Source organism: Acanthochromis polyacanthus, chromosome 22 (assembly GCF_021347895.1).
Source record: "Acanthochromis polyacanthus isolate Apoly-LR-REF ecotype Palm Island chromosome 22, KAUST_Apoly_ChrSc, whole genome shotgun sequence".
In the NCBI taxonomy this organism is placed as follows: domain Eukaryota; kingdom Metazoa; phylum Chordata; class Actinopteri; family Pomacentridae; genus Acanthochromis; species Acanthochromis polyacanthus.
The window spans coordinates 17,185,264-17,327,550 of NC_067134.1; the positions used below are offsets into that span (position 1 = coordinate 17,185,264).

Genomic DNA, 142,287 nt, shown 5'->3' on the forward strand with positions numbered 1-142,287 from the left:
GATTTTTTTTCTTTTGTTCAGTCACAGTATCTCGTAAAATGATGCACAGAAAGGTAATAATTCACATGCTGAGTGATAAACAAAGATTTTTTTAATTAATAAATAATAAATTATCATAATTTCACATATATTTGCTGTGAAATGTGTATATTTAGGCTTGAAAAATAGTAATTTTAATGTTATTTTGAAGATTGTTTTGTTCTATTAGAGGTAATATCTAGCAAAATTTAGCAAAAAATAATTATTTCAATGTTAATTGTAAAAGAAAAAAACTCAAAATTAAAATTAGTCGTAAATAATGTCCATTTCAAAAGGTTCTTTTACATTTTTACCATAAAATGAAACGATTTTCACTGTACTTAAGCCCGCAAAAATGGAATTATTTCACAGATATTTGCTGTTAAAGATTAAATAAAATGCTACATTTTTTTTTAAATGGTACTGTCAAGATTGTTTGTTTTTGTAATTAGTTTTTTATATTCTACTTCAAAAATCACACAACTTTTACTGGATATTTAAAAAGGCAAAAAATAATCATTATTCTACAGATATTGGTTGGCATCTGTAAAAAAAAATGCTTATTAAGGACTAAAAGTTTAAATTATATAAATAGATTCACCTATTGATGGCACAAAACAACAAAAAAGGGCAACTCTTAAGATCAAACAGCAATTATTTTATAATGTGTGACTGAAAAATCCATAATTTTGCTGTATTCAGATCAGCTAAAAATCACAGTATCAGTTGTTTGCCATTACCTCTACAGACTTTACATTTTTTATGTTACAGTATTGCTCCATTTATTGCTTTTTCTGGCACCCATTTCTCACCATTTTTAAGAACACATTTTGCAGTGAATCTAAACGGAACATGGCATTAATACACAATTCACTGCTGAAAGAAAAGCAACCGAGTCTGTACACTCACTTTAGAACAACTAACTCCAACTTAAGCATCAATTAAACCAACAATATTAATTTTACATTATTTTATTGGCATGTGTGGGAACCAACACCTGGTCTATGATGGCCTGAAAACCCCAGTGAAGTTCTGTCTCTTCAGCTTTTCCCACATCTAAAAGTGGCAAAAGGTGATACTGAGGTGAAGAAGCCAAGACGGCCTCCGTGTTTCTATCTTTCATCCCAGACGTGTGAAGGCTTTCCCCTCCTACCTCATTTCTGGCTTCAAATCGGCTGCCGGATCACGTTCGGAGAGTCCAGTCAGTTTTAATCACACTCTGCTTGTAGTGCTTCCAGCGACCATCGCTGTAACTGAGGGGAAACCGGGGGAAGGAGGCGGCGAGGAGAATACGAACCAAGATGTGGAGCTCATGGCGAGTGATCCTGGATCGGCTCAGATAAAGTTACTGTAGCAGAGATCAAAGCGAGCCGGTCATAAGCCAGAAAATGAGACTTTCTTAATGAAACTTTTGGAGTCGTGTTCTTATTTCCACCAGCAGGTGGCACCGAGTTGCTCATTTGTGTTTCTCTTCATGTACAGAGTGGACCAGAAGTATTTCTTTCATGTTTTAGATCTAATTTATCCACGCCATAATTCCAAACCAATATTCCATATCTCTTATTCACATTTTGGAAATCTTATTAAGCTATTTCCTCTGATTTTGGCTTCGTTTTTTTGCTCATTTTTTGCAGGGATTGTGAGGAATGGCAAACAAATGAAATCAAGAGCAAAGAAAGTGGATACTAAAGCAGTACTGGAAGCGTGAAAATGCCGAGCAGATGTTCACATCGTGGCCTTTAACACTCCTCCACCTTCACACCAGGCAATTTATAACATTAGAAATAAGTGTGAAAGCACAGGTTTGGTTGTTGAAGTGTCAGCCTACTTTTGACCCACCGTTGTATAAACACAGAGACAACACTGTCATGATATAATAAAATGTAATAGAACAAATTCCCATTAGTAAAACTACAAATTTTTTGATGTGGACATGATTTAGCCCAAATTTCCCTTTTAATTATGCAATTTGTTCTGGCACATGTTCCTGCTCCAAACTGACCTTGTAACCAAAACTGGTGTGAAAATAGGATCGAAAGTGCAAAAACAAAAGGAACACTTTGTGTCTGTCTTTTGTTAAGGGGCTTTTAAAGCTCCAGGAAAGCAGAGTTCAGGTTGTGGCGTCTCCTCCTGTGATAACACAAAGGAGGAGGCGGCTGTAGGCGACGTGCTGCCGGCCTCGGGCTGTTTCACCAACCATCAAACACAGTCGCACCACACAGCTGCTGCTACCACACATGCTGCTGCCGCCCGTGTAGCGACACTGACATCTCTTGGCCTGACGGGAAACTGTAGCAGGTGCGGCGCTTCAATCAAAATGTGATAATGTTGAAGAAATGCAGGTTTTATAAGAAGGTGTCACATCAAACTTCAAATAATCCACATACAGAATACTCAGACATGCAGTTGTTTAAATGTACTTCTAATTCGGAGAAAAGAATGTTTGAACATGTTTTTAAAATTACCAAATAAGTCTGGAGTTCCTCCCAAAATGTGATTTGTCCTCCAACTCTGGAGTGGTTTTACATCTCCTTTACAATAACAGAATCAAACAGCAGGTATTTGCTCTAATGGGAAATTAAAAATTCACTTTAGATTCATTATATTAAAAATACAGAGTCCAAAGCAGTCCACCTTTCATTACTGAGATTAAAATCTTTCATTTTTTAAATACTTTTTGTGTCCAACTTTATCTTTGACAGATTCCATCCTTCTTAGCATGGAAGATGCCAAATTGGAGAGATAATTTGCGTTCTTCGGTGACTGTTTTTCTCAGCTGCTCTTTGCTGGAGGGGTTGTGTTGTTCTATCGTTCTCTTAAAAATACCAAAAATAAAAGCTGTTCAGTTGGATTCAGGTCAGGCAACATATTAGTCCAGGTCATAGTTGTCATTGCTTTTTTTCTTCTGTGGAAAATCTTGTGATTTTTTGCAGTGAATTTTAGATCATTATCATGCTGGTTGCAGACTTGGATGCACTTAATGCCCTTCCACATGCTCCATTAAGTGCAACACAGACTACAACACCCAAGGGACCCCTCTCCTCCTGACTCTCTCAATAAGCTCTAAGTCCACTTTGAGGACCCCAGCGCCTGTCGAGCACCAGATGAAGCACTCCTCAGCGTGACCTCAAAAGAAGTGAGGAGGACCCTACAGAGTATCAAGCCCTGCAAAGCTGTAGACCCTGACAACATCCCAGAGTGGGGGATACTGAGGGATTGTGCTCACCAGCTGACTTAGGTGTTGAAAGACATCTATAACACCTCTGCCTCAAGGCCACTAGTCACCCCCATGCCCGAGAGCTCCACAGTGATATTCCTGAGTGACTATTGGCCGGTAGCCCTCTCCCCGATTATCATGAAGTGCTTTGAGAGGCTGGTCATCTCTTTCTAAAGTCACGGAAGTAAGCGCCGGTGTGGTTCGAATGAGAGAGCACCATTGTTTACAGTCAGCAGCAGCTCTAGTAGCGTCCGCAATTCTAGTTCCTGTCATCTCTTTGACGTCGTCAAGCCAACTCGCTGCAGGTCAACGTCTCTTTCCATCAACCATCCCTTCAGTGATTGTTTTCTCAAGGCAGTGATGTTGGGTAGCATGACCAAAGTAGCTGAGTTTCCTTGCGATGATGTTAGCCTGCAGTGTTTTTTTCCCCAACTCCAAGCTCCTTGAGTACAGATGCATTTGTTCTCTTGTCTGTCCATGGTATCCTCAGGATCCTGTGGTAACACCACATTTCAACACAATCCAATCTCTTCTTATCTGCTGACTTCAGATTCCAGGATTCTGAGTCATTTGATGCCACTGCAAAGGTTATTGATCTCAGTAATCTGACCTTGAGGCCATGAAGGAAGTTTATTTTTCCATAGCTTGGTCATGTTTTGCACTACGTTTCAGGGCATTGCTAGTCTTCTTTTGATCTCTTCGGTGCAGTTCCTTCTTGTGTGGATGACCGAACACAGGAGCACAAAGCTTGCCACCTCTTCGATTTCATCACCGTCGAGAGTAAAGATTCTATCTGGCTGGTCATGGCCTACATAAAAGAATCCATCGACGTCACTTTGGACCCTCACCAGTACAGGAAGAACCACTCCACTGATGATGCCATTTCATTAACAGTTCACACAACCTTCACCCACTCGGAGAGCAAGAACTCACACATACATTTGTTCTTTTCTGACTTCTGCCTTCAATGCGATCATTACACAGACTTTGTTGCAGAAACTATCAGCACTTGGAGTGAGCTCCTTCCTTGGGAGATCACCCATCCAGCTGTAACTGTAGACACTTTCTTAAATGTGCAATACAGGACAACTGGCCAAATGGACAAGACGTTTCTTTGGCTTTACCCGGAACCCAAGAACAAAATTCCATACCGTCTCGTGTAAATATATGTGCTGGTATGACAAATAAAGAACCTCCAATCCTTGGAATATTCAAGTTTCTTCAGACTGGGAGTCATCATGTCAGTCAGTAATTTAGTTTATCAAGAGATATTGTCAACACTCATCATGCAGCCCCATACAATCACAATCTCACCTCTGTGCTTCACTGTCAGGACTATGCATTCACTGTGGTAGTCCTGGTCAGGTTCACACCAAACATGCTGGACATTTGAGCCACATTTATCTTCATCTAACCAAAGAATGGACTACAAGTAATCGTCCGTTCCTTTTTTCATGCTCCTTAGCAAAGTTTAATCTTGCATTTTTTCTTTCTTTCTTTTCCTTTTTTTTTGTTTGTTTTTTACTGAAGAATAGTTAAGAGCATTTTTCTTGGATGCCACCCTGAGAGGGAGGTGGTATAAACTATTCTGACTTGAAGTGATATTCCACATGCATGTATTCACTTCTGTTCTGTACTGTAGCACTGTTCTTGTTTAGAAACATCTTCAGCTCCTCAGATCCTACACCAACAATGTTGGGTTGGAACCAGAATCTGATTAGGAGCCACTGTTATAAGATCAGAAAATCTTCAATAATTGTCTTCAACTCAGCTTGAGAGAAAAAGGCCCCATGTTTGGCAAAATTATGCTGCTGGACAGAATCCACACGCTGATTACGACTGAGAAAGTACATCAAAATGACAGGTACATTTGAGCCAAACTGTTTGTTTTTTTAAAAAAAATTGTGTTCTCCGCATTTGTGCCTGAACCAAATTGGAAACATGTGCCGAGATAATGAAATCACTTTGTTTGTACGGCGCATTTAAATACAATCGAACGTTGGCCAAAGAGCTGTGCAGCGTCACAAAAATAAAACCATTAAAACTAATTGCAAACAAATGAGTCAATTAAAAAATAGAACAGAAAGCAATAAAACCATTGCAAAAAAAGTGGTTCAAATCATTGCATGACAAACTACAAGAAAAGTCATTAGTGCTGCCATCTGCGTTGGGCTTCACTGTGTTTTGACAATATCTGTGACAATTTGTACTTTATTCAGCCATAAAATTCCTTTGAAATCAATCCAGACTGCAGTCTTGTCAGGTAAATGTTGGCTGCAGGTGCTGAAAGCGGACAGCAGGGGCGCTGGTTGTCTGTTTGTGTCTCAGTGCTGCAGCGAAGACAGCAGAGAAGACCGAACCACGTGTAGTGTGCGCATGCGCGTTCCGCATTGTTGCAGGCGTCTCCTGTCTGTCACTTTCGGATCTGGTAAGAAAAAAAAAATCTGTTTTTATGACAGAGTTCAGGCAAATATGTGAGTGAATTTAAGCACTGGAGCAGCTAAAAACAGCAGAAATAAGTAAATGATGGTAAGAGGATTTTAAAAGCAGAATAATTATGATTTATAGTGAATTTTCTGATTGAGCAGTAGGTTTGTTGTGGCTGGGAATGAGTAAAATAAGTGACAAAAGACAGCAAGACTTTGTGTTACGGATAATTATGATGAATTTAACCTATTATTTGGTGTTATTTATGTCTAAAAATCAGTGGCAAAGCCTTTATTTACATCCACAGTAATCAAACTACGCTGGAGAACCTCTATCTCAGCTGTTCTGTTTATCGTGGATTAGTTAGTTTGTAGATCAGTGAATGTTGTGGTAGAAATTACCAGGAATATTTGTTAAAGTAGAGAGGCTGCATTTTCAGTAGTAGTTGAATAGTGTTGGATGTTGATTGTGAATAAAATTGCACACACATACAAAATCTGAAATAGTTCAGGTGTACTGTGTCTGACTGTTTTTGTCAGTTGTTTGTCATTTCTGAGCAGAAGAAACTTATGAGTCAAATAAAAATGAATGATAAATCAACGTTTGATGAGTAACTGTGGGCTTTAAATGTATACTACCGTTCAAAAGTTTAGGGTCACCTGACAAATTCATGTTTTCCATGAAAACTCACACTTTTGTTCATGTGCTAGCATAATTGCACAAAGGTTTCTAATCATCAATGAGCCTTTCAACAACATTAGCTAACACAATGTGACATTAGAACACAGGAGTGATGGTTGCTGGAAATGTTCCTCTGTACCCCTATGGAGATATTGCATTAAAAATCAGCTGTCTCCAACTCAAAAAGTCATTTACTGCATTAACAATGTCTAGACTGGATTATCCAGCAATTTCTAATTAATTTAGTGTTATATTAATTGAAAGTGACTGCTTTTCTTTCAAAAATAAGGACATTTCTAAGTGACCCCAAACTTTTGATTGGTTGTTTAAACAGTACATCGTGGGCAAGAACCGATAATGATCCTTCTTTAGGTTCACCTACAGAAACCTTGTTGAGACTTTTCCTTCTTCTAGGTATTTATCCATTTAGGTCTTGACACACTATATATATTGAAGTTTTAATCTGATCTGTCCTACCAGATGAGGCTCCCACATGGAGGCTGAGTGTGATCAGGTCCAGAGTGGTCATGAGGAGGAACCAGGAGCTGAGGATGAAGCCATGCTGTGGTCCATCCAGGAGGCTCTGGAGAGGCAGACGCTGCAGATCGGAGCGTCCGCCTGCGGGGCCACAGCGGTGGTGGACGTCCTGAAGGCCCTCGGCTTGGACGTTTCCCCGGAGGAGACCGACCGCTGCGTCCAGACTTGCCTGAGGAGGAACGAGTCGCCGCTGCCCGACTACCTGCTGTCCAGGAGCGAAGCCGGTAAATGACCTGAATTCTCAACCAGTGGCTTGTTCATTGTTTATAGTATAAATATAGAGAGAAAATGTGGAGGGAGACATGCTCAAATAAATCGAAATATTGTGGTGAAAAAGTGTTCAGATACATTTTTAGGTGACTGTACAATGAAGCATGGTGGTGGCAGCATCATGATGTGAAGCATGGTGGTGACATCATCCTAATGTTGGGATGTTTCTCAGCAACAGGTTCTGGAAGACTTGTAAAGGACTCAGAAAAGCCTTTAAGACTAATTGAGTTCGCCCACACAAGGAGTTTGACGTGGTGTATGGAGCTGCAGTACTCAGACACAATAACAAACAGTAAAAGAATAAATATACAAATCTAAATCTAAGAAATTCTAAATAAAAATGCTATAAGTGTAAGAAATACCGTGTTAAAATAAATGTAAACAAAGTTCTGTAAAAAAAAAAAGACATGAATTTGCTTAGCCAATAAATGAGAATACAGCTTAAATTACAGTATTCCACATTGTTATTGCACTGTAACGGTGTTGCACAAGGTCAAATATTGTATATTTATCAAGTATTTCAGTGGCATTGAAACAGGAGTCCTTAATGATTTTCTGATTAGATATCCATGAGTTATATGGCCCGGGATGTTGTGGTGCTCAGAGTCCTGAAGCGCTGACCGAAGGGCAGCAGGTGATGACCGAGGTGCAAGGGGTCTGAGAGAATTTTTTCTGCCCTTTTCCTCATCCTGGAGGAGTACAAGTCCTGGAGTACGGGCAGGGAGGCGTCAATGATTCTCTCAGCAGTTATGATTGTCCGTTGCATTCTCCTCTCATCTGATTTGGGGGCAGAACCAAAGCAGACAGTCACAGTAGTTCAAGGCAGAAGGTGACATGAATGTAACCTACATAAACTCAATACTGACCTCACTTTATTGGAATCTGGTTCACTTTGACATGAAAGAGTCTTTTGATCGGGAAAATGTTCTGCTACACAAGCCAGGTTATGCTGACCATGATTTACTGTTGGAAAGCAATTAAAAAAGGAAAACTTGTCTCTTTTATTCTCTGAATATTTTTTTATAGACACTGCATATGTCACCATCTTGACAGCGCATGACTGCTTTGCTCCTAGTTAATTTAAAAATGAGTGAAGAGTAGTGTTAGTGGAGCTGACATGGGCCATGGACTATCCTAACTAAATATAATTTCAATCATTAATAAGATTAAACAGTTGAATTGTATCAAAATTCACCCCCTGGACACCAAAATTGGTTTTGTACCAGGCTGTAAGAATATTTATATCTGCTGCGAAGTTATGCATTCCACTTGTGTCTGTGCAGGCTCCTTAAAAAGCCACTACACTGGCAGATATTCCACTCTAAACAGTTGGCATGAGCTCCAAAGTCCTTCTCCGGCAAACTGTTCGGGGACATTTCAGCTGATGAAATATTAATGCATCAAGCATGGCTTCGTATAGATGCATATCTTCATTTTGCTCCGCAGACGCTAATATTTCAGGTGTCACAGATGCTAGCTGAGGCTTTAACGTCCTCGCTGAATGAAGCTCCGCAGCTTCTTGAACCCATAAGAGCTGTTTTCTGCCAGCGTGACAGCTGGCTGCACCGCCAACCAGGCAAGCTCAAAAGTACCCTCTCGAATTAGACAAAGAGTTTTATGTCTCTCAGTGGAGAGACTGTAATTGACTTTTTCAGCTCTGTTACCCAGTTTTTACACTGACATTTCAGGCATTTAGCCCAAGCTGTCATCGCACACATGAGGTTCGGAGTAGAACAGAAACATGCAGCGATTTAAATGTTGAAAGTCCAATAGAATAAATGTCGGGCTGTGTTTTTCTACACTGGAGGTGCGACTCATGCTCAGCTCATCCAGGGAGCAGAGGAAGCCAGTGAAGGGAAGGTCGTGGGTCGCTTCTTCCACCTTCACCCTCGCCGGCGGGTCCGACTGGTCGCCTGGCTCGCTGGCTGGATCCGAAAAGGCGCCGTCCCCGTGGCGACCATGAACATGCAGCTGGCTGTTCCCGACGGCGAGGAGGTTCCTGACGCCTGGCACCATCAGCTCATATTCGGAGTCGCGCCTAAAGCTGTTTTTATGACCAACCCTTTAGATGTAGGTGAGTAAAAACCAGAAAACAGCTGCTCTTTGTGATGCCAAGAAGAATCAGGTGTGATTTTGTGTTGCAGTAAGCGAGGCGGAGGTGCACCAGCGAGTCTGCAGTGAGTCTGTGTTGCTGATTCGTCGAGAAGACGTGATGCAGCGATTGACACCTGACTGCTGTCTGACCGACCTCTCTAAGAGTCAGTCGGACCCTCGGTGGAAAGCTCTGGATGTTGAAGGTGAAGCAGCTGCTTACAAATCATTCATTTTTATAGCTAAGTTTGGGGTCGCTTAGAACTGTAGAATAGTTTTTTTTTTTTTCAATGAAAGTAACATTAAATAATCAGAAATGCAGTCTAGACATTGTTTATGTGGTAAATGACTATTCTAGCTGGAAATGGATGATTTTTAATGGAATATCTACCTAGTTTTACACCATCACTCCTGTGTTCTGATAGCCTAGCCGCGCTAGACAACCCACGGCAACGAATTTAATTCTCTGCCAGGGTGGGTCGAGTTACCCTCCATAAGGCTCGAGGCTGGATTCTCCTAAAACTGGCCGGACCAATCACCATGAAGTGTAAAGTCAGAAGGCGGGCGTAACGAAGTGACGACAGAGGCGCCACGATTCTGACAGAAACAACCGGCGCACAATAAACAGTTCTCTTTCTACTCGGCTTTGGCCACAGCCCTTAAAGATTTGAAGCTAAAATTCAACTTGAAAGATAAACAAAGGACGGCACTGAAGTGTTTCATTGAGAAGAAAGACGTATTTGGACTTATGCCGACGGGATATGGCAAATCCTTAATATACCAGTTGGCTCCGCTGGTTGGGAAGCTAATGGGACTTAGCCACAATCCGCCGGCGCTCTAGGAACTATGTCAGCCTATTCGTTGCACTGATTGGTTGTATACCTACCCAATTGCTGCAGAGTGATTTGAAAGACAACCTTTTAGCCCGCCTCCCTCCCTGTCGAGCGGCCCTAGACCCTTGTGCCTTCAGAAACATGGGTCTAGCACGGCTAGGCTAGTGTTCTGATGCTACATTGTGTTAGCTAATGGTGTAGAAAGGCTAATGGATGATTAGAAAACCCATGTGCGGTTATGCTAGCACATGAATAAAAGTGAGTTTTCATGGAAAACGTGACATTAACAGTAGTGCGTTTCTGCTCCACCATCTGATTTGTCTGAAATATGGCTATTCATTTACCATTCTGAAACTCTGTCCAGCTATATTTTTGCTTGTTTAGTGCAACTTAACAAACCTACTCAGCCTGAGCTCAGCTGAGCAGACCACCGTCCTCAGGGCCTGTTCATCTTGTTGGGTGCTGCTGAACATCCCAGGTGGTGATACTCCCAGACAAAACACTCTAAACAGTGCAGGTGTAGAAGTTTCTGAGCACCTTGAGAGGAAGCTTCACCCTTTGATGCACAACATGGGTCAAAAGTGAACTGTATTCAATGGAAAATGAGCCATGTTGTGCATCAAAAGGTTAAAGTCCTTTAGGCGTGTGAGGTGGTTGAGCTGCTGTCGAGCTTTCTTCACCAGGGTGTTGATGTGATAGGACCACGTCAGGTGATGTTAACACCCAGGTACTTGAAGCTCTCCACCTCTGTCCCGCTGGTCCTGAGTGGGTGGTCTGCCCTCTGCTGCTTCTAGCCTTTTGTCCATAATCAGCAGCTCTTTGGTCTTGCTGGCATTCAAGAAGATGCTGAGGTGATCTCCATTCCATAGTCCTCCTCATTGTTGTTGATCAGACCCATCAATGCTGTCAAAAGGTGGGTTGATGGGGTATTTTTAAAAGAAATAATCTCCTCAGTTTGTGATAAAGTTTTGAGCAAATCAGAGGTGTTGAACAGAAGACCCTGATGATAAATGGAAATACCAGTTTGTTTCCTTCACAGTTTGTACTTGACCGTAGTTTAAGTTTATATTGTTCTTCTTGTTATCTTCAGGTCAAGTGAGACAGATGACTCTAGAAGGAGAACAGGAATCGGATGGACCTAAGATGACGCACGTTACAATCCCCGCAGCGTACAGTTCAGGCGTCACACTCTTCGCCTTACGACAGTCAGAGTTGGGACAAGAACTCCTCGGTGCTCCCGATCTTCCTTTGTTGTGAAGCACTGCCACACACGGACCTGAGACTTGAAGCTCGAACACTTATTTATTGCGATAGAAGAAATGAAACTTCATTGGAATCCGCAGATATCAATCTAAGCTCAGTGAAGCAGGATGAAAAGGCATCAACCACAACACCGTGGAACAGTACAGACAGTAGCTGCTTAATGATGTGTCACGACTTTGAGAAGCTGTTCGTTTTTATGTACAGCACTGATATAGAATCATATTTTAAGCCATAAATGACTTTGCCAATGACTTTTGTGTTTGTATCTTTGTTTTTTTTCCACCCTCAAGTCAGAAAACTTTTAGAGACACAAAGATAGATTTCAAAAAGAAGTCAGACCTTGTTAATGCTGCAGAAGAACCTTCTTCGAAGTTTTGCGAGGAGTAAAGAAAAGCTGATCTGATGTGTCACTCTTTGGCCACTTTAAACTGTCTTCTAGTGAACTTTAGGAGTATCTCTCAGAGAGTATTGATTTCTATCAAAAGTAATAAATGGCAGAGCTCCAGCTCAGATCAGAGCTGTTATGCAGTGACCTGAACGGGACTGTTTGCAGCTCTAAAATTAGCATATTTTTGATGTTACACATGCAAATAATGAATAAAACTGCAAAAGAAACAATCAGGGAGTTTGAAGCTGTGTAGTTTACTGTATGTCAGCCCCGGTAATGGTTCTGTTTTTCAATGCAAATGAGCTGCTGGTGACAATGGCATGTAATTGTTGACTCGTGTTTTTGTTCTCGTTGATTGGATCCTTGTTAGTGTGGCGCTGCGAGATAATAATAAGACCCCAGGCCTGAGAAAAGGTCAGCGCTTCCTCACAGCACAGTTATAGGTCAGTCCTTGCATGCAGTTAAGCTCCACAGACGATAAAAGGCGAGCTGGCTGCCGTGTGTCGCTGGTTTCAGGTGTCATGGCGGAGCGGGTGCTGGTGGACGGGAACATGCTCCGGCCTGGAAACTGGCTCAGTCACCGCAGGTTCCGGGTAACACAAATATGTAGCTAGGCTCTTTTATTGCTGTTTTATTTGAGAAAAAATGCTCATCTGATCGGTTGGCAGCCCAAATTAATATCTTCAGATATATTTTATGTCTCGCCAGCACTCCAAAGACTTGAGATTTTAGTTTTTTTGTTTTTTTTTACCTTTTGAAACCCAAGGAAACCACAGCTATTCGGTTAAAATGAGAGGGTTTGTTAAACAGATGTGCATTTATAAGGGCACATTTGATGCCAGCAGTGTAGTTTGTTCAGACTTTGTCAATGTTTTTGTATAAAAGTTGAAAAGAGCACCTCAGTTTACTATTTAGCCTGATTTTTTTTTTATTTTCTGTACAATGTGTTTTTCTGTTTTCACCAAGAAAGTAAGTGGACTAACATTGCTTATAGTGGTAATAACGGATTTTTATTTTCATTATTTCTATAACTCTGAGCTCATAATTACTCATTAACATGTAGGGAATTTTTATTTGGCCAGCCGTTTCCTCTGACTGGAAATGAGGTCATTTAGGTCATTTCCAGCCAGAAAAAAAAACAGATGTAACTGTAAGTCAAACTTTTATCGTGGGGATTAGAGCTGAATAGTGCCTCCTCTGGGATTGTGTCCCTGCAGAGGTTTCGGTGAGTAACCACAGCATCCTGGCTCAGTTCTGCAAGGATCACCATGTGGGGTTGGTTGTGGTTGGACTTGAGGTTCCACTGGCAGCAGGTGAGTGTCTCCATCCTTTTCCGGCTTCGTATATCTGATTTTTCGCTCGCGAACATAATTTCTTTCAAGTATTGTGGACGAACTAACAGCTGCTTCAGTTCCGTGTTGTGGTCCAGTCGAAGCTTTTCAAGGCCTTCATGGAGCGTCATGGCATCCCCACGCCTCCTTCAGGCCTGCAGCTTCATCCAGTACAATAGATGAAGGCAAAAGTTGCATCCGAGTCCCACGTAACTCCAACAGACACACTTGAGTCAGAGTTTAACACTGTTGTCCTGCTCACTTTTTGTAGAAAGTTTTGTTTTCAGAGCCATTAAACACACAGAACGGAGATCTTCACCGAAGTGTTGTTTCTCCGATGGTTTCATGAGTTAATGATCTAAGATGTAGTAACTGCCTTTTTCCTGTGAGAGCACCCTCAAACACACAGATCCAACATAAACAGCCAGAACTTGTGCAGAGAAAAAGAGAAAGTTCTTTGTGCTCGCTGAAAGTCATTTTTGGGCAGAACGGCAGCTGCCATATTCTGACAGCCTTCATCCATATGGATCCCAAACCCATTCCCAAACAACAGTGTGCACTGCCAATGTTAAATGGTCCACAAAAGAAACATTTCATGCTCTGTAACGGCATCGCAGCATCTGCTCCAGATGTGTTTGTCTGTGAAAAGATGTTTGCTCTTCCTGCAAATATTTGAGTTTGCTTCTTTATTTTGGGTTCATCAGGGCCGACTTCCCAGCTCTGGTGGTGAAGGCCAGCGGTCTGGCAGCAGGGAAGGGAGTCATAGTGGCCCGAGATCAAGACGAGGCCTGTCGAGCTGTGATGGACATTATGAAGGTACGAGGTTATTAAACGTTTCTCTGGTTAATCATTAATCTTGGGCTGAACATTGACAAGGAGTAGGGAAAAGGTCCATCAGTACGTGGCCAAAACTTTATTGAAAATAGATAAATGACTGGCATCCTTCATGAATATTCAGACACAGCTGCCCACTGAGAGTTCCTGCTAGTACAGTGATGAATGTTGCAGTAAGTGCTGATGTCCCAGTATGTTTCTGGGCTGCTTAGAGCTGCTGTAATCATTATGTTGATATTAAACTCCATCTACAGAGCCAAAAAAGGATGAACTCTCCTCTCACTCTAGTGCCTTTTGACATTGAATCATGGTCAGTTTAGTTGTGCTGTTTGTTGACTGGAATTTACAAAAAAATAAACTTTTATGTCAACGTGAAATCAGATTTCTCCAAAGAGAATTTCATTTCAAAAGTAAAATGTAAAATAAGGGATTGCGTAAGTACTAGCTCCATTTAAAGTGACGCTAATTCAACAGTCGTCAGTTTGTGCTAGAAGCTCCACAGTTAGTTAAATGTAGATCATCTGAGGGCTCCTGTATCGAGAAGGTCCAGTCACTGTGAATCAGTACTCCAGGATAGAACTACATTATGAAGACTAAAGAACTCTCCAAGAAACTCTGAGAGACTGTTCATACAGCTGTCCTCTGTTCTTCACCAGTCACAGCTTTGTGGGAAAAGGAGAAAGACACCATTAAAAAACTGTATTAAAATATTAGATCTGGACTAGAATTCACCAGAAGGCATGTGGGAGGTTCTGAAGTCAACTGGAGGAAGGTTTTTCATAACACTTTTTGGCCATCAGGCTGGATGCCATGTTTGCAGACACCATTATCATAAATGCACCGTCCACACCATGAAGCATGGTGGAGGCAGCATCATGATACGAAGCATGGTGGAGGCAGCATCATGATACAAAGCATGGTGGAGGCAGCATCATGATACAAAGCATGGTGGTGGCAGCATCATGATACAAAGCACGGTGGTGGCAATGCTGTAGTTGTAGCCAAAGGTGCATCAACTAAAAACTGACATAATTTAGACCCTCCAGAAAAACGCGGACAAAAATCCTTGATTATGCGGGCTAAAATCCTTGATTATGCGAATAAATATGCGGGGGTTTTAAGCCATTTTATGCGGGGAAATTGCGGAAAGTTGCAAAGTATGCTAATAGTTGTGAAATATGCAAAAATATGCGCGATTCACCTGCTGTGTGGCCGCGGAGGGATATTTCTTCTAATCAGACACTGGGACTACTGTGGGGTTACTGGACTGACAGCCTGTGCTTTGGGAGAGGGAGAAGCTCACAGCAGCACCTGCTGCTCATTGAAAACAGTAACTGCAGAATGATCCGAGTTTTCCTGTCAGTCTCCAAAATGCCAGAAAAAGTCGCTAGATTTGTGGCGAGTCGCTTTTGACAAAAAAAGTCGCTAGATTTAGCGAGAAAGTCGCTAAATTGGCAACACTGGCGCTGCGCTCCGCATCAGCTCGTGCTTCTAGTGTGTGTGTGTGTGTGTGTGTGTGTGTGTGTGTGAATGCGCGAACTGATGACGTCAGGCCGGGCGTCACATAAAAACTCACTCACAATTCCATTTATATTGGTTATAGTTTTCTCATTTTATGCGGAAATTGTGAAATCAAGCGGTACCCGCATATTTCTTTTTTTTTTTGGTGGAAATGTGAGATTCTTGCGGGAATTATGCGCTGTTTTGCGGGGATTATGCGGCCTTTTGGGAAATAATTGACCCCCGCATAATCAGCGGCAATTTGGTGATTAATGCGGGAATTCATGCGATCGCATAATCGCGTTTATCTGGAGGGTCTAATAATTAGATAATTACTTATCTAACATTTCTTACTTTTTATTATTTAGAGGTTGGGTTGGTAAGTTATCATTTTGACATGTTTTTTTTGTTGTTGTAAATTCTTCTCAAAAAAGCCAAAGCTAAATTGACTGTGACTGAACACTGAAGAACAAAAAAACGAGGAAAAAACTTCCAAGTGTGGGGAAAACTTTTTTCCAGACTCTGTGTAAGTGAAAGGGGTCATAGTGATGAACTCGCAGGGCCTTGTTATCGACTCTGCACTTCCCCTCAGCTTTATGGAGCATTTTAGCACCTTTCACTTCATTGTTGTGCTTTTAGCAGCTGCACTGTTTGGCTGCACTCGCCCCAACACTGGAGATGTTTTCAGAAGCAGTGTTGAGCTGTAAACAACTTTCATGCTTCCCAGAGGTTAAATCCAGGCAGAGGAACTGCAGCTTTGGCTTCAGTTTTCAGTCACAGAGGTTGCCGCTTGTTCACACATTCCATTTTATTCCATAAATGAATCCTGCTGTGAAATCTACTTTCTTGGCAGTGATTAATCTTTCTAAACTTTAGTCTGCCTTGCTCATGTGAACCTCTTTCTCCTCTCTGGATCTTCCCAGAAGAAACAGTTGCTGCAGAGGCATTTAAACGCTGTTCTTCTCTCACTCACACAGTCTGACTTTAAAGCTGCTCTGCTGCCTCGGGCGCTGAGTCACCTGGTTATTCAGCAGAATAATATCTGGTGGAGTCTCAGAAGTTGCTGATATATTCATCTCTTGGAGGAGGAAATTCCATTTTTCAGTGTCACCAGTTTGCGGTGTTTGTGCATTGCAGGACCGAGCGTTTGGATCTGCAGGGGAGGAGGAGGTGTCTGTGAGGGGAACTTTATCACTGAAAGATCATTTTCAAGTATGATTTTTCAGCCAAACTGATCATTTATTCTGGTTTTGTAGTGCCTGTGCTTCAGTGACGGTGGATCACAAGCGGCTCCAGGACGGTGATCAGAGACAAAACACTGGTGGTATGGGAGCCTACTGCCCCACCCCACAGGTACCAGATTCAAGGGGAAAGGTTTTAAGTGCTCAGTGATGAACACAACATGCTTGTGTTGGTCTTTAATGCTGCTCAGGTGAGTGAGGAGCTGCTGCAGCAGATCAGAGAGTCAGAAGACGGTGGACGGGAGAAGGGAGGATGGAATCTGTGATTAAGGTGCTCATTTTCCACATCTTTCTATTCTTGTTGTTCAGGTGTGCTGTACGCTGGGCTGATGCTGACCAAACAGGGACCAAAAGTTCTGGAGTTCAACTGTCGCTTTGGAGATCCTGAACACCATGAGAGGTAAACTGGCCTCGAGCGCCCCCGTGTGGCACCAGGACAGCTCTGCAGTCACCGTCGTGATGGCCGGCTTTGTACCAGAAAGGAGTCCAGATCACAGGTACAGTTATTCTTTTCAAACTGAAATAATCGTCAGATTGTGAACTCATCTGTGATGTGCAGCTGTGTCATGACAAAGAACCAGATCTGAGCTTAAAACCATAATACCGTGCTGAAGTCACTTTATTCTCGAACTCTTCTTTAGAAATTAGACAAAAATCGACCTTTTTCGCTCTTCAAACAAGCTAAAAATTCAGTGTTCTCGAAGATGAGTTTCATTTTCTAACTTAAAGTGTTCTATAATCAAAGTCCATCCTGGTCAGAATCTGCAGATACAGGATTTATAAATTGGTTTTCCTTCTCGCTTTGTGAAACAGAAAACAATGAACCAATGTCTGAACAACACTGAGGAATCTGAGGTAGACTTTGATAAAACGGTCTTTCAACATATTTTCTCCTGGTGATGGATTGTAGCTGCCTTAGCAAAATAAACATCTTTTTCTTTCCTCATCAGTCTCCTCGTCTCTGTGGTAAAAGATGCAACAAATATTTGTCAGCTGTATTTGTAATATTCATATGTTAATTTAGAAGAATACCAACAGATAATAGCACTATTATTGTTGTGTTTGTCATTTCTGAACCCTTTTATTTCAGATTATTGACCACCTAGAACTCTTATCTGCTGGCGATAACTCAGTTTTATGATTAGAACTCTGAACCTTTAGCTGTTTTTTTTTTTTTTTAATTTGTGTCCCATTTTTTATTTTCAAGGAAATAATTCTATTAATTTAGCACCTAAACCCACAAGCGTGGACATGATCAAACCTCTGGCGAAGGCAACATCCCGCCCCGGTAACTTTACTCTCATGTCAAAAACTAAAGCCTGAGCATGAAATCCTGTCTTGTAAACCTAAATCCTGATTAGATGCTTGTGTGTCAGACATAAACAGCACCTGGAGGAAGCTTTAATCCCATTTTCCTGTTTCCAGCAAACTGTTTTGTTGTTCAAGCTGCTGACTGAAAGCTTTTTCTCATTAGGAAACAAATTGCAACGTTTTCTGTAACTGCGGTCGTCAAAGCTGTGATTTTTACGTCTGTTTTGTTTCGATAAATTCAGCAGCAGCAGTGTAAACAGAGTTAAATTAGAAAGAGTAAATGAAGCATAAACTGAAAGCAAGAGTGACGATTTTTTTGCTGGGCTGTTTGACCTGAAGGCTGCAGGGCAGGGCAGGGCCGGCCCTAGGACTTTGGTGGCCCTAAGCAAGATTTTTTTTGTGGCCCCAAAACATGCACAGGGCCAAATCATGTGCACAGCTTTTAATTGTGTTAAAACACACATGCACATGATTAACAGCATTAACAGATTTATGTTTTATTGGAATAAAGACAGGGACAAAATGCAAATCACACACTTATTGTGGTGTGGCCCCCTCTAGTGGATGTGGCTATAAACAACGGCATAGAGTGTTTATGCCAGCGGCCGGCCGTGATCCTGGTGTCTGGGACGGATGGAGTCGGGACCAAGCTGAAGGTGCAGTTTCAGCTCATTTAATGTCAACTTTTAGGAAAATAGAAGAGGATTTCATGTTTGTTGCATTGAGTTTTTACTTTATTTCAAACAAAGTGTTTCTGAACTATTTGCCTCTGATGCTTCATAAAAGGATATTTTCTCCTTGTCAGCTCAGACATGGTGCCGGTATAAAGAGGCGATGTAACTTTGAACTACTTGATCTTTAAATGATGTTGGACAAATGTGTTGTCACTTCTGAAGATGTGAAGTTTGGTAACAAACCATAGACTGTATATAAAGATGGACGTAGCATCTGGCTCCAAAAATGAAGCCCACCCGGAAGTGTCAAAAACTTGCAATATCACGCCGTCCGCTAGGGTTGGCTCCAAAAAGCTTTTGCTCCATCGACCCCAATTCATCACCAGAAAAAATAAAATTTGATAGACTGATTTTCTACAGCTCAGGATTTTTTCCCGTTAGTTTTCATGGTCAAAATGAGAGATCAGGTGGCCGATCTTAAAATAAATCAATACTGAATTTTAAATAAATCGTTAAAGTTGGCGGAGCCAGGGGGCGTGGCTATACTTGATAGACAGTCTTGTCTGGAATAATTGACAGATCCTTTTCCGAAAGCAGCAACAGAAGCCTCTGCGGGAAAATGTGGGCGGGATAAGAGAATCTTCAGCTCTCAGTCCGGCCCGCCCATAGACTGGTCCTGTCCCTAGTTGCACTCCGGTCCAGCCTGTTTGATGACGCTTTTTACGTCACTGGCTCCAAAAAATCCAAAATGGCGACCAGGAAGTAGCAAAATCCGGGCTTCATTTTCTCGGCGTTGAAACCAACAGGTGACGTCACGGTTAGTTTACGCCTGTAACAGACAAAGAATAATCATTGTTTTCTCTTAAATAATGATTTAAGCATAAAATTGTAATACTAAAAAGTCATTACCTTCTTGGAAGAAGTCAACTGGTCAAGTGTTAAAACTACAAAAAGCAAAACATCTTGATTACATGTGCTGAGAGTTTTGTGTCCACCTCGACATCTTTGGCAGCCATACAACAGAAATCCCTTCATGATTATCACGTCTTTATTCGTGTTTGTCAAACCTTGAAACAATGTTCCACTTGTCTGGGACTTCTTGTTACAGACAGTTTTCATCTTTTCTGTGATTAAAGGTCAAATCTAAAAACCAAAAACAGATCTGCATGGTGAAATGGCACAATCGCTACGTCCAAAATGCGAGTCTCCATTCTAAACTGCAGTTTTGTTCATCTACTGGAAAAGTGACAAAGTACAGTACAATATGCTTGACGCTGCTTGATTTATTGTAATGCAGAGGAAGAAATTAGCTGTAGCCTTTAAATTCAACATATTTTTCAAAGGATGTTTTATTGACAGACATATTTTTTTTGCATTCTAACTGCAGAGTAAATCAAATACAACAGAAAAAAAACAGTACAGGAAAGTGTGATTTTTTTTTTTTTTTTTTTTTTTTTTTGTCGTCTGGAATAAGCACCAGTTGAACGGTGAAATCTGAACCTCTCAGATCAGATACAGGTGCACTCTTCAGCTATGATATTGGGCAGGGTCTCGTACTTGAAGGAGTAGCCGCCGTCGGACGTCGTGGTGATCTTTAGGGACCTCATGGTGCCCGGGACCGGAGCGCAGCACTGACTGATCCCCAGCATCGCCGGGGTCCGAGCCTCGGCCGAGCAGTTCCCGTGACAGTAGTAGAAAGTCAGCACCTTGGGGTGGACGATCCAGCTGTCCCATCCCAGCTCCTCGAAGCTGATTTCGATCTGCGCTCGCTGGCAGTCGCTGTGCTCGGGTCTCTCCTGGGAGGGCCGCTGCAGGAGGTAGATGGCGGAAGGAGACCAGGGGATGGTGGCTGCTGCTCGGCGGGGTGAGCGGACCGGACCCCGAGGCCGGATGTGGATGTGGAGGAAGGGCGTCTTGTCCGGTTGGTCGTCTTGGCATTGGCAGGCTGCACAGCGCACCTGCAGCAGGAACGGACCTTCAGCCACCGGGGTCAGCAGGCTGGGATCTAGCTGGTAGGTGAACCATCCGTCAGGGCTGGTGGACGACGGAGCCGCTGCGGCCTGAAGGAGCTGCTGGGAGGAAGTGAGCATGAACAGAGGGGAGGAGGAGGAGTTGGCTGTGGCCGCTTCTCCTGCGTGGAACCAGAGGTGGGCAGATGTGGCCACAGTGGCATGGATGTCGATGGAAGGCTCGAAGTAATACGTGAAGTTTGTGGTTTCTTCTGGAGGGGAGGCAGAAGTGGCACAGCTGGAGTCTGCAAGGACAGAGATCACATCAGAACAACACACTGAGGGATTTCGAGTCACAAAGTCCTCAATGAGGATCGTTTTGAAAGAATAACCCACTGGAACTTTGCTTTTTTCTGACCTCTAGTGGTGTGCTGCACAAGTTTTTCTTTAACCCTCCTGCTGTCTTCACTTATATGGAGCAATAGGAGTGCCAAATCAAAATATAAATAAATAAATAAATGTGGAAATATAAAGAGAAATAAATAATTAAATAAATAAATGTGGAAATATAAAGAGAAATAAATAAATAAATAAATAAATAAATAAAAGGAAAAAACAGAAAAGGTAAAAGCAAAGACAAAATTTTCCTATTTATTTATTTATTTCTCTTTATATTTCCACATTTATTTATTTATTTATTTCTCTTTATATTTCCACATTTATTTATTTATTTATTTCTCTTTATATTTCCACATTTATTTATTTAATTATTTATTTTTCTTTATATTTCCACATTTATTTATTTATTTATTTATTTATATTTTGATTTGGCACTCCTATCGCTCCATACACTTACAGGCAACAAAAAATATTGTTTCCTTGTCTGAAATAAATCAGCAAAAAAATTCCCCAAATCTCTGAAAATTTGCAAAACCTTCAGGAAGAAAATTCCAAAAATTCTTTAAAAGTTTCCCTTAAAAATTTATTTTTTTAAAAAAAAATCCAAATTTGGCAAGAAAATTATTGTAAATATTTTCAAAAAATCTGTAAAAATGTAACAAAAAAAATCCTAAAAATATCTAAAGTGATTACATATGTATCAGTAAAAATATTTTCTTTCAGAACATATGTGAATGTTCTTAAGAAACATTTTCTTTTCCACCAAAAAATGTTCAGAGATTTCCCAAAAATGTTGAAAATATGGACAGCAGACGTTTCACGACGAAAATATATATATTTTTCCACATTTTCAAACTTTAAAACAGGTCAAAAGTTTGGAGTCGCCCAGACAATTTCATGTTTTCCATGAAAAGTGACACTTTTATTCACATGCTAACATCATTGAACAATGATTTTCTAACCATCAATTAGCCTTTCTACACCATTAGCTAACACAATGTAGCATTAGAACACAGGAGCGATGGTTGCTGGAAATGTTCCTCTGTATCTTGATGTAGATATTCCATTAATAATCTGTTGTTTCCAGCTAGAATAGTCATTTACCACATTAACAATGTCTTGACTGTATTTCTGATTCATTTAATGTTAAGTTCACAGAAAAAATGCTTTTCTTTATAATAAAAGGACATATCTAAGTGACCCCAAACTTTTGAACAGTGGTGTAGATGGAAAACAAATCATATTTTCAATGTAAAATTTAATAAATTCATAATTTAGACTCAACAGTGTGCCTTCTTTTTTCTGTCCTGCACCTGCTGAGCAGCTGTTGTCCACTTGAGCACTTTGAGAAATGATTTTCATTTATAATCTACAGAGCTCATACTTCCCCAGGAACACAGCTGATAAAAAAAAAAAAAAATGCACTTGTCTGGAAATTGATTTTTATTTTGCAGAGGTCTAAAAAGTTGCAATTAAATGTATGCTCCAGGAAATGATTTGATTTGCAAGGAATCAAAATAAGGCCTCCTGAAAGCAGTTTAGAGGAGTTGTCTGTAGGGAATAAAAGCGTCTTACCAGATCCGGGGAACAGAATCATTTGGGATGCCTCCTGATCCGGACGGGTTTCATGACTGACCCACGTCGTTCTGCTCATCCTGGGGGCCCTCTGATGGAGCTGCCTCAACCCCGGTGGTGCCACATCAGGACCCAGCAGAGGAGGTTCTTCCAGCCCGAGGACGTCCAGAACTCTTTGTCTGAACCAGGCCAGCACATCCTCCCGGGGCAGCTCCTCTCCCCTGGAGCCTTCAGTCAGAATAAAGATCCAGAAAAGAAAGCCAGCACAGGACACCATGACTGTACCCTACAATAACCACTGCTGGGGCAAAAAAAATCTCTTCCAGAAAGAATGATTTTTAGAGGTTCAAAGAAACGCTGAGTTCCCAGTTAGCTCCGGAAAATGGATTCTGTGCGGCGACTTTCCTTGTTCTCACACATATTTGTTTGGCTCTGCAGCTATCTGCGTCTGAGTGAAGTCTGCAAGAAAAAGCATTCTGTTGTTGGCACTCACATGGAAGATAAGAAAGAACGTCCTTGACGGATGGGATGTTGTATTATCTGTTTCACACAGTGCAAAGGAATGCTTTATTTTCTGCTTTTTTGTCCTGCACCATTGATTTTGCTTGTCTTAGTTAATTTAAAGCTTCAGCCGGAGTCACAAAATCAACTGTATATGTGCGTTATTAATGTAAAGCACAGTCAGGAAATCTGTGAACTTATTCTTGGATTGAATTTCAAGTTATTCCTCAGTCTGCAAATGTAGGTTTCTGACCTGTTTTGCTATGTTTGACAATGTACTCTTTATATTCTCAGCATGCAGAGAATAACTGCTTACAGCAAGCACACAAAAAAATGTTAAAAATAGCTTCTCTTTGTTTGGATCTCTGCAGCTGAAAAGCTTTATGTGCATGCATGCATTTGGATTCTGCATGTTTTATCATACACCTGCTGAAGCACCAAACACAAACCTTTCTTATCTGACCGGCCTTGAATTCTTGATTCCTTCTGAGTGGAGTATTCGCATACTGTTTTGGTACAAGGACGTGTCATCACCAGAAGTTGGCAGGCGTTTTGTTTGAAACTAATTGTTTTAAGCTTTTTAGTCTTTTCCCCCTCATTATTTTGGTTGTCTAGCACTCACATTTATTTGAAAAACACAGTTAGGAAGAAGTTTTAGTGGAAAAGGCACAATTTATTAGCCAGAGCAGTCTCCTTTTAAATGAGATTTACAGTAAAATGACAGAAGGGTTGCTGAACAGCGCCCTCTGTGGGCACCAAGTATAACTACAGCAACACGGTGACATTTTTATATTTTTCTCTGACTGTATTTTATCTTCTAATAGAAAAACACAGGTGTCAATAATAAAATTATTGATATTATTTATATTGGTTTTCCTGAACCTTTTTGAGTTGAGCTGAATTAGTGTTATCAGTAACACCTGTGCAGCTGCTGCAGGCCGGAGCTAAAAGCTAGCTAGGTGCTAGCTCAGAGCTACTGCTGGATGAAAAATAACAGCAGGACACACCAAATGTCTACTAAACAGGTAACTTTGCTTTGTTTACTTCTTGCTTCGTGTTTGGGATACAAAACCACCAATAAAATGATTGATATTATTATTTATATTGGTTTTCCTGAATGTTTGAGTTGAGCTGAATTAGTGTTATCAGTAACACCTGTGCAGCTGCTGCAGGCCGGAGCTAAAAGCTAGCTAGGTGCTAGCTCAGAGCTACTGCTGGGTGAAAAACAACAGCAGGACACACCAAATGTCTCCTAAAGAGGTAACTTTGCTTTGTTTACTTCTTGCTTCGTGTTTGGGATACAAAACCACCAAATGTTTACAAAGTCTGGTTGTTTAAAAAAAAAAAAAAAAAAACTTAAAGAAACTTGTTTTGCAATGAAGCCAGGCCAGGGTCACGGTGGGATTCGAACTCGCGTCGTAGCTGTGTCTGAACAGCAGAGTTACAGTATTCTATAGCTGCGAAACACTGCACCACTGTGGTCCTTCCACAATTCTAACTTTTCTTTGTGCTTTTGACATTGACTTTAGCTGTTGGTCCATAAAATTCACAACCTGTCAAGACTGGTGGTAGGTGGCAACAAAAGGAATAATTTTCCTGTCAATTTCCAGGTTATATCCCCCTTCTCCCAAGAGGGCTCGTCTTGCCTCCACTTTGACCTTTCTTGGAAAGTGTTTGGAATATCCCCGAGGCCTGAGAGCCCTAAAGGAGACAGTTGTTGACTTTTCTATGGATTTTTTTATTCGTCATTTATTTTTGGAGTGAAAGCTAGATTTGTGTATAAGTGCATGTGTGTCTGTGTCCTTCAAAAAAAAAAAAACAACCTCTTATTGCTAGTGTTTTGATTGCTTCATCTTTCGGGATGAAGAAAACTTGTCCATAAATTCCATTTTCTCTGCAAGTTATGCTTTATAGTTATGGCTGAATGGTGTGTGTTTTAACACTGATCCTGCATTCAATAACCGTTCATGTCCATGTCTTTAAAAGGTAATGTTTCATCGCTGCACACTGATGACAACAGCTCCAGTATCTTCTCTCCTCTCTGCAGCTGCACAGAACAGGATTCCAAGAACCCCATTTGTTCAAAATGATTTGACTTCACAGGAACAAATCTGGAGCAATGAGAAGGGTTGACGCTGCAGGTAAATATTATTGACGCTGCAGGTAAATATTATTGACGCTGCAGGTAAATATTATAAATTGATAAAGTACATATACTCCCATGTTCTTTTCTGGGCTTGATCTGTTCAGACAGTGACCTTAATACGGGTTAGCTCAACAGCTTGTCAGGTTTCATATTGCTGTTAAGTTTTCTACAAAAATTACTAAGTTGTTTGACACATGCTGTAAGAAGCTGAAACTGCTGCACTTTCCTTCTCATCTAAAACGGAATAGTTTTAAAGAATCAGTTGAATTATAGCATCAAAAACTCAAAATCGGGTATGAGCATTTTGAAACTAATATAAATAAGTATAAATATGTCCTGCTGGCTATGTTAGTGGGAGGGTGAGTGATGAAAACCAACTATTCAGTACACCACAGATTCTACTTATCGCGGTCTCATAATGATTAAGTTTGTCTGAGATCACCTGAATGTACCTGCAGGATTTATGCCAATAAAACAGTAGTTTGGAGCCAGTCATGGCCAGTATGCAACTTGGATTGTGTGGTTTAGAAATCAGCTTTAATCTGGAAGTACAATATGCTGTATCTACCAGAAGAGGGCGCTAAAATACTACATCATCACACAGCTGCTTTTGTCCAACAAAGAAGCTTTGGTGGAAAAGCAGGTATAAAAGTGTAATTCTTTTTAATTTTATTGATAATGTCTGGACTAACTGCTTAAGAAAACAACTTTAAAATAGTGACAGCTGATTTTCTCACTATGAATGTGTTTAAAACCTACTTTGGCATCCGAAGGTGTAACAAGAAACAGCAGAACAGACTTCAAAACATACGTAAAAGTGATTGTCGTGGTGCAGATGTGATTTTTAAAGACTGTCATCAGTTGCACTCTTTTCTAAACGTATCTAGTGGTGCTGCTGCTGGTGGTATGTTTAAAAAAAAGTCTGATTGTACCACAGAAACCATGTTCCTTTTGGTAATCATTGTGTTTAAAATGTATGCAAACAAAGTGAAAATGTGAAGCCACATTCAGTATTTGCCGTCCTGATACGCTACCAGTAATTTCTATACAGAGGGAACTTACAGCTACTTATGAGAGTTATGGCTGTATTTCGAAAATATGCTCAATAACGACATTTATTTTGCCCTCACTTTTAAACCAGTGCTCACCAGGTTTTGAATGTCTGCAGACATACGTAGCTTTGGTACATCAGGTCATTTCCAAAGAGCCGTCTGTGCTGGTCGTCTCATTAAGACGTCCAGTCATGGCCTTCGTAATCTTAATAAGTCTTCTCTCTGTGACAAAGTGCTGTAGCTTGAGATAACGTTTTTACAGGCACTGCAGCTTGATAAACCCTCTAAAATGTCAGTACAAACCTGACTGGATGTACAGGAAAGTTTGTGTTAGGGCAGTTTTAAACATTTCTCTTTTTTTGACTAAATCTCGTCATCGTAATTGACGTTATTCTGTTCATTATTTATTAACGCTCGTAGACACTTCACTGAAATTACTTGCAGCATAGTGCAATAAAACAAGGTACATTAAGATGTTGACTAAGTTTTTTTCCCATAAAATCTCAAGAGATGAAATGACAGATGTGTTTCTACCACACCTATTATCTGCACTTTGTCCTTCACGTAAAATAGCAGAATGCTGTCAAAACATCCGAAGATAAAGTGAGATTTTGGCTTTCAGTCTCATGCTATCATCTTTATTCTTACCCGCAGAATTATGCTTTCCTCACCAGCACTTTTCTCCCTACAGTAGCACACAAATACCTTCATATGAGACTGTTTCACAGCTTAAAAAATATTAGAAAAGCTCAAACTGTTGCACATTAAGGATTGTCTTATGCACAAGATGTATTCACATGGACAATTTGACAGAGGGAATGACCAGCAGAGAAGGAAGTATTCCAATCTTTAAGTGTCAAGATAACAATTGAAAATACTCTATTGATCTTGAAGTGCCTTCATTCTGCAGGGGAAATGCTCTGTAACTTCTGTATCGTCATGTATAATGATAATAATGTTGCCATTACTTACTGTTAGTGTTGAATAAATGTATGTGCAGTATTAAGTTTCTAATCAAAGTTCAGCTACTTTAATGTACTAGTACTATATTGCTTTATTTTCAGTTTGGGAAGGTCAAAACCTCTCCAAAGCAGCCCAGGAAGGAAGAAAAAACATCTGCAACTCATTTTTTTTTTAACCTTTTTTTATTTGGACTTCACTCAGGTTTTTGTGACATACTGGATAATTTCACCTCCTATAGCCCCATGATTTTATTAAAACCATCCCAGAGTGATCATCAGTCTTTGGTGGAACGTTGACAATGTATGAACAAGTGAGCAGCACAGAATAACAACATTCAGATACTTGCAAACTGGACAATAAGACACTGTGGCTGATTAAATCTCCGTCTTTGCTCTCCAGCAGGAGGAGCTGTAGGTGGTAGAATATGAGAAAACTGCCTGTTAACTCCTGAAACTGTTGCTTTAAATGTCATTTTAAGAAAAGAAAAAGGACAATATGTCAATCCTTTGCGCATTTGCTTACCAGTATTGTTTCTGCATAACATGTACTGGTGATATCCTTAGATTTTAGCCGCTGGAATCTTCCAAAAAATAGCAAAAGCATCTGACACAATTTGGTCCGTCCTAGCAGGGCTTTATGTATGCAGTCCTTGTCTGAGACCTTGGCAGTGCTGACAGCTGAACAACAAAATAACGCTCACGAAAAAATTCACAACAGGACATGTCACATAATGGAGTTGTCCTGCAGCAGTAAGTAAACTACTCAACCAGGAGCAGATCCTAAAACATGTAAAAATCAGGACTGAAGGATTGACACGATTAGAAAGAACCCAAAAGCATGTTGCAGCTCTGTAGAGATCACATTGTCCCCTTAGTGTGGCGTATTTCTTGTAAATGACACAAATATTTATTTTTTTGGGTGCTCCTAAAAGAAGAAATCATAGTCACTGTTGAATTGTAAGCCTTTTTTTTAATGAGAGAGGAGAGAAAAGCAGTTATTATCCCAAAATGAACAGTGTACTGCGTTTGCTAACAGGAATGAATAGTTTCGAGAAATTTTGGACTGTTTTTTTAAGCTAAAAGCTCACTAGACTGTTTTTGTGTAACACAGGGAGATGGAACGGATGAGAGCATTCACAGATCCACCTCAGGCAGTCTGAATCCTTAATTCCAGTCAATACAGTGCAGAAAAAACTCACATCCACGGCTGCTGGGCTCCATAACATGTTCAGGTAAGATTCTATAAATGTGGAATAGGTCAAAATGTGTTTTCGAGTTTTCAGTTCTTCAAAATAGCCACCCTTTGCTTTGATTACTGCTGTGCACACTCTTGGCCTTCTCTCACTTTTGAGAAAATTGAGGTTTGAGCCTGATTTGATCGTTTTTATGTTATTTGTTTGTTGGTTTAGACTTATTCTCAAGATTGTTTTGGACTAGTCCTGCTTATAACTTAACTTGGTTTTATCTTAGTCTGAGGTCTGCACTGCCTATTGAGCTGAACTCTGTAAAACATACTGATTTTACTGAATTTGTTAGATTATCATTAACGTCTAGGCCATGTTCTAGACACATGGTTTAAGCAGATTTCGTTGTTCTTTGTCTCATAAAAACGAGAATTTTCTGTGAAGGATCTCTCAGGTCCTGTCACCACAGCAACGGCTCCTTAAACCTTCCAGAGAGAGAATAAAGTCAGAGTGATGTGAAGCATATCTGGTCCCTTTCAGGCTCAGTCATCCATTAGCTCGGCTCCACATACATTAGACTAGCTCTTCTCCTCAAAGACGTGCCACTGAGTCAACATTTTTGGCTTGACTTGAAAGAAATTTCTGTGAAAGAGTCATCTGTGCTCTAAGTGTACATATATCCTGTTGTCTTTTAGTTATGTTGACATCGATTTAATGAGCAACTCAGTTACTAATGAAGACAATTTTACTGAACCTGTAAAAACAGCATCTACAGTGATAAAGATGGATCGGATTATTATTGACATTTTTTTTTAAGAACACTACAATAAACTGTTAAAACTACTTTAGTTGAATCTGTTTAACATCAGCATGTAGTGATATCGCATTGTTATATCATTGCCCTACAGTTGCACAAATCGCGTCAAGTCCTGTCTGTATTCTTAGACTTTCTTTTTATAGCAACTCCAACTGTCACACACACGCTGTGGCAGCCTCTGTCACACAGACACACACTTTTTGGTTGATAATATTATCTAAAAGGCCTGGAGTGTGTGTGTGTGTGTGTGTGTGTGTGTGTGTGCGTCGTAGAATAGGTCATACATAGCAGCCCAAGAAATGTGACCTATCAGTGGCAGTGCAGCTGTCGAGGTTCAGACTGAGGAGATGGGGGGTGAAGCAGAGAAGGAGACAGAGAACATGAGCTGATTTAAGTACTTGGAGGCCTAAAAAGGTCAAAAGTGTAATTTTTAAGAAGCACTCAGGGGTTGTTAGTGAAAACACACTAGTCCAGAAGGCCTGAGTGGTTTGACATTTAGGAGAAAGGATCTGTGCGTGCGCCTCGCCAGTCTTCAGCGGGGGTTGGAGCTGTTGAAAGGGACCATGGCGGTGGCTGCTAATGCTACATGATCTCAGCTGGACTTACACCTACAGCCGAGCTCGCTAAAGGACACGCACAGACACTGGCTTTAGCAAATGATTTGAGATGAAATATTTTGCTCCATGGATCTTGTTACCTTAACTTGGACTTTGCGGGGATGTCCAAAGGGATTCCTTTCGGCTTTAGTGGCAAAAGTGAGGTAAGTTGCGTTTCTTTCTATTATCAGGTAAGGTTCATTTAAGGCAACTCCTTGGATCGGCATTTTAGTAGAAAATCATGAATTAGCACATGAAACAAATGCATGCATTATTTGATGAGTAGTTAGGGCATTTTCATAATTTGGAATAATTATTACATTCAGGAAGTTGCTGTTCTAACAAACAAAATGGGTCACTTCTTAGTGCATTCCTGACTCGGTTTGTCTATCTTCAAGACAAAGACACACCAGTTGTACTTTTTTTTTTTTTTTTTTTGCTCTAAGGATGTACTTTCAATTAAAGAAAGGCTTTCAAAAGTAAATGTGTGTCAAAGAAGGAAGAGAAATCATGACCTTTAGAGTCCATTTTATGAATCTTTTAGTTTTATAACTTCTAACATCACATCCTGAGCTTTTGTTTCCAATGTAAGACAACACCCCAGTAGTGTCTAGAACGGGTTGAGGCACCAGGACACATTATCTTTCTGCCGATCATACCTCGACTTTCTTCTCTCTGTATGATTCATCACTTTTGAACCAAAACTGGCAGGATGTATCCAATGTGTGTTGCCCTAAAGGGTCGTTTCCCTACCGACATGTACCTACAATAAGTCTACGGTATAACACAGGTCACCTCTTGCTTTGTCAAAGAGTACTGCAGCTATTGGAAAACTACATAAATACATTTAGGAGAGACAGACAAGTTTAGATTTTTGATTTTTGTTGAGTAATATTGATTTTAGCACCCTAGAACTGCATAATTCAGTATATTAGTGTGTTAAGTTTGACTGCTTAGCCTTTAAAAATATGTAATCTCTAGTTTCTCGGCAATATAGCAAGGTGATTACAGCAAAAGATTTACTGAAGCTGAACCTAGCTGGTTCATAAGATTTCTGTTATATAAACTGTTATTAATGGGTTCTTTTGCCATCGTTCTGATTGATGTCCTCTGGTCATTTTAGTCCCCGGTGCAACAGCCCGGGTCCAACATCCTCTGTAGTCCCTGTGAGCCTCAAGATCTCTGAACCAATGGAGTCTTTCAGAAGAGGCATCCGGTAAATGCAGCACACCTTAATACCCCAGTCAGTTACCAGATAAAAAGTGCAGTTTAAGAAGTTTAGAAGAAATCAAGATGGCAGAAGGCTCCAGGTCGACTCCCCGTCTCAACATCCCACTCAAGAGGGCCAAAATCCCCAGTGACCAGAGTGTTTCAGACAACGTGGATAAAACGCAAGAACCCACAGCGCCAGTTTTCATCCGCAAACTCCGGAAAGCAGCTGTAGGAACAGGATGTGATATCCGACTGAGGGTATCGGTGTCCGGATGTCCAAAACCTTCCCTGACCTGGTACCACAACGACGAGCTCCTTCCTCCATCACAGGCCCAGGACTCAGGGGGGCTGTGGATACGGGACTGTCGAACCAGCGATGCTGGCTTGTATACCTGTGTGGCGACCAATGAGCTGGGAGAGGCAGACTGCAGCGCTGTCCTGGCAGTTATGGACCTTGGTGAAGGTAATCACAAGCAACTCATACTTAGATTCAACAAATTTGAAGGGATAACACTGGATTGTAAAGGTTCAGGTGTATTTTCTTCTCAGCTCTAAATGGTCTTCAAAAGGAGTTGCCACTTTGATATTTTTATTACTCCATTCATTGACAACAGCGTATTTCTACATGGAATCCTTAAATCTGTTCAAATATTGACATTCATGCTCGATGTTTTGTCTTTTTAAATTAATATTTGTTCTCATAAGATATAATCTTAGTCTCTGGAACCCCATTTAAACCGAACAACTGTTGATCGAATATTGGATTTTGAACATGAGTTGCTGCCCCCGTCTTTTATATCTGCAGAGCAGCAGTGGGAAAGGCTTAAAATTAGCTTGTGGTTGTAAATAGACTCCTCTGAGCTGCACAGCTGAACCTTTGGCTGTTTGTTGTGTTTACTGTACTGTGTAAGTTAGAATTTGGCGATGACAGTCTTGTTGCTTATAACTTACGGAAAATTGGGAAACTGTAAAGATTTAAACTGTCTACAACTACACATGGTTTAATAACATTGCCAGTCAGTCAGTTGTATCATCAATCTGAAAGCTTGCTGTTTGTGTATTGTGCAAATGACACACTAATATAATAATGTCATGAACAGCATGAAATGACTGCACAAGATATCGGCTGTAAGGTTTGAGCCTCTCCTGCTAGCCCAAGCTCTTGCTGTGATACTGATTTTATTGCTATTGTTGAAAAAAAAAAACAAGGCAAATATTATACCTAACTTGTCTATTATTGTTTGAGATAACGTTGTCTTGGAGAATCATCTCTGTTGAGTGTGGAACATGGTTTCCATTCTGGAGGAATGGAAAAAGTTAATCGAGCTCATGCTGAAAGTGGACATTTTAAGATAGAAGTCCTTTGTTTAAACTGATTGAAAATGAGGAGGTCAGGGCAAGCTGTTTCATGAATATTTCGATTTGAATCAAATGAATCCTTCACTGACTGATTGAACGGGAGAGTGAGACCATGATTAGGCTGTAAAATTAAATTAGGCTGTAAAGATATTGCTGCTGTTGCAGCTCTCTAACATTTCCAAAATTAGAACGCTTTGGTGAGACAGTTTCACTCAGGAAGGCTGGTCTGTCAGCATAAATTCACACAGCAAAGCTGGCAAGACATAAATTATGTTTTCAAAAAAGTTATGAGTGGAATCCTGCCTGACACCGAATTACTTTAATGTCATGAAGTAAACTCACCAGTTGGTTTGGAAAAGTGACGTGAAAGTGGATCTGTGACATTTCTTGCTCAAGGACAGTTCAAGTGTGACGGCTTTGAATGGATTGTCTATAACTTCCCAGTTTGTCTTGTCACCTCTGCCTATAAGGACAGCATTTGCCAGTGAAGCTTTAGTGGCTTTTTTAGCACAGCTGCCTTCTATGCCCCAGTAACTAAGTCGAGGATCAGCATATACCTCAACCCTGCTTTGATCAAATACAGATCTATTTTTCCTGCCATTGTATGCTGAGGAGGAATACTAAAAACAAATGTCAACTTTAACAAGTTAAAACATCAAGTCATCTGTGCATAACCGCAGCTGTTATCAGTGAAGTGGCGATTTTCTGTTTAAGGGCCCAATAAGGAGAAATGGTTTGAAAGCAGGCCTTCCATTGGGGTAAAACCACAGCAGTAACTTGTATTATCCAAGGACATCACCATCACACTTGGTAGTATAAATACTCACCACCAGTTTGCATCATCCATTGGAGTCCTTGTGTAAAATAACAGGCTGCGACTGGTGGTGAGATCATTGTATTGCTGGTACATTTGATCATAGCAATGTCGGCTCGTGGAGAAAGTTGACAGTTGCTCACATGTCATCAGCTCTCACACCATGAGCTGCACATGGTCCAGCTGCCATTTCACTCAGCACCTCCATGTCGCCGTCCTGCTTTTAATCTCAGTAAATATGTCTGCTTTTCTGCTATCTCTCTCTCTTCGTTTCCGTCTGCTAATTTCAGCCTGATTGAAGTGAGGATTTAGATTTATCTAACAACGCTGCAAGGTACATACTTGCCGCTATTTTAATTAAAGCCATTTTTATCCCTCTTTGGTCTATCGCTTTGTTGTTTTCATTTTCTCTATAACTGGAGCTACAAACTTGACGTTTGTCCAGATTTAAATGAAGAGCTGCTATTTGACTTGTGCTTGAGACCCTCTAAAGACTTGGCCTAAAAGCAAAAAGACAAACTTTGACAATGAAATATGGACATGACAGCGACAGGCAAGTCACACTGGGTAGATATTTAATCCTGAGGCCTATGCATTGAAAAATCCCACACTCGCATAAATAAAGACACCATTAACACAGCTTTGAATGGAAAATAGCCCAATATTATTTTAATTGTCAGCATTTTGATTTTGGAGACTTCTTGCTGAAATATTCAGTGTGTTACCATTTGCATGAATAGCAAACAGGTTAACAATAGCGAAACAATGTTTTTTGTGGTTTTTTTTACTACTGTTTGTTAATTTGTATCTATTTTCTGGCTCTTCTGACCTCTGCCTCCCTCCTCCATCTCCCTCCTCTCTCTCCTGGTGGTTATTTATGGCTCGGTATGTGCCGTGCCGGCCTCAGGGCTCGTGCTCGAGTGATGTGTGGATGCCGCCGGCCCCCTTCTCCGATTGCACCACCAGACATCACAGATAATTATAGCATCGCCACGGTCAAGACGCGGCGCTGTCACACTCAATCACGGTCAGCGTGGTGAAAAAGATCCAGGCAGTGGTGTGTGGGACAGTGTGTCTGTGTGTTGCGTGTATCTGCCCATGTGTGTGCACTCAGTTTTAATGGCTGCTTTTTAGCGTTGCTCGGTGAGTCAGACAGTCAAGGCTGCCACTTTAAGGTATCAGACCAACCAGAAACCACAGCAGTGCTGTGTCACAAGTCTGGAGCACTTTACTGACGTCATAGCTTCTGATTAACACACTGTCAAACTTCTGAAGGCCAGATAGGCTGTTTGAAGGAAGCTCAAAGGGAATAAGACATTGGTCACCTGTGGTATTTTAAGCCGTTTTTACAGTAGATCAGTGCCATATTGTGACAAACCCGTCCAGCATGACTTGCAGTTAATCATAAGCTAACATTTGGAAATGTCTTTGTTGTACCTTTAAAGCAGCGGTTGACGAGTTAGGGTCACGATCCTTGGCTGCTCGTAACACGGTTAACGGGAAAGGAAACACCACCAACATTATGCTACCAGATATAGACTTTCATAAATTACATTTAGGACTAAATACAACCAGTTGACAAGGAGTTGTAACCAAAAGGGGTTTTGCTTACAGTGTGTCGCATCTAAAAATTATGGAAAACACAGCAGAGCAATCATAAGTTCAGAGCTTAAGGTAGGGCTGGGCAATCAATCGAATTAATGCGATTAATTCGCCTTTTTAAAACCTGATGATTTGAAAATTTGCCAAATCGTAAAATCGAAGCGAGCTTAAATATTTAACAATACAGATTCTTCTTCTGCCTTTCACGACTTGTGCACTGGCGTTTGCCTCTCATGACTTTCCGCCAGAAACACTCACACCCCCGTCATGGCGGACGCAACAGCAGACGAAGAGTCCATCGCGAGAAAAGGGCCTCATGTTACATCGATTATATGGAAGTGGTTCGGCTTTGACAAGACTGACACAAAGCAAACTTCAGTCATGTGTAAGATTTGCAAAAGTACTGTGAAAACGAAGCGTAGCAGCACAACTAACCTCTTTCAGCACCTCTGGCAGAGGCACCCAACAGAATGGGAAGAGTGCTCGCAGCTACAAGAGTGCAGCATGGCTAGCACTAGCCATAGCAAACAGACCGCAAAGAAACAAGAAAAATCGATGAAAATCGTGATCGTCCAAGATGACTTAAAAAATCGAGATTTTATTTTTTGGCCATATCGCCCAGCCCAAGCTTAAGGCCAGCAGGGTCATATTGGCTTTGTTTTTTCTAAAGCTTAGTGTAGCTGTAGATGGTTGGGCCCAGCCAAAATTCAAACACGTCTCTGCCTTTGCTCTTTTGCATGAGTTCTTATTTGAACCTGACATCTCAATATATCTTCATGCGATTTTTAAAAAGATGAGTGCATTCTGGAGTGTGTATGTTCCCTTCTTGGCTCTCATCGAGTACTCAGACTTCCTCCCACAGTCCAAAGACATGCTGATGTTGATTAGTGATTATAAATGGTCCAGAGGTGTGAATGTGAGTGCGCTTGGTTGTCTGTCTCTCTGTGGACCAGTGATTGTCTGGTTACCTGTCCAAGTGCCTTCGGCCTTAGTCAGCTGGGATAGACTCCAGCCCCTTGTGACCCTAATGAGGATTTAACGGTGTGTAGAGAATGGATGGATGGATGGATTGATTCTTGTCCCATTGCTGAGAGAGACTGTTGTGGTTTAAACATGGATCCATTCTTTAACGGGAACAGTCTGATCAGGTAGATGTAGGTTTCTGGGTCACAGCCAACTGTCTCTAGTCAACGAATTTAAAGTTGCAGCTGCACAGTCAATTTGTATTGTTCTTCCACAGAAATCTAATCTCTTGGTCCTTGTGCCATTTCCGACCTTCCCTAAAAATTACCTCCAAATCCATTTTTTGTAATGTTGCTAACACACAGACAGACGGACAATCAGACAGACAAATGTACGCCGATTGTCATGTAACTTCACTTTAACGATTGTTTTCAATGTCTGCTTTCAGTCACAAAGTTGAGTCTGAACATCATTTCTACCACATACAAGGCCGCAGAGTTACATTCACCTCCAGCTTCAAGGTCTGTGAGCAGATAGCTGTCTGAAATAGATCCTCCTCACTTCCACTGTTATCACTGTAGCTGTCTTACTGTTCAATAAGTGAAGTTGTAGATATCTGAAAAGATGTATTCGAACATATTTGCTGTGTATTAGAGTTAGAAAGCTCTCTGTAGTCCAGGCAGAGTGGCCCACAGAGGACAGCAAAGGTCGTTCGGTTTCTCTGCAGCAGTGAGTTTAATCTCCTGCTATAACTGGGAGGGGAGGCAGCTCTCTGAAAGGGGGTGCAGAGGGAACGTATAGTACAACTAGAGGGGTTGTACTCTGCACCACTTGAAATAGCCCACTGAAGTTGGCAGTCAAAGTTTGGGCTTTGGGGGAGCAGGGAGAGGGCAAGAAAGACAGACATGGGCTGAAGATGGTGGAGCTGAGGGCAGCACATGCTTGTTTCACGCAGCAGAAGAGGCCATTTTGAAGACAACATAATAAGAAAAGGTGAAACTGGGAGATGTCGGGCCGTTGGGTCCAGCCTGAGGAAGTTCCCTTGTTTCTAGTGGTCTTCGATGGAAAACATTCGCACTAAGAGGAGAAGTTGTTTTTGGCAGCAGTAGCCATCTAGTTGGTTTATAAAGGATCCAGCAAAGAAAAACAAGAGCTATGTTGCGGAAGGAGCTACTGGATGCACGGAAAGCTTTGAGGAATGTTAGAGAAGGAGTGAGTGGGCCGACAAGTAAGAAACAGAGAGGTGAGTGGGAGCTGCTGTCAATACAAAATGTGTAGTATGACAGCATAAAATGGTTTGTTTAGGACCCTTTAACAGGCTGAAGTAAGAAAAGATTCACATTGTCACAGGATAGCATAATATGCAGACTCAACTAAGTGGAACAGCTGTAATGGAAATGAAAACAAGGTAATGCACTGGAGGCCGCTATTGTTACTGCCTAAATGGATTGAGTTTGTCTCTGTTGTATGCTCTTGGATAACACTTTTTATGGCAGGCTCAACTTTAAGGTACAGCAGCCCCCTTCTGAATTGTGAAAATATGAATATAGTTGCTTATTAGCATTGTTTTTCTCTGGATTTCAAAAGGGTCACATTTTAAACAGCTGAAAGAAAATGGTGATGGTTTTTACCCCACAAAAAAATACAAATCTTCTCTTGTTAAAGGCGCAATTGATCATCCAAATGTAAACAAGTTCAGAAAGCATTAGAGTGTGATAGGGTTGCCACAGTCCTGAGAAGATGTTTTGTTACTTCGCCAAGGAACAGTGGAGTTATGTGACGATCAGCATACATTTGTCTGTCTGTTAGCAGCATTACTCAAAAATGGACTAACGGATTTGGATGAAATTTTCAGGGAAGGTCAGAAAGGACCAAGTGATTAGATTTTTTTTTCAGTGGATTTTTTAAGGATTTCTGTATCATTGCGAGATAGAGGACGACAAGTTAACACTACATCAGCTGCCTGCTGATGATCACGTCTGCGGTCTGACTACAAATCCACCACTATGGACTTGTCAGGACTTATCCGTCGGACATGATAAAGGAACAGCTGATTAAATTGTGGGGGTGTTTCCGAGCCCCATCAATTCCTGCTACATATTCAAGTCACGCGATTCGGTGTCCATACATAAGCATGACACGCGCCTGTGCTCACTCCAAGGTCATTTTGTTTGTGGGTACATCTGTAATAAATGGCCACATTCTTTAGTGCCATGATTTCTGCCACAAATTTTTTCAAGATTTCAGCCGTTGGAAATGATATGACTGAGCAGCCTCGGCAGAGTACTGCACTGTCTGAGTGCTTTTCTTGTTGAGTGAGGCCCTGCAATTATTGATGCAAATTGCCTTACATTTGTCACAAGAGCTTGAATTACTGAAGTTGGTTGTATTTAATCTTATGTTTGTGGAAAGTTGTTCTGCAGAACTTTAAGCCCATCTCTGCAGAGATGATGCCACTTCCATTTTTCCTCTTGTATGGATGGCTTGCATTGTCATACCAGAGCAGAAATATTCTATAGCTGCTTGATGATGTCACATTCTCCAGACATTATGTTCAAGTGGATTAAGGATGAAGTACGAGTAATTAGGTTCTCTATTCTCTTGAGGCAGCTGAGGCAATATGCGAGGCTAAAGCCATCGCTGTTTCCCTCGTGTTTGGTCTGGCAAATGGTGTGTTTGTGTTCCGTCCTGCTGGTACACAGTCGCTCACAGGAACCCTCAGGGATCTGATCAGGATTAGGTGGTAGCATCGGGTTGCAGTGTGACTATCATCATGGGCCACTGTCATCTGGGATTTCCAAACTTCCTCACAATATGACCTTAATACCACTTTTGTTTTTAAGGGTTTTTTGGAGTCTAATGGCATCTAATGCAATTTTTCTCCCTGGAGCTGCTGCCAAATGGGGTATAAGGTGTCTGTTTGGTCTGCGCTTTTGTCTAAGACTACAACACTTGATATCTTGAATATATTCACAGAACATCTTAGGTTTTCTTCACTTTTCATACAAGAGTATAGGATTGAACACAACTGCTGGAACTTAGTGCTCTTAACTTCCAAGGATAGTACCGCTGATGTAAGCATATGGAGAGAAAATATGACTCATGCCCTTTTTTTTTTTTTTTGCCATATACATTTTTATTGAAGATTTTTTTTTAGTTATACAGCTTCAATACAAGAAATTATTGACTTTACTCTTCAGTATTATAGTTTTTGTGGGTTTTTTTTTTGAACAACAAGGAAAAGAATGTAAAAAATGAATAAATAAAATAAAATGTGAAAGAAGAAAAAAAAAATTACAATTCAATAGAACAGGGCCTTCCAAGAACAGTGCTTCACTTATAGAATTTAGAAGTATCATATTTTGGTAGTCAGTTAAATGGTAGTGCAAGGGACTCAAAAGTTAGTCAAGCCATCTGACAAGTCCAAGTCCTTAACAAATTCAATAAAGGGTCCCCATATTCTTTCAAACACATATTGCTTCGATTTACGGATATACGTTATTCTTTCTAGAGGTAGGCTGGACAACATCTGCTTTAGCCACTGAGAGGCTCTAGGTCCGTTAATATTTTTCCAATTCAAGGCTATACATCTTTTTGCTATTAATGAGCTAAAGTCTATAAAACTAGATTCTGTTTAAGTAAATTTATGTTTTTCTGGATATCGAGCCATTATGAATAATCTGAAGTCTAAAGTCAACTGTTTTGATAATATCTTTTCTATATATTTTTTTATTTCTAACCAAAAAGTTTTTATTTGGCTACATTCCCACACACAATGTATCAACGTACCTTTTAAGCCACATTTTATACATATATCTGGAATATTCCTGTTATACTTGTTTAGTTTCACAGGTGTTGTATATGTACGCATGAGCCATTTAAATTGCAATATCCTAAGACGACTATTAATTGACATTGTATGGACTTTACTACATGCCTTTTTCCAATCCTGTTCGCTAATAGATACTGATAGATCTTCATTCCAGGAAATTATTTTCTTACTGGAGTTTTCAGATGTACTGTTCATTAGTAAATTGTAAAAGTCTGAAATAATACCCTTTCTCAAATCATTCTTTATTAACAGTTTTTCTAACTGTGTATGGGGAATTTTGCTAAGACACCCTTGCTTGGCATTAACAAAACTTCTTAACTGTAAATACTTGAAGTAGTATTTTTTGTCCAAATTAAACCTAAACTTTAGCTCCTCAAAAGACATAAAATCATTTGACTGTGTTGAATAAAGGTCATTAATTGTTTCAAGTCCCCTTGATGCCCATTTTTTGAACATAACATCTGCCCTTCCAGGTGTGAAGAGTTGATTTCCCCAAATCGGACTGAACAGTGATATGGGGTTTGACTCCTTCAGATATTTTTTAACATTAATCCAGATTCTCACCATGTATTTCAAAATTGGATTTTTTATCTGTTTTAGCACATTTTTAGCTTTGTCAGAATATAGAAACATTGGTAGAGGCAATTTTAAATTATGTCCCTCCATTTCAACCCAATGAGTACTCTCTTTTTTTGAGAAATAAAATGTCATTGAGCGCAATTGAGCAGCCCAGTGGTACCAAATAAAATTGGGGCATTTTAATCCCCCTCCATCAAATGGTAAATAAAGGAGGGAAAGGCGAAGTTTTGGTTTACTATTATTCCAAATAAAATTGGTTATACTTTTTTTTAACCATGTGAATAAATCCAGAGGAGGTGGTAGAGGAATATTTTGGAACAAATACAACAGCTTTGGTAGTACCATCATTTTTAGAACATTTACTCTTCCCATCAGTGAAATTGGCAGCTTCATCCACCGGTCTATTGAGGTGTTAATTTCATCTTTTATTTTTCATAATTAATTTTAACAATTTGCTCTATATTTGGCACTATTTCTATCCCTAAATACTGAAACTGATTCACGACTTTAAAATTAAAGTGCATTATTTGTGAAGTAGGGTTAGCTCGATCTACTGAGTTTAGCAATAAGATAGATGACTTAGTATGATTCACTTTATAACCGGAAATATTTCCAAATAACCGAATTACTTCCAACACTGCCGGAATTGATAAGCTGATCTTTGATAAAAACAAGATTACGTCATCAGCAAACAAAGAGATCCTATGTTCTGTTGGGCCAATAGTAATTCCGCTAATCTGAGAATTTGTTCTTATAGCTAATGCGAATGGCTCGATAGCTAACGTAAAAAGCAGGGGGGAAAGGGGGCAACCCTGTCGACACCCTCTCTTTATTTCTATAGGCTTGGAAAAAACACTGTTTGTTAAAATTTCTGCTGTGGGGTTTTTGTACAGTATCTTGACCCACTTAATAAAGTTGTTACCCATGCCGAATCTTTCAAGTACATTAAAAAGATAGGGCCATTCTACCCTATCGAAGGCCTTTTCAGCATCCAGTGATAGAAGTGCCATATCTTTTTCTTCTTTTTTATAGTAAAGAATATTTAAAACCCGTCTTACATTATGGAAACCCTGCCTCCCACTTACAAAACCATTCTGATCTTTATTTATTAAATCTGGGAGAGTTTTTTGAATTCGTCTTGCTAATAATTTGCAAATTATCTTTAGGTCAGAGTTGAGAAGACTAATAGGTCTCATATTTTCACACCTGTTGGGGGTTTGCCCGGTTTTGGAAGAAGAATAATTAATGCTTGATTTAATGTGTTAGGAAGAGCTTCCTCTTCAAAAGTTTCTTTTAGCATATCTAAAAGTGGTATTAACAGCTTATTTTTAAATTTTTTATAAATGTCAATTGGAATGCCATCGGGCCCTGCTCGTTTACCTGAATTGAGTCCATCAATGGCAAGTGCAATTTCTTCCTTACTCACTGCTAAATCTAAATCTGCTTTAACATTATTTGGTATAGTTGGAATATTTAGCATGTTTAAAATATCATTAATATCCTGTTCGGTACCTTTTTTTCTGCTTCATACAAATTTTGGTAATATTCCCGAAAGGCATTATTGATATCTTTTGGATTCACAATGGTTTGGCCTTTGTCAATAATAGAGGTTATCGTACCTTTGCTTCCAGCTGTTTAATTTGCCAAGCCAGTAATTTTCCTGTTCGATCACCTTGCTCATAAAATGCTTGATTCAGTCTTAAAAGACTGGCAGCTGCTTTATAGCTTGATTGTTTTTCATATTCAGCCCTTAAAAGAATTAGTTCCTTTTCAGCTTCAGGATCCCTTTTTTCATAGACTTTCTTTTGAACGTTATTTATTTTATTTTCCAAGAGCAATTTGTCCTTTCTTGCTTTCTTTGTTTTAAAACCAATATAGCCAATAATGTGCCCTCTTAGATATGCTTTAAAGGCATCCCATTTTGTTCGAGCCGATGTTTGATTAGTATTTATCTCAAAGAATTCATCTATTTGCTTACCTATATAATTGACAAATTCCTCATCTTGTAACCATTTGTGTTGGAATCGCCATCTAGGGGGATCTGTTGTCATATTTTCATCACTATACACTAAACTACATGGCGCATGATCTGAAATTCCTATATTATCATATGAGCAATTTTTTATTTTGAATGACAATTCAGAAGAGATTAAAAAATAATCAATTCGTGAATATGTCTGAAATGTTGCAGAATAACAGGAGTAAGCTATAGTTTGCTGATGAAGTTCTCTCCAAATATCTAATAATTTTAAATCATTCATAAATCTTTTGATAGTTAACCTGGTGATGTGATGTGATTGGTCAATACCTGTAGATCTATCCATATTCGGAATAAGAGTACAGTTAAAGTCGCCAGCAATTATATATTTGCCCGGCAGTGTTGTAAGCAATAGAAATAGATCTTCGTAGAACCCTGAGTCATCCGAATTAGGACCATAGACATTTACCAAATTCAAGTTTTCTAATAGCAAAGACCCTTGTATTATTAAGTATCTGCCCCGTTTATCTTTAATGACATTATTTACACAAAATGGAACTGATTCATGAATTAAAGTCATAACTCCTCTTGCCCTGGTAGAAAATGCCGCTGTAAATACGTTTCCCTGCCACCTTCTTCTTACTCTTTTTTCATCCTCCTCCATTAAATGCGTTTCTTGCAGAAATATGATTTTAGAGTCCATATCTTTTAGTTTAGTCATAACTTGTTTTACCTTTTTAAATCGTTGAATTCCCCTGCAATTCCAAATAACTAATTTAATATCTTTTCCACATACCATTTTAGCTATTAATTTTAATCACTGATGAATACTACTATACTCAACAAATTTAGAGTCATATTTTTGTAATAGTATAAAAGTACACAGTTTTTCTGAGAAGCTTAACATGGCCCAACAATACACAAACCACACAAACACAATAAATTGAACAAACACCTCTCCCAATTTCCCACCTCTGCAAGTTACCCACCCTCCTTTTTGAGTCTCTCGTTACTGCGTATGCCTGATCCACTCAATGTGGAGCAGTCTAACCACGCTCTTAACCAAAATAAACCAAACAAAACCGCTGCCGTTCGTGCTTTTTAGCAGTGTTTTTGTTAACCTTTACCGCTCGTAGACATTAGGTTACACATAAGGAAACAACCGTAAAACTCTGAAACATCTTATACCTTTTGGATTACCTCACATATTGTGGAAAGATTTGAAATAATAACTAGAACCTAGTGCTTTGTGCAAACTAAAGAAAGTGATGTTACTATAGAATCGTATTACTCACTACCGGAGAGAAGTCATTTTAGTCCAACGTTTAGTTATCTTCTCCTTTGTTCTGAATCTTCTTTATCCGTACTTGTGCCTCCGCTGGGGACGTAAAAGCAAAAGTCTTTTCTTTGTAAGTCACCAGCAGCTTTCCTTGATGTGTTACGCCATTCCTCAGACCAAGTTGACGCAGCTCTTCTCGTACCGTAGCATACCGTTTTCGTAGCTGTTGCACACTTGCTGCAAGATCTGCGTAGAACCGGATCCATTGTCCATTGTAGCGAATGTCCCCTTTTGCCTTCGCTGCCACCAAGACAGCCTCCTTGTCCCGGTAGTTGAGAAATTTCAAGATCAGTGTACGTGGGGAAGCGTTGTCCTCTCTCCTTGGGCCAATTCGATGCGCTCTTTCAATTAGCATCGGGCTCTGGGGGGTGATGTTCAGGATTTCTGGTAACCACTTTTCCAGAAACACACACGGGTCTCTTCCTTCAGTCCCCTCAGCCAAGTTAATGATCCTGACGTTGTTTCGTCTTGAACGTGTCTCTAAATCCAGTACTTGGTTCTCCAAGCTTTTCTGTTTTGTTTCCAGTGAGCTAACTTTAGCACGCAAAGTTACCACTTCGTCCTCGTTGTTAGAAATGCGTGCCTCTGCTTGGGACACTCGTTCAGAGCAATCCTTGATATCTTGACGTATGTTATCCAGATCACATTTAATGGCCGTCACTATGGTTAATATTTCGTCCACTTTGCTGCTCTGGGATCGCTCTTCTCCTCCCGTTTCCCCCGTCGCCATTACAAATATGTTGCTATCGCTAGCTTTAGCATTCTGCGTATCATTTCGAAGTCCGTATTCCGTTAACTTTGGTTGTTTAGTCTTTTCTGCGGTTTCCTGAGTATTTTTAGAACCCTTAGGAGGCATAGTTCCGTTGTGTCAAAAATAAGATCACTAATCTGCGGCAAAGGATAAATAATTGTGAAAAAAGCAGCGCGAACAGCGGAGCGGTGAAAAACACGTCCTCTCACATGGCAGCCATAACTGGACTCTCACTCATGCCCTTTTTTGTACTGTCATAGAATAGTGTATACTTATAATCTCAAGGACTGTGTTCAAAAAGAATGTTCTTTTTGCTTTGCTGTCTTTCTGGAGGTTTTCTTTCTAGATTCCACCTTGACTGAGGAAAACTTAAGAACTCTGCAGCGTTTTGAACATACATTTGCCCAGCTTTTATGCTGCCTCAATCTGTTTGTGTTCAATATAGATACACTGACAAAATCCATATCATTAGATGAATACCGGGTAGGAATAGCTCCAAGAAGTTATGACATTTCAGGAACAGCAGTGACCTAAATATGTTCCTTATTACAGTGAGCAATAAAGAGGTTTTTCTTGAAGATATACATGTTGTTAAATGCCAGGTTGGGTATGATCAGACTCGATGTGCGCTGACAAACAGAAACGGTGTGATCACACTGTGATGTAACAGCAGCAGAATCTGTTTTCCATTGCAGAGAGACTCTGCCAGACGTGCTGCTGATAAAGCTGTATCACTGGAAGACATCCATCAAGGCTGCTCCACACAAAGCAGCCTCTGTCACAAAATCAATGGGTTTCCGTGAAGTCTGCTTGCTCTCTCGTTGTTTTAAGCTAATTAAACTACAGCGCGCTCCAAATTGCACCTGTCCAAAGTCTTTCTAATGCTCTTTCAGTGTTTATGATTTCTCCATGCGCTTTGACATTGCAGAAGACAAATTTTGCATCAGGCGGATTGAATAGAAACATTCAAATTTGACTCCAATCTTGTTCGCATAGAAATGTCCGAGGTCACTAATTATGATCTGTGCAGTGGACATACAGGCATCAAATTAACCAGATTTGTAATAGATAAATTACACAAATAAGATCTAATTATCTGACATTCTGATATTCCAACCAGAGGTTCGGTTGAGGCTGACTGGCTTTTAGTGAGCATAAAAAGACGACCTCATGAGAGATGCTTCCAAGCAGCATGAAATGGACGCTTCACCACCGTATCTGGCTCCTCATTGGATGACGGCCGCGGAAGCTTGTGTTATGATGGGCTTATTGATCCGGGGGCATCTGAACTGTTACTTGGGGGTGTATCCCATATCACGCATAAAGCATTGTATTGATTGCTTCACTTTCTGCTGGAGCGAATGCCTCTCACTGCTGATGGATGGAGGAGGAGTGCGAGGCGGCTGAGGGTGAACAGAGGGAGGCTTGTTAAAATAACAGTCCGCTGCATCTGTGAGCAGAATAAATTCAAATCTAGTCAGTGATGTTTTGAGGATTAAAAAAACAGATCTCTTGTAGCAAGCTGATAATCCCCGGATGAAGAAGCCCACATTCACTGAGCAGGTCCTGATTCACAGCAGGAGTAAATCTCCCATATTGATTCTGTGTTTACAAAGCCATAAACAGTAACATGCCTCACTTAACAACGCTTAAAAGCTTGTCGTTCAAGTCGAGGATAGAGGAGCTGTCCTGATATGTGGACGAAGGACTCCGGGCGCTTAGATCTGGATCTGCCTGTAATTATTTTTAGATTGGTGTGATGGGGAGGTGTTGGGGAGCACAGAAACGTCTGAAAGAAGAATTAATGTGTGTCAAAGTGTGTATTGGAGACCGAAATAGAGGCTGGAAGGAGAAGCCAGTTAGACGGTGGGAAGCAGTTACATATTCTGATCACGTTTCTCTACAAATCAGAAGTCCTGGAGGAGAGAATTTCATAATATTCTCTTTGATATATGCAGGCCGTTATGCAGAAATAGACCTCAGTATTATGTCAATATTGGCTGAGTGAGATGAAAATAAGACAATAGTGGAGGAAGGCGCAAACTTCTCACCTCGAGTTAGCTGAAATATGCCAGATTGTTGGTGATATAATTATTAATAAATGTAATACTGCTCTCATCAATGTTCTTATATTAACACCGGATTAAATATTTACTCTGCAAAAGACTGCTCAGTCGCTGTATGATTTCCAATGGATGAAATGCTTTAAATATTCGTGCAGTAGGATTGTAATCATACGATCATCAGTAGGCAGCTGAAGTAGTGTTCACTTGTTGTCATAGTTACAGTGACCCCATGTCACTACCTCACAATGATACAGAAATGTTAAACAAATCTGTGGATCCAGACTATTAGCCACATCTTTGCCAAAATACAATCACTTGGTCCTTGTGTCATTTGTGACCTTCCCTGAAAATTTCATCCATATCTGTTGGTTTGTTTTTGAGTAACGTTGCTAACAGACAGACAGACAGACAGACCGACCAACACCGATCGTCATGAAACGTTCCTTGGCGAAGTAAAAATACCCACAATCCCTTTATACTGAGAAGTACATAAAAAGCATTTTTGCACCAAACTTTCTAAAAAATCATAGGTTAGCTACAATGAACCTAAGTTTTATCTCCCTCTCTTTGACCCTTACCCTGACCAGGTGAGGCAGATGGCTGCCCTCCCTGAACCTAGTTGATTAAGTTTGTGTATTAGACGATACTGGAGGGTCCTAACCTTAATATTCAACCCCCCATTGTTATTTTTACTCTGCGGAGTTATATGACCGTCAACGTCTGTCTGTCTGTTCGCAACATTACTCAAAAATGGACTAACGGATTTGGATGAAATTTTCAGTGAGGGTCAGAAATGATAAAGAACCATTGATTAGATTTTGGCAGTGATGCGGCTTTACCGATTTGTCAAAGATTTCCGTTTCATTGGGACGGCATCACGGTAACTGACACACTTGAATGCTACATCAGCTGCCTGCTGACGATTACATGATCGCGATCCTACAAATCAACCGCTGCGGACTTATCTGGACATTAGCATCGGATATCATCCAACGACTGAGCAGCCTTGGTGGAGTACTGCACACTTGAAGTGTTTTTCTTGTTTGTAGTTGTGTTGTTGGATGGTGTGTAATGACAGAGAGACGGAGTTGGTGACCAGCTGTTGTGGGGCATTTAGCAGTGAAGGAGACAGATGTTTCCCTCAGGAGCTGTTAGAAGCCAAATAAAGCTAAAAGGGAAGTGAATATTTGAGCTTATGGTACATTTGTTGGGTGACAGAAACACTGCTGGAATGTTTAGTAACTGTCAAATGTTTAAATTAGTGACTTTTACAGGGAGACAGTGTCACAGTTGCATTTCCGAGTTCAGCTCCTCCCATCCATCCATCCATCCATCCATCCATCCATCCATCATCTATACCGCTTAATCCTCCTTTGGGTCATGGGAGAGCCGGAGTCTTTCCCAGCTGATTTAGGGTGAAGGCAGGGGACATCCTGGACAGGTCACCAGTCTATCACAGGGCTGCATATAGAGACAATCAATCACACTCATAGTCACAGCTACAGCCAATTTAGAGCTACCAGTTAACCTGAACATGTTTTTGGACTGTGGGAGGAAGCCAGAGAACACCCAAGCATGCATGGGGAGAACATGCAAACTTAATGCAGAAAGATCACAGGAAAGCGGGGATGCGAACCAGGGATCTCCTCGCTGCAAGGCGACACTGCTAACCACCAAGTCACTATGCAGTCCTCCCAATCAGGCGAAAAACCAAATCAATTAATGCAATTTGAAGTGATGTCGATAACAATTTTACGAGCTGCTGTTGTTTGCTGGAAATAATTAGTCACTTGCTTCAATTATACAAACCTAATTGACAACAAGTAGTCATTTAATCAATGAAAACATTTACCAACAGAAATGTCAAATATTTGCTCATTCAGCTTCACAAATAGGAGGATTTTCTGTTTTCCTTCAAGTCATTGTTTGCACTGTTTCTCTGGATTTTTACTGGGGATTTGCAATTAGCTGTGTTTTTTTTCGTTATCATTTAATAGACTTAATGATTAATGGAAACCATGATTAGTTTGCTCTGAAATAATCCAGCAGGGCTAATGTGGTGCTACCGGAGGCCTTGACCCCATCACTAGCTAAAGCTGACAGACATGGAATATAGATAAATATTTAATGCGCTCTGGGTTCTGCTGAGAGCTGCTACCTCCCGACAAAGAAAAGAGGACAATAGACTGAAAGATAGAGGTTTGAGGATGTTTATTCACAGTCCTATTTATGAGAAAGCGGATATATTTCACTCACCCTCGCCTTTTCTTCCATCCCATTATCTCGGGCTCACTCTCCCTCCTGAATCTTCTCCCCCACCATCCTGGTCTGTGTTTCCTCCCACTCTGCTGCTCTCCATCTCTTTGTCTCTTCCCCTCTTTGACTTCTTCTTTTGCTCAATCTTGCTCTTTTTTTACTGTCCTCTTTCTCTGCTCAGAGATTTCTTTTTTTTTTAAAAAAAGCAGAAGTCAGCATGCTCTGCTGAAGCTGGTTGTTGTCATTTTTTCCCCTCCTCCTCTTGTTCTCCATTCTCATCACTGCAATCAGCCCTTCTGCTCTGGCTTCCCACCCCCACCTCCCCTTGTTTCTGAGTGGCTTTCGACTGAGAGAGACGAGGGGGGAGTTGGACAAACCAGCTGAGAATTGCCCCTCTGAAGGCAGCGTCTACGTCAGAGAGGAACGCTTCACATCAGCGGATGCACTCTCAGACACAAAGACACCTGGTTCTGGCTTATTTGCATCCTGAATCTCTCCTCCTCGCTCGCTTTCTGCCCGTCTTGCCGCTAGACCGGAGAGTAAACACACCCACGCAGGGAGGAAAAAAAAAAAAGAAAGGCAGCAGAATCTCGTTTTGAAGCTTGATTTTCCTTCTCTTGTTGTTGTTTTTGACGCCACACCCTGGGCTTTTTCGGCTTGTAGGGATGTTTTTGTGAGCTCGTGCCACAGGTAATCTTGTACGCTCGACAGGAAGCACTACTTGAAGATGAAGAAAATTTGGTCCAAGAAGAGATTTCAGGTGAGTTTGCCCCTGTATGGGGGAGAAATCTGTCCAGTGCTGGTGTTTTCAAGCCTTGTCTGTGTTGTTCTTCCTGGAGATTTGTAGGTTTTTACATATTCAGATGGTATGCCACACCCTTTACCTGATAACGATGTAAATATCAGCCTGAAGAATTCCGATCTAGACTTTTATTTTAGGGGATATATTATAGTAACTGAGTGTTGAATTGCGTTGGGAATGTGCTGAAGGAGCAAAGTTGTGGATTAATGTGATTCTCACAGTCGGACAAATCAGGACAACCTAACAAAGACAAAGTCAGCCAAGGAAAACTCTGGTTGCCAGGCAGAAAAATGTATTTTCGTGTACTGTAAGCAACAGAAACAATAAGACCCCCATTCTGAAGCTTGTTTTAGGGTTTCTTCACATCCTATACTCCTGTAGCTGTCCAGACTCCCTCTACTCCCTCTGTAACTCTCTGCTCAATCTATGTCCTGAAATATGGATTCTGCTTTGTGACAGGTTTGTTAAAAAATCACACACACACAATTCAGGTTTCAGAAATTGGGGGCAGATGAAAAGTGTGTCAGTAGGCTACACTCCATGGAGACATGAGAATCAGGGCAGCCACTCAGGAGGGCTACGAAGTGAGCGAAAGACGAGACAAAGCTGCTTTCTGATGCTTCCTCTTCTCAATTCTGCATCAGTATCAAACCCTCGAGATGTATTATTGTGCTTCCAGCTACAGATTTGTCAGAATAATACTGGTTGGATTTTGATTAAACGCGGAATTTTTTCTTCTTCTTGAAGTATTGGCCAAATCCAAAATTTCAAAGGGATCCATTTGTGGCTGGGTTCTGCTGATATGAGTGCCTTGAGGGCATAACAATGGAGATCACGACAACAGTTGAGGCTTCTGGGGGTGGGGGGATCTGTCAACCAGCAGCTACCACCAGGCAACAGTTAATCAAACTGCCTGACACAAAAGCATTAACCAATAGGGAGTGTGCGGCAAACGTGGGGGGGGATGAGTGCGAAATGAGTCATTTGCACTTTTGCTACTTTTGCTTTCCATTCGCCGCAAAGCCGTGAGTCATTCCGAGGAGCTCTCCTTGTGCTGATTGACAGACTGTCCAGGAAGCACTTTCACCAACTGCTTCATCAGCACAGACCCTGACTCAAAGATAGCCTCCGAGTTTGTCAGATATTCTTCAATTTAGAAATCCATCTCGACTGTAGATAGGATTGGACATCTAACAGTCGTATAAAAGTCTGTTGAGCTGATGAATGTTTCCGAACAAGCTGATTCAACCAGCAGACTAAATGATGATGGAAATAGAGAATCAGGCTGGTTTTAAAAGACTTGAAAAAAGCAGTTTGTAACCAATATTCTAGCCATCATTAGGAACTTTACTTCCCAAGATGCTAGTAAAAGCTCCAAAATCAGCAGTAAGACCTGTTCCGCTGGTGAAGAACGAGCTTTCGAGCAAGAATTGTGGCTCATCTAGACTTTCTTGCTATACTCTTGTCCTAATATATCTTTAGGATGACATTTCTTGATTTACTAAATGATGTCACGACCAAGGCAGTAAAACGAGTTTAGGAGGTGGCAGCAGCGGTACTTTCGGGGTAAACAGGACTCTAATGTTTTGTGTAAACCAGAAATGTTGGCTGCGTTGGCTGCTGAATAATGCATTATACTCTTGTATCTTGTTTCAGAGAACTGGGCATTCCACGCGGACATTTGGCAGATTTACCCATGGTGTGTTGTCAGTATGAGCTCTATTCTGTTGTTGTGGTCTGTTGTGTTTTCCTTTTTTTTCCCAGTTAAAAACCTAAACTACTGTAAGCTTCTGTTTTCCTCTGTTGTGTCGTATTTTAGCCTTCGACAGCATGTGCTTCACTTTGATTTATTCTACTAATAACTCTGTTGTACATGAAACTTGTAAAACATCTATATTGCTTTCGCGTATTTCTGTGTTTTTACTGCTTACAACCAGAGTGGGTTTTGTTATTGTACATCCACCCCCACAAAAAAAAGCAATAATTCTGTAATCAAGCTGCTGCCTTTCTGCATAAAATCCTTGAGCGAATAATGTCTGGCCTCGATCATTTCTGCTATAATATTTGGCAATATTTGTGCAATCTGCAACCGAAGCCAAACCAGAGGCTCCAAATCCTGTTTGCACTGCGATGTAAGTTGTACGCTGTGAAAGATATTCCCTCGTAATTACATCACCGAGTTGATTTCCTTCGCCTGGTGTGCGAGCTATTTGGCTTCATTCGCTCCAGATGGGTGGATCTACATGCCCGTGAAAACATGCTGCTGGCGACGTGCACGGTTAATGGTGACTGCTCACTGGCTTTCTTATCATTAGGCCGACTGTCTGGAATTATCTGACTTGATGTGAGGCGCGATGAGGTGCAACCTGTTTTGTGGTTGTCGTCCTCCTCCTTCACAGGCACCCTAACCAGTAACCGTATCTGTCAGCCACCCAGCAGTTTGGCTGGCGATTTTAGACTCTAATGGGTACGAAGAGGATTGGTCGTGTGGGTGAGAGAGATGCTGGTTTCCATAGTAACGGTGCTCTCCCGTCTGCCCTCTCTTGCTGCCACTATGGAAGCGAAGTTTTCCGCTCCTGCCGAAAGCAAAGCTATGGTAAACCTGCCTGTTTGATTTGACCTTATTTTACCTCCATCCTCCGTTCACCCTGCTGATGATCTCTGCTTCATTTTCATCCAGTCTGTGGCCTTTTCCTTTTCTTGTGTCGTGTTGTTTTTAACATTTAAGTTGAGCTCCCTCCACAAATCAAGCCTGCACTACCGTCACACCCTGATATTTTTCTTTTCTTTTTCCTTTTGAATGAGTCAAATCAGTGTTGGCCTGTTTGTTTTGTGCCATTTTTATCAGTGCTATTCAAAGAAATCATCCTTTAAGAATCATCTCATCAACCCAACTGTTATTTGATTATACCTGGTATTCTGGTAGCATCTATAAATTGCATATACAAGCATTATTAGTTTCATACTCTTCCTCCAGGAGACATCTTTTCTAGATTTTTCTCTGATCTTGGTACATTCTCAGTCAGACTGATCCAGAGCTGAGAGAAGAGCATCCCTGCATCCCTCCATGTTTCAGTCATGTATTTTTATAAGCCACAGCTGGCCTCATGTCACGCTCGACTTTCAGCCCATTTTTTCCACTCTGGGGGCTCTGCAGCTCTTTTCAAGGACCCATCTAACTGCTCAGCAAATGTGAAATGTGTTTGTTTTTTTGTTTTTTTTACCGTTTTGGCTTCCTCTTTTTGTTTTCCCCTCATCCTCTACTTCAGTTCCAGCCATCTTTGTCCACTTTTAATCGAGGTGTTTGTCTTTTTCTTCATTTCAGACTCTGAGACCACAGAGGATGAGACCACAGAACCTCAGATGGAAACCAAAGAGGGGCCCGGGAGGCACCAAGACAAGGCTGGTCGGAGAGGACCTTCAGGTACTTCATCTGACACGACTTTATGTCCAGTTTCAGCACTTCTCATATTAGACAGCTGATACTTCAGCTCTTTTTTTGTCTTTTATTTCATCTGTTTTTACTGCACTACTCCTGAAAGGCGCTCCAGAGTGCAGCATATTCAGCCTTTTTTATGATAGTCAGTTTGATTTACTGTACCGCTAATGCTGCTGCCAGAAACACACTTCTGCACAATTATGATTCAATGCAGATTGATAGATTTAATGGATGTTGTTATCAGCTTGGCCCAAGACGTGCATTGGATGAAATCCGATATGGCAGAATGCATTAATCCCTCCTGGTGTGATGTAACGCTGTGACACACTGGCCTAGTTTCAGCAAGAACCTGTCTCAGGTCTAGATCTCACTGAAAAACTGCTTCTGCTCCATACATGGAACTAATGGCATCAGTTATTTCCTTATACTATGTACATGAATTAGGATATGAATGTAGCACACTGAGTTTGAAAATGAGTTACTGTGTGAGGATTTCAGCTTGTTTTTAATATTTATTTCTTGCACTTTTTACATTACAGTTTATGAAAGTTAGTTTGTTGATGGGCAGATAAATAGGCAACTATTTGGTGTATTTTTTTTTTAAGGAAAAATGTCCAAAATGATATTCTTCCTGCATCTCCAGAGGGAAGATTTGCTTTTATGTCTTTGTAAATTGTACACTACTGTTTAAAAGTTTGGGGTCAGCCAGACCGTTTCATGTTTTCCATGAAAACTCACACTTTTATTCATGTGCTAGCATAACTGCACAAGGGTTTTCTCATCAATTAACCTTTCAGCACCATTAGCTAGCACAATGTAGCATTAGAACACAGGAATGATGGTTGCTGGAAATGTTCCTCTGTACCTCTATGTAGATACTCCATTAAAAATCATCCGTTTCCAGCTTGAATTGTCGTCTACCACAGCGGTCTTCAACCTTTTTTGAGAATGACTATCTCTTAATGCAAGTGTCTCAAATGTAAAGCAAAGTGCTTTTCCTTTGGTGGCAAGGATTAAGTCGTGATGAGCTTTTTCCTGTCAGAGTTGCACAGATGAAGAGAATTCCTGCAAGAGTCTTTACTAATTTGCTGCATCGGAGTCACTCAAGCAGCTCCCAGCATCCATTCCTAACCAGGCAACAGGATGTCTGAATATAGATCACAAGTATTGACACCCTTCTCCTGAACCACAAAGACATTTTATATTCTTCCCTCGCTCGTACAGCGCGTTTGCACTCTCTAAGCTTTCGTGTTGGTGGGCTGACTACGCCCTCGTCACGTCCCTCCAGAGACGAGCAACAAAAAAACAGAAAATATCAAATGAGGGAGGAATGAGGTGGTACATCATTTGTTTTCTTCATGGAGCAGACTGGTTTCCTCCGCTGCATATAAACTAAAGCTTTGTAAAACACGAACAAGATGCATTTTAATCCCAGATGATGCAGGATTCAGTGTCATGTGGCTACAGCTGGACCTTAGATCCAGTGGACAAGGTGGCACAGAGCTGCCTGGTCAAATAGAAATAAAGCAAAGGGAAACTGAATCCAGAAGCTCAATATGTCACGGCCCTGAAATGTGTAATATTTTCTGAAAAGATTCCTCATTTCATTGTTTTTGTGGTTTTATGAGAAGCTGATGTAGTTTCTGTTGCTGACGCTGAGTCAGTATCGTTTCATTCAGTCAGTCAAGCAGTGACGTTTTATATCCTCGACTTGGTCGCCGTTTCAAGGTTTCCTTCGTTAACTCAAGATGCTGACTGCTCTTCCTTTTTGCTGCCAAAGCATTCCTGTCTCCGTTGCTCATCACTAAAATGTCAATCATGACCTGATTTGCGATGGAGGCTCTCTTTAAGAAGCCCTTACACTTTCTGCTTCATTTCCTGCTTTCAATCAATACACGATTTATCCGTCGTATGCTTTTCATTCTTAGTGATGTTCCTGCTCTCCTTTTATGTCAGTATCATTTCCTAATAACTCAGGATGCTTGCTCCTTTCAATGCCACAGCGTTCAGTTCATTCATGTATGAATCAGATCAATTTCATTCTGAATACATATATATTTGAAAAGAAGAGCACTCTAAAAGAAGTGGTGCCACTAAAACAGACTAAAGGTTTAATATACACTACTGTCCTTACTTTTGAGAGAAAATCTTTTTTTTCGATGAAGTTAACATTAAATGAATCAGAAATCCAGTGTAGACATGCTTAATGTGGTAAACGACTATTCTAGCTGGAAATCTTTAATGGAATATCTCCATAGGGGTACAGAGGAGCATTTCCAGCAACCATCACTCCTGTGTTCTAATGCTACTTTGTGTTAGCTAATTGATGATTAGAAAAGCCTTGTCCAATTATGTCAGCGCGTGAAAGTGCGAGTTTTCATGGAAAACATGAAATTGTCTGGGTGACCCAAATTTTTGAACGGTAGTGTACGTTATCCATTTTTCCATGATAGAGATGATTAGTTCATCTTTCTTTTTCCGTCTGTCGTGAGATTCTATGAAGGCAAAATGAGTTTATCCTCCTAACAAGTATTCCCTGACTATCTAAAACCCCAGATTAGTCGGAATCCATGACTGAAGTAGTCCCTAAGAGAGAGACAAAATGCTCTTTTGTTTTTTTTTCACATTTGGTAATGTGTAGCTCATTGCTGTTTTTAAAATTACTGTCTGTCTGTCCACAGGTGAGGGAGGCAGGATGATGGATTATAACCCGGATGCTTCGGATCGCAGGGCCACTCTGCCTGGTTCCTATGACCCTGTTGTGGAGCGGGAGCTCCGTGCTTTGGGCTCTCGCCCGCCAGGGTCCCATCTGGACCCCTCAAACCCAGCCAGGCAAGCCCTCGGCGGGGTTCCTCCCGAGGGGGCCCCTCCAGTCCGTCACCTGGGTGTGGAGCCGCTGATCCGGGCATCTCACGCTAACCTGGCCCGGCCTGTTCAGGGCTCAGAGGAAAGTGTTTCTGTAGGCAGCGACTACTATGGGAGCATGTTCAGCCTCTACAGAGGGAGAACATTTTCTATGCCCTTATAGCACATGGCTTCCTTTTCCCAGGATTCCACAAAAACACAGACTGGCCACAAACCCAAAATTACAAAGAAAAGTGACACATATGGCAAAAGACATTCAATCCCTCATAGACCCACTCGCAAAAATTGTATTCCATTTGTTACAAAGCTCTTCATTTTTTACTCCTCTTTCATATATTCAAGGTGTTACTTCCTCTTGGTATTATTTTGATGGCACACTTTCCTTTGACTCTGTCTTCTTGCTGTGAGTGTGGTTTGTTTTCAATCTAACAATGATTGCAAGTCAACAAAATATCATTAATATTGTTAATATTTCTTATAGCCATTAGAGAGGATTCAGTGGTACAATCTGCTAATATATATTATTCAGCACTTCTGAAAACTGTGATTACTCTTTTTACCCACTGCATGTTTTCTACAACAACCCCTGACTTTTGGATTAACACCGTATCTTTATAGGTTTGCAGTGGCATGCATGGGTTGCTTTGATCCGAGCTGATATTAGCATGAATGTTCTCACAAGTTAATGATCATGTTATTCACAGGTTCTTTTTAGGCATGAAGTTTTTGTATTTGAAGTCAAAGCGGAGGAACTTTTTCTGGTATTTTGTAACCGTTCAGTGCAATTTTGTTGCTGCGACATACTTTTCAATTATCACTGTCGTACACTTTCTTTTACTTTTCCACAGTTAGATTAAATTCTTAAGAAATGCTACATGCAGGCAGTTATTAATTTCTGTCATTTTATTTTACTGACGTGTTGCTCATGAGGTGAGACACAAAGAGCACAGAGAAAACACAATGAACTCACAAGACAAAATGACACAAACTGACATTCAACTACATCTTTGTTACTCTTCCAAAGCCTTCTTCAGCTTCTCCAGAGCTCTAACTTCACACCTCCATTTCCCCTCAACCCTCACCTCTCTAGGACTCAAACTACTGATGAATCACAGCGGTTCTCCTCCCTGTCTTCCCCCCAACCACCTCTCAGCACACACAGAAACCGCATCAGCACCCAGACACAAGAACCGGATAAAACCAAACCTTCGGACCCCAAAACGTCGAAAACAGACCAAACATCTAACAGTGTTGTCATGACGCCCAAACTGGCTCGAGCAGGACCCAAGATCTTCGACAAAGTCCGGGCTTTTGAGGAGCGGAGGTCCAACGTGGATCTGCCAGGAAGGGCAGCTTCCTTTGACTCGGACGACAGTGGAAAGAAGACCGGAGGCCCCAGCAAAGAGGAAATCCTGCAGGGGGCAGCGCAGAAGAGAGCAGGATTCAAGCAACGGGCCTCGTCGTTGGAGGACAAGACGAGCTACTCGCAGAGGGTCCAGAGCTACCAGAGCAAGTTTGCAGAAGAGTTGCAGAGGATCAAGAAGCTTGTGGGCAAACCAAGCTTGAAGAAGTCGTATTCCACTGAGCAGCTGTCGCAGAAAGACCGGCTTAACACCGGGAAGCTGGAGCCCATTCCTCCCCAAGTGGTCAAAAAGCTGGAGGCCAGAGAGCGAGGCCTGGAGGAGAGAAGAGACGTGGACAGAACTCTGCAGACTCATCCTCAGGCCCAAAGCAAAGATCTGCAGAATCAGAGCAGCAACCCGGAAAAGGACAAGATGACACGTCCAGATCCACAGGGGAAAGCAGCAGATAGTTCATCACAAGGAAGCGCTGGGAGAATCTCTGTTACCAGGGAAACGGCACCAGTTCACCAGTTACCAGGGCAACCGTTGCCAACAGCCACAAGGACAAACTCGATCAGGTTTGAAGATTATCTGTACTGATGGATTTGAGTGTTTTCACATTTTTTTTACCCATATTTATTCCACATGCGACCGTTTTCTTGTCTTTGCAAACAGGGAAACCTTACAAAGCTCTCAGGAGGCTTACAAAGACACACTTGATGCCACATCCCATGACTCTTCATCCTCCTCCAGAGACACCAAGATGGGTAACAGAGCAGAGGGCAGATCTCCCAGCCCATCAGGGAAGAGAGCCTCCCCAGTACCTGTGAGGGAAACAGGGTCCCAGTATCCACCCAAACCGCCCCGGCTCACCCCGTCACCCACTCCCTCCATCAGCCCTCTCCAGAAGAGGAGGAAGGCGGAGGCTGGGAGGACATCTCCGGCCTTTAAGGTGAACATCCCCACTATCCTGGTGGAGGATGAGCCCATGGAGACAGAAAGTGTTGCAGAGAAGAGCAAGAGCAGGAGGAGGGAGGGTCGAGTTCACAAGAGCAAGAAAGGTCATTCTGCTGAACCCAAGTCCCCAGAGGAAGGTAGGAGATATTTTATCATCAGTGCTGATAAATGCATGTGTAAAAATCCTCATGCAACTCAAAAAGTGATTTTGATGGCACCAAAGTCAGTGAGAAAGTGTCAGAATATTGCGTCGCTAGCTTGCTTAACAGGTTTATTTGGCAGGGTTGGGGTTTGCTAATCCTAGCTAACACAATGGTGGCTTTTGCTTGCAGGAGTCTATTCCTTTTTTTTGTTCTGCACCAGCATCTAATAAGAGCGCTCACCTTTAAAATGTCCTTTTAAGAATCTTAGATGCTATAGAAGTGGTTTTCTTAACACCATACACCAACCTTAAAGCAGTGTTTCGCTGTCCTCTGTTGATGACAGCTTCACCACAGTGTCGCTGCTGGTGGTTGGAGGTGGTCTGTAATGTGCCCTGTTGCACATGTCATCAGTTCCAGCAGTGATGCAATGGGAGCACAGCAGCAAATCCCTGCTGAAATGTGGGAAAACAAACCACAGGAGGTCAGGAAAATTGGATTTTTAACGGGCATGACTTTGCTCCTCATGAGTTCAATTTAATTCAGTTGATCATCAATTAGCGTTTCAACACGATTAGCTAACACAATGTGGCGTTAGAACACAGGAATGATGATTGCTGGAAATGGGCCTCTGTACGTACCCCATGTAGATATTCCAATATGTACTATTTCTAAACATTTTGTATATTTTTTTTTGTTGCAAAATACTGAATGGTTTTACCTCTTTAGGTCAATTAGGGTCAGTAATTAAAACAATCTGTGACAGTAGCATTCCGTTTATTAAAGTACCTCGAGATCACAGAAAACCAAAGTTGCTAAAGAGAACAGGTGTAAAAGAACTAGAACAAATGCACAGAATAGCCTTAAAAATAACAACTACAGAGGGTTGTCCACTATGGAAAATTAATCAAACCCTCGACCAGATTTATCGATTCACTCGGGGACCCAAAAATGGAAACTAGCCCATCGGCTTATTCTAGGGTCTGACCCATTTCGCTAAACCAGGTAACAGAGAACAGGCAGTTCCACATAAACACTCCTCTCGCTTCCAGGGGCTTCGTCTGATGACTCCTTCCTGTCTGCTGGTGAGGAGTCACCCGAGGGTCCGAGTTTTGAGAAGCCTCTCCAGGACACCACGGCTCCCAGCGCCTCGGAGGTCACGCTGAAATGTATCGTCGCTGGCAGCCCGTCGCCCACAGGTACAACTCAGAACATCAAGTGAACTCAATATTAGGGGCGTACTCTGTTTTCTTTTTGAGGTATTATTTATTAATAGTTCAATAAAAAGAACCTATGATATCAGTCAGTTCATCAACACAAGAACAAACACACGAAGACTGACCAGTTAAAAAGATCCAATAGGGAGAAAAAGAAAAAAGAGTTTAAAACAAGAAGAGCACTCCACCAAGGCTGCTTCGTTGTTGTATCATTTAGCCACCACATGGCTGCTACTACTGTTGTTGCTGCTGTTCCGTGTCCAGCTGCCCGACCTGTTTTTGAAGTGAATTGAATTAGAATCAGCTTCCATATTTGCCATAGGTTGTAGATTTTTGTGACTTTTCTATTTAATTTTTTAGATATTAGTAAAAGCCAAAGAAGGGTTTACAAAAACATCCACATGACAACAACTTATTAGCAACTCGTAGAATACAGTAGTTAACGGATTCTATTCTTTTTTTTGTTGTTGTTGCAGCTTGTTTGTTGCATTCCCTTCCCTTTGTGTTGAGGAACTGAAGTAAAATCTGTGTTTTTAACAGAAGGCCTCTTCATTCCAGATCTTGATTAAAGTTGTTCTTCTACATCAGTTTTTCTCTGAGTGTTTGAGTGTATTTCTCTGTGTCCTCAGTGACATGGAGGAAGAATAACGTGGAGATACGCAGCGATGCCTTCCATGTCGTTAAAGCTGAGGGGGAGCAGCACAGTCTGCTAATCAAGGAGATGAGGCCGAGCAACGCCGGGTCGTACTGCGTCACAGCTGCCAACGCGGCGGGCCGAGCGTCCTGCAGCGCCATGCTCTACATCCAGTCAGGTGAGGCTGGAGATACGAGGCGAGCCCGGAGCACAAGCGGTGTTACAGTGACACATTTACAAGCACGCAACACAAATTTAAATGAAGACGGAGACGCCGAGGCACATGAAAACGATGCTCTCCTTGAAATACACGAACATGTTGACTCACTCGCTTTAATCCGCTGCCAGCCCTCCTCCGCCTGACATTCTGTCTTAATGACTACAAAGGCCTGCTGGAGCTCAGCATCCCAACCGGGGCTCCTCGCAGCGATAGTTGCCATGACAACCCATTAATTCTTGAAGGCGCCGAGCTGCTCGCGGTGTGAATTCAAAACGCAGTCCTGCCCCGTCACACAAAGGTCTCCTGAGTCTTAAAGGCAGCCGTGACATTCAGGATCAGAAGGAAATGCTGAAAACATTCCTTCTGGAGGAGGTTTCTGTTGGAACTATGGCTGCACTGGATGTTTCTGTAACGCTCAGCTCATGTAGATGCAGCTTGCTCTTCCCCAGTTTTATCAACAGATGTGACCGTCCGCTGTGGTTCTGTCTCAGCAGCAGCAGCACCAGGCCTCTGTTGCCATATTAGGCCAGCGGAGTCTAACTTGCAGAAGTATTTTTAGCCGCCCTCTTGTTCTCCCGGGTAATTGCTGTCTGCTTTATGTTCCCGTGTGCTGCTGCAATCGTGGACTTTTTCATCACCCTAGATTTCACGCTACAGGGCCTGGAGATGGAGTTGTCAGAATGTGGTGGGAGATTATGTGAGTCATTTGAGCTGGAGATTTTTTTTGGCAGATTCAAGCCAAAACAGTGGGAGAGATTGATTTCTGGGCTTCAAAGAATATCAAACCACAATATGGTGGAGGAGCTTGACACTGCATTGTTGTGATTTTTGCATAAAATGTCCCAGCTATTTATCGATTTCATAGTACGATCATCCTCCGTGGAATCTGTTTGGTATCAAATCACCTAAACTCGAATAAATCATCCGTCAAATCTTGTGCGAAGTTCAGGAATGCGAGAGAATATCGACGTGCCAGCGATGGGAAGCAGAGGACACAATAGAGAATGAAGCTGAAGAGGAAGGTTAGCTGGCTCAGACTGTTGAGCAGTTGTGTAAGAGTTGGCAGGTTTACATATAAATACTCCCGAGAGTTATCCCCTGGTGCACAGACGCTGCTCAGAGATGTGACTCTAGGTAGGTTATTTTGTTATTTTTCCATTTTAATGCCAGCAGTTCGACAGAATATCCACCTACGTTACTTAATAATTTAGCATGAATGATGTTTCTCTGAAATCTGGAGAGTTAATGTTTCATTGCTGTTAGTCAGTTGTTCCATGTACAGGTTGAGATGTGGTCGTTTCCATCTATTATATGACCCAGTTTCCTTTCTTTCCAATCCATTTCCGAAAAAATCCTCTGCTGCTGTTTGTCTTCTTGTCTTACCTCTGTTCCACTCGTGGATTTTTATTCATTTTCAGTCAGTTGTCGCAATGTTAGCTGCACATTCCAGATGAGAGTTTTAGGTTTTAGGGAGACATAAAGAGGCAGAGGCAGGGTGGCTTTCTGTTCGTCCATCCAGCGATGAATTAATTCTGACTTCAGTAGAAGCTGCCAGGAGTCCAGACACACTGTCTGCTCTGGAACTCCTGGGAATAAGTGAATGATTGGGTCAGGGATTAAGGGATTAATTCATTATCGGTTCAGTTACGGTCACTTCAGAGAGGTCCCTGCGCTCTGTGTGTGTGCGTGCATGTGTGTGGGTGTGCACGTGGCCCACTTATCTCGAACTCGGCGCTCCTTGTTGCCAACAGCTCGTCTTGGCAACGACAGTCATCTGCAGAAAAGCAAGCAAAGACTGTAAACATCGGAGCTCTGACAGATTGTTCTCGTCCAAAGGTTTAACGAGCCTCCCCGCTGCCGAGTTAACATATTTCAGAAAGATTTGCGCTTAATTACTTAAATTAAAAAGTGTGCAAATCAGAGTTGACTTTTTCATGAACCCAAATAAAAGTGAATTAGGTACAGCGGTAGTTAGGCTTATTATTCTATTGTACTTTCCTGTTGGTCACAGAGCCAAGCCGAAGTGGGAAAGCAGCTGCTTCCCTGGATGCCAGCAGTCCGATCCAGTCCGATGAGGAGTATCTGAGCCCTCAGGAGGAGGCCATGGAGGTCTCACCTGCTCCTGGCAAAAGGGTCCATTTCAAAGAGCCTCCCTCATTTCAGGTAAGACTGGTGCAGAAACCAAAGATGCATTAATTTGCCCAGTAACAAACAGCAAACTGCAGTAGAGCAGAATGGAGCTAGCGTGCAAACTACAACAGAAAACATAAATTGTTGAATTTTGGCGGGATTTGTAAAGCAGCAGTCTCCAAACTTTTTTACACCACAGATCGAATTCAAGCAAGACAGTTTTCTTCGGACCGGTCATCGCACACAGATCAAACAAGAAGAGCACTCAGGGAGCGCAGCACTCTGCTCAGTTGTTGTATCATTTCCTACAGATGAAATCTTGAATCAAAAATGACCTTGCACAGAGCACAGGCGTGTGTTTTACATATATACGTTATATACAGATCCAGAATCGCGTGACCTTAGTATGTAGCTGGTGGTGGGAATCGATGGGACTCAGAAACACCCCCACAATTGAATCATTTCATTCATGGATCCAGACTATAAGCCGTATCACTGATAAAATCTCGTAAAGATATAGCCGGTACGATGTCATAACTTTTAATCACTTAAATCAAAACAAACCCTCTGTGGTGCAGAAGACTGGCAGCTACTTTTCCTCTGTTCTCTTGTTATTTGTGATCTTACTAATAGGAAGAATGATAAATAAAAGCTCAGTCGAGTGCTTTATACGTGTCATTTCTGACCAAAGAAAAGTGAAAAAAATTGGAAGGATCTTACTACTTCTCCTCACGCTGTTCTGAAAAGGAGGAGGAGGTTGATAACTGCAGCCATTCTGGGTTCTGTCGTGATGTTGTTTTATTTGAAGACTTCAAGTTTGTAATCCAGTTTGACTTTGCAGACAGAAACAAACTTTAGAGCATCTACAGATGACTTTGTTGTGTTTTAAAGGTGGCACCGTGTGACCAGGCAGTTTCTGAGGGTCAAGATGTTGTTCTGACGGCCAGAATCAGAGGGCAGCCCAAACCCATGGTTTACTGGTAAGAATCCTTTGCTCAGAGCTTTGCTGCAGACTCACACATCACACTTGCAGCTTTTATCTCCACCAAGGTCGCTGGCTGTGTTCCTGTCACACTATTAAACACCTGAGTATAAATGAGTGTGACAGCCACTTTCCACTGGCCCAGGTTGAAGGACAAAGTCGCCGTGAAGACAGCAGGGCGCTTCGCTGTGCGAGACATAGAAGATGACACCAGTGAAATGAGAATCAGCTCAGCTCAGAGGTCAGATTCGGGCCTTTACGTCTGCAAGATCGTCAGCGAGTACGGAGCCCAGCAGGCCGATTGCCGAGTGGAGGTCAGAGGTGAGTAATGAACATCTGAGCCCGTCACCTTTAATCATGCGGGGGTAAATAGCCTGTAATACAAAGGTGGCAAACATGCGGCCCTCGGGACAACTTTGTAAAGAAGAAAAATTATAGAGAAGACATTAACTGCAAACTGTAAATTTGTAAAGCCAGAAATTTTAAATCATTTCTCGACCATGACAAGTTGTTTTGATCATAATGTAAAATTGTGGATTGCTTATTGTTCTTTAGTTGTTTTGTTTCATTTTGTGAGATTTTGTCTTGTTTTGTCCTTTTTGTCTTTCTTTTGTTCCTTGTTTTGCTTCTAGTTTTTGTCTCACTTATGTTGTTTGTCTATTTTTTATTGTTTTGCTTCTCGCTTTTCTTTTTTGTCTTGTTTTTGTTGCTCTGCCTTTCTGTTTGTCTCACTTGTGTCATTTGTCGATTTTCTTGCTCAATTTGTTTCTCACGTTTGTCGATTTATGTCTTGTTTTTGTTGTTTTGTGTCATTTTTGTAGTATTTGTTTTGTTTTTGTTTTGGACTTTGGTCATTTTGATCACAAAAGAAAATGCTAGTATTTTGCTGCACTAAATGTTTTGTGCATTTGTAGATCCACTGTGATCTGTAAATTGTAATATGTAAATGATAAACTGAGGCAGAAAATTGTTGAAATGAAACTTCTACCGTTTTCTACAGAAATTTCCGGTTGTTCATAATGTTTTGTAAAAAAAAAAGTATTCCTGAAATGTGAATATTTTCAGAATACACTTCTTTACACTAAAACAAAGGGATTTTTTTTTTTAGTTGTGGTTATTTATCGGTTATTATGCTCTGATTTTACTGGTCCGGCCCACTTGAGATCAAATTGGGCTGAATGTGGCCCCTGAACTAAAATGAATTTAACACCCCTGCTGTAATATTTCTTCATTGCTGTTGTTTTATCAACAGCTGGAGGACAAACAACGCTGAGAATCACCAGGGAGTTGAAAGACGTGGCGGTGAGGGCTGGAGAGTCGGCCATGTTTGAGTGTTATGCTACAGGACCTGCAGACGTGGATGTGGACTGGTTGTCCAACGGGAAGCTGATCCAGCCGGCGCTGCTCAACTGCAAGATGCACTTTGACGGGAAGAGGTGGGCTTTCTTTGTGTGGTCGGAAAGATTGATATTTAGCTAGTTTTGCATATTTAGATTGCCTTCCTACTTCTGCTGCCCCCTTTCTACCCAGGTGTTTCTGAGTTCCATCAATTCCCGCCATCCGCTACAAATTTAGGTCACGCGATTCGGTATCCGTATATAATGTTCACATGCATAACACATGTCTGTGCTCAGTGCAACATCATTTTGTTTGTGGGTACATCTATATTAAATTGCTACATTCTAACAATAACTTACAAACAAAAGCTGCATTTCTAAAAATATTTGCGGGAATGAGCAGCCTTGGCGGAGTACTGTGCTCTCTGAATGCTTTTGCAGTTTTTAAATGGTTCAGTTTTTCTAAAGAGTGCTTTGTTTCATTGTCTAGGTGTCGTCTCATGCTGAATTCAGTACATGAGGATGACAGTGGGACGTACACCTGCAAGCTGAGCACTGTTAAAGGTGAAAGACTTTTATCTTGGTTCTTCATGGAAAATGCATGTTCATATACTTTGGTTGTTTTCCTGCTTTATGAGATGTTTTTTAAATTATGTTTTCTTTAAAAAAAAAAACCTGTCTGATGTGTTATTTCCAGAGGAACTGACCTCAAGTGCAAACCTGAGAGTCGCTCCGTCCAAGGAGCCTCTGTTCACCCGTAAGCTGGACATCCTGGAGGTCATCGAAGGCCGCACTGCACGCTTTGACTGCAAGGTGAGCGGATCACCTGCTCCTCGAGTCACATGGATGCATTTTGGTAAGAAATCTCCAGGATGTGTGTGAACCTTCAAGAGAAATCACACCTCCGTATGTTTTGACTTTTCTTTCTTTTCCCGTTAATGTTCTTTCAGAGACGCAAGTGGAGGAGAGCGATAATGTTCGCATCCTTCAGGAGGGGGGTCGTCACTCACTTGTCATCACCCACGTTAGCAGCGACACTGAAGGCTTTTACACAGCGGTAGCTCAAAACATTCATGGAAAGTCTGAATGCACTGCTGAGCTCTACATGCAGGAACCCAGAGCTGCCATCGCCTCGCACATGTAAGAAAAGTCATTTGTATTAAAAAAAAAATCTCTAATTACCATTGTATTGTTTTAATGACTTTGAACGTAGGAAGATAAATCCAAGATAAGAATCAAAGATACCATTTTGTTTTGGGTTTTTTTTCAAGGATTTTGTCTTTGACTTCTGTGAATTCGTCAATATCTTGATATTTCTTCCAAGGGCCAAGTTGGAGAAGATGCCATCCATCCCCGAAGAGCCTGAAGTGCTGGAGAATGAGGTGGAGAAGAGGACCATGCCGGACTTTGTCAAACCTCTGGCTGACGTAGAAGTGATTGAAGGGAAGGAGGCGGTGCTGAAGTGCAAGGTGGCGGGTCTGCCTTACCCAACCATCGCCTGGTACCACAACGGCAAACGCATCGAGAGCAGCGAAGAGCGCAAAATGACTCAGTGTAAGCAGAGAGCCCGGTAGCCAAACAAAACTAAGCTCTTCAGGGAGAAGACATTGGATAAGAAACTTGTGTATCTGTTCTCCAGACAGGGATGTCCACAATCTGGTCATCCGGAGCTCTTGTCATGCTCACGGCGGCGTCTACAAGGCTGTCATCTCCAACAAAGTGGGCAAAGCAGCCTGCTACGCTCATCTATACGTTACAGGTAGGGACGGAAACTTACTGTTTGATGCTTTAGTTGGCAGAATGCGAGATTTTCCTGATGTTATGAGTATGTATTTATTTATGTGAAAACAGATATTGTTCCGGACCCTCCCGATGGTCCTCCATTGATCGAGGCCATTACAGGAAAAACTATAACCCTGAGCTGGAAGAGACCAAAGAGGATCGACCCTTCATTTGGTAGGTAGATTCCACTTTCCTTCTGTGTGGTAAAACACTTTCTGGAATGTTGAGTTGAAATTTAATTTGCAGAAAACACTATTTATAGCATGTCTTGGATGCTAAAATGTTTTTATGCCACTTTGGATTTCAAATCTCACTGGTACGGGTTTGAAAACAAGACCGAGATTTTTCCTCACTGCAGGGACGTGTCTTTGATTGTCATCCAGGAGAAGTATGTTTATGTTTGCAGATAGCGGCTCTTTGCTGTATGTGGTCCAGCAGCAGCCTCTGGGCTCTATCCAGTGGTCCGTTGTGGCGTCCAGCCTGAGGGAGACAAACTACACCGTCCCTTCGCTGTCTAAGGGAGTCCGCTATGCTTTCAGAGTCCTCACATCCACCGGAAAGACTCTGAGTAAACCCTCACCCTCCACTGACCTGGTCCAGCTGCTGGACAGAGGTACTTCAGAAAGCTTAATGTTGCCACTAGTCCAGAGCTTCCCTTTGAAGAGAAAAAGTACATAAACTTTATTCTTTGTAGGACCGTATTTGAGGAAAGCGCCTGTCATTTTGGAGAAACCAGACATTGTGTATGTGGTTGAGAACCAACCTGCAAGCATCACCATCACACTGAACCATGTCCACGCAGTCGTCACCTGGAAAAGGTTTGTTTTTCTGGCTTTTCTGACAAATGAAAAAGGATATTGATTTTTTTGTGAGTTTGTGCACAAACCAGCGGTTGAAGTGATGAGCGTCAGATCTTTAACTACTGAGACAGTGTGTGGTATCTTAGGACATGCAGGAAGTTCAGTTCAAACACACAAACCAACCCTCAGGAAGACGTCTGTCAATAGCCGCCTGCTGCTTTTCATCCCACTTCTGTTGTCATCAGGGACTCTTCTATAAATTGGGATGGAATGTGTAAACCTCCTTATTGTAACCGCTGCAGATAATGAGTCCAGGTTCAGAGCACCAGGATGGAGAAGCAGCACTGTGCAGTGGTTTACACTGCTTTGATTGAATTTAACTTTGGAGATTCAAGCACATGTTCTCTGTGGAGATCTGCAGTTTCTTGGAGGGAAGTTATGTTTTCTATCTGCAGGGTGATTGTATCTGGTACATAGCTGGCACTTCTGCATGCTAAAGTTTTAACCTAGTGAACCCTGTGGAAGAAATTTCACTCTTAGTCCTTCAAAGTTTGCTGTAGTGGAGTTTTTATTGGTATTCCGGAGTACAAATTTACACACGTGGACAAAATTGTTGGTACCCCTCAGTTAAAGAAGGAAAAACCCACAATTCTCACTGAAATCACTTGAAACTCACAAAAGTAACAAATAAAAATGTATTGAAAATTAAATAATCAAAATCAGCCATCACTTTTGAATTGTTGATTAACATAATTATTTAAAAAAACAAACTAATGAAATAGGGCTGGACAAAAATGATGGTACCCATAACTTAATATTTTGCTGCACAACCTTTTGAGGCAATCACTGCAATTAAACGATTTCTGTATTTGTCAATGAGCGTTCTGCAGCTGTCAACAGGTATTTTGGCCCACTCCTCATGAGCAAACAGCTCCAGTTGTCTCAGGTTTGATGGGTGTCTTCTCCAAATGGCATGTTTCAGCTCCTTCCACATATGTTCAATGGGATTCAGATCTGGGCTCATAGAAGGCCACTTTAGAATAGTCCAACGCTTTTCTCTCAGCCATTCTTGGCTGTTTTTGGTTGTGTGTTTTGGATCGTTGTCCTGTTGGAAGACCCATGACCTGCGACTGAGACCAAGCTTTCTGACACGAGGCAGCACATTTCTCTCCAGAATGCCTTGATAGTCTTCAGATTTCATCGTACCTTGCACACTTTCAAGACACCCTGTGCCAGATGCAGCAAAGCAGCCCCAAAACATTACTGAGCCTCCTCCATGTTTCACCGTAGGGACAGTGTTCTTTTCTTCGTATGCTTGGTTTTTGAGTCTATGAACATAGAGTTGATGTGCCTTACCAAAAAGCTCCAGTTTGGTCTCATCTGTCCAAAGGACATTCTCCCAGAAGCTTTGTGGCTTGTCAACATGCATTTTTGCAAATTCCAGTCTGGCTTTTTTATGAGTTTTTTTCAGCAGTGGTGTCCTCCTTGGTCGTCTCCCATGAAGTCCACTTTGGCTCAAACAACGACGAATGGTGCGATCTGACACTGATGTACCTTGGCCTTGGAGTTCACCTTTAATTTCTTTGGAGGTTGCTCTGGGCTCTTTGGATACAATTCGTCTCTTCAATTTCTCATCAATTTTCCTCTTGCGGCCACGTCCAGGGAGGTTGGCTACTGTCCCGTGGGTCTTGAACTTCTGAATAATATGAGCCACTGTTGTCACAGGAACTTCAAGCTGTTTAGAGATGGTCTTATAGCCTTTACCTTTAAGATGTTTGTCTATAATTTTTTTTCGGATGTCCTGGGACAATTCTCTCCTTCGCTTTCTGTTGTCCATGTTCAGTGTGGTACACACCTTTTCACCAAACAGCAGGGTGACTACTTGTCTCCCTTTAAATAGGCAGACTGACTGATTATGAGTTTGGAAACACCTGTGATGTCAATTAAATGACACACCTGAGTTAATCATGTCACTCTGGTCAAATAGTTTTCAATCTTTTATAGAGGTACCATCATTTTTGTCCAGCCCTATTTCATTAGTTTGTTTTTTTAAATAATTATGTTAATCAACAATTCAAAAGTAATGGCTGTTTTTGATTATTTAATTTTCAATAAATTTTTATTTATTGTTACTTTTGTGAGTTTCAAGTGATTTCAGTGAGAATTGTGGGTTTTTCCTTCTTTAACTGAAGGGGTACCAACAATTTTGTCCACGTGTGTATTGGTATTCCAGCGTACGGTGGGCAGAGAGGAGACAAGGATGGATACAAATTCCAATTTAAGATGTAAAAATGTCTATAGTGCTGCACAGTAGCTTTGTGGTTAGCACCTTCTCCTTCCAGCTAGAAGATCCCTGGTTCACATCCTGGCCTTTCCCCAGAACTTTCTGCATAGTTTCTCCCTGTGCATACACAGGTTTTCTCTGGGTACTCCAGCTTCTTCCCACAGTCCAAAAACATGCTGAGGTTGATTGGTCATTCTGAATTGTCTGAGTGTGATTGTTTGTCTTTATGTGTAGTTCTGTGATATACTTGTGACCCGTGCCATCACCCTAAGTCAGCTGGGATCAAGTCCAGTCCCTCTTGTGACCCTAATGAGGATTAAACGGTGTACAGAAAATGGATGAATGTAAAATCACAATTTCTTTCAGTTTTGGTAACAGCCCTAGACACTTTTTTATCTCAATTAAAATGTGACCAGTGCAAAAAATGCACAGAAACTTCATGAAATTGGTAGGATTAACATGTACTTAACAGGGAAAAAATGCATGTCTCTATTTACAAGTGTGCATTGTTTACTGAAGACGTAAAGAATCGCAAAATAATTCCAGTGAAAAATCTAAATGTTAATTTTTAATTTGATTGCTGGTCTCTAGCTGTAATTATCATACATTGCGTGGTTGTTCTGTAGGAGGGGCGTGGCGCTGGTCAACAGACCGGGGATGTTTGAGATGAGCATGCCAGACGATGACCAACACACCCTGAAACTGCAGCGAGTCAAGAGCACCGACATCGGTCAGCTGGTGGTGACGGCCAGCAACCAGTTTGGCAGCGACCTCTGCACGCTTCAGCTGGCCATGGCAGGTCAGTCCAGGCAGCACCACAGGATAAATTTAGCCTTTTAGTGAGAATCCAAAGAACTTACTACTGGCAGCAGTTTGTGCCAGCAAAGATAGCTTACCCTATTTTTAAAGGTTTTTGAATTTTAAAATAACTTGAAATGACACAGTTCCCTTCCTCTGCTGTTATTTTCACTTCATGGACTTCAGAACATAAAAATGTCAGCTTTTATATCCATATAGTTTCTAAAAGAAGACAAACTTGAGAATGTATTCATGATCTGTTGCAGATATTTGTTATAATCTAGTACCATGAACTTCACCACTTATCTTATCGACAAACTGCATAAAATGAGCGAGTAACTTTTTTTGAGTCAATAATGTTTCCTGTATTCGTACACTACCCAAACCATTTCATGTTTTCCAATGAAAAGTCACTTTTATTCATGTGCTAATATAATTTCACAAGGGTTTCTTTCGACACAATTAGCTAACGCAATGTAGCATTAGAACACAGGAGTGATGGTTGCTGGAAATGTTCCTCTGTATGTCGATATTCCATTAAAAATCATCCGTTTACAGCTAGAATAGTCATTTACCACATTAACAATGTCGAGACTGTATTTCTGATTTATTTCATGCCATTTTCATTGAAAAAAATCTGCTTTTCGTTCAAAAATAAGAATATTTCTAAGTGACCCCAAACTTTTGGAATGGTAGTGTATATTTTTGACAGCCTCCAATGTTGAAGATCTTCGAGGTATTTTATTTCTTTTCTTTTCTTTTTCCTGCAGTGGCTCCTAAATTTGAAAGCATCATGGAGGATGTGGATGTGCATGTTGGGGAGATGTCCCGTCTGGCTGTTGTTGTTGAAGGAAAACCGGATCCAGATATTCTGTGGTATAAGGTACGACACCCAGAGCACACCAATTATGACCTAAATGTAAGCAGCAGCTACTTAAACTTTACTTTTCAGATCCAATGCCTATGTAGCTAATTGTCATACTCGATCGGTCTGTTGCAGGATCACGAGCTTCTTTCCGAGAGCAGCCACTTCACGTTTGTGTACGACGACCCAGAATATTCCCTCGTTGTCCTCAACGCTCAGCCCGATCACTCTGGTGTTTACACCTGCACTGCAAAGAACCTGGCCGGCTCCAACTCCTGCAAGGCTGAGCTCACAGTTCACACAGGTCTGACAAAACATCAACACCACCACAAACATACGCTGGAATACACAGTAAAACTCAGTGTGTGATAAGAATTTAAAAGAACGAACAGATGTTTTTTTTTTTTTTCCATTTACTGGTGCAGTTCACCATCTAGTTAAGATTATATCCATTTGCTGTTGCAGAGCACACCAGTATAAGCTAGTTGTTGTTTAAAATTGCGCCTCTAAATCTGCACCATATGGGCGGGACCACAAGGTGTTTTGAAACTACAATATGAAACCATCTGTCGCTATCTGGCACGCACTTCCAGCCAAACATGCACTATGTTGATGCTCCCTGCAGAGCGAAAGGAGGCAGCGGAGCCAATGGAGGACGAGGGGACCATTCTGAGGAAGATGAGGCGTTTGACGGATTACTATGATATCCACAAAGAGATAGGGAGGTGAGTGTGTCACTGCATCCCTTCAGACAGCGGGGACGCTAATGGCTGTTTGAGCGTCAGGGTCGGCGGTGGAGGGAGGTGGAGCAGCTGCACCTGCTTAACAACTCAGACAGAAGCGACAGATGAGTCACCGGGCCTGAGTGGAGTGAATGCACGAGCCGACAGATAATTTGTTTTGGTCTGTCTTGGCGGAGACGTGCATTTACTGAGAACCGAAGAGCCGCTGGAATGGCAGGAGAGGCAGATAAGGAAATCTGTTTTGCGGAACAACAAACTGAGAAATGAAATTCCGAATCTGATTTGTTCCATCAAACATCATAGAAAGACGCCAAGGAGACTGAAAGTTAATTATGTAATGGCAGCGTCTCTCTAATATCCTTGCGAAAATGAAGGCATTAATAAGTTCAAAGGAAAGGGCACAGCGAACCGTAATCATTTAGTTTGATCTACTGTTCTCTGCCTCTATTCTTGAATCTATACTAAATGCATATATTTTACTTATTTTGCCGTCTGTGTATGTCCACATCAATTTTATCTTTAATATAAACTGTGATTTGTAGCAGAATACACATTTCTCAACATCCTGTGTTGCCCCTTTCCATTTACTTTTCATCCATCAAAGGCCTGCTTTCTTTGAACAGAACCATCCAGCAGCCTCAGACGTTCTCTAAAATGATGTATGTATTCATTTCAGCTGTGCAATGTCGTGTAAACAACATTCATACAAACTTTCCTGTCCATTCTGATCCTCAATCCTCTGTGCAGTGATGTCACATACATCATGGAGAGCTCACAGCTCATTTCACACTGCAGATGGCGACCCAATGTATGAGGAAGTAGTCCCAGTTGTGTGCATACTGCATGAAACATTTTGTAGTATGTACCTAAAGTCAAAAGAAAAAATGTGATTTTGGAACACAGCCAAAGTAACCTATGTTGAGTTTCATGTGGCTCTCTGTACGTTTACTCCTAAAATGCTCAAACTGGCATCAATGCATTATTACATTTGGGTCAATGAAAGCAGCAAAAATGTCAACTATGTTACAAAAAGTCCCACAATTATATATTGACCCATTAGAATTATGCCGTATTATTGCAGGGACGGTTGTAATCAGCTTACCACAGTTAAAGGTGACCACAGAATCTTGGGAGCAAGTTTCATTTATCCCCAATAGTCTAGTCGTGAATCTTGCTGCTGTATTTATGGCCTCCACCTCATTGAATGCTGCTACATTCAGCTGTGAGTGTCTTTACAAACAGGTTCACTGGGTTATCTCTAATCGATGTGAATGCGGCTGGAAAAAAAAGATCCTGAAACAATAGCTGTATGTCGATTTCTGCCATGAAGCGTTATCCACCAAACTTCCATGATAACCGCATCAACAAAAAAGGCACTCTGAGAGCACAGCACTTCGCCAAGGCTGCTCAGTCATTGGTTGATTTCTGACGGATGAAACCTTAAAAAAATTGTGGTACAAAGTGGTGAATTTGTTGTAGGATCACAATCATGTGATGCCATGCCGCTATGTTGCAATGCTACAGAAATCTTTAGCAAATCTTTGGATCCAGACTATAAGCCGCATCACTGTCAAAGTCTAATCACTTGGTCCTTACATCATTTCTGAGCTTCCCTGAAGATTTCATCCAAATCAGTGAATCCATTTTTGAGTGATGTTGCGAACAAACAGACAGACACACAAACCAACGCTAATTGTCACATAACTGTGCCACGTTCCTTGGTTGAGTAATAATGAAACTCCTCTTGAGTATTCTTGATTGTTGTTTTGATGTCTTATCTTGTCAATAACAACCAGCAACAGTATGCTTGTATCTAACCAGTGCTGTTCTGTGTGTGCAGAGGGGCCTACTCTTATGTGAAAAGAGTGACGCACAAGAAGGGGAAGGCCGAGTTTGCTGCCAAATTCATTTCTGCTCGACGAAAAAGGAAGGCTTTGGCCCTCAGAGAGATGGATCTGCTGTCTGAGCTGGACAACGAGAGGATTGTCTATTTTCACGATGCTTTTGAGAAGAAGAACATGGTGGTGCTCATCACTGAGCTGTATCCTTCCATTTCACTTTCAGTGATGGGGGAAAAAGTTTCATATCTTCATCTGTAATGTACTTTACACAGAATTTCAATGAGGGAACAAATGTTCACATTTTGGAGTGTACTTTTCCTGCAGTAATCTTTCAAATTTTATCTGCTTCATTGTCAGGCAGAAGTGCACTTAGATGCATCTCAAGGACAAGATCCAAAGCATTAATCCTAATGTCTTCTTCAGTCCCCTGGAGGCATGAATGAAGCAGCCCAGCTTTCTCTCTGACTCATCACTGCTGAGTGGAATTAGCAAGAGATAGGATGTGTGGGAGTTTTGCTCATTTATAATTCATTTCTCATGCACCTACCATTTGGACGCTGCAGTCGAGTCGCAGCTCCGTTCTTTTTCCTCAACTGTGGCGTGAAGATGTCACGAGGAGCTGCTGGAGAGAATGGCCAGGAAAACCGCAGTCATGGAACTGGAGGTTTGTGTCTCCCGCTGGCTGCAGTGCGTTCTCATTATGCAACATGACTTTATAGCTCGTTCCCTGATGTCTCATGTACAGATCCGCAGCAGTGTTCAGCAGGTTCTGGAGGGTCTTCGTTATCTGCACCAAAAAAGCATCGCCCACCTCGATATAAAGGTACCTGTCCATCCCAAACGCACCCCCTGTATGTAAACAACCCTGTGCAAAAGATGTTCTTCCATAAGTAGCTCACTTTGTGTTTTTGTTCACCTCCTGCAGCCAGAAAACATTTTAATGTCCAGCCCGGGGAGCGACCACATCCGAATTTGTGACTTTGGAAACGCCATAAAACTGGAGGCTTCAGAGGAGCACTACAGCAAGTACGGCACGCCGGAATATGTTGCACCAGAGATTGTTAACCAAACTCCTGTTACCACGGCAACAGACATATGGTGAGCCACCTGTTCTCCTGCAAGGAGAAGTGATTACGCACTGCAGGCTCTGCTATCTGCAACTAAATCAAATCTCTGTCTTTTGTGTGCCTTCATGATGTTCCTCAAACTCACTCGGCCGTCTCACTCCGCCACAGGCCTGTCGGTGTCATCACTTATCTCTGGTACGCTTCGAGCTTTGTTGAATACATATATTGAAACAAAACAAGAACAAAACCTTATCTGCTTTGCTTGTAATGATTTTCCTTCTTATGTAGCCTGACTGGTGTGTCTCCTTTTGCTGGTGAGAACGACCGAGCCACCGCTTTAAACATCCGGAACTACAACGTGGCGTTTGAGGAGAGCATGTTTTCTGACCTCTGCAAAGAAGCAAAGGGATTCGTCATCAAGCTTCTGGTGGTGGACAGACTGTAAGCACCTTATTCACCACAAACATACTGTATGGAAACACATTTAGTGTGATAAGCCAAAGTTCCAGTCATAGTTTAACCCTCTGAAGCCAAGATTGTTTCTGTTTATGGGCTCCTGACACTTTTTTCCTCACTGTGGCCTCATTTTTCACTGTACTTTAAAATCTTGCACCTCTATGGAAACAGAGCAACCATGACTAGAAGCAGAAAGAATTCAGACTTGTCTTTTCTGCAGTATGACACAGATAAATGCCATAAAAGATAAAAAAGAAAACAAAAGTTGAATTTGTTTGATTTTTTTACTTTATGAAACTCAATATTTCAGTGATCATGTACAATGTTTACTGGTATAAACTCCTGTATTACACTTGTTGGTAACTCTCCTGGGTAGCTATGTGTACCCAAGAGTGTTACCAACACTGTGACTTTACACACAACTGATGCTTTACTCATTGCATTTTTAATTTCCTCCTCTCCTCCCCTGAGTTTTTGTCATGTGACTGTCGGTTGCAGCTGTCAATGCACTGAGGAGTTCAGGATTTTATTTAATTTTTTTACAGAATCTGATTAGTGTTTTAATTAAGACATAAAAGATGTTGTGATTTTGGTGAAATACTTTCATTTTAAGCTTGGATTTTGATCATTAAGCAGAAACCTAATGTGATTGATAAGTAGTTACAGTTTTTCATTCAGATAAGTGGTGTCATTTTTTTTTTCAAAAACAATGTGCCTTTCAAACCCGCCGACAGGTTTTGTGGTTCAATGGATTGAATGTGTCTGAACGGTAATATGTTCCTTCATTTCTTCCCCCCTTTAGGAGGCCCAGTGCTGTTGAATGTCTTCGGCATCCTTGGTTCAAGGTGAGCTACCATTTAGAAAATCGACCATCCTGATGCAGACTTTGATTGTGTTGTAGGATTTATTTATATCTCAACTAAGGTTAATGGTGACTCCTCTCTCTTTGTCTTGCAGTCACCAACAAATAAAAACATCAGCACGGCTATGCTGAAGCAGGTTTTGTCTAGACGACGATGGCAGGTAAGGCATTGGGATGATGAACTGGCTGACACATATTTAATATATGGAAATCAAAGACTCAGACACATAAAGACACCAAAAGTGATTGATGAAGCCGAGACCTGAGCTTTTATATACCAGAATAACTCTAACATGACGCAGAATAGTCCCACATTCTTAAAAAGATTTCTGAAAGGAAAAATAGACGCAGTCTGCTTTTACATTACGACCTAAACCACAGTCTGTCTGATAAAAAGATCCCACTAAATTTGATTAAATCAGTTCCTGCAGCCAATTTAATTTGTCCAAGGAAATTATTTTACTGCAATAGGACATTATAATCTAATAAAACCTCTCTCTCTCTGCAGTCATATTGAGGTTTTTTGCAGCTGAGAGAAGGTTTAGGCTCAGACGACTGAAGTCTGTCAGTAATGTGAAATAGAAGGTAAAACCATAGTCAATGTTGCCCTCTGTGTTTACACTCTCACACCAAAGTTGATTTGTCTTCTCATAAGATTCCAACTGTTTTCAGTATGGAAGTGTTTTTTGACTTTGACTGAATACCTTAATTAAAAAACAAAAGTAGGAAAATTAAATAAACTGACATTGTCCTGTATTTATTTTATTCAGCGTTCCCTTATCAACTACAAATCGAAGATGGTGATGCGATCCATCCCAGAGCTCCTGAATGATTCATGCAGCCACGTCTCCATCGCCGTGGCCCGGCATTTAAAAGAAGGCTCGCCTCCAGCCTCCTCCTCCTCTGATTCAGATGCAGATGTGGATGAGCTTCCCTTCATTCCTATGCCGCTGTCCATGGTCTTCTCAGGGTCCAGGGTCTCCCTTAACGAGATCCCAGGGGATGAGGATGTCAGTGGATGGCCCGGTGTGTGCGCTGATCGGACGAGGAAGCTGAACAACGTGGATGTAGTAGGTACTAGAGGAGGGGCTGGAAAAAGGCTTACGGATGAAGAAAAATCCCCAGATGAGGAGAAAATGGAGAAAACAAAACGAGCACCGCTTAAAAAAGGCTCAAGTGTGGAGCTGGATGAATCGCAGACCAAATCCAGGCGGGCGACCATGAGGAGAGGCAGCTCTGCTGACTCAGCACTGCTTCTGCACATTGACCCAGAAGAGGGAAATGCAGATGAGGATTCGGAAGCAAGTAACAAGAGCCTGAAAAAGGCTGTTTCCATGGAACTACCCAATCGCAGCCCGAGCCCCGGGGCTACAAAGTTAAGCCAGGAGGATTATGCCCTAAAACTGGAACTGATGAGACAGCGGCTGCTCAGGGGAGGAAATGTGGATAAAAAGATGAGTGGCTTGCGAGGACCGCTGTTTGAAACTCTTGGCATGGAAGATGAGAGGCAGACGGGGTCTCTGGATCGGAATCTAAGGAGATCCAGAGCAGGACCTTCAACACTCACCAGAGCGGCATCTTCTGACAATACTGTAGACGACACTCCCAAGACCAAAGTTTTCTGTAAAAGCGCCTCCTTCACTCAGGGCGATTCAGAGCCCATGCCCCTACACCGCCGGTTTGGAGCCCCCTTAGAGATCCCCTCTATGGGCAATGGTAGCATAGAAGGTAAGAAGCTCCAAGAGGCAACGTCAATGTCTGCGCTAACAGAACAAACAACACTGGAGTCTTCAGAGAGGACCTCCTTTGTTCTTCCAGCGTCAGGAAGACCAGAGCAGCAGCAAAAGCAGAACAATGTGAAAGTACATGAGGACGTAACAGAGAAAAGGACCAACCCCCAACTTGAAAAGGCAGATAAAATAGAATCTGAGTCTCAGTCCCCTTCAGTTATTACTCCTATAATTGTAATAGAGGAGGAAGATGACGAAGAAGAGAGAATCGACGATCAGGTGTTGCATGTTAATGAAAAAGAAACTAAAGGCAATGAGAAAACGCCACAGAATAGGAAACCATCCCCCGACAAGGCCCAATCCAAAGATCCTACAGTGAGGACAACAACAGATGCATCTACGTTACCTGAACATGCAGCAGTGTTTGCCAAAGTAGCACCTGCTGATCGATCTCCTGCCTCTGTTTCCTCCACATCCAACCCTGATCTTGCCATCCCTCGCCAGCCGCTGCTCAGAACAGACATCAAAGACATCGACTCAGAGGAGGTGTTTGAAGCCAGGTTTAAGAAACGGGAGTCCTCGTTGACCCGCGGCCTCCGGAAACTTACCCGAAACAAATCAGAGGAGAAATCCCCGGTATTGAGCCGAAAAGCGGCCGAGGGGAGCGAAGAGGTTTATCGACCTGGGCCGAGAGGGGCCCCTCTGGAAATGGTATCCAAAGGACTTCAGGAGAAATCCAAGTCCGTTCAAGATCTAAGAAGTGAAGATCAGGAACCAGGCCTTGGTCTGATTGGTAGGTGGTCGCTGAGGGCAAAGAGGTCAACATCCACTGAGAAGAAAGGTGAGAAGCCCAAAGAGGAAAAGCAACAGAATGCGCAGGAAAGTGCAGCCAGCAAGAGGGTTTCCTGGGCCATCGGTCGCAGTAAGTCTCTGGATACGAAGGAGCTGAACAGTGCCCAGAGGCAGCTGGAAGAGAGGGAGCATAGAAAGGCTGATGAGTCATCGGTTTCTGCTATGAGACGCAAGTTTGAGTCCAAAGTGGCAGGAATCTCTGCGAGAATAAGGACTCAGTCAGAGGAGAGGAAGGATAAAGACTCTGTGGGGAGTCAGAAAGATTTAAATAAGGTCATGGACTCTCCCGTCGTGGCAATACGAAATAAGTTTGAGAACAAAGTGGCAGGAATCTCTACGAAACTCCGCAGTCAGTCTGAAGAGAGATTAGGAGATGGAGAGGGAAAGACCACGCCACTGTTTACCCGCCACCGTCATTCCCAGTCTGAGGGCCGTGGACTCAAAGGAATGGGAATCCCTGAGAACCAGCTGGCAAAACAGACCTGCGGCGCTACATCCAAGGAATCCGTCGAATCCACATCAAGCATCCAGTCCGAGAAGGCCTCAGAAAGTGACAGGAGGTCACGATGGGACAGGTGGGGTCTGACAAGAAGCAAGAAAGACAAAACTCCTTCCCAGTCTGATCTGCCCTCAGCCGTCCCCAAAGAGGAAGGTCTGACTAAAAGCCAAAAATTCATCCGCTCAGCTTCAGACTTTGCTCCGGTGTTCCACATCAAACTGAAGGACCACGTCTTACTAGAGGGCGAACCGGTCACTCTGAGCTGCCTTCCAGCTGGAAGTCCACATCCAGAGATCACATGGATGAAAGGTAACTTCCGTTCTAGCAGCGTTAGACTTGTTGAACGCACAGCTGTCCAACACTGCAGCTCATTTCCTGACATCTTTGTGTTCCAGATCGTAAACCGTTGGAGGTGGACGACAGAATGAGCCTGGTCTCCCACCCAGACGGCAGGCAGCTCCTTATGATCATGAAGTCCAGCCACAGGGATGCTGGAGTTTATGAATGTGTGGCCACCAACCCCATCGCTACCATCACCACCTCCTGCACACTCTCCATAGCCTGTAAGCAGCTTGTTTGTAGTGAATCTGCAGAATGGAGACGATGCAATAGGGATGGGAACTCATTAATGTTGGCACGACAAATTACAACATAAAGTAACAGAAGAGCTACTGTTCACGCCTTTCACAGACATTCATAATGTGATTTATTTTACATTATTGAGTTTTAATTGCAGTGAGAATGGGTTGAATATTAACACAACTCATGAATATTAATGTCAACTTTTACAGTCGATTGACTTAATGGATTTTGGGCTTTTCTCGCGTTCGTCATCTAATCAGAACAAATGATGTTTCCTGCAGTTGTGTCGAGAATGTTTGAAATCAGCTGTATCGAGAGCATCCAGTCAGGCCTTTGCACACTGAGGGTACAATGTATTTAAATTCCTCTGCTCACAAACACACCGATAATAATGAGACCTCTGTGGAAAATATATTTCTCAGATGTCAGCTGCAGTCGATTTGTTATAGCTCTGGACGTGTAGTATTACTTAATCTCAGCACTAATGCCGGCTATCAGCAGATAATCTATTAGCAGTGTGGAAAATATTTCAGACAGCTTATCTCTCCTGAAGCGTTTTCTCCAGTGTGAGCTTTATGGGTAATGCGCTGTGAAATTGGGAGCAACACTATTTGTGTCACATTTGGTTTAACGGCAAAACTCAGGCCAGATTTCAGAAAATGAAGAGCCTGTTTTATTTAAATATATGGTGTGTCACCTGTTGCAACAGCAGAATTGTAATGAGTCGACATAATGACATTCTAAACACACAGTGAAGGTGAAATGTGCAGTCTGTGAGCAAAAGAAGAGCAAATGCTGAGCAAGAAAAGCATTCAGAGAGCACTCGACCAAGACTGCCCAGTTGTTGTATCATTCCCGATGACTGAAATCATCATAGAATGTGGCCTTTTAATATATGTATAATAATGTGTAATATTATACCCACAAACAAAATGACCTTGAACTGAGCAAAGGCGTGTGTTATACATGTGTTTGTTATGTATTGATACCAAATCACATGACCTAAGTATGCAGTGGGCAGTCGGAATTTATGGGGCTCGTGAACACCCCCACAATTTATTCAGTTGTTTTATGTATCATTTACATGGGATGAGTCCCGAGAAGTCTGTAGTGGTTGATTTATAGTAGGATCGCAGTCAAGTGATCATCATCAGGCAGCTCACTTAGTGCTCACATGTTGCCATAGTTACAGTAACGCTGTGTCGCTGTCTCGCAATGATACAGAAATCTTGAACAAATCCGTGGATCCGGTCTATAAGCTTGTGTCACAAACCCACGCTGTCTGTCACATAATTCTGCCAAGACTCCGCCTCCTTGGCAGAGAAAAAGAAAATAATTGCAGTTAAACAGAGAAACATCCCATGAATGGCCTCTCAGTCACAACGAGGTGGACAGAACTAGTGTTTTTTACCGAATGTGGTTAGTGGAGACATTTTATTTTTGGTAATTTCTACATGAGACATGTAGAATAGTGATTGTGATGAAATGTCATAGTTTTAAGCTTCCATTTGGATATTTTTGCCCTGAATTCTACAACCCATAACTCTTTCTTTTTGGTTATACATTTTCTACTCAAATATTATGACATTCAAGCTCTCAAATCTAATTTTGATACAGAATTCAGTTTTAAGGAGTTTTATCAATAACCAGAGAGGGACCTTTAATCCAAGCCACTGTATGTACTGTTCACTCACACAGAGAAGTATAGTTTGCTGCACATGCTAGTAAAACCATAACTGCACAACCTCTTGTAGTCAAACTTGTAAAATCACCTGTAGAACCATATACACAACACAGTTAAAACCCTCAATTCACTTACTGAAATCTTCATTTTAGAGTTTTTACAGCTTGCAGTTTGTCCACAGTCCTCTACTGGCCGCCAGAAGAAGCTGCTGTGGTTTCCTCCAGCCCTTGTTTTACCGTCCATGCCCATCTGATTAATTATTTTCCCTCGTCTTCCTCCAGGTATCCCGAAGCGACCAGGAACCCCTGAAGTTCCTCAAACGTACAACAACACAGCTCTGGTGCTGTGGAAGCCTGCAGACACGAAATCCCCCTGCAAGTACACTCTGGAAAGAAAAACAGAAGGTGAGCGAGAGCTGATATTATCTTTTCATCATTATCTGCTTTTAAACTAGATTCCCAGTGCGTACTATTGTAACCATGATGTCCCACATGAGGGAAAAGTGAAACTGAGGTCTCAGTCTCTGAGGAGGTAACGCTGTTTGAAGAACTCAGGCCGAGTGTGGCTTTGTGGCGCCCGTAGAGAAAACTCCGGGGAAATAAGCCTCCCAATCCACAGACACCACTTAGACAGAATGAGTCAGTCGACGAGGGAGAAGCGGCTGCACCAGGCTGCATGAATCATCTGTATCTCATAATGTGCTGTGAGAAAATGAAGTCGCACAAATTTGGAATAGCAGAATTTGTGAGTGATTATTGAACTTTTTAGCGTGATAGGTTAAATTCTGGCCTTGTCGCATCATTCTCAATTTAATCTTTAATGTAGGTGCTCACAAAATACTGTGACTGATTTACATTTTAATTGGGGTCGGATTATTTTCCAGCAGGCCAACAGAATGCTGATTTTTCAGTTTGTGAGCCTACCAATGCTGCTACCTGGTGGTCAGCAGCTGAATTGCAACCAGGTGTTTGTCATTGCTATGCTGCACCTGGATGACAAAAAAGGTTTGTGATTTTGACTGCCAACTGCTTTTACTGTCTGTGTTGGTTTTGGGGCAGTATTGGTGCTAAAATGTGTGAAAACGGTTCCCGTAATCACTTCATACAACTCAAAATGTGTCACTTGTTTGTTCCAGTTTGGACTGTTTAATGCTGAAAGTGATAGTGTGGGTCTGACCTGGTTAGGTTGGTGTTCTTATTCCTTCAGACATGAATCTAACACACTCAGATGATGGTTTAACGAAGACAAATCCGTGTCTAAAATAGGATAAAGAGGACAAAAGAGACAACAGAAATCTGTTTTATTTACTCATTTCTCCTAGCCTAGCCATGCTACACCCATGTTTCTGATGGCACAAGGGTCTAGGGCCGCTCGACAGGGAGGGAGGCGGGCTAAAAGGTTGTCTATCAAATCCCTCTGCAGCAATTGGGTAGGTATACAACCAATCAACGCAACGAATAGGCTGACGTAGTTCCGAGAGCACCGGCGGATTGTGGCTAAGTCCCATTAGCTTCCCAACCAGCGGAGCCAACTGGTATATTAAGGATTTGCCATATCCCGTCGGCATAAGTCCAAATACGTCTTTCTTCTCAATGAAACACTTCAGTGCCGTCCTTTGTTTATCTTTCAAGTTGAATTTTAGCTTCAAATCTTTAAGGGCTGTGGCCAAAGCCGAGTCGAAAGATAACTGTTTATTGTGCGCCGGTTGTTTCTGTCAGAATCGTCGCGCCTCTGTCGTCACTTCGTTACGCCCGCCTTCTGACTCTACACTTCATGGTGATTGGTCCGGCCAGTTTTAGGAGAATCCAGCCTCGTGCCTTATGGAGGGTAACTCGACCCACCCTGGCAGAGAATTAAATTCGTTGCCGTGGGTTGTCTAGCACGGCTAGGCTAGATTTCTCCCACAAGGATCATCAATTTTCAATTTTGGTGTAAAATATGTCCAAATACACTACTGTTCAAAGGTTTGGGGTCACCCAGGCTATTTCATGTTTTCCTTGAAAACTCACACTTTTATTCATGTGCTGACATAAATGTACAAGGGTTTTCTAATCATCAATTAGCCTTTCAACACCATTAGCTAACACAATGTAGCATTAGAACACAGGAGTGATGGCTGCTGGAAATGTTCCTCTGTACTCCTATGTAGATATTACATTAAAAATCAGCCGTTTCCAGCTAGAATAGTAATTTACCACATTGACAATGTCTAGACTGTATTTCTGATTTATTAAATGTTAACTACATTGAAAAAAAATGCTTTTCTTTCAAAAAATAAGGACGTTTCTAAGGCCCTCAGCTCTTCACTGAACACCTTTGCACTTGACAGACTGCAAAAAATAAAAAAAATCCTATTATGTCTGCACTGCCTGTAGACACCACAGTCCAATTATCACACTTGAACTTGTTTTATGGCTCTTATCCAGGTTTTTTTTCTCCTGACTAGATCGTTGCTCGTGTTGTATCTACTCTCAGATGGACGTTGTTTTGGGAAAAAAAAACGTCTGCTAAATTAAATTGCAGAATTGTGGACCCCAAACTTTTGAACAGTAGTGTACGTTTGGTTTGTTGTTCTGTGCATAAAGTTAGCTGCGCCATCAAATAAAGCTCACTCTGCTTCCTGTCTGTCCTGCAGGTGATTCCAGCTGGTTAACTGTGGCCACCGGAGTGGCCGACTGCTACTACAATGTCACCGACCTGCCAGCAGGGGGCGCCTTCCGGTTCAGAGTCTGTTGTGTGAACAAGGCTGGCCAGGGACCCTACAGCAACACGTCTGCTACAGTCAGCCTGGACTCTACAGGTGAGTCAGCGTTACAGGAAGTCATCACATCGATGGAAAGCAATGTATACTGAAGCATAACGAAGACTTATCATGAACAGTGTGGCACAAAGTCTATTAACAATGTAAACGAACAGAAAAGGAAAGCTATATTTGTAGCAATAATGATTTAAAAGCAGCTCTTTTAATTAACATACTGAGTGAGTCCTGGATTTATTTCGTCTATTCTCAGATGTTGGACCTTTGCCTGCCGTCGCCGTCGTAAAGACGGTCCCACCTGTACCAGGAGTGACCTCCTCGGTGACCGTCTCTCCACTCAAACCCGTCCAGAACAACACTCTCAAGACCACCGTCTCCATGATCACCTCCACGTCCTCTCCCCCAAAAGATGCTGCAGTCTCTCCATCCTCTCCAGCTGAAAGCCCAACAAAAACCGAGGATGCTCCGAAAATCAGCTCCACTCTTCCTTCTTCGCCCACAGTCAAAGCCCCTCCACCCTTTGTCCTCCCCAAACCCCAGAGTCCGGTGAACGTGGTGACCCCAATGACCCAGACCCCACCCGTTTCACCTCCGCCTCTTCTTGTAACTCCACCTTTAACTCCCACCAAGCCGGTTGTGGTGTCGGTGCCCTCGTACGTCCCCACGTCCACCGCCACAGCTCGGGTAGCCCCCTCTCCAGTGTCCTGCTCCCCCCGGTCCTGCAGACCTCCAGCCTCAGCCCCATCGGTGAAGGAGCCTCTACACCCAGCAGAGGGACCCCGTCAGGACGAGCGACACCCTCCACTGCTCTGCGACAAGGAGTTCCTCAGAAACCGTACACGTTCCTGGATGAGAAGGGCAGGTGAGACACATATGACCGGTCTGTTTATGAAACATGTAGAACCCACCGTTACAATGACTTGTAGTAATAGCTTTTATGTCATATTTTCAGGGGGCGGTTTGGAGTCGTCCGGGAATGCCGAGAAAACGCGACGGGTAAAATCTACATGGCGAAGATCATCCCCTACAGCCAGGAGAACAAGCAGGAGATCCTGAAGGAGTACGAAATCCTTAAGTCCCTTCACAACGAGAGAGTCATGGCTCTGCACGAAGCCTACGTCACGCCGAGATACCTGGTGCTGGTGGCCGAATACTGCACCGGCAAAGAGCTGCTGTACAGCCTCATAGACAGGTAGGACGCCGGGAACATACCCAAGACTGACATACCGGCTTAGATAATGAAGTATTTCTGATTCTAAAAGAACATGTCCTCATTACACACTGAGAAAAACTCATTTTGAAGTCATTTTGCACTGAAAAATGAACCACAGTGAGGAAAAACCCCAGAAACTGTTTCACTGTGTTCACGTAGCATTTATTTGAACATTTGAAAACCTTCTTTTTCACCCACTAAAGGTTCCGTTACTCCGAGGACGACGTGGCCGGCTACCTGGTCCAGATTCTGCAGGGAGTCGAGTACCTCCACAGCCGCCGTGTCCTCCACCTGGACCTCAAGCCCGACAACATCTTGGTGACGAACCTCAACGCCGTCAAGATCGTGGACTTTGGCAGCGCTCAGACCTTCAACCCCCTCAACCTGAAACAGCAGGAGTCAGGAGCAGGAACGCTGGAGTACATGGGTGAGCAGAAGGACCACAAATCATGACGGCTAACGTGGGTTCATGGAAGTGATGTCAAGTCAACACAGATCCACTGTCACAGCAGCAATCTTTCATTTCTCAACATTTTCCGTCTCTTGATCAATGCGTTGCAGCTCCTGAGATGGTGAAAGGTGAAGTGGTCGGTCCTCCTGCAGATATCTGGACTGTCGGAGTTGTCGCCTACATCATGTAAGTTTCTTAAAATCCTCTTCATCAGAGAAACTGTAAATTCTGAAAAATCAAACGTTACCCTTTACGCTAACATTTTAGACATTAAAATTTTAGTTCTCCATTTTGCCCTCTACCCTTTAGATGCTTAATGTGTATATTGCAAAATAAAATGAATTCTGGAATTAACCTCTCTGAATGTTTCTGTCTGTGTCTTCATCCAGGCTCAGCGGCCGGCTGCCCTTCGAAGATAAAGACTCCCAACTTGTAGAATCGAAAATCCTGATGGCCAAGTTTGAACCAACAAAACTGTACTCAAATGTGTCCCAAAGTGCCTCCGCCTTTCTCAAGAAGATGCTGAGCAGTTACCCATGGTGACTGTTGGCAAAAGTTGAACATAAAACCACAGTCGGAGAGAAAATAAGGTGAAATGCTGAACCCTGTATTTGTGCGTTTGCTTTCAGGGCCCGTCCGACCACACGGGACTGCTTCACCCAGGCCTGGCTGCAGGACTCCTACCTGATGAAGCTCCGGAGACAGACGCTGACCTTCACCTCCGGCCGGCTCAAGGAGTTCCTGGTGGAGCAGCAATGCCGTCGCACAGACAGCGCCACCAAGCACAAGGTGCTGCTGAGAACCTACCAGAGCTCCCCTCAGTCCCCGGCGTCCGGGCCGGCACCGCACGTTCCCAGCACCAAGTGAGGCGGCGGGGATAAATGCAGCACCAGACGTGAGCTTGAGGAGTCGGATCTGGCCAGAAGAAAGCGAAACGACGACTGTTTGCGTCTCCTGTGTGACCCGCTGCTGCATGACCAATGTCGGCCTGCCCAGAGAGGCTAAACGCACCGGGGGGGACAGGAGACAGCTGGATAGAGCAGAAACACACAGGAGGCCATGCTCTTCTGGGATAATTCAAGATTCAAACGCGCTGGGATTCTGAGAAGAAACAAAACTCCACATCCCAGAAAGCGAGGAGAAGCGATGTGTAAAAACTGTTCATCCAATGGAAGGACACGGGATGTTCTTTGTTTTCCTTTGATTGCACAATTTCTCAGTCGCATTGTGAATTCTGAAATTGCACATTCATGTTTGGTTTAGGTAAACATCCACTCTGCACGATCAGCCTGGAACATGCGTGTCGTTAGCTCTCGTTCATGTCACTGAACTTAGTAGTAAACAACTCATGTGAATGTACCATGATTTAAGCTGCTAACTTGTTTTTTGGTTTTTTTTTGCATTTAGGCACATTTTAAAACTCAAAACCAAAAATATCTTCTTTCTTTCTTTGGAAATTGTTTACTTTTTTCATGTTAATTTATTTGCATGTGTGTGTGGGTGCGTGTGGGTGTGTGTGTGCACGAGCATTTTGGATTCACTCTTCAAATTTGCATCAAAGCAAAAAAAAAAAAAAAAAAAGAAATCAATATAAGGAGTGTCTTTGTGATCGGTGTTAAGAGTCGCACAGTGAAAATGAACTATTTTAGGGTGAGCTAGGACTTTGTAGTACAACTTCTTGTTCCGTGGTCAACTCTTAACTGTAATACAACTATGGCAAGCAGTTTGTAATGTAGATAACGTCTCACTCAGTATTAGCCAGTCTAACGGCTGGTCAGGAGGCTCCAGATCAGCCTGTCAGTGCCTGAATCGGATTCTTATCCAAAATGTTGATCCTGTAAATGTGTCTCCACGACGGATGAATTATCTGGATAAAGCAAACATTTGATGACAACACGTGGACTTTTGCAGCAGACACACGCACACAGGCTGTTCCATGCATATGTTTATACATACAGAACATGCAGTCCTTGTAATAATAGAACGTCTTGTGTATTGCTCTATCACGGTGTTCCTTTTGTATGAATTTGGACGGTTGCAGATTTGTAAATGTACCAATTTGCCGTGTTTATATGTGGAAAAATGTTTTTATGAGATAGTATGAAATAAACTGTTGATACAATTGGGAACTTGTTCTTCATTTCTTTAAGCCAGATGCTGTTTCAGGATTTGCACCTTCAAAATGTCGACTAAATCCTGCAGTATTTAGATGTTTTACAGATAAAATGCATTTACACTCCAGTAAAACGGTGCAGAATCTGCTGATGAGAGCTTTAACTCAACCTACACGGCTGAAGCATTCAGTGTTTACTTCCTCACCTTGTTTGTCTACTATTGGCCAAACAATGTCACTGAAACACGTGTGCCAACAAACACCAGCCTGAAAAAGGAGTCTCGGCCTGTTTTAAAAAAACACAACTGTGAGCACTTTTAAACACAAGCACACAGTCATACAAATACAGTATTTATCTTATTAGATTATTATAACGGACGCATTTAGCTGTAAGTGGCATTTTACTAAGTGACATCTTATTTATTGAACACATTAAGTAAAACTTTCATAAAAAAGTAGAGATTTTGTTTGGAAATGTAATGAAGCAGTAGTCAGCTGTAATTGATTTTAAGGCCTGATGGGAATATTTCTATGGTTTAATCAAAGCCTAGAGAGGGATTTTAATGTAGTAAGGTGTTAGTAATTAAGGCTGGGGTGTAAAAGTAGGAGCATAAATCTGAGGAGTCTTCAAATTAAGCTCATATTCAGTACTTGAGTAAGGTTAGATAAAACTAGAACAGCACAGAGGCTGCTCAGTCGTATCATTTCCGCCAGCTGAAATCTTTAACAAATCTGTGGATTCAGACTATAAGCTGCATCACTGTCAAAGTCTTATCCATTGTTCCTTGTCTCATTTCTGACCTTCCCTGAAAATTTCATCCAAATCTGGTGGTGTGTTTTTGAGTAATGTTGCGAACAGACAGACAGACCAACACAGATCGCCACTTAGCTCCATTGTGTTCCTTGGCGGAGTTAAAATACCTACAGTACGTTTCTCCTGAGAAGTAAATAAACATTTTTTGCACTAAATATTATAAAAAATCATAGGTTACCTACAATCAAAGCAAGTTTTACAGCTGCAGCATCTGGTTCTCATTATTTTCTTGTATGTATCCTTTATATCACTCTTGTTGAGTGTCTTTTTTATGTTTCTGACAGTTGTGTTGGTTGTGTTTTAACTCCACATTCAAGAAACCCCCACACAAGAATTCTCATGGCTGTTTATGTGTACAAATGGCAAATAACAATCTTGAATCAGGAATCTTGAATCTCTCCTTGACCCTCATTGTGATCAGGTGAGGCAGATGGTTGCCCTCCCTGAACCTGGTTGGGTAAATTTGTATATTAAATAATACTGGAGGATCTTAACCTGAATATTTAGCACTATTGATATTTTTTATTCTAAAACAATCGGGTGTGTTGGTTTAAATGTGCCATGTAAATAACAGTGACAGGCTCCAGTAGCCTGTTATTGTGGACGTCACTTGTGCGACGCTCCCTGACTCACGGCAGTTTCAAGGAGCCCGAACTGGGCGTTTCTTCGCTGCTACTTCTCAAAAAAAAAAAAAAAAAAAAGTTTTGCTGTTGAGCAAGTTTTCACCAACAGCGGTCATCACACGACGGAGACAGTAGAAACCTTCAGCACCGTGTAGCTGCCGGTAACAGCGGAGAAGCGTCATGCTAAAGTGGAGCTAGCTCAAGTTAGTGAGTCTGCGCCGCCATCTGCGGTCCGTAAATATGCAACTTGTCGCTTATTTTCATCTTGTAAAGTTACAGCTGGCTGGTTATCACATCTCGAGTGGCATACTATGAATCGTTAGCAGTGTAAATGGTGTATTCTGTGTGTTTAAACGATGTTTGAGATAGTTTATGTGGTTAAAACTGGTTGGTGTAGCTAGCATGGTAGCTTAGCTAACTTCTGAGTAACTTTGGGCAACTTTAAGGGACCGTCGTCAAACGTTCAGGCGGCCGCAGAGGGAGCGTCGTCCACGGCCGGCTCCCTTCCTGCGCCGCTTTAAGCGGAATGGGAAGCCTTGAAACCTCCGTGTTTGTATCTTGAAATTGCGAGCGGAGTCGAGCTCCATATTGAATCAAAGTTGGCAACTCCTTGACTAATACTTTGTGACTTTCAGGCTGGATTGCTGCGGGGGATCCGGAGTGTGATGGACGGTTTGTTTCCTCCATGTTCAGTCGTTTAATGCAGCAGCCAGCCCAGCAGTCTCCAAGTTTAAAGGACCAGACCTGGATGTGATGGACAATCCGTCCTCAGTGATCACACAAGTCAGCCGGGATGAGGAGGGCAGTAAGGCAGAGAGGGGTAAGTTCTCAGGTCTGTTTGCCCCGGTGGTAGAAGTCGCTCTAATCTGCTCAAACATGTTGCACAGAAACAAGCTGTCACTGGCAGTCGCTCTGCAGAGGTTCAAGCCGCGGCCTTCTATTAAAGTGACAATAACTCATTAGAATCTCACAATAAAAGACTTAAAATCCCCTCAGAGGCATTTTAAGATCGACACTGAGCAACACATCTGCACCATAATTACATCAAACACCCTCCAGAGCGTTTCTCATGTTGGTGATATTATTCATTATGCTGCAGCTGTTTTTAACTAAACTGAAGGAATGTGAAAGTCCAGTTTCTGCCTTCTCAGCTCTCCAATCACTAGTATGGATTTCTGCAGCTGGGCACAACCAATGAGAGGCCAGAATAAATGCAGGTTGGTGAATAATCAGCTGATCTGTCAGGAGGCGAAGGTTTTATTCTGCGCTGCAGGTTTTTGCATTAAGATTAAAAGAGTAAATCTACAGCAGCCTGATATATTTCATAACTATGAACATGTTTGCCAACATGGATTCACAGCTGCTGTTTGCTCTGTTCGCCAACACGACGCAAAGTTATGGAGTCAAAACAAACCTTTTCGTTTCTGTTTCTCTGCAGGATCAAGTTGCATTTGTTTCGATTCTCCCACATTTTCTGACCTGTTTACGCACAAAGAATTTCAGCCATGACTGAACATAATTACAGACATTTTTTGGTGACCAAAACTTTGTTTATATCCCTGTTTTAAAGATAAGATTTCTAGCATCACAGCTGTAACTGCAGATGTCATGTCTGCATTTCCCAACTTCAGGTCAAAAGGTCTGTGTTGTTTTTTCCGGCCAGTATGGATTATTAGTGATCAAGAGAGCACAATAACTGATATTTGGATCAATCGAGGAGTGCTGTGGCTGCTTCAGAGTCGAGGGAAAGCATTTTTACGTGACTTATTTTAACCGAAGTCCGTTACAAAAGACACGACTGTACAGAAAAACGCTGAATATCGCATTAAATATGAGTAGAAACAATTGGAATTTCTATGTAATGCCCTTACAACACCAAATAGTGAACAGTTAACGGAAATATAATCCAAATTGTGCGCTATCTACATCACAGGAGCTGCTATTTTTGTATTTTTGTGAAGGAATCTGCTTGTTACGTGAAAATCCCATCACCTTTTTTTCAGGGGAGTAAAAACTAGTGAAATAAAAAAAACTCAAATCAGGACTGCGCTTATAGCAAGTGAATTAATTTGACTAAAATCTGTACCTTGCTGCTGTTTCAGATCACTGGACAAACTGAATTGTTTGTTAAGCCTGAGTAAATGAAACCCCCACTCAGAAAACAGCCTAAAAATGTAACTTTTTACTTTTAATTCTCTCATTGTTTTACCTTTGGCACTGATGCTTGTCCTATTGTAGAGGCTAAAAATTCTTCAAAATTCTTGAATTCATGAAACTATTCGTTCATTGTTTACTTGTAATTATGACAACTATTGTCAAACTTTCACACTTTAAATGACATAAAAGTGAGCAAATGTCAGGTGTCGAAGGTTCCTCCTTGATCTAAAACTGTAAATCTGCGCCGAAAAACTGCGTCTCTTTGTTCATTTTATTAATTTGCGTGTTTCTTTTAACTTGAGAGCTTCAGTGTGCCTTATAAACCCGCTGAAATGTTTAATTTGTCTGTTTTTATTGGAGAGTTTTACAGCCACATGAAAGTCAAACGGCTGCTTCGGAGGGTTTTCCCTTTTTCTTTTCGCAAAGAGTCGAATCCTTGTAAAATCACGAATCTTTATGAGCGATCGAGGCGTGTTTAAATACATTGTCAGCATGCGAGGGAAGACCGAAAGAAGACCAAACTGTACAGGCGTTTGGGAATGGGTTGAAAAGGCCTTCTGTTGGAGGTTTTGGTTGTTTGAAATCGAAGCAGGCGCAGAATCTAAATGTGCCGTCGTCGTCTGACTGAAGCTCAGCTGATAAATGACGAAAAATGGGAGTGGAAGTGTTGATTACGGGAAATTATTGAGCGCGCAAGGCTTTTAAATGCATCCTGGTGAAAGAGTCTGATCGGACGAAGCATCTGATCCTGAAATAACTTCACGCTGAGGTCACGCAGCGATGCAGCTGCTTGTGAATTATTCATTTTTGTTAAGTCATGGAGCAGGACATGTCATGTTGAGATAAGAATTTCTGCTAAAATAAAAACAAGTTTAGCTCCATCTCATTTACTCCAGCTCGTTAGTTGGTAACCTTCAGCAGACTATCTGATTGATGATTACCTAAGATTTGTACTGCTTGTCTGGAAACGCACTAATTACACAGCCATTGTGCTGATAGCGTTTCTCACACCTGCTTTTTAGCGTGTTTGTTCTCCGGCCAGACTTCTTCCTGCGTTATTCAACTGTTAATATTGGTCAAGTTAAAAAAAAAAAAAAAAGAATGGCGGCTCTTAATATATTTTTGCCCAAAGGTAATTGAGTAAAACACATCAAACGGTTGTTTCATGTGTGTTTAAAGCCAGATGTGTAAGAACCTAGGCCTGGCCCAAATAGTGGTTTCTGGCCTCCGAATATTCAGGCTCTAGTAAAGACGAATATCCGAATAGTCTCGGGTCCAAATTTTGCCTTCGTTTTGTCTTCAGGCGAATATCCGGATAACGCCGTAGCTAACGAATATTTGGATGTTCGATATATTCGGGTCCAGCCCTATATGAACCGCAGCTTAAAATACAGAAACATTACTGCTGCTCGTTAATTAGCACCTACGACTGTTTTATTGCTTCAGCTGGAACAATACAGTTGAATGTGCTTCACCGTGTTGTAGTATTAAATGCAGCAATGTCCATTATTACACTTCAAAATAAGAGAAACTTTAGATGATATGTACAGTTTACCTCCTTAACAATTCTGTCGAGGGAAGTAATTACAATTTCAGCCTCAAAAAATCAGCGCGCGAGAAGGATGTTGCGTTGTTTTTCTTTCGGAGGCGTCGCATTGTTTTCGAAGCCTATTTTTAGAGAAATGACACAATAATCTGAGCTTTGCCTTGGCTGCAAAGGAGTGAAATATTTGCAAGGTGACCGTTCAACAACAACAGAGTCTAAACTTAGGAAGGTAATCATACAATGCTTTACTACAGTGACGTTACGGCTCTGTTTAAAGGGCAACACACCCCAAGCAAAGTAGTTTGAATGACAAGTTTACCGAGCAGATCTGTTGGAAAGGCCTCAGGTGGTTTCAAATCACCGCATAAATTAAACGTAGTAATGAAAAAGCATCATCACTGCACTGTCCTCTCAGTGCCTTCTCATGACTCAGTTTAATAATATAGCCTGCAGTATTAGTTTCTTCCTTGTCATTTTCATAAAGCCTCTTTTTATGAATTAACTCATGCTGTGTGTTGTGCAGTCAGCCTCCGGTTAGTCAGGTTGTCTGCTGAAAAGCGTGTGATTTTAAGAACAAAAATGAAGATGCGTAGTGAGTGGAGACTCTTGGGAGCAAATAAGGAAACAAAGCAGCGACAGTTGGTGGGTTTTTATAAAATTAGGCTGCATTCTGTGTAACCAATTGGGATTAGTTTTGCTTATTAGAGATAAGAGTTTGTGGAAAACCGCAAGAATTACAGAAAAGCAGAGACACGTGAATGAATTGTACGCAAACATATCAGTCAGAAACGGAGGAATTGAGCTGAGTAAGAAGAAGAAACGACACGATAATAGCATCCCGGGCTACAACACAACGGCTTCCTCCACTGATACCCGTCTGTTTCCTCTTCCTGTTTTGGCCCGAGCAAGGCCAGCAGAGGGTCAGACGGGGTTTGAATCCACAAATGGAGCAGGAGGGAATGAAAGGCGCGAGAGACGGACAACAGAGGTTTGTGTTGGTAACGCAGTCACGTCCAGAGAGCAGAATAAAGGCCCAGAAACTCGGTCTAATGGGAGCAGCGCCGTTCACGCACATTTACAGGACGCTCAGTGGACGTTAGTGGAGTTCTGCTCCGACAAACATCCCTGAGGAAAGAAAAGGAGAGAAGCTTCTGCTGAAATTCAACTGGAACAAAAATTTCTAGATTTTGACCTAAAAGCTCTCAAACTTTTTTCCTCACAAAGCCAATCGTGTGAACATGATGACATGAAGTGATGAATAAATGACAAAAAAAAAGAGTCGAGTTTAGGAGAGAACTGTTTGAATTTGCTCATTGCAAAACCTGATCATTTTAATAAGCTCAAGGCCTGTTTTATTTTTTGTTTGTTTGCGACCAACAGTCCAAAACACAAAGAGATTCAGTTTACAGTTGTAAAAGATTGAGGACACCAGGAAATATTCACATTTGAAAAGACAAATTTAAAGAGTTTGGAGTTCTTATTGATTAATTAATCATGGCAGGTAGATTACGATGTGCTCTACTAGTGTTCGATTGATATCTAGAGAACAGGGTGGCTGGTTGCATGCACACGCTGAACAAAAATATACACGCAACACTTTTGTTTTTGGTGAACTGAACTCAAAGATCTGACACTTTTTCTCTGTCCACAAAAAGTCTATTTCTCTCAAATATGTCTAAATCTGTGTTAGTGAGCACTTCTTCTTTCCACCTCACAGGTGTGCCATATCAAGATGCTGATTAGACAGCATGATTAGTGCACAGGTGTGCCTTAGACTGCCCACAATAAAAGGCCACTCTAAGAATGTGCAGGTTTATCACAGCGCGATGCCACAGATGTCACATGTTTTGATGGAACGTGCAGTTGGCATGTCGACTGCAGGAATGTCTAACCGGAGCTGTTGCCTGTGAAGTTGATGCTCATTTCTCTACCATAAGCTGTCCCCAAAAGTGTTTCAGAGAATTAGCAGTACATCCAGCCAGCCTCACAACCGCAGACCACGTGGAACCACACCAGGCCGGGACCTCCACATCCAGCATCTTCACCTCCATGATCACTGAGACCGGCCACCCAGACAGCTACTGCAACAATTGGTTTGCACGACCAACAAAACCACCAAGCCAAGCATGGAAAATGTCTGCAACTAGAAAAGCACGGAGAGAGCGTAGTACTCCACCAAGGCTGCTCAGTCGGTGTATGATTTCCGATGGATGAAATTCTTAAACAATTTGTGGCCCGCAACCGTCGATTTGTAGCAGGATCGCAATCATGTGATCAGCAGGCAGCTGTTGTAGAGTTCACTTGTTGACGCCGTGCTGGTGTCTTGCAACGATACGAAAAACTTCAACAAATCTGTGGATCCAGGCTAGAATCACTCGGTCCTTGTGTCATTTCTGACCTTCCCTGAAAATTTCGCCCGAATCCAGTCGTCTGTTTTTGAGTAATGTTGCGAACAGACAGACAGATAAACCAATGCCAATCGCCACATAACTAGTAATTATTATTCATGAATTTGTATGTCCAATAAAATGTAGAAAGGATGTTTTTGTGTGGGGAAAAATGCATTTTTTTCTGTCAAACTCTGTTTTCAGCTGTTTTCTGTTTTACCATCATTTCTTAATTTGTGTCCAGTGCTGCATTCGTGGTTGTTGTTTCAAGCAGCTTTAAACGTAGATTTCATTTTCAAAAGCAAATGGAAGATACTGACGTAACAGAACCGACATTAACCGAGCTGAAAACGGATTCCTTTTAGAAGTTTGCTCTTCATTGGAAGGCAATGCGTGCTTTTGACCAGTCATGTGCCTGCCTTGTTGTGATTGGGTCACTACATCCCATAACACCACATGATGAGTGTAAAAATGCCTTTACAGTGTTTGCCTGCCACCGTGAGTGAAGCGTTAAAGTACTGAGTGTCCATTGGTGGCTTTCTGCTGACATCAGAGGTTCAGTTACGCAAGAGCTACTGGCAGACACGTGTCGGGGTTTGTGCACATGATAAAAGTATGAGGAACGACGCTGGATGTCCTTTTTGTGCAATCAGTAACAAGACGGAGGCATCAGTTAATGAGTTATTTCAACCTGACACAGGAAGTGTGTTGCATTTTTTAAAAAAGCATATTAACCTTCTGAACTCTGTCCTGCACTGCTGCGGAAACAGACCAGCTAGTTAGAAGTAGAGAGATGAAACAGGATAATTTATTATGATGCTCTTTAAAATAATTCCATAAAAATACATCTGTAATCAACATTTTTCTCCATGTGCTGCCATGATTGGAAAATCACTGACTCCACATACTACAGATGTTTTACTGCTTCACTTTTTTAGTTCTTTCCACACTTGTGGTCTGTGCAAACACTGCTTGCAGTTCACTCAAGCGAGCGTTGCATTTTTATCATGTGACTTTTGGTTGCAGACGAGTCAGTCGCGGTCACAGTTGCGCCACTTAGCGCAGAGTTTTTTTGGGTTTTACGCAATCTGATCTGTGCAAATGGTTTATTTTGGGCACATGTTAAAATGTAGGTTAAAGTTTTTGGTCAGATTCACAGATGAGTTGAAAATTTTCCGAAGAACTGATCAATATCGTGATGCACATAACGGCTTTGTTTACATTTTCGCCGGAGTTTGACTTAAAGTGAAAATTGATTTAAGTCGATCTGTAGGAACGGAACTCTGATGTAAGTTGAGGACCCCCTGTACATGAATTGTTTGGTGCAGAAAACAAGAGCCCAAAGATATGCAGCATCCAACTTGAGCAAAATGCCATATACACTAATCCTATTGCGTCTGCCCTGCCTGTTGATGCCACAGTCCTATTATCACACTTGAACTTGCTTTATGGCTCTTATCCAGGTTGTTTTCTCCTGACTACATCTTTGCTTGTGTTGTATCGACTCGCAAATGTACTTTGTTTCAATAAAAGCGTCTGCTAAATGAAACTTTTGAACGGAAATGCAAATAAAGTGCTTCTAAAAACGGTTGCTTGATGATCTCTTTCTTCTGCAGGCTCGTCTCCCGCTCTGTCCTCCAAGAAGCCCCGGAGTGGAGGCCTCTTCTCCAGCCTCTTCTGCTGCCTCTGTCGGGACCAATCGGAGCCTCCGCCGGTCAACAACAACGCTCCCCTCCTGGTGGAGGAGAATGGAACCATCTCCAAGGTGCGTTCGCCTGGTCGGTCGGGGCGGATTCCACTTGCATTTTTGTTGTGTTGTGACAGCAGTGGAAAGATTAAATCTGTCCTAGAGAGAGAAAGGTCAGGAAGAAGGCATTTCTAGACTGAAGAGTTGTTTCTCGCACCTGCCACGCTTGCCATTGTCATCTTTGTGTTGATATATTATTGCATGCAGCTCAAAGGATTTCGAACGTGTGTGTTAAAGCTCAGGGGAAACGGTGTTCTGTGTGGTTTTTTTAGATCCAGGTGAAGCAGTCGAAGCCGCTGCTGCCTCCAGTGAAGTCAAAAGACTCTGGGAAGATCTGCGTGGTGATAGATCTGGATGAGACGTTAGTTCACAGCTCTTTCAAGGTCAGAAGAAATCCGTGTTGTTGCACAAATTGCAAGCAGCTAGCTGAACATTTCCAGAGCGTTCTTACGTTTCTTGGATGACGCAGGAACTCAGAGATACGAGCTGAACGTAGTCGTCCCCTGTGGTTGCATTACCTCATTAGATAGTTATGCTGAAGAGTAAGAAACACTCTCACGTCGACATTTTCCTCCATCTGGTTGTTGTTGGCTCCAACGGTGACATTTCTGTCGCCGCTGGTGAATGCCAAACCCAAACTAGCTGCTTCTTAAACCCAAATAAACACAGCGGCTCCTGCATGTGCACACATTCTGTCGGTACCTGCAGCAACACTGCAGCCAGAGAATAAAGTCGTATTCATTCTCCAGTCTTGGTGGTTAAACTGAGCTTTTTTCCCCCTTTTTATAGCCTGTGAACAATGCGGATTTCATCATTCCTGTGGAAATAGACGGAACAGTACACCAGGTAACGCTCGCATCACGCCGCTGCGCTAAAATGTCCGTGTTGTGTCTCACCGTCGTCCGATTTGTATGACGGCTCTTCTCCCAGTGTAAATTACTGAGTGCAGCCACTGCTGTCAGCGTTTAGGGGATTTGAGGACGGCTGCTGCAGATTGATGACATACCATGGGTCTGGGCCTGATTCAAGTAATCCAGGATAGGTTTGTTCAGACAAGCACAGCCTATTCCGGATGACTTGGTTCAGGAACGCTGCCCTCAGACGCCGACACAGCAGGAAGAAGACAAAACGGAGCTTCAACCAGCCAAATGCTCGTCTGTGTCGTATATATTTAGCTTCCTCTGCTGGTCTTGAATGTTATTGAATGCAAACTGTGACTTTGGTCTGTTGGAATTAAAAGTATTCATTTGCATTTGAAACACTTACAGAAAACATGGCACTTCCTCGGGCATTTGTGATTTGCAGAAACACGTTGTATTTAGAAATGCTTTAAAGATCCCTGCATTCCAGGTGTATGTCCTGAAGCGGCCTCATGTCGACGAGTTCCTGAAGAGGATGGGAGAACTGTTCGAGTGCGTCCTGTTCACCGCCAGCTTAGCCAAGGTGACGATCAGGAGGAAGAACTGCGCTTGGACGTGTCTGTTCTCTTGGTGGCGTTTTTATGTCCGTAGAAGAAGTATTAATAAAGGGAGGCTGGGTGACTATAAAAGGAAAACATCAAGTTTGGGGTCACGTAGAAATGTCCTTATTTTTGGTAGAAAAGCAGTGGTTTTTCTAGCATACCAAGAGAAGCTGCTGACGCTTTGATTTAATTGCAGGTTTTTAGAGCAGAATTGGTTTGACACGTCACCAAAACATTAATCTGAACGTCATCCTGGAACCCCTTCTCTAATATATCAGTTATATTTTGCATCATCTTCAGTATGCAGATCCAGTCTCCGATCTGCTGGATAAGTGGGGAGCTTTTCGCTGCCGCCTTTTCCGAGAGTCCTGCGTCTTCCACCGAGGGAACTACGTCAAGGATCTGAGCCGCCTGGGTCGGGACCTGAACAAGGTGATCATCGTGGACAACTCTCCTGCCTCCTACATCTTCCACCCCGACAACGCGGTGAGTATCCTGACGATGGCTTCGGTAGAACTGCAGTTTGAGGAATTATGTGTTTATCTGATAGGAACAGTGCACATTAATGAAGGTCTATTTAGACAGCAGTAGATGTAAAGATGCCAGATTATAGCAACAATGCTAAGTTACACCCGCGATTTAAAGACAGGACGAGATTATTTTAATGGAATAACACAAGAAATTTGGATACACAGAGATGAGTTTGTAGAAATTTAAACTCAATCAGCCACAGTGCAGTCCTGTTAGCCTAAAAAATTTATAAATCAACTTTAGAAGCGAGCGTTTGCAGCGTATTAAATTATTTTAATGTCATTGTTTTAATGATTGCAACAAACTCATACTGATGGGATTTAATCAACCAGAGCTCCATCATGTGCTGATCCCAGCACACTGAGGAGTATGTTCAGTCCAGTTCATCTGCTAATAGATGATCTGCCATGGTGGTTGTGGAAGTTTAAACAAAATTCACTCAAACCAACAACTTCTCTGACATGGCATCACTTAGTTTGGAGGTAAAAATTCCGGTAACATGAACATTAAATCGGTTCATTTGGGAAACGCAGTGAAGCTGAAGATGGTCTGTTCCTCCCATCACCAGAATTAATGGTTTAATCCTGAAAATCTGCTGCTGCAGTTCTTTTTCTTGTTTTTTTTTACCAGACGAGCACATCAGCTCAGCAGTTGATCAGAAGACTGCAGCTCTACAGAAATATTTCGCGAAAAACAAGCTAGAAGTAACTAACAGTGCCAGGATCAGTGTGCCGGTGTGGTTGCTGACAGTCTGGCTTTTCGTCCAGGTGCCGGTGGCCACGTGGTTCGACGACATGTCCGACACCGAGCTGCTGGACCTGATCCCGTTCTTCGAGAGGCTGAGCAAAGTGGACAACGTCTACACGGTCCTGAAGCAGCAGGCGACGGCGAGCTAACGCCGCTCCGCTTTTCGTCTGAGCTCCGAACAAAAACGCCGAACAGAACCAGAAATGCACACAAAGCAGTGAGGCACCAGCGATCACTGCCGACCAGAACTCTAGACTGCTTCACCGCTGAGCCTTCACCTCCCCGTCACGTCTGTCTGTTTGGAGGCCGCAACGCTGCCACCTCCTGGTCAAACAGAACACTGGCCTCCTTGTCCTACCATGACCCATGAAAGGATGAATGTTTAATGACACCTCTGCTTTGTTGGGCAGAGTTGTGTAGCCGGGAATCCTCTGGACGGGTACTGGACTTCTCATGGATTCAGGAATCTTTGGAAATGAACTTGATGAGTCGTCGAAAGAGCTGATGGTGAACACGTACTGTAGGTGTGTTTTAAACATCGTGGAGCAGCAGCATCATCTTCTATTCACACTATCTGTCAGCGGCGTGTGTCCTGTTAGAGGCTTTAGAGCAGGGATGTGATCAGGTGTTTCTGACTAATCATCACAGTGTTACACATGAATCGGATAAAAAAATAAGTCTCTAGTTCCAGCTGGGGTCGTATTGTTAAGTGAAATTAGGATTTGCTGAAAACTGATTGGACTGCACTTTACAAGGACTTTCTGTATTCTTAATTCACTGCAGCGTATAAACTGATTTTAGCACAATTTATGAACAAACCCCAGCCTAAAAAAATGAGCATTTGGTTGTAAATTGGTCTTTTATTTTGAAATTTTGGGTAATTTTTAGTATCAAATCAAACAGGTGGAAAATCGGTTGCAAAAATCAGTGAAAGTGGGCGTGTACCACAAACAATGACCCATATTAAAGCAGCCTACTTCCACATTTATTGTTTGGACCAGTTGCCGGCAGCAACCAGAGGACCAGGATCGACTACTAAAACCACCTGGATGTCAGTAGTCATGAACAATGCATCAAAACTGCCTTTATCCGTGTCTCATCTGTTTAAGAGCGTCGTTTGATGCAAAAAAAAAAAATCATATTTAGGCTCGTCGGTTTGGTTCTAATAAGCTTCGATGTATTTTTCTGTTTTTTTTCTGAAGCGGTACACATCGGCAGGAAACGGTTTCAGGACTTTGAAAGCAAAACGTGACTCATCTAGTCCAGATTTAAAGGAGGAATCCACCCTGAAACACTTCAACACTATACATAAGCAGATGTCGGATTTATCTTCGACCTCTGGGTCCTTTTTTTCTCGTTCTCTCTTCAATGACAGTAGTTATTAATTCCAGTGCAGCTTCGGTAGAGTTTGATTGAGCTAAACAAAATCGATAAATGTCAAGTTCTTGGTGCGTTTTCAAATATGAAATATTGTGATGAATTCCTTCCTTCAGGTAAAACCCAGCAGTTTGATGACTGTCCAGTCAAATGCATTCTGGGAGATGTAGGAAACACCTGCAGCAGTGTGAGATGATTTAAGGGTGGACTTTTCCTTTTGCAATCTCGCTGACATTTTCTCTCCTGCTTGTTCTTACTTCTGTAACGTTTGTTGGTTCAGTCAGGTTTCAGGAGCAACATTTGCGTCGACAATACCAAGCGTTGACACCGATGAATGAAAACCGTTTGACGAAGAGCCTCAGTAGCGGCTCGTGATGCGACTTGACCTTAGATGGGGCATTTAACAAATCCATGTCAATCAAATTAGCCTGTTTCTATTTGAAATAATTACTTTTTTTTATTTCTTATTTTGTCCAGGAGTGGTAATCTTCTGTAATATTCACAGAATGTTTTCCAAGGTGAAAACGTTGTGAGGTTTTTTTTTTGTTTTTTTTTGCTGTTTTGGTGTGGTTGGTTACCTCATATGTTCGTAGGTAGAATACGGATCACAAACACCAGCAAATGACTAAACAGATAATGTCTTACTGTTGTAGGCACATAACAGGGTAATTTAATGGAAGCCATGATCACGTGTTTTCAATTAGATTTGATGCTGTTGGTGTTTGGAATTGGTCGGCCAACAACATTCAGTCATTCATTTAAACCGAGTATTGTGTCACTGTGGGGCCCATTCGCTGATACTGTACTTCTTACACATTCAGTAGATATGTATATGTTGTTTTGCACAGTAATAAAGCAAACAAATTTCATTAATATATGAAATATTCATGTTACTGTACTCATGATTCAATAGATGTAACCTAATTTTTGACCTTTGTCGTTTTATCATACCAAATTATGTATGGACTGTATGTAATAATGCCATTTTTTTTCCATAAATGCTAAATTGAAAGATGGTCCAACTGCTGTTTTGTTGAGTTTGTTTGTTATAACCCTAATCTCCAACCTAGAATCAAAGTAGCAGGCGTGCAAATGTATTCAGAACTGATTTGTCATCAAGGAAAATGTATTTTCAGTTAATAGGAAGATAATCAAGTGTGATAAATGGCATATTAGATGTTAAAACAACAACACTGCTGTACTTAATCCTGTTCATTTAATACCTATCTTATAATTATTATATTTTTTTTGTTGCCACAAAAGTCAAAATTAGTGGCATTGCTTAATTTTGGCCACTTGAGGGCACCATAACTCTGTAAATACATCGTGAACAGTTGAGATGCCATCTTTGTTTTGAGCTGGTAGGAGTTGTGAATGGTGTTAAAATGTTCTTGTTGTTTTTTTTAAATCATTCATTGGACATGTATTTTAGTACAGGAGGTTGAAAGAGTTTTGACATTTCTGGAAATACTTTTTCAAACATTAACCTTAAAAAAGTTTAATGTCCTACATTTTTATTGGAAACCAGTATTTACAGGGGAAATGTAACCAGCAGAAATCGCCATTAAAGCTCCATAGTGCGGTTTATTGGGCAGAATAATGTAGTTTTAATGATTGTATCCCAATATTACTTAATAGTGTGAAAAATGATTTTAAAATGTGATTTCCTTCCAAGACAGAGAAAAGCAGCATCTTCTAACTCTGGAGTTTGTCTTTCTTTCACATTTTTGTTGCAGATTCACTTTACCTCAAGGTTAAACAAGATCCCGCCATAGTGTCATTATAATTATTATTATTTAGCATATCGATTTTCGAAAATATTAACACCTTGTTCATAGTTTGTTGAGTTTAATGATTACTTCCTTAATCAGAGAACTTTTTTTTTAAAAGACTTCGTTTTATTTTGGGAGTTTTTCACCAAAATCAAGAAGGAAGTCAACTAGAAATCAAATAGATACAATCTACGCTGTAAAAAATGTATTATATCTGACTGACGGCACCTGTTCGGTCTGTCTAAGCTTGTTGAAACCTTTCATTGAAATCACCACAGAAGAAGAAGGTGCAGTTTTCGGGTTAATCAGTGATTCCCATCCTCACAATCGGTCTTTTCACTTTCTTCTCACCCTCCAGAGTCACTTTCTTTCCTCAGCCTTCTCTTTAGTTTACCACCACGCTGAGCATTGCGCTGCTCTTCGCCTTCCCCAGAGTAAAGTTCACCGTCCCGCTCATGTCCACGCTGGTGTTCTTCAGGGTCAGTTTATGCAGCGTCCCGTGGTTCTCCAGACGGACTGAAGGACCCGGCTGAAGGGTTTCTCCATTCAGAGTCCAAACAGGAGGCTTGTTAATGGCGACCGACACCTCACACTGGAAAGACGTCGGTTCTGGTTCCGTCACCTCAATGTCCTCGAGATCTTGGACCATGACCAGGGCCTGAGCTGCAGCAGCACAAAACATCAACACGGTGCTAAGAAGGAGAACTTTATTTCACCCATAATGGATCCAGTTCTTTTACTTACCTTCCACCAGGAGCTTGGCCTTGGACGTGTGCTCGCCCACCTCGACGCTGTAGGTGCCCTCGTCCTCCACGGCCACCTGCTGGATCACCAGTTTGTGGCAGCAGCCGTCAGTCAGGATCTCCAGCCGATCTGTGGGAACCAGCTCCTCTCGGCCTTTGTACCACGTGGCACTGCAGCGAGGCGACGAAACGGTGCATTCGAGGATCACGCGGTGCTTCTCCAGTGCTGTTCGGTCTCTCAGGGGTTTTACTATGGACACCGGAAGCTCTGGAACACAAGGACAATTCTAAAGACATAGTATGGGACATTTCAAATTGCTAAAGTGAGAATGAAAGTGAAAGTAAAACTGGACACACCTTCCACCTCCAGGTACGCTGTGGATTCAACATCTCTGGCTGCAAAGCGGATTTCTCCAGCATCTTCAGCTGTGACGTTACACATCAACAGGAAGTGTTTGGTCCCTGGAAAAGCAGTTTGATTGTGACTGAAGAGAACAAAACTAATTTAGCTCCTTTACCTAAGACCCTGCCAGTCCCTCTGTGTCCACCAGAGGGCCTCCTACACACTAGAGCCACGAGTTCAGCATCTAAATTGTTTTTACAATTCTCCTAATTTGATCTCCACTTGGTCCACAGTCTTCTTTACATGTTAATCTACACAGGCAGACGTTGTTCCCTGGTTTGCTCTGTGTGCCCCTTAATCAGTCTTCTGCATTCTTTACACCTGATTCCACTTGTCTATTTAAAGAAGGTCGGCAGCACTGAGGAGAGGATTTACTGAAATGTTTGTCCACCAAACTGCTGCCTTAGAGAGGGGTGACGACACACTAGAGTAAGTATGATTTGTCCTTTTCTGACCTTATTTGACAGAAATCTGTGCATTTTCCTGTTATTTCTGGAAAGTGAGACACAAAAATGTCTGCTGTGTTTCAGTAAATGTAACCCCAGTTAAGAAAAAGTCTTCTTCTCTGACTCACTCAAATACTATTTGTGATTTAATTATGAGTTTCTTTCCGATTCTTATCTACTATTCAGCTCCTCAACTCCTTTCTCCTCTGACCTTCAGTGCGGGTCTTGATGGTGCTGGTGGGTCGGATCTTGTGTCCGTCCTTGAACCACTCCCCGGTCACGTCCTCCAGAGAAACCTCACACATGAAGACGGCGTTCTGGTCCTCCTGGATGTACAGATCCTCCAGGTCCTGCACTATCTGCAACTCGTGCTCTGTGAGGTTTAGTGCAGAGATCAAGGAATTAGGCGCCATAATCAGAACTACGGTTAGCATCTCTTTTGATGATTTGTCAAATTAAAACCACTTGATGAAGGTAGACTTTAGGCTTTTAAGTATTGGAAGGGTCTTCCTGTTGGATCAGACATTTACCATAAACCTCCAATGTACATGAAGTGTTGATTTCTCCTGTATCGCAGGTGTAGGAGCCAGAATCAGCACAGCAACACTGCATGATCTGACAGAAACGCTTCCGACCCATGGAGTAGATCCGACAGTTCTTTCCCGACTTCAGCTCCATCCCATTCTAATCCAGAGTACAGGCAATCAAGGTTTTTCTTTATTGTTTATACAGCCGTTTAAACTGTAGCCAACTTTATTTTTCTTTACCTTGAGCCATCTGACTTCAACATTTTGTCTGGATAATTCACACTCCAGAGTGGCAGGAAATTCCTCCTCCACACGCACATCAGCCAGCGGTTTCAAGATGGACACTGGTGTCTCTGTCAGTTAATACAATCAACCAAACCATTAAAAACCTTAAAGAGTCAAGGTTTACATCCTGTGATGGTACATTAAACCACAACACATTTATAATATCCTAGAAAGTCTTTAAGAGGGCTTTAAACCTAAATTTCGGCTGTCTTCGAGTGTCTTTGGACATCTCCATCCTCTTTTTGGAGAGCCGATGGTTTTACAATCTGCAGCTACAATCACTTCCTGCGAGGATTTAAAGTCTTTCAGATTTGAGCTCCTTTACCTTTCACGGTGAGCCTGGCTGAAGTGCGCACGCCTTCAGCTGAGAACACGATGGTGCCTGTGTCCTCTAGGGTGAGGCCGGACAGGGTGAGGCCGTGGACCCGGCCGTTGGTGCTGACCCGCCACTGGCTGTTTGGCTTCACCCGGATGCCGTCCTTCTGCCAGACGCCCTCCACGTCGGTGTGGGACAGCTCCACCTCAAAGGAGGCCGTCTCTCGTTCCAGGGTTTCTTGGTCAGTCAGGCCTTTGCGGATGGAGATTTTACGGGCTGGATTATATTGGAGAGGGAGAGCAGAGTAGTGAGAGGATAGTGTGAAAAAAATTTTAAATTAAGTTCATGCCTGACCATTGAATATTTGTCAGATTTTTGGTAAATATTAATTGGGTTGAGCATGTGTGAAATCTGGGCTCATACCTAACATTAGTTTTTGTTTAAAATTCTTAAAGAAGGTGGATCATGTTGGTTTTTGAATTATTTCCTTCCACTAATCTTTGTATCAATGTTTGAAGCCATAACTGAATAAATACCGTAGCTGGAGTCCTGAAAACTTAAAGGCTCCTTGGTCTGTACATCTGATCTGATAGAATAATACAAACCAATTATATTATTGTGCAAATTTGGTCAAAAATGTCCATATTTTTTTCTATTCCGATATTCCACCATACAAAAGTTATAGCTATGGGCCCAGAATGACCCATTTGCATCTCAAGAGCAGTTCTAATGCTTGATGAAGGCACAGCTGAGGCGTCTACGCTACCTTCAAACAACAATGTGTTTCAAGGACAACAAAAGGTGGTTCAAATATAGACACAGCCCAGTTTATCGCATTGCAAAAACAACACCTACTGCAGTGGTTCATTATCACAGCGTCACTCAGTGCAGTATTGTATAAGAGCATGGCTGTGTTTCAAAAACCTTTTCACACTTCCAGGTCTGGCCCAGCTATTCTTAGAGCCTTTTTACACTGACATACTGTGAAACACACATTCACTATGTCCTGTTCTTCCCTCGGCCAGACCCCATCTGTCAGATCAGATGCCAGACACAAATCAATGCCATACACTGGCAACTGAATAACTCCTGCTTGTTATAATTGTCTTGTTTGGAAAGTGCGGGAAAATAGTGTTGGCTTGTAGTGTTGGTTTCAGAGCTGCTTTTATCCCTTCTGTATCGTTGTTAATTGCATGCTCTTTTGTTTTTTATAATGGAGCAAAATGGGCAACAAGAAATCCTTGACATTTTGTACATTAAATAATGAATCAATTCATAGGAATCATTACTTGCAACTAGGGATGACCAACATATTTAGCTTCTGCTCATTTTTAGTTCCAATCAGGAAGCATTTTCCTAGATAATAGTCACTTCAAGTATATTGAAGTTATTAAAATCAATCCAGTGTACATGCTTTACAACAGAATAGCTTCACAATGCTTTCAGAAAAATACTGCATTTCTGCATCTGCTCCACAAACCTTTAAAGATGTCAAAATCTTGTATTCACTACAGAACATATTGTAGATCAAATGCAGTACCTGTTAGCTCCACCAGGTGGAGCCACTTACTGTAGAACACTGTAGTTGGTCTCTCAGACTGCTAGCAGTTCATGGTGACAAGCAAAGAGCATTGTGTGAGTTTAGCTAGCAATGGGCACCACGACAAAGACTTCAGTGATGCTTAATGCCGTTCAACCAGAACCGTTTTTCTTAATGCATTCTGGTGCAACTGACACAAGGAAAGAGCCAATGATTGGTCCTGATCATGGCTCAGCACATTCCTAGTTCCAACCCTGGAATCTGTGTGGATTGAGGTTTGGCTCTAGAATATTTCTGGAAATATATCAACCCATAGTTGACCACTTACGTTCTACGTTGAGTTTGACCTGCGTCCGGTCGTGAAGAGTCTCGCAGCGGTAGGTTCCCCGGTCGGACATGGTCAGGTTGTGAATGGTGAGACTGCGTTTACAGCCATTCTGAGCCACAGTGTGTCGGGGTCCAGACTGGATGACCACCCCCTGCCTCATCCACTGGACCTCTCCTGTCTCCAGGCTGATCTCTGTCTCCATGGTGGCATCACCAAACTCCTCCACCATAACAGCCTCCATTCTCCTGGTGAACATCACCTGAGCCTCTGAACATAATGAGAAGAGTCAGATATAAAGGTAACCATGGACTGATAGTCATTTTGGTCTCTGTTGCTTGGATAAATGATCTTACCCTGAACTTTGAGACTTGCTTTGCTTATTTTCCCTTCTGCCTCTGCAGTAATCTTTGAAGAGTCCAACATCTGGCACTTTTTAATCAGCAAGGTGTGACACAGGCCATTCTGGGTTGCCTGGAAACGATCTCCCATTGTGATAGGCTCATTGTCCATGAGCCAGACCAGCTGGACGTCATCAGGAGAAACGACACATTTGAAGGTGGCGTCTTCACCTTCTAGCACTGTTGTGTTGTGGAGCTCGGTGAGGAACTCCACCACTCTGGGCACTGAGGAGACAGAAGGGAGCTCGTGAAGCTGCTACCTCATATAAGAAAAGACAGAAACTTTGACTCCAACTCTACTTACACTCTACTTTCAGTTTGGCAACGGTCCGGTCATCTCTGGACTCACAGGCGTACTCTCCTGCATCCTCTCCGGTTAAACGGTGGATGGTCAAGCTTCGCTCGACTCCATCTGCCCGAATAGTGAACCTCCTGCTCGGAACCATTTCCATGCCGTTCTTCAGCCACTGGACGTCTGCTTTTGGTTTGCACACCTCACAGCGAAGGGTCACCATACCGTCAGCATGGGCCACGGTATCCTGAAGGGGCCTCGTGAACTTAATTCGCATTTCTACAATATAGAACATTAAGGATTATATGACATATTTCCCAAACAGTTTTCTCCAATGTTGTTGCATATAGAAGATGAAATTTGAACCTTTCACCAGCAGGCTGAAGTGGATCTGATCTGTGTTGACGTCGCAGGTGTACTCGCCGGCATCGGACCGCCTCAGAGGCTCGATCATCAGAGTGCGTTTATGACCCTCCATGAGAGATTTAAAGCGTTCGCCTTCAACGGGCGTCCAGTCTTTCATCCAGCGCACCAGAGCACTGTCCTTGGACACATAGCTAGTCAACTCCACGCTCTCTGCTTCGTAACCCGTCACCACAATGTCATCCTCCTTGTTTACAAATGTAACTGGAGGTTCTTTAAGAAAAGCAATAACCAATTATTAGACACCTTTAAGGTCAGACTCTTTCTCTTTCCTACACTCTGTGTTTGTACCTTGAATCCGGACGATGCTGATCATCTTGTCATCCACAGCGTCACAAACGTATTTTCCAGAGTCTGAAGACGTGACGCATGAGATGATGATTTTCCTTAGAGTCCCGTAGCTCTCGATGTAGGTTCTAGAGTCATCAGTGAGCAGCTTATCATTACAGAACCACTGAACTGGAGCATTGGGACGGGACACCTCGCAGGCCAGGATCAGGTCATCACCGGCCACCATCTCCTGGTAGTCGGGGTCACTAGAGTTTCCTACAATAGCCACTGGAGGCTCTAAGAAGGAGGAAACGGTGATTAATTCAAGTTTTGTTTCACTTTTAAAGAGTAAAATCAGCTAGCTGAGCTTTACCTTCTACTGTAACCTGGAAGCTGATACTGTCGTCGCCAACATCCATGAAATACTCTCCTGAGTCTTTGAGTTCAGCATTGAGGATAACCAGTGAGCGGAAAGATCCTTCCTCCTCTTCGCAGAACCTTTCATCACCCTCAACACGGCAGCCATCTTTGTACCATTTGGTAGCAGCATTAGCTCTGGAGAGCTCGCACTCCAGTACAATGTCGTCAGAAATCAGGAACTTTAGGTTTGTTTTGACCTCGGACTTTCTTAGGATCTTCACTGGTGGCTCTGAGGAGACAGAATTAGATCTTAAAAATAATTTTATGGGCCAGAAAATGCCCCCAAAGTCAACCTTTGCCTCCTACCTGAAACTTTGACCTGGAAATCAATTGTATCATCAACAGCATCGCAGGTGTACTTCCCGGAGTACTCTGGAGTGGGAGCGTGGATGGTTAGACGGCGGGTGAGTCCATCCTCTGTGATGGTGACATTACTGCTTTGCTCTATTTCTCTACCATTTAGCCACCAAGTGACTTCTGCGGTAGGTCGAGAGACTTCGATCTCAAGAACGATTGGTTTCCCGGCAAAACTCTCGAGTTTGTCAGGTGTGTTTTTAGGACGAGTAAGCGTCACTGGTTGCTCTAAGTGGAAAAAGAGGAGGAATATAGCAATTAAAAAGGATAAATTCATGAAGTTTCCATTCATCCAGAGAGTAATATTGCTTACCTGTAACTGTCACCAGGAAGGCCACAGAGTCATCCTCAGTGTCACATACATACTCGCCTGCATCATCTACAGTAGTTAAGGGTATGACCAGCCGGCGGTGGGCTCCATCCACCTCCAGGATCAGGTTCTGACCCTCCTCCACCTCCACGCTGTCTCTGTACCACCGCACTGGAGCGTCCACCTGGGAAATCTCACAGCTGAGCTCCAGCCTCTCTGAAGCCAAACAGGTCACTTCCAGCTCTGATTCACTGGGAGACAGGATTCTTACTGGTGGCTCTGAAGCGGAAAGAGGATGTTTAAATTCAGCATTTATATTACTTGTATTAGATGTATATTGTAATCAAAAGTGAGCTCTCACCTGTAACAGTAAGCTGGAAAAAGACGGAGTCTCCATCCGTTTCACAGACGTACTCTCCACCATCCTCCACTGAGCCGCAGACGATGGTCAACCTCCTGTAAGGACCTTCTGATAGCAGCTGGATGTTGTCACTTTCCTCCAGCTGCTGGCCATCCTTGAACCAGCGAACCTTCCCGCTGGAACGAGACAACTCACACTGCAGCTGGATCTCCTCTGAGATGTAGCTCTCCATCACGACATCATCCTTGGGCTCCACAATCATCGCTGGAGGTTCTGTATTTACAGGTTAGTGGGAGAGTGAGGTCATGTGATGTTTGTAGAAATATCACATTTAGGTTTTAGAAGTTAAAAAAGATGTTTTGCACTTGATTCCTCTGCAAATCTGCGCATTTTTAACTTATTATTGGAACAACATGAGTCAGAAAGCTCAGTGACCTCTGACATTAACGGTGAACTCCATGCTGTTGTTTCCTGCTTGGCAAGTGTAGGTTCCAGCATCTGAGGTCTCTGCTGAGCGGATGATCAACCTTCTCATGGTTCCCTCAGCCTGCAGGGTGATGTTGTCGCCAGGCTGGATCTCACAGCCGTCCTTGAACCTGAAAACACAAAAAACTATAAAAGACAAAGTCTCAAGTAGCATACTAAATGTAAAAGTATATAAAAGTAAATGTTTAAGTAGAACAACCCAGTAATGAGGCTTCACACATTATAAACGCGCAGATATAAAGAATAAATGAGATGTCTTTACTTTGATTTTTACTAAAATATAAAATTTGGTTCAGTGGTTAATATTCCAATAAAGAGATAATCACTTTGGAGTAATTTTCGTTTTCAACCCTCTAAATGAGTGATGTAATGTATGCCTACTGCTTGTAAAAACAAAAAAGGGTCATAATAAAGGCACCAACTGAATCTTTTTCATATTTCCAAACGGGGTTCTCTCCTCATTGTCTTACCAAACAACTTCAGCATCGTCTCTGGAGACGTGGCATAGCAGCACCACCGGGTCCAGCTCCATGCTGGACTTATGGAGCTCATCCTCTGGGACTGGACTGAACTCTACTGGAGGACCTGAATCAAACAGAAGGAGGGAGGGATGAACTCCAACTACTGGAACACAAGGTACAGTCTGAAGTTCCGTCCAACCAGCTATGGATTCATTATTTGCTGTAGTTAAACAGTGTGAGCATTAATTGAGTTCTTAAGTATGTCCAGGAAGCTAAAATTTACCTGCAACATCCACATTGAATTTGATGACGTCCCCTGAAGTTTCACATGTGTAAACTCCAGAGTGAGATGCATCAGCAGGCTGGATTACAATCCTCCTCATATTCCCATCTGACTGGATGTTCAGTCCTTTGCTCACCTGGAGCTCCTTCCCATCTTTGCACCAGGACACTTTAGCAAAAGGGTGGGACACCTCACAGTAGAGGACAATGGCTTCACCTGCCTCCACCTTCTTGTTGCTGTCGAACTCCGACTGAGGCTGGAATTTGACCACAGCATCTGCAAAATACAAATGCATACAACAAGTGAAGTCCGAAGAAAAGCATCCACTACCTGCTAAATGGAACAACAATAGCAGATCTTTACGTTTAACTCTGAGCACAGCTGAATCTCGGACTCCATTGGCGATGAACGTGATCTCTGCTGTGTCCTCTGCTGTTTGAGCCTCATGGATCACCAGCGAGTGTTGCGTTTGGGTCTGTCGGACTGAATATCGTCCACTGTGCTGCAGCTGGGCACTATTCAAAAACCAGGTTCCAACCATTGTGGCAGACAGTTCGATGGAGAAGCGAGCGTCTTCTCCTTCCTCAACCTCGCAGCTTTGGAGGCGACTGCGTATCTTTGGTCCAGGGACTTGGGAAAATCGAAAAAGTAGAAATATGAGGGAGTATAAGTTGTTTATATATATGAATGCTGTAGATTTCCAAAGCAGTTTTGGTTTCAAATACACTCCAAACTTCCATCTGAGATTTTAGTCCGCTACTGAACATTCACATCTAAATCCTGGCTTTACATTATACATTTCACTTCATCCTCCCTTGACTTAGACAGTATGATTGTAGACAGTCGTTTTTTACAGCAAATGTTTACACATTCTTCTACTACACAGTGTTCCTCACCCAGATGGACCGCTTTGGGGAACTCTACGTGGCCACTTCGTCCATACTTGTTGACGCAGCAGACTCGGAAGCGGTAGTCGCCTTCACACGGCACGCTGTCGCCGATGACCTCCGCTGACGTGGACGTCTCTGAGGTGAAACACTTCTGCCACTCCTGGGAACCCACCTCTTTCATCTCCAGCACAAAGATGGAGCGAGTGGAGGTCTGGCTGTTTGGGGCGGGAACCCAGGTGAGCAGAGCACTGTTGGGCCGATCCACGTCCATTTTGACTCCCACCGGACAGATAGGAGGACAGTGTCTGGTGGCTAAAAGACGGAAGTGATGCTTGATAATTGGTTGGTTCTTGGTTTCTGTGAATCTGTCACAAATGTTGCTGTGGATAGCACGACTGTAAATCAACTCAGCAGAAACTTTTAGGAAAATAAAGTAGTCTGAAATATACCTTTGACTTTTAGGCGTGATGAAGTCTTGGATCTTCCCGCAACAAATGTCACAACGCCAGAGTCCTGATAGGCCACATTGACGAAGACGAGGATGTGAGTCTTGCCAAAAGACTTGAGAATCGTTTGGTGTGTCTCATGTAGCTTCAAACCGTCTTTGAACCAGTGGACCTCCATGTCGTCGCTCTCCACCTCCACACAGAATGCTGCGTTCTCACCCTCCAGGACCTCCAGCTTCCGAGGAAGTTTACGAACTATAGTTCCTGTAAGTATAATGTGTCAGCCAATGTAGAACCTCTCTGTAGAGTCTTCCTTTATCTTCCTACACATGACAAAATATTATGTTACACCCTTGACTGACCTTTAACCGACAGTTCAGCGATGCTTTTTGCTCCATCAGGCATCTCACAGAGGTAGACTCCATCATCGTCCGTCCCGACATCGTGGATGGTGAGTCTTCGTTTGGTTCCTTTCTGCTCCATCCCATATTTGCTGCTGGGCATCAGCCTCTGGTCCTCCAGGTACCAGGCAGCCGGCAGCGACTCATCGGGAACCTCACACTCCAACACGGCGACATCCCTCTCCTTCACCTCCACGTCCTTCAGTGGACGCCTGAACCGCACAGCTGGACCTGAAGCACCAGTTTGTAAGTTACGGAACATGTTTTAGATCTCAATCATAGCTTAGACTGATAAAAACATATACATACAGCACAAAGATTCACGGGGATTGTTGAAACCCAAAGAGAAGCTCTTTTGCAGTGTTACAGTAGATGTAGGTGTGTGGTTTGTTGGGCGAAACTAAAACTATTAGAAAACTGAAAAAAAGGACAATAATGAATGTGCAGAGTGTGTCATTTTTGTGTTTTATTTGTTGTAAGTAATATTTTACTTAAAACTAGTTCCAAATTGTTGCCGATTTTGTGTGTTTTCCTCGTTTGCTTGGTTCTCTCGTCCCTCTGCTTTGTACATCAGTGCTCAGCAGCTGTCGTCCTACAGCATATTATCTGTAAATGAAGGTCCAGCATGTCAACCCATAGATAAACAGACTCTTATGATGGAGACAGCTGGCATAATATAGAATTGTGTATATGAGGAGCTCTTTGAACCGGAGGGTTATCCGACCATTGTGAAGGGATTAGGACAAAATAATTAACCACTTCTAAAGATGATGTCATGTATTTCAACGATGCACACTCAGCAATTAGCTGTAGCTTATGACCTCATATTTTATAGATGTGGTTGGAGATCAGTGACACAGTGACTCTTGTACTCAGCCAGTAGCTGTTTAAAATGTTCATTTGCAAGGATTTTTGCGAATTTACAGCTTTCTGCCTCTTTCATTTTCTTTATTTGTGAATATTAAAGATGTTGTGTTTTGTTTTAATCTTGGAGCTGCAAACTTTAAGTTACCTAAATCCTAAATTTAGGTTTTATCAACTTAAAGTGATGATGATGGGCAGTTGTAAATATTTCTGGACAGATTTTGATGTTCTTTAGATCATTATGTTCATCAGTTCCATAATAATTGTGTTATTTATTATTGTAGATGGGACTACAACAATTCATTCTTTACTATATTACTGTGTTTAAGTTTGCAGGAGATCATGTGCACTCTTGACCTTGTGTCTATCTGCTTTTACAAGTGACTTTATGACGAGTAATGAATTAGTTTCCCTTGTTTCTGTAAGAATTTTGTGTAGAAGCATTTTTTAAAATTGAAATCAGGAGGCCTTTCCTACCTTTGACAGTAAGGTGAACGGCACTCAGAGTGTTTCCCAGAGTGTTGGATGCAGCGCACACATACAGTCCGGTATCCTGAACTTTGCAGTACAGAACCTTCAGTGTGTAGTAGCCCTCTCTGTCCTCAAATATCAGGTGACGTCTGTCGGGCTCCAGGGGAACCCCGTCTTTCTTCCAGATGATCTCGGGTTTCGGCTTCCCTGTCACGAAGCAGCGAAACTTTGCGTGCTTCCCCTCGGCTACTGCGAACTTCTTGACTTTAGACGCGTTGACAGGAGGTTCCTCGGTGACCCTGGACAAACCGAGCCGCCCGGCCCGGTACTTCGGTGACCACTGGCTGTTGGTGTGACCGTTGGAGGACATCTTATTGTCCTCTCGCTCTGGTACTGGCTCGACCAGAAGGACGGCACCGGCCAAGGCCTCGCCGTGGCAGTTGATGGCCTTGCAGGTGTAGACGCCTTTATCCGGCATGCGTGTTGAGTAGATCTTCAGCTGGAACCAGCCGCCATCTTGGTTGCTCACACTGAAGTGCGAACTCTCGAAGATGTCATTGAGCTTCTTCCCGTCCTTCTCCCAGGTCACCTCAGGTAAAGGTGTGCCCCATATTTTACAGGAGAAGGCAGCGTCTTCTCCCCGATCCACCCGCAGAGACAAAGGTTTGATGAGGAACCTCGGTTTGTCATCAGGCATTAAATCAACCTCTTCTTTCTTTTCACTTAACCTTCCATTCCGCTTGTGTTCTCCGTTCATTTCCTGCCCATTTTCTTTCCTGTTTTCACCATTTTGCACATTGCAGAAGCCATTTAGCTGTCCGGCACATTCTCCATTTTCTTTCATGGGTTGCTTCACACCATTGACCCTTGATTGGCTCAGATCTCCATCCTGTTCCTGGTTCTCTCCTTCCACTTTGAGCGAAGCTGCTGCGTAGGTTTCACCGATGCTATTTCTGGCCTTGCAGATGTACTGGCCGGCATCCTGCTGGGTCACTCCAGTAATGGTCAACATGTAAACTTTCCCCTCCTCGGAGAGTTTGTAGCGTCCTTCAGACAAGATCTGGACATTTTTACGCTCCCAGATCACATCTGGACGAGGGTCTCCACCGATCTGGCACTTCAGCGTTGCATCTGTTCCACATTGTGCCAGTACGGGCCGAGGGTAGCCCAGAACACGAGGAGCACCACCGAAGATGTCCATGACTACGTCGCCTTTTGTCTAGTTTAATTGAAGAAGTGTCTTTTCTTTGGGAATTCTCCAAATACGCCTCTTGTCTTTGGTGAAGCTGGAAGATACAAGTATAGTTTAGTCTGCAATCACAGAAAATCTGTTGTTCAGTTTCTTTGACACAAATCACAATCTAAACGATAAAAACTTTTCTACTTGTATGAACTGACTGAATCCAGATAGTTACATTAATATTATTATCAGGAATCTGGCTGAAGTCATTCCAAGCATTCCAAATGTAGTTTCCAAAGCTTGAACTTGTTTGTCTCCCATGTTTGGTGGTTTACTAAAGTGGATTTGAGCAAACACTCTGCTTGTCTCAGCTGGTGCTGTAGCTCATTTAAGAGTGTATTTATAAAGTAGTCTGTCCAAAAAAAGACTCTGGAGACTATCTGTCACACAGCACATAACCCTGCTGGAGTCACTAACTGGGACAAAACTGACCCATAAATACATGTGTGATGGTGCATCCACTGGATCCGGATTTCTGTCGGGTTTTTTGTCCCTGAATTGTTGCATAGTTGGCAGGTTGCCGTCAACTTTGTGGTCTTGCACCGACTCAACTAAAGGAAACATTGTTCTTGTAGCAGACACTGGAAAACTTTTAGTCTTCTGACAATTGTTTTCTTCATGTCGTCACCAGCTTTGCTTTGGCCTTAAGAATTGCAACCATGTCTGCTGTGTGACGCACCGCCATAGTGAACATCCTCTAGCAGCGTGGATCTATACTCATGTGCTGAGCTACTCACTGAGCATGCTGCTGGCACCTAATCCATTCAGTCACAGAATAAACTTACCTCTCTCTTGAGGAGTTGCTCTCTTTAAAGCATTCTGTCGCTGTTGTACGAACTTCAAAATCATAACATCCAAGCTGGCATCAGATGGTTCTGCTTTAAGTGTTGGCTGATATTTGGTCTCCTGAAGCTCTGAGGCTCTTCAGCTTCTTCCTGGTTTGTCGTTTCTGGAGTCTGGTCCACGTCTGACACGACTTCTGATCACTGAGTGTGAAGCAGGCGAGGAACAATCAGGTCTTCCATATTCCCAGGAGATATTTGTACCGTGTTCCTTTTAGTTTGGTGTCCAGTTGCAGGTGGCAGGAGGAAAATGACCACGTTGGTCCACTCATCAGCTCTGATAGTGTCCCAGAGCTAAAGACCGAGGGGGGCTGGAATGGAGGGCGGGGGGCATGAAATGCTTTCGCAGCTGCTGCCGACCCCTAAAAATACCAGCAGCTTGGATGACGGATGTTCAGATAAAGTCTCCATTCACTAAAGATAGCGGGGAGGCCGAGCTCTGCCGTGGATCACTCAGCTCAACACAGATCCTGAGTAAAACCTCAGAAGAGAAAGGACACCCCAGCTGCTCTGGAGTCACGCTGACCCACAAATAGGCAATTATTGTCTGCTCAGTACTGAGAAATGATTTATATTCAGCCGTGACTGAAACAATGAAGGTGAACAAACAGGAAGAAACTAAATGCTGTTGAAGGAAACCTAAATTTGTCTTTATTAGCTTTCAATTAAGAGTGTTACATTCAAATGCACTAAGTAAAGAGGAGTTAATATATTTAATTTCACAAGAGATGCATTTTGGTATTTTTTTCGATCTCAAAGCAATTTAATATCTGGAATTATAGCAATACGTTTTTATTAAAAATCAAGAACTGTTAGGGAATTTTGGGGATTTAGGATTATATCAATGTTTTAGTTTGAAAGATTCAGAAATAATGCTGATCTTTTTTTTGTTCTTGAGAAATTCGGAACTGCTTGACATGCAGATGAAGACTTATTTCGTCTCATTTGCTTCCAAAAAAAGCCAAGTTAGAAGCCGGGAAATTCCACATGGAAGATTTGGTAAAAATCTAAATGTAAACCGGGCTTCAGGATGCTTAAATCTGCCACAAAGTTAAACTGTCTTTGCAGAACATCGGTTTTCAAACAGAGAAAATCCAGCAGATGATAGAAGAGGATCCATTCATATTCCTCATTTGCATCCAACTGTTATTCCGTCAGGACTTTTCCCACATTAGTAGTAAAATGAGTCTGTATTCATGCTGGTTTGTGCTTTTGGAGACAAGCAGAGGTTACTGATAAGGAAAAGACTGTCAAAGTGTTGGGGGCATTTCAGGTCATTATTATCTTCTCAGTCAGATCTTCACTCTCAGGGTGTCTAGAGACCATTTTAATGTCGCATCAACATCTTAGAAGAGGAAAACCTGATTACCTTTTGATTCAGCTACTTTGATTGTGTGTCTAAGCAGGCTCCTTTGAGTCAGAAACATGGATGATCTGTGGTAGTTTTGGACTTTTTCAGTTTGTATTTTACATTTTTCCTCAATATTTTTTGCCTGATTATTCCAGTTTGTATATAAGTATGGTGTTTTAACATCAAAACTGGATGAATTCTATTTCAATTGTGTGTACAAAAACTTCAATGAGACCTCCTCAGTTTTGTCCAATCCCTGTATGAACTTGATGGACACTAAGCTGTAGTATTTGTATTTCTTCCTGCAGCACCAGTACTGGTGCAGTTCAACTGCTCCACCACCTCCACAGAGCTGAATCCGGTGTTGACGCTTATTTCCTGCATTCTCAGACAGCAGCTCTCAGTTATCTCCTCCAGTGAAGTGTTTCAGACGGCCGAAGCCGATGATGCACTCTGAAAGCTGTCGCAGGTATTCGACCTTCAGGGCAGCTTTAACCTTTTGTGACGGACACAAATCTACACCCAAACCTTTCTAGCAGACGAGAAATGGGCGTTTCTTGAGTAATTTCGGTCTTAAAAGAATTAAAACTGATGGATGCTAACAAGCACACGTCAGTAAACGGTGTGACGAACGAGCCTTGGAGTCATTTGGAGGCTCCATTTAAGGCTGCCGGTGCCTGACATTCTGCTCGGTGCAGTCATCCTGCAGCTGTTGGTGAGATGAGCATCAGGAGTCAAACAGCACTGTGCTGCTCTTTGTCCTCAGATTGGGTTTCGGTCTGGGAGCTGCAGAGGATTGTCAGAGACCACAGGGCTGGTAATGGGACGTCAATCAGGCCAAACTTGGAATCCAAATCTGACTCAAATCTTCACAGCAGTGCAGCTCTGAAAACCCCTAAAATCGATCGATCTCTGAGGAAAACCTGGCATTACTCCACCAAGGAACATGGTGGAGTTATGTGATGACTGGCATACGTATATCCATCTGTTTGTCTCTCTGTTTCCAACATTACTCAAAAGCAGACCAATGAATAGGGATGAAACTTTCAGGGAAGGTCAGAAATGACACAAGGACCAACTGATTAGATTTTGGCAGTGATGTGAGTTATAGTCTGGATCCACAGACTTGTTAAAGATTTCTGTATCATTGCAAGATAGCAGCACAGAGTCACTGTAACTACAAGTGAACACTACATCAGCTGCCTGCTGATGATCACATGATTACAATCCCACTACAAATCGACCGCTGTGGACTTATCAGGACTTATCCGTCAGAACTGATACGACTAAGGAGCCTTGGCGGAGTATTGCGCTCTCTGAGTGCTTTTGTTGTTTTTAAAATGGAACAGTTCATTAATTAACATTTACACGCAAATATGAAAGATTGTAGACTTACGTACAGCTAATTTCCATCTTGAATCTTATTTGCAGATTTTTTTTTTATTTTAATTGAAAATAAAATAATACCATAACTGAACAAAGACATACAAACAAGCAACACACAGTGCACACAAACGGATAAAAGCTGGGGGACCGAGGCAACCATGACGTAAATGACTATTCTAGCTGGAAACGGCTGATTTTTATGGAATATCTCCATAGGGGTACAGAGGAACATTTCCAGCAACCCTCACTCCTGTGTTCTAATGCTACATTGTGTTAGCTTAAAGGCTAATTGATGATTAGAAAACCCTTGCGCAGTTATGCTAGCACATATCTTCATTGCACATAATTACACTATACATGTCCCTTCAACACTATCGCACATGGTTGTAATGGTACGCAGTTGTACACAATTTCCGACCCTCTGAGTGGTTTCTGTGTCAGCAGCTTGTCGACTGTAGCTGTGCTGTTTAAACAGAGCCACTTTTTATAAACTCCTCCGTTCCACCTTCCTGCTGTTTACTTCAGCTGTTGGAAAGAGGAGACAGAACCTCCACTGCTGCTGCTTCAGATCACATGTTCAGAGAGTTGCTAAGCTGAGAGTGTTGTTGACGTGGTGCGATCGATGGGAGACAGTTTGTTTAACCTTTGTGCAGTCAGAACCCGAACGCCGCTTCAGGGTTACGTCACACTCACAAGCGGTATGAACCCACGTTTATTTTAAAAATCCATCTGTGTGAATATGATCAATTTTGGTGCTCAGAGAACGAGAGGCTAAAGCCATCCACACATGTAATTCTCAGTACTGGCCATTAGATGGAGCTAAAGGTTTATTTTAAAGGGGCAAATCACTGGACACAAGAACAAACATTTAAAGCAGATTGATTGGTTTAATCTTTAAGCCACAGGACTGACTTTTGATCTCCTTGAAGAGGAAGAGGGCAGAAATGTTTGCATTACCTCTAAATAATGCATCCTATTCATGTGCTTTTATTCTGAAAACATTTGTAAGAGACTGACAGTCTTTCATTCAAAGTATAATGTAAGAAACTAGACACTTTGGTGGCCTAGTTAGTCACTGGTCATTAGTCATTGCTTTTAAGACAGAAGCATTTTTATTGAGAATCCGTGACAGTATTTCGTGTTGAGAATCACGTCCACATCTTAAACCTGATCTCTGCTGAGGAGGACTTGAATGTATGCTGAGAATCCTCTGCTGCATGATCATATCCAAGAAGGAGAAGAGATCAAACATTTTGTTGTCAGGTGACCTCTGACATTTTAGCTCCTCCTCCTCCTCCATGCAACCTGCTGCATGCTGGGAGGAACAACAAGGGATTCTGGGAAAGACAGGAGGAGGTTTTTCTCAAGACAAACAACATCTGTGTGTGAATCAGAGACCACTTATGTGCTCACGGTTCTTTATGATTATTATTAGAGTTTCTTTGCCTGAGTAATTTTAGCTCAGATTGATTGGTTTGTCCCAGATTTGGTTGCACTGAAAAGAGACTTTTTTTTTCCGGTGATTGATTTGGAAATGCGTCTTGAATTCATAAAACCGTTCTTCTAGTTTTTAGAGGTGAGACTGAAAAATGCTCGTTATTCAACAACTGTGGCAGGAGTTTCTGAATCTAATTCTGCTTCTTGCTGACAGATTAGATATGCAGCGTCGAGACAGCTTGTTAGACTTTCACTGCAAGAAATCCCTTTGTACAAAAAGTGCTTCCTGCATTCAGCTACCCATCAAACCACTGCTGGTTTTGCATTTGTGTCTGTGGATGAAACTGATCAGATCTGGTGGGTTTAACATGCTGACTGGCTCCAGCATCATATTTTAAACCACCCAACCTTCTGTTAAACATTGTGTAGATCCTCTTGGTGCCACGAGAACAGTTGAGGAATGGACTCAGGAGTTCCAGTTGTCTGGTACCAGAAGATCCTATGGGCCATGTGAGCTGCAGAGTTCCTGTGGTTCTGGTTTGTTTGGATGTTTGAAGCTTCTTCAACACCCGGAGCTCTTGGTCCTGGTCCTCGAACTGCTCACTTTGTGCCAATGCCAAGAGGGAGCTTGTTTATATCTGCTGATGACCTGCACAAGGGTTTTCTAATCATCAATGAGCCTTTCAACACCGTTCGCTAACACAATGTAGCATTAGAACACAGGAGTGATGGTTGCTGGAAATGTTCCTCTGTACCCCTATGGAGATATTCCATTAAAAATTTCCAGCTAGAATAGTCATTTACCACATTACCAATGTCTAAACTGTATTTCTGATTCATTTAATGCTATCTGCATTGGAAAAAAAAAAACAGCTTTTCTTTCAAAAATCAGGACATTTCTAAGTGACCTCAAACTTTTGAACGACAGTGTAGTTGTGCACCAATTGAAAGAGCAGAGAAAATCTTGATAGATGGACAAACACAGTGTTAGGTTTCATCTTTTTACTGGATTTTTCAGTGATAATAATTAACCTGCAGCCATCAGGTCCAGCTTCTCATATTCCTGTCAAACTGCCAACGTGTGCAGTGGTCAGAATTTTCCATTGCCAGGCTTTGGACTGCAGCTTCAGTTTGCTTGAACAACAATCACTCCTCTGCTCCTTTTTAATTTCTATATTCATCCTAAATCTTAGTCTGTTTGTTCCAGGACTTATATTTGAAATGCACATTGATTCTCTTGTTTTCATTTAATCAGAAGTTGCCGCTGAGCTCAGAGGAGCTTTAACGTCTCAGAGCCTCGCCAACATTTACTGGTTGTATCGTGTGTAAACTCTCACCTGTATTTTGTGTTCAGCTGCTGGATTTCTCCTTTAAGTCGCCTCCATATTATATTTGTTTTAATAATGAGAGTCAGATGTTGGATGGGATAAATATTAAATTACTTTTAACATCAGAAGCAGATGTGGAGAGACGTGAAAAACAGGCTCCCTGAGGAGTAAATGGACTCACAGAGGAGGACGGTGCTGTTCTGAACTCAGTGATGAACCAGTTTTCAGTCTTTTTTTCTGAGTTGGTGGTTTGTGGAAAGTTAAAGTTGTCTGGACTCATTTTTAGAAAATAGTCCATCCCTAAGACCTTTGAAAATCTCTAATTGTTTAATTTTATAAATTCTTTGAAGCACAGTTAGTACAATAACGGGGTAAAAAGAGCAGAACATGTTGTCAGTCTTGATTATTTAATATTGTAGTTGCTTATATGTTAACTTTAGAGCTGGCTGGCACACTGTGGATAATAAGAGGGAAACATGAGGTAAAACTAAGTCGAATGAATGATTTATAAAGAAAAATCTAATTAATTTAAAGCTGCAAGCCATGTTGAATGACTCATCATTTCCTTGCCTGTCATGTCCACCAGGTCGCACTGTGCCTGAGAGTGTATTTCAGCCTATGACTTTGTTGATGACGAACTATCGAAACTGTCCACCAGGTGGCGCTATCACTGTGAGCGTATATTGTATTCCATCAGGGCTGGACTCTGATCACATTTGCAAAATTTGAGGCAGATTGGAGCAGTATTTCCTGTGTCATGGTGAATTGTTGAAATTCCGCTGGCCGCCAGTGCCACGCCCTCGGATTTTTGCGAAACATTTAGATAACCTTTGATCACCCATGCCTGGTGTACATCCTGGAAAAATTTGAGCTCTGTCGGAGTTACTGTGTTTGAGTTCATAGCTTTTGAAAATGTGCAGAAACTGGTCCAAAATCGGCCAAAATATGACGCATAATTCAAAATGGCCGACTTCCTGTTGGGTTTTGGGTAAGTGTGCAAGAGGCTTTTTTGTGTGTCCTGAAGTGTTGCAGATCAAATTTTTGTAGCTGTAGGTGAAACATGGTTCGGGGGCTGAATTTTCATGATATTGCAGGGGGCGCTGTGGAGCACTTTTGCCACATATGTGTGTATTTCCCTTAAAATATCCGATGAAAAAAGTATGGGGGGGGGAAACGTGCATTTCAAGAGGTTCCTTGCACCATTTGGTGCTTGGACCCAAACAAAAGTGCTAGCTAGCATAGTGGAAATTTTTTTTCTTAGTTTTTTCCGCTAATGGGTTGTTGCATGAACTTTATTTGACACTAATAGATGTTACTGTTTGGATGCTTTTTATGACACAAATCTGACATTTACAACAGAAAGTACCATATGCAACACAAAATGACTAAAAACTGTAGCTGCCACATTAAAATAATGCACTAAAAAGTATCATATTTGCTCTGAAATTTAGTGGAGTAGGAATATAATGTAAAATGAAATAATAACCTCAGAAATGTGCTGCAGTACATCTTTGAGTATATATTTAGTGCAGTACATGTGAATATACTTTATAATTCTGAGGACTGCAGTTCCACATTCCATTGTACTAATCTGAGCATTTTAAAATTTTTGGATTTAAAGTTGAACTTGTGATCTCTGAACAATGCGAATGACAGCGGAGCTACATAATTAATCTTCCATCTCCACTCCTGTAAATCTGAGGACGTTTGTTTTATTCCGGTTGTGACTAATGTGAAGAATTATTGACCCTGAATGCAGCAGCGATGATTGATTTACAGCGCACTGACATTTCCACTCAGGCAGAGTCATGTACTGTAGAAGAGGGGCTTTAGCAGCAGATGTGGCTGTAAATTACATATGATCTGGCCCACGCAGATCCTCAGTGATGCGCTGACAGATGTGAAGATGCCGTCACATCTCTGGCCGCCGCTGGCGACCATCTGCTCAACACTCTGACCCTTTTCTTCAGCTGATCTGCCTCCTGCGACCCTTTTTTCTCACTTCCTCTGTCGTGTTATTCCTCCTGTGATGTCTCACATTTTCACAAGCTTTAGGTAGATCTTGTGTTAAGATGAGATTAAACGATGGGATTGTTGGGATTTCTTGGTTTCTGACACTTTTGGATAATTAAACATGCCCCAGGAACATTTTTGCTGTTTCTGAGAAACAAACCCTGTGAGGGTTAAGAGGATTGTAGGTCTGGACCGTCCACACAATCATGTCAATCACGTGCTCTCAATCTTGTGCACAGCTGCTCATTGTGAAGCTTGTTGGCCTTAATTAACCGCTGTCTCTAATTGGACGCAGCTTGTCAGCAGAACCTATAAATAACTCTAAATTTTTCCTTTGTTTTAGTGCAAAAAGTGCATTCTGAAAATATTCACATTTCATGATTTTTTTTTTTATAAAACATCTCAATTTCAAGAACATTATGCTTCAGTTTATCATTTACACGTCACAACTTCCACATCAGTGTCTAGAAATGTACAAAACATTGAGTCAGAGGTATCTAAAACTGAATGATATAGGTTTTTTTTACTTTAAAGAATAGAATAGAAAAAACAACAAAAACAAGACAAAATATTTCAAAAATGAGGCACAAAATGACAAAAACGAGGAACAAAATGACAAAAAATGAGACAAGTAACAGGAAGCAAAACAAAAGAGACAAAGTTAGACAGAAAGGTTACAAAGCGATTTAAAAAAATGGACCAATGACAACAAACAAGACCAAAAAATGACACACAACACACAAACAAGGTGAAAAATGACAGAAGTGGAACTCTAAATGACAAAAAGGACACACAAAACAACGAATAAAGCACAACACAAACTGACAAGTGAAACAAAAGGAAACACAAAATGACAAAAACAAGAATCAAGGTGACAAAAACATGAGACAAATGACAAAAACCAGACAAAATAGACAACAAAAACAAGACAAAATAGGACAAAAATGAGAAACAAAATAAGTGAGACAAAATGGCACAAGCGAGAAACAACAAAAACGTGAGACAAAATACAAAAGTCAAGCAAAACAAGACAATAAATCAAACAAAATATAACAAAAAGAAGACACAAAATGACAAAAGCACAATGAGCAATGTAGTATTTTACTTTAAGATCAAAACAACTGCAGGAAGTATTTAAAATTCATCGTTTTACAAATTTACAAATTGCAGTTTTTATGCTTTACAAAGTCGTTCCTCGGGCCAGATTGGACCCTCTAGCGGGCCGGTCTTGGCCCACGGGCTTTATGTTTGACACCTCTGCTACAGAGCCATGAAACAGAAGCACAAATACACAACGACATTTATTAATTAAAGCAAAAGTGACAGGATGGAAGCTACAATGCATGCTAAAGCCTGTGTCACATGAAATTTCCTCTATATGCTAAAAAGACAGATGGACAGGCCGTATTTGTGGCCTATAAAGAGTAGAGGAAGAGAAAGAATGGGGTTCTGTTATTGATTTTCAGCGTCTGCAGCTTAAAGTGAGCTCTGCTGTAGAGCAACATGTGAAGTCCCTGAGGAGTGTTTCACTACAGACACAAACCTGCCTCACGTGGATGGAAAAAGATGTTCAGACAGACAGACAGACAGACAGACAGACAGACAGACATAGATAAGGGTTATTTAAGGCTCACACCCTGATGCTGGAGCTGCTGTTACCATGGCAACCGGTTTGCGTGAGCGTGCACGTGTCCTCTGTGTGAACCTTCCTGCTTACTTTCTTTTCCGGAGGAGACGCTGGTCAGAGAAAAAAAAAACAAAATGCCTCAGAAGCTCACTTGTTGCTGTTCTGCTGCTTTAAAAACAGCCACATGAAGATTTTTCTGTTAAACCTGTCGGCTCTTTTCTTTATTTCCTCAGGAAATGTTGTGTTCTAGCTGACATGTCAGGTCATTTAGAAAAGTTGGTACGACTGAGCAGCTGCTTGAGGAGAAAATCGAGCCACTGACATACTTAAATGTAGAAGAGTTTCTACAACTTTAAATGCTGGGAGGCTACAACATGAATAAAAAATGACCCAAATCCAATGGAAAATGAGTATTCCCTGACCCACACTGTGCATCAAAGGGTTAAACAACTTGCCGCAGAGTAGACACACCCACAACCAGACCCATCTGGAACTCACCTAGAAGTACCAGAGTAGTAGATGCTCTGTAAAGGATTTGTTAGTTTCAACAAAGCTTCAGGTCATGCTCCTTCATTCTATAGGGTGTCGCTTGAAAGAAGAAAGAGTTGAACTGGTACTTCTCGGTGGACGTGAAAGATGGACACATCGAAAGGTATCCGATCTAAGGAGGATTTCACTTGGCTTTTCCACAGTGGTGGTTAAAAACTTTAAAGAAACGGGCAGTGTCATGGACAGACCCCATTCTGGATAACCAAATGCAATAGGTGGCAGGTGGGGAGTTTGACTGGGGAGGTACACCTGTCAAATGGTAACACAGGTGTCCTTGGGTGAAATCAGGGAGGACAGAAAACCTCCCGTAGATCAGAAGGTCAATCGCTTGATCTTGATTTTCAGTATGAATACAGACCGTGAAAGCAGGGCCTCTAGAGCCCTTCTGACTTTTTAGTTTTAAGCAGGAAGTGTCAGAAAAGTTGCCACAGCGATAACGTCGCTTAGGGACGTCGCTTTTTGATCCTTCGATGTCGGCGCTTCCTGTCATCGTGAAGCAGAATTCATAACGCATTGGATTGTGCACTCAATAATAGATAACGTGTTTTACCCTACTGATGATGTGTTGGTGCCATAGTAACCCTAACCCTAGAAACTGCATCTTTGAGGCCTCCTATTGCGGTGGTCACCACGAGGCCTCAATCATGCTTAATGGACTAAAACCTCCCAACACTGGTGTGAGAGTCCCAGTCCCACATTGAAACCCCATTTTCCCCCTTTTCAGACCAGTGTCCTCCCTGTCAGCGTTCTGCTTGGGGACTGAATCTTGGTCCTCAACAAGGACTTCCACATCACCCCTCAGCTCAACAGGCCAGTGTTAAAACAATTTTTACCCAATAGCTAACCCAACCCTAACCCTAGAAACTAATGAATTGGTCATGGCTAAAATTCATGCTAGCCACAAAAAATCACTATCTTTTGATATGTTCATCGTTCACGCCCACTGAGAAGTACCATTTCTTCCCTTTCTTCTTTCAACAAATCCGTGTTTAATCTGTGTTAAATCAGTTGATGTGATTTCCCATGTGTCCAGACTTTAGGGACACCCTGTAGACTCATCAACGTGCAGAAACACGGAGCTGCTGTTTGTATTTTCAGCCACCGGCGTCTAAAATGTCCGAAACGTTTGGTGGATGGAAGCCGAGAACAATCGATCAGCTGCTGGCAGAGCTGAGCTTCCTAGCAGAAGTGAAGCAAACAGAGATTCTGTGGTGGAATCGGAAAGTTTTTTTGTTGATGGAAGGAGTTTGGCTGGGCTGAGATATATTGACAGTCGGTCTGTTATCTCTGCACTGCTGCAGTATTTATAGCGTGAAGGAAAGAAAAGATTAATATAGATAATCCTGACAATATCAAATCCAGTTTTTATCCCCAGAGAAAACGCACATCTGCAGCTGAGCGTGATGATTAGTTGTGTCACACACGAGAACATTTTTCTGCGTGATCTCTCATCGCACACATTCCCTCCATTTTCTCCTTCGGGCTTTTTTTTATTCCTTACTTCCAACTTCCCTCCGCCGCGCTCGCTGTTTCATTAAAGATGAAGTCGGCCCACTTCTCGGTGACGCTGAGGCGAGATAATGATGGTGTGAAACTCTGCTTCCCCCCTCGGCTGCACACACACACACACACACACACACACACATTGTCATGATTGCTGCTGTTGGCGACACTCGAGGGAAAACGCTCCAACTGAGGAGGTGAACTGATGCAACTCAAAGTGTCCATTCAGCAGGAAAACACAGAAAGCAGGCATCATGTTAGAGGAATGAAAAACCATCTTTCACAAGGCCTGCAAGCTGATCGCCATAGTTACCTCAACACCTGTTACACACACACACTTTCTCTCTCCAATTAGCAGCCAGTTGATGACTATCACCCTCCTGCAGCAGCTTTTTCTCAAAACTCCAGCTTTGTCGATGCAATTCTGACAGTCCAAACTAAATGTTGTCTCTGCAGGGAACACACACACACGCACACACTGCCATGCTTATATAATAACAACACGAGAATCTCTTGTGCTTTCATCTAAATCCCACTGTAAGGCTAAAAAGCACAGCAGGTGGCGATGCATCGTACATTAAAATGGTCGAATATATTAATTTATTGCAGCTCTGAATGCAATGGAGGCAGTTTCTGCGATGCATTAGTCCAATAACGTGGCATTCACTGTGAGCTGGGAGGCGACGCCGGCCGCAGTTGTTTCCGTACAGATGTGAAGCTGTGAATGGAGAGCCGTTCCCGCGATGAATGAAGCATCAGCAGACTGAATGAACCTACTCCTGCTGATTGAACCGTCACTAAGCTCCGTTAAATATCTTAAGCCCACATTAGCAGCAGAAGTAGATTAAATACCGACCGCCAGGAAATCCTCCTTTAAAGTTTGTGCATTAACAAAGTGTCGGGATCCATTCATTTTGTGCTTTTTGTTCATTCACGGCCGCTCTGCTCCCAAGTGTTTGACCTGAAGCTGAAGTTAAACAGGAACCGACTGAATGTCATTTATCTGCTTTCCTTTATCCGTCTCTACAGTGCCAATAAAGATCAGAGCAAAAATTAAACAAAAGTCAGCTTGAAACACAGAAGAGGGGTTAAGCGGTTTCAACCGTTTTCTTGGCAGCAGCAGTTGCATCACTGGACTGAACCGTTGAGAGAGAGCAGAATTCATGATTCCATCGATCACAGAAAGTTGTCCAGGTCCTAAAGCAGCCCCAGACCATTGCCCTACTGCCACTATATTTGACTGTTGCTTTGATGAAAGTTCAACTTTCGTCCTGTCAGTCCATAGAATATTCTCCCAAATGTCTTGGGGATCATTCAGATGTTTGTTTGCTTTCACAAGACGAGCCTTTATGTTCTTTTTGCTCAGCAGTGTTTTTTGCTTTAGAACTCTGCCATTTTTGTAGCCTAGCCGCGCTAGACCCATGTTCTGAAGGCACAAGGGTCTAGGACCGCTCGACAGGGAGGGAGGCGGGCTAAAAGGTTGTCTTTCAAATCACTCTGCAGCAATTGGGTAGGTATACAACCAATCAGCACAACGAATAGGCTGATGTAGTTCCTAGAGCGCCGGCGGATTGTGGCTAAGTCCCATTAGCTTTCCAACAAGCGGAGCCAACTGGTATATTAAGGATTTGCCATATCCCGTCGGCATAAGTCCAAATACGTCTTTCTTCTCAATGAAACACTTCAGTGTCGTCCTTTGTTTATCTTTCAAGTTGAATTTTAGCTTCAAATCTTGAAGGGCTGTGGCCAAAGCTGAGTCGAAAGATAACTGTTTATTGTGCGCCGGTTGTTTCTGTCAGAATCGTCGCGCCTCTGTCGTCACTTAGTTACGCCGCCTTCTGACTCTACACTTCATGGTGATTGGTCCGGCCAGTTTTAGGAGAATCCAGCCTCGAGCGTTATGGAGGGTAACTAGACCCACCCTGGCAGAGAATTAAATTCGTTGCCGTGGGTTGTCTAGCGCGGCTAGGCTACCATTTTTGTGCAGTCTCTTCCATATTGTTGAGTCATGAACACTGACCTTAACTGAGGCAAGGGAGGCCTGCAGTTCTTTCGATGTTGTCCTGGGTTTCTTAGTGATCTCCTGGATGAGTCGTCGCTGTGCTCTTGGGGTAATTTTGGTCGGCCGGCCACTCCTGGGAAGGTTCCCCACTGTTCCATGTTATCTCCATTTGTGGATAATGGCTCTCATTGTGGTTCTCTGGAGTCCTAAAGCTTTTGAAATGGCTTTGTAATGCTTTCCAGACTGATAGATGTCAATGACTTTATTTGTCCTCTGTTCTTGAATTTCTTTGGATCTCGACATTTTGTTGCAGCTTTTTGAGATCTTTTGGCCAACTTCATTCTGTCAGACAGATTCCACTTAAGTGATTTCGTGACTGAACAGGTCTTGAGGTAATCAAGCTTGGGTGTGGTCAGTGAAATTGAACTCGCTTTCCAAAAAATGTGATTAGCCACAGTTAATTCATGATTTTTATTTGTCTTTGTCGAATATTTGAATTTGTTTGATTGTCTGAAACATTCAAGTGGGACAAATATTCAAAAAAAATTAAGAATTCGAGAAGGGGGCAAATACTTTTTCACTTTTTCTCGTGTTATATGTTGTTTAACCTACAACAAGCTGCTTCCAGTGAATGCTCCTGTAACCTACTGAGGCTTTTCCTTGACGCAGCGTTGCCTGGTGGGAAGCAGACTTGTGCGAAGTGACCAACTGTTGTGTGTTAAAGCAGTAAGTTAGCGACTCTGAGCTGCAGCTACTGTGAAGTTCACGCTGACAGAAGTGATTAAGTTCCATTAATCAGCCTTAATGTGCTTATAGAAAAGTAATGAAGGCTGAGTTCGCGCAGAGCCGCAGCACAGTTTGTCTTCGCCCTCGTCTCTGCAGAAAATGATGATGAAATGAATGTCTTAAAGCAGTTTTTTCCGTGTTTAGTCACACAGTGAAAGACAAGAAGAACTGAGCTCAGTTGAAACACCAGCATGCTCGCAGGAGTTCGATTTGACCCACATAATTCTGACTGGTCCGGTGTTTATCTATCAGTTCATTTTCTGCCAGTTTACACAATGATTACGTTGTTGTGTAACAGCCTGCACGTGCAGCTATAATAAACCAGGCAGCAGCAGTGATTCATGGCACACATGGAGAACTAAATGGCAGAAAGTCAGAGCTGGGAATGAAGCGTTATGTAATGAGGATCCATGTGTGCTCAATCGAGTAAAACCGAAGACGGAAAAAAAACAAAAAAATCCCTCATTCACGGATCTGTCTGTATGAATGTGCGTACGGTTTGGTGTCAGTTGTTGTTGTTGTGAAACCAAATCTGACAGCAGATTGCTGCACTGAAATGTCAGCTGCCCACACTGAACAACATGGTGTGTATATGTGTGTGAGTGTGTGTTGCAGAGTGACAGGCAGATAAGAGGAGAAAGAAGAAATCAATGAGGTCGTTCGTCTTTCTTCATATTAATCTCATGTTTGACAGATTTGCGCCTCATTAAAGGCTCCCGATGGTCAGTTGTGCGTCGCCACTTCGCCATGTAAACAAACAACAATACGCAGCAGAGCATGTGAAAGCTTCCTGCAAATCCCGCCATGATCAGATTTAACGAGTTTTCAGAAAAGAATGAGGCTTTTCTGAAACAGCTGACACACTGTAATCCATCGATATATTCATGTGTTGTTGTTGTTGTTTTTTTCTCATATTCAAGGCTGGTGAAGGAGATTAAAAAAACACACAAACGTCACATTCATATAACAAACTGAACTTTTTCACGTTTTGTTACGCAGGTTGCAAATGCAGCATGTGAGCGCCTGAATCTAGATACAGTCAGGGTGGAAATACTGATGAACACTACCGGTCAAAAGCTACGTCGTACGGTTTGGGAAGAGACTTGTAAATGATGCAATGCTGTTGAATCGAATCAACAGTAGCATTTTTGACGGACATTTCTGTGACATATTTATGCTACAGACAGTGAATCTGACTGTTTTTTAAGGGAAAATAGAGTTTCTGAGTGAGGACAACGTGTTGTACTGTTCACTACGAGCTTATTTAGTGATTTCGGTGTATAGATTTGGGTCAGAAAGATTCCTAGTTATTCCGCCAAGGAACACGGCAGAGTTATGGGTACATTTGTTGTCCGTCTGCTGTCTGTCTGTGTGCAACACTACTCAAAAAAGGACCAACGGATTTGGATGAAATTTCTAGAGAAGGTCAGAAATGACACAAGGACTACCTGATTAGATTTTGGCAGGGATGCCAGTTATAGTTTGGATACACGGACTTGTTAAAGATTTTGCTAGCATAGGTAGCAGCACGGCGTCACTGTAACAATGACAATAAGTGAACGCTACGTGAGCTGCCTGCGATTATCACACAATTGCGGACTTATCAAGACTTTTCCATCGGAAATGATACAAGGAACAATTGATTAAATTGCGGGGGTGTTTCCGAGTCCCATCAGTTCCCGCCGCCCGCTACATATTTAGGTCATGTGATTTGGTATCCGTACATAACATACACAAGCATAGCACATGCCTGTGGTCAACGCAAGGTCATTTTGTTTCTGGATACATCTATATTAAATGGTCACATTCTATGTTGCCGTGATTTCTGATCATCAATAAATAAACAGATGCTGCATTTATATCACAAAAAAATGTGGCATGTCTGACAATGCCATATGAGGGAATGAACAGCCTTGGCGGAGTACTGCTCTCTGACTGCTTTTGTAGTTTAAACGCATCAGCAGCTGAGAGAATCTTCTGAAATTGAGTGCAGCTGCACAAGATATTTATCTAAAGTCAACACTGTGAACAGGATGTCGCCAGTTAAGACGTCTGTATGTACGTGAAAATGTGACGACATGGAGTTTGATTTGCGAGTCGGTACCAGATAAATGTAGACACACACACAGATGGAACAGAAAGTTGTTTCTTCTCGGATCTTGGCCTCATATGGAGGAATCTAATCCTGAGTACACACAACATGAGCCAGTTCACACTTTGTCTATTTGACAGCCTCCTAAAACACATCCGTCCTCGTGTTGCTGCTGCAGTGGTTGTCTTGGTAGATGGGGTGTGGATTGTTGCCATGACAACCAAGTAATGGGGTTAAGATGGCGTGTTTTTTTTTGTGTGTGTTTGTTGCTGTTAGTGGGCCAGCAATGTGTGTTAATGGAATAAAGAGGAGCTTTGTGAGCCTCGGTATTGATCCGTTCTGATCAGTTCTGCTGACTGTGTCCATCATGGCCGCCCTCTTTTACCCCCCCTCACCTCGGTATATCCATCTCTGCTGCTCCGTCGTCATTAAGGCTGAAATCTCTCCTCAGGCCTCCCACAGAAACCCATGCTGCTGCATCCGCATGCATTATGGGAGTTTCTACATTTGTGTCCGTGGCCGGCGAAACGCTGCAGCGAATGAAAAATCAGAGTTTGGGGATTTTCTGCAGCAGGAGCTCAGAAGGGATCTGGCATAATGTGACTTTCCATCCAGCGTCATATTGGCCCCTGGAGGCTCCCATTGCGAATCCATTTCCATCCATATGTGTGTGTTCGAGGAATCCATCTGCTGTTTCCTGGTTAAGATCAGCCCCTTAGGACCTTCCAGCACAAATCCTCTCTTTCCTCCTTCGTTACGGACACCAGGGAGAGCAGAAGCCTCAGTATGTGCATTTATTTCACCGGCTGTGTTTACATTAATGTGATTTTTAAATAACTTTTTCCTATTTTAAGTACAGCGATGTTGGAAAAAAGTTGGCTGAACGAGCTTGAAGCACATGCAGAAGTTGGATTATTTATTATAACGAGCCCACAGCTAAAGCAGCACACAGAACAAGCCGTTAAATGCTGATATTGAACCGATTGAAGAGCCTCAGCTGCATACCGATTCTCTAATTGTGGACTCTCGCATTTAAAGAGGTTGTCGGGTTGTTTTTTTCTAACTTTCCGAAACAAAAAAAAACAGTCAAAAGATGACGAATGAGCTGCTCTGACACTTACATGCTGCTACCTACCTCAGACGCCATTAGCCTGTAAAGAAAAAAGAAAACCGGCAGACAACTGGCACTGAGTGGAAAAACGTCTCTCCTGCTTTTTATAGTGTTTATGCTCCGTTGGATCAAGGTTAATGTTGCACGATACATCAGCTCGTCTTAAAAGCCTTCTCTCTGGTTGGGTTAGAAGTGGAACCTCGTTGTTGCAGTCTCGCTTACATTTTCGTCATTTGAGAACATTGCTTTTTCTTGACTTGTCACATGCGGACAGATGACAAATTAAAGGAAACCCCCAAATTTAAATCTTGGGAAACAAGACAGCTCCTCAGCATTAGCCATCAAAGTCTGTGATTTACTGGAGGGATGAAACGGCGTTCTTCCAAATGATGTTCCTTCATTTGGTCCAAAATCTCCCCTAACTCCCCCACGGCATAAAAAAGTCTTCAGATCTCACTGAAGGGGTTTTCCCTACAATCTGTTGGCTATTTCTGTCATCTACATGGTTAGAAAGATGACTTTTTGCTTTCAGTGTGCAGGTTTCATCCCCTTTTAAGCATAATTTTTATCCATAGGCATCAAGTGGATATTTTTGAGTTGTTTTCAAGGTTGAACATAAATGAGTTAAGAGTTTGTTGGAGCCAGTGGAAGTATCCTCTGGGTCTACACATGGAGCCAACACTGAAGGCCTTAAGCTGTGTTCTCTATAACAGCCAGTAGGGGGCCACTCCTCTGGCTGAAAAAGTGTGAGGTTGGATATCAGAAAATGACTAATTCTCTTCTTGTTCCTTCTGTACAAAGTTTCCTTATGAGTTTAAGATCTGCTTTCAGGCTTTTGAAAGACAGAATAATGTTTATTTTGCAAATGACGCTCCCATTTAGAGTAAAATCTTCGGTATGATTCGTCTCGCCTGGTTTTAAGACAGCAAAGGTGAAACTCAAAACTCCAGACTCCAACAAGTGATGAATGAAGTCCATGTTTTCAGCCAACACACGGCGCTAACACTAGATCTACTAGCTGATAGCTGATTAAAGTTGTCTTCATTTCCTTCCTATCTGTCTTTTCTGCTACGTCTTCTGTACAAACTGTTTGTCCTCGTCGTTAACTTTGACAGCAGCAGCTTTGTTGGCGGCTCTGAGAACGTTTCAGGGACAAACCGACCTGATACTTTGTAGGATCACAGTGAGGCTGTTCAGGACATTATTCAGCCTTCATCTAGCTGTGTGGGAGGGAGAACTCTTCAGAGCTGAGGTCAAACTTTGTTTCAGATTCTGTTTCCATTTGTGGTGGGAGGCGATAAAAAGAATCCTTCGCTGTTTAACAAAACTTTTTTGTGCTGACATCACTCAGTGCGTCCTGTGTGTCTTTTTCAAAGCTAGCAAACAGACTTTAGGTTCATTACTGCCACCTACTGGGCTGGAGTGTGCATCATTGTTGTCGGTGTGCCAGAAATTTGGGAACTGAGAAAGGTGCAATTAAATTTTTTCTGTAATTAATAAATCAAAAAGAACACATTAACATCCCAGCACGAGTTTCCATCAATCTGAGGACTTTAAAGTTTGCAGATGCAGCTTCTTTTTTCTTCATCAAGTCATAATTAAACTACTTTTAGCTTAGGAAACACACCTCGACTCTCTCTTGTACATCCCATGGGAGACCTTGTTGCTAGGCAACAGTGGCCTTTGCCACCATGTCGGACGGTGGATCCAGTGTGTGTGGTTATTACATAATACTTTGCTGAACATGTGTAGTGTGTGTATTTGCTGATCATCAGAAGAGCCGTGTGTGGTGATGTGAGGACATGTGTGTCGTCACTAAGCTGGATTGTTGGGTGGTGAAGTGCACAGAGCTTAAGCTACGCTGTAAAGAAATAAAAAATAATCCATGAGAAACAACAGGGAAATATGGCAGCTTAAGTGAAAGAAAAAATACAAAAAATATATTAAAATAACCGTGGAATACTACGATGCTTAAAAACTTTAAAAATAGTGAAAAATATGTATGAAATAATATTTTTTCTAGATTTTAAATCAGTTAAACAGTGTCTTTTTTTAAATGTTATTTTATGGTGACATGTTGTAAAAGAGAATATTTGTATTTGTATAAATACAAGTTTTAAATGTTGACATTAAAGAGCATTTTTGACCTATTTTTTTTACTGTCACCATGCAAAATTATAATTTTTCTGATTTAATAATAATTAATAGTTTTTGACAGATATAACCTGTAATTTAACAAGAAAATAAAATTAATAAAATAAGTGTTAAAACCATTTAATTTAGTTTTTTATTCTGTGAAATAATTGCAATTATCTGTCAAATAATATTTTTTGATGATTTAAATACACTAAAATAAATAGTGTAACTTTATGGTTACCATTTATAAAAATGGAGAATTTTAATGTAAACATAAAGCAGGTGTTAAATCTTCTACTAAAGTGCAGGTTGAGTTGCTTTCAACTCATATTAATTGCAAACCTCCTCATCATCTGTGCAAACCTGTTGCAGATTAAACCTTTACGGGGACAGAAATGGAAAAATAATTGAATTGCAGAGAGAAACTTCCTCCTTTCTGTCTTTACATGATTTAAAGCTGCATGTGGGACAGATGTGCTGTATGTATTCTGTACGTTGAACTTTCTGTTAATCCTCACGTTAAGCTTCAGAGGAGCTCACAGTGCCACATGTTCACACATCTGGATGATAAACCAAGAGAACAACCCTTTAAGGAAGCGCAATTTAAAGCTTTCATCTAAATATAGTTTGAAAGTGATGAATAATCCACAGGAAGCTGCCGGTGTCTCTGTTGACCTTGTAAAGGAAAAATATCTTTCGCACTTGGTGCTGCTGAGAAATCGGCAGCTGATGGAGCCTCGTTCACTAAATAGAACTGAACACAGGCGAGTTTTTTTCTAAATGGCTCGTTAAACCGGACATTTGTGGAACATTTGTGTGTGGTTTTGAATTCTGCTGAGTCTGTTCACTTGTGCAGTTGAGTGAAAGTGTGTAGTTTGTGCAGCAATACGGGCGAGTGTTTGTTGTAAACAGGCGACAAGTTCACGACTTCATGTGTGAATGAGAATTTACTGTAAGCCGCTTTAAAATGACTGCTCCAAATAACCATTTTCAGGTCTCTGGAAAGATCTCATCACCTTTGGCAGTCACTAGTTTAGCAGTGGCAGATGAGACAAGGTTAAAAGGGGGGGGGCTCTTATTTATGTAACTTTTGCTGTTTTACCAGATATAAACTATGATCCTGACAAAAGTCAACTGATCAGGAAAGTATAGGCTGCTTTAAATAGCACTTTTAAAACCTGACTACTTCCTGGAAAAGCATCAAGAAATCATCAGAATCTAACATTTGTGGATATTTCTGTGAAAGTTGCATCAGTTAATGCTTAATCTGTTGCTGCTTTTCTTGAAATTGCATGAGCTGACCAGAATTTGTTTGGGTTTTGGACTGATTTGGCCACATATAGATGTCTTCTTGGACATTTTCTGCCAAATAATGAAACCTTGTGAAGCCAAAAATGCCAAAAACCTTCCAGTTCCAGATTTAAAATTGCTGCTATTTTTGTCTATACAGAGTCAGACATGTGGAAATCTCATTTAACCTTATTTTTACCCTTAACACATACACTACCATTCTAAAGTTGGAGTTAAAAATTTCCACTCGTTTTATCAAACAGATCTTCAATAAACCCCAATTTGTCACACATTGCTGCCTTTGAAAAACTCCCTCTCCTTTCTCCTTTATGGTTGTGGTTTAATGTTAAACTGGATCATAAAGATTAAAAACCCGCTGTCATTTCTGCATGTTGTAATTCACAGGCGGTTAGAGTGAATGTTTATCGCAGGTTAAGTAACATAATTACAGTATTTTACTCACACATCTCGTTGCAGGATTAAACCGCAAATTGCAATAGTGACACTAAGAATGACTAAACTTCACATTCCTGCAGCAGCATTCAATACATTTAAGAGTAATCAGCTGTTCCTTGGCTGAATTTCACTGTAATTATCTGGAAATGTTGTTGCAGTGCCGGTTTTAGAAAGGCTTGCGGCTGATTTGAAACTTTTTTTTCGACCTTTAACCACAGTTGAGGTGAGGTTAAAGCAGCAGAAGTTCAGCAGAAAGAGTCCGGGAGAGGATCAGCTGCCAAGTTTAAAGCCAGAGTTTGCGTAAATGTTCATGTTGTCGCGTGTTTGTGTGTGAAGTCTGATGAGATTCTATTAATACTGAGCTGCTGGTGTGTCTTTGTTTTTGCTGGTAGTTTTCCATGAGGGAAGATTGAGGCTTCGAGGGGAAAGTCTTCAGGGGGAGGAGTCAGCGCAGGAATGTGTGAGTGTGTGTGTGTGTGTTGGTTCTAGAGTTAGTGAGTTTTTTTGTGAATATGAAGGGTGATCAGGACACAGGAAGGACAGGGGAGCAGACAAAGAGGCGGTTTGTTGTGGGATGCCGGCGTCCTTTCCAAGGACAGGCAGACGTGAAGCTGCTGTCATGTGAGAATCTCCTCCTCCTCCTCCTCCTTGTCGTTGTCGCTTCAGCTCCTCCTCCACTTTCTGCCCTGCACACTTCCTCTTAAGCTTCTTTTCATCCAGCGTGGTGAAGCAGAGGAGGATCTGCTGACTGTGGCGAAAGCAGCGACAGAAGTTTTCAAATATCCTCGGGGCAAAAATCTTTCCTCTCAAACTGCTCCTCAACTTTTCTTCTGAACACCACAGTTGTTTCAGTTGTTGCTACGCAGACAGCCCAGTCTTGTTGAATTTTCTCACTGAGCTGCGGGTTACAGCCACACTAGCAGAATAGAAATACTTCACTCTCCTACTTTTTACTTTTCACCTTGTGTATATATATGTCAGGGTAGAGACTGCGATTTGGTAGAATTGGAGTTTCTACCAGTAGAGATTGCGATCGCAATCTCTACTGGTAGAAACTCCAATCCTACCAGTAGAGATGGAACTTTAAATCTGACCCCTGCCCTGACCCTAACCTTAACTAACCCTGACCTTTAAATCTGACCCCTGCCCTGACCCCTGACCATAACCTTAAAAGTCTAACCTTAGCCCTGACAAATCTCTACTGGTAGGATTGGAGTTTCTACTGGTAGAGATTGCGATCGCAATCTCTACTGGTAGAGACTCCAATCGCAATCTCTACTGGTAGAAACTCCAATTCTACCAAATCACAGTCTCTACCCTGACGTATACACTGCCTAGCCAGAAAAAAAGTCGCCACTTGGATTCAACTAAGCACATAGTTAAAAGCCTTCCATTGAATAATGACTGAAGTGATGAATGTGTTTCAGCTGCAACAACTTATTTACCCTAGCTGATGACATATCCTGTGGTGGAAAAGATGTTAATCTGTCTCAGAAGGGTCAAATTAATGGCCTGCTTCAAGCAAAGAAAACATCTAAGGAGATTTCTGAAACTACTAAAATCATGTTAAGAACCGTCCAACGCATCATTAAAATCTGAAGGATAGTGGTGAACCATCATCTTCGAGGAACAAATGTGATCTGATGAGTCCAGATTTACCCTGTTCCAAAGTGATGGGTGCATCAGGGTAAGAAGAGAGGCAGATGAAGTGATGAACACATCATGTCTGGTGCCTACAAACCTGTAGGGGTTAGGGTTATGATCTGGGCTTGGTCAGGTTCAGCATGTTCCCAAAGAATGAGGTCGGCTGACTACCTGAATATACTGAATGACCAGGTCTTTCCATCAATGGAGTTTTACTTCCCTGATGGCATGGGCATGTTCTGAGATAATGATGCCAGGATTCATGGGGTTCACATTGTGAATGATTGGATAAGGGAGCATGAGACATCATTTTCACACATGGATTGGCCTCCACAGAGACCAGACCTCAGTAACAATTAGAATCTTTGGGATGTTCTGGAGAAGACTGTGCGCAGTGGTCCGACTATTCCATCATTAATATAAGAACTTGGAGAAAAATTAAAATAACACAAAAGTCATCTATATTTGCATGGAATGGAATGGTGGAGGTATTGTAAAAGTCTTGGGGTTGACTATTTTACTCACCGTAAACTTACAAGAAAAATAGATTATAGAAAGCCACACTGTCAGACTGTGTAAAATGACGTGAATTTGAAGCTGCTTCAAAGAAAATGAAACAGTAAAGCAGTTAAATTATCTTTAGCTGGCAGCGAACCAGTCCTCACACTGCTTTTATTCTTCATATCTGTGTTTGTCTAATGGCTCCTGAATGTTTTCTGTCTGTCTGAAAAGTTGCTACTGACTCAGACCTTTGACTCAGTTGTTTTTGGCAATGGCTTCAGCCCGAATGGTGCTTTTATTCTGAAACTGTCCTGAAGCTCTGAAGACGCCGCTGCAGACCGACAGATGACAGTAAGAAGTATTTCTAAAGCTTCACAATTTGAACTTTTTCTAGTCGTCACAGTGTGGGACGTCCTGCTTTATTTGTGCTTCGGGCTATACACGGCATCATAAACACAACGTGGGTCTGAAGACGACTATTTTTGTTTTGGAAGGTGAAACCACAATGAGAGTGCGGCTGCATGTTTACAGTGAAGTCGCTCGTAATGACAACTTAGTACATGCACCAGCAGAGAGAGCAACTTGAAGCTCCACGCTGTTGATTCTTTGATAACAGACGACTGAGCAACACCTTCGGCTTATCACAGCCTACAGTGTTTGACTATCATTTCAACACATTCACTCACATGAGTGTGTTGACCCCGGTGTGACCTGAGACCAGTCAGAAGGAAAACAAGTCATCTTGCACTTAATCACACATGAATTGTGGCAGTTTTGACAGGACATCATACAAAGCATTACAATCCATCTTTATTCTACAAATGTGCTCATTACTCCTGCAAAGAATATGACCGAGTTATGTGACGATCGGTTTGTCTGTCTGTCTGTCTGTCTGTCTGTTAGCAACGTTACTCAAAAACGGAGCAACAGATTTGGATGAAATTTTCAGGGGAAGTTCGAAATGACACAAGCACCAAGTGATTAGATTTGGGCAATGATATGACTTATAGTCTGGATCCACGGATGCCGAGATAGCGGCGCAGCGGCACTGTAACTATGACAACAAGTGAACACAATGTCAGCTGCCTGCTGATGATCACATGATTGCGATCCCACTACAAATAGACCGCTGCAGACCACAAATTTTTTAAAGATTTCGTCAGTCGGAAATCATACAACATCTGAGCAGCCATGACGCACTCATATTACACTTTCGAAATGCTTTCTGGTTAGTTCTTGAGATATTGCCATCCATCTGTTCCATCTTTTCATACGTTGAGTAATGACGATAGCGGCATTCCATTCTATTCAAACATATCACATTTCAATGCACGTATCTCTGAAGGTCTGAAACATCCCAGACACCAATGTAGAGACCCATAATCTGAGATAAAGTGACTCTTCTCTTGTCCAGCTATGTGTGGATGTGACTAATTGCTGACATCGGGTCTGAATTCAAACACTAATCCTTATTTCAACACAACCTTCGTCATCCAGGCGTCCAGTAAGTTCCTGCAGTCGGAGGAATTGCTGAAACATTACTCACATTTGGTGGCCATTTTGGTGCAGCACTGCTCTGGGTTCACACAGAGACAGAAGCTCTTTGTTGCTGCTGCCAGCTTTGGATCAGTCGGACCACACTGACTCTTTATTCCTTCATCCCATCGCTGGCTCTCCAGGCTGCTGCAGAGCAAAATGCCGGGAAATGCAACAATAATTCAGAAATTTGCGTATTTGTATAAGGGATTTTTAAATGAGGTCATTTGGTATTAGGATATCTTGTATTTTGCTCTGGTGTCTGAGTGTTTCAGAGGGAACTGTATCTGTTGTTTGGCTAGAACTCGATGGCCTTTAATATCTAAATCAAGCATGAAAAATGTAAACTAGACAAAGCTGTTTGTGCCTGCAGGAAACCAGTAGTATCTTTGATTTTAATTAAAGTTACAAAGAATATTCACAGAAGTTTGCATTCTTTCTAAGGACGTGAAAGATCCAAAATCAAACAGCGAAGTTTCGAAGTGATTCCTTGTTTAATTTGATTCCAGGTTGAGTTCAGTGACCTCAACACTCATAAACCACCGCTGACAATAATCAGGCTCAGTAAAACATCCCTCTCTG

General features: G+C 42.1%; 6 protein-coding genes and 1 long non-coding RNA gene across 17 annotated transcripts; 5 read left to right on the forward strand and 2 right to left on the reverse strand.

The window, feature by feature from the left end:
* The first annotated feature begins 5,551 nt into the window (after positions 1–5,551).
* Positions 5,552–11,588, forward strand: LOC110961820 (uncharacterized). 3 transcript variants are annotated; one of them, XR_007939585.1, is made up of 5 exons: positions 5,552–5,663; positions 6,824–7,104; positions 8,958–9,220; positions 9,295–9,447; positions 11,165–11,588. XR_007939585.1 is itself a non-coding variant. In XM_022209579.2 (5 exons), exons 2-5 carry the CDS (start codon positions 6,837–6,839, stop codon positions 11,329–11,331), a joined length of 855 nt encoding a protein of 284 aa, XP_022065271.1. In that variant the 5' UTR covers positions 5,553–5,663; positions 6,824–6,836; the 3' UTR covers positions 11,332–11,588. The 3 variants fall into 3 exon arrangements, 2 of the variants coding, with proteins under 2 accessions (XP_022065271.1, XP_022065272.1); XM_022209579.2 differs by having other exon boundaries at positions 5,553–5,663; positions 8,958–9,224; XM_022209580.2 differs by having other exon boundaries at positions 5,636–5,764; positions 8,958–9,224.
* A 2,115-nt stretch (positions 11,589–13,703) lies between these two features.
* On the forward strand, positions 13,704–17,696 carry LOC127532159 (uncharacterized). The gene is made up of 3 exons (XR_007939446.1): positions 13,704–13,872; positions 16,528–16,566; positions 16,647–17,696. It is a non-coding gene; the product is annotated as an uncharacterized LOC127532159 (long non-coding RNA).
* Positions 17,697–19,646: 1,950 nt separating this feature from the next.
* On the reverse strand, positions 19,647–23,508 carry LOC110961819 (inhibin subunit alpha). The gene is made up of 2 exons (XM_022209578.2): positions 22,540–23,508; positions 19,647–20,870 (listed from the first exon to the last, which is right to left on the reverse strand). Exons 1-2 carry the CDS (start codon positions 22,814–22,816, stop codon positions 20,125–20,127), a joined length of 1,023 nt encoding a protein of 340 aa, XP_022065270.2. The 5' UTR covers positions 22,817–23,508; the 3' UTR covers positions 19,647–20,124.
* Positions 23,509–27,390: 3,882 nt separating this feature from the next.
* On the forward strand, positions 27,391–56,528 carry LOC110968256 (striated muscle preferentially expressed protein kinase-like). 6 transcript variants are annotated; one of them, XM_022218095.2, is made up of 5 exons: positions 48,829–49,308; positions 51,007–51,049; positions 51,917–51,946; positions 52,676–52,774; positions 55,471–56,528. In XM_022218095.2, exons 1-5 carry the CDS (start codon positions 49,276–49,278, stop codon positions 55,815–55,817), a joined length of 552 nt encoding a protein of 183 aa, XP_022073787.1. In that variant the 5' UTR covers positions 48,829–49,275; the 3' UTR covers positions 55,818–56,528. The 6 variants fall into 6 exon arrangements, 3 of the variants coding, with proteins under 3 accessions (XP_051799514.1, XP_022073787.1, XP_051799515.1); XM_051943554.1 differs by lacking the exons at positions 48,829–49,308; positions 51,007–51,049 and adding an exon at positions 27,391–31,472 and having other exon boundaries at positions 51,912–51,946; XR_007939608.1 differs by lacking the exon at positions 55,471–56,528 and having other exon boundaries at positions 51,750–51,946; positions 52,676–52,765.
* Positions 56,529–56,652: 124 nt separating this feature from the next.
* Positions 56,653–85,400, forward strand: LOC110968255 (striated muscle preferentially expressed protein kinase-like; the record flags this gene model as incomplete). Its single annotated transcript, XM_051942357.1, has 34 exons — positions 56,653–57,575; positions 57,673–58,091; positions 59,147–59,293; positions 59,941–60,123; positions 62,177–62,328; positions 63,187–63,275; positions 63,423–63,598; positions 64,530–64,713; positions 65,105–65,178; positions 65,312–65,470; positions 65,565–65,754; positions 65,939–66,168; positions 66,254–66,373; positions 66,466–66,570; positions 66,803–67,009; positions 67,091–67,214; positions 70,107–70,279; positions 71,049–71,161; positions 71,279–71,447; positions 71,769–71,868; positions 73,727–73,927; positions 74,334–74,391; positions 74,473–74,550; positions 74,653–74,825; positions 74,963–74,989; positions 75,083–75,235; positions 76,053–76,095; positions 76,208–76,273; positions 76,883–79,502; positions 79,589–79,756; positions 81,741–81,863; positions 84,095–84,259; positions 84,471–85,079; positions 85,170–85,400. Coding segments are annotated over 34 exons (8,625 nt in total), but the record flags the coding sequence as incomplete, so codon positions are not given.
* Positions 85,401–89,490: 4,090 nt separating this feature from the next.
* LOC110968252 (carboxy-terminal domain RNA polymerase II polypeptide A small phosphatase 1-like) lies at positions 89,491–102,401 on the forward strand. Of its 3 annotated transcripts, none has more exons than XM_022218089.2 (8): positions 89,491–89,634; positions 90,067–90,251; positions 97,138–97,286; positions 97,541–97,651; positions 98,058–98,114; positions 98,619–98,711; positions 99,031–99,216; positions 100,029–102,401. In XM_022218089.2, the coding sequence occupies exons 2-8, from the start codon at positions 90,185–90,187 to the stop codon at positions 100,155–100,157; spliced, it is 792 nt and encodes a 263-aa protein (XP_022073781.1). In that variant the 5' UTR covers positions 89,491–89,634; positions 90,067–90,184; the 3' UTR covers positions 100,158–102,401. The 3 variants fall into 3 exon arrangements, with proteins under 3 accessions (XP_022073781.1, XP_022073782.1, XP_022073783.1); XM_022218090.2 differs by having other exon boundaries at positions 89,501–89,661; XM_022218091.2 differs by having other exon boundaries at positions 89,502–89,638.
* A 548-nt stretch (positions 102,402–102,949) lies between these two features.
* On the reverse strand, positions 102,950–119,928 carry obsl1a (obscurin like cytoskeletal adaptor 1a). 2 transcript variants are annotated; one of them, XM_051943553.1, is made up of 25 exons: positions 116,901–119,928; positions 114,882–116,161; positions 113,502–113,771; positions 113,143–113,403; positions 112,700–113,005; positions 112,167–112,433; positions 111,804–112,079; positions 111,530–111,644; positions 111,009–111,169; positions 110,574–110,846; positions 110,216–110,491; positions 109,855–110,130; positions 109,502–109,777; positions 109,150–109,425; positions 108,802–109,071; positions 108,448–108,714; positions 108,099–108,368; positions 107,746–108,012; positions 105,887–106,153; positions 105,517–105,629; positions 105,280–105,433; positions 104,961–105,122; positions 104,258–104,362; positions 103,902–104,168; positions 102,950–103,820 (listed from the first exon to the last, which is right to left on the reverse strand). In XM_051943553.1, exons 2-25 carry the CDS (start codon positions 116,074–116,076, stop codon positions 103,543–103,545), a joined length of 6,648 nt encoding a protein of 2,215 aa, XP_051799513.1. In that variant the 5' UTR covers positions 116,077–116,161; positions 116,901–119,928; the 3' UTR covers positions 102,950–103,542. The 2 variants fall into 2 exon arrangements, with proteins under 2 accessions (XP_051799513.1, XP_022073780.2); XM_022218088.2 differs by having other exon boundaries at positions 114,882–119,928.
* Positions 119,929–142,287: the final 22,359 nt, after the last annotated feature.

Excerpts from the sequence above, each read along its gene's own strand:
- obsl1a (XM_051943553.1), bottom strand. The coding sequence starts at position 116,076 with ATGGACATCTTCGGTGGTGCTCCTCGTGTTCTGGGCTACCCTCGGCCC. Across the intron at positions 112,434-112,699 it reads CCCCAAAGCGGTCCATCTGG|TCCCTGGACCAAAGATACGC; the intron begins GTGAGGAACACT and ends GATTTTCCCAAG. Across the intron at positions 109,778-109,854 it reads TTTCCAGGTCAAAGTTTCAG|AGCCACCAGTGAAGATCCTA; the intron begins GTAGGAGGCAAA and ends CTGTCTCCTCAG.
- LOC110961819 (XM_022209578.2), bottom strand. The coding sequence starts at position 22,816 with ATGGTGTCCTGTGCTGGCTTTCTTTTCTGGATCTTTATTCTGACTGAA. Across the intron at positions 20,871-22,539 it reads GATTCTGTTCCCCGGATCTG|ACTCCAGCTGTGCCACTTCT; the intron begins GTAAGACGCTTT and ends CTGTCCTTGCAG.
- LOC110968256 (XM_022218095.2), top strand. The coding sequence starts at position 49,276 with ATGAAGAAAATTTGGTCCAAGAAGAGATTTCAG. Across the intron at positions 49,309-51,006 it reads GGTCCAAGAAGAGATTTCAG|AGAACTGGGCATTCCACGCG; the intron begins GTGAGTTTGCCC and ends ATCTTGTTTCAG. Across the intron at positions 51,050-51,916 it reads ATTTGGCAGATTTACCCATG|TTTTCCGCTCCTGCCGAAAG; the intron begins GTGTGTTGTCAG and ends ATGGAAGCGAAG.
- LOC110968252 (XM_022218089.2), top strand. The coding sequence starts at position 90,185 with ATGGACAATCCGTCCTCAGTGATCACACAAGTCAGCCGGGATGAGGAG. Across the intron at positions 97,652-98,057 it reads TAGTTCACAGCTCTTTCAAG|CCTGTGAACAATGCGGATTT; the intron begins GTCAGAAGAAAT and ends CCCTTTTTATAG. Across the intron at positions 98,115-98,618 it reads TAGACGGAACAGTACACCAG|GTGTATGTCCTGAAGCGGCC; the intron begins GTAACGCTCGCA and ends CCTGCATTCCAG.
- LOC110961820 (XM_022209579.2), top strand. The coding sequence starts at position 6,837 with ATGGAGGCTGAGTGTGATCAGGTCCAGAGTGGTCATGAGGAGGAACCA. Across the intron at positions 7,105-8,957 it reads GCTGTCCAGGAGCGAAGCCG|GTGCGACTCATGCTCAGCTC; the intron begins GTAAATGACCTG and ends TCTACACTGGAG. Across the intron at positions 9,225-9,294 it reads GACCAACCCTTTAGATGTAG|TAAGCGAGGCGGAGGTGCAC; the intron begins GTGAGTAAAAAC and ends TTTGTGTTGCAG.